Source organism: Staurois parvus, unplaced genomic scaffold, assembly GCF_062004578.1.
Source record: "Staurois parvus isolate SC_StPar_1 unplaced genomic scaffold, SC_StPar_1.0 ptg000450l, whole genome shotgun sequence".
Taxonomy (NCBI): Eukaryota; Metazoa; Chordata; class Amphibia; order Anura; family Ranidae; genus Staurois; species Staurois parvus.
The window spans coordinates 4733482-4855433 of record NW_028318246.1 but is presented as its reverse complement, the minus strand read 5'-3'; the positions used below and the strand labels follow the sequence as shown (position 1 = coordinate 4855433).

At 43.4% G+C, this 121952-nt stretch overlaps 2 protein-coding genes across 4 annotated transcripts; one reads left to right on the top strand and one right to left on the bottom strand.

The window, feature by feature from the left end:
* The first annotated feature begins 5972 nt into the window (after positions 1 to 5972).
* Positions 5973 to 59314, top strand: MAN2B1 (mannosidase alpha class 2B member 1). Its single transcript, XM_089688700.1, has 24 exons — positions 5973 to 6124; positions 16834 to 16936; positions 22159 to 22332; positions 26970 to 27163; positions 28799 to 28931; positions 32238 to 32383; positions 32517 to 32633; positions 34712 to 34794; positions 34880 to 35000; positions 35214 to 35292; positions 36323 to 36432; positions 36738 to 36845; positions 37919 to 38035; positions 39540 to 39725; positions 42334 to 42431; positions 44785 to 44902; positions 49182 to 49300; positions 50749 to 50850; positions 52387 to 52474; positions 54196 to 54276; positions 54711 to 54947; positions 56180 to 56329; positions 56521 to 56623; positions 59047 to 59314. The coding sequence occupies exons 1-24, from the start codon at positions 6047 to 6049 to the stop codon at positions 59169 to 59171; spliced, it is 2970 nt and encodes a 989-aa protein (XP_089544826.1). The 5' UTR covers positions 5973 to 6046; the 3' UTR covers positions 59172 to 59314.
* Position 59315: 1 nt separating this feature from the next.
* On the bottom strand, positions 59316 to 112729 carry TRMT1 (tRNA methyltransferase 1). 3 transcript variants are annotated; one of them, XM_089688701.1, is made up of 17 exons: positions 112623 to 112729; positions 103366 to 103593; positions 100217 to 100272; positions 99999 to 100135; positions 90039 to 90226; positions 88542 to 88657; positions 86774 to 86886; positions 83649 to 83797; positions 83471 to 83554; positions 77360 to 77429; positions 74949 to 75083; positions 69330 to 69412; positions 65809 to 65917; positions 65059 to 65135; positions 64838 to 64957; positions 62192 to 62303; positions 59316 to 59597 (listed from the first exon to the last, which is right to left on the bottom strand). In XM_089688701.1, coding segments are annotated over exons 1-17 (1890 nt in total). In that variant the 5' UTR covers positions 112625 to 112729; the 3' UTR covers positions 59316 to 59486. The 3 variants fall into 3 exon arrangements, with proteins under 3 accessions (XP_089544827.1, XP_089544829.1, XP_089544828.1); XM_089688703.1 differs by having other exon boundaries at positions 103366 to 103500; positions 112623 to 112728; XM_089688702.1 differs by having other exon boundaries at positions 112585 to 112674.
* Positions 112730 to 121952: the final 9223 nt, after the last annotated feature.

Here is a 121952-nt window from a genome sequence, read left to right as displayed (position 1 = left end):
GCAAAATGTCTTGATAAACTCTGGAATTCATTTTCCCATCAATGACAACAATCCGTCCAGGCCCTGAGGCAGCAAAGCAGCCCCAAACCATGATGCTCCCTCTGCCATGTTTTACAGTGGGGATGAGGTTTTGATGTTGGTGTGCTGTGCCTTTTTTTCTCCTGTCCACAGTATATTTTGCCAGTAGTGCTGTGGAACATCCAGGTGCTCTTTTGCAAACTTCAAACGTGCTGCAATATTCTTTTTGGACAGCAATGGCTTCCTTTGTGGTGTCCTCCCATGTACTCCATTCTTGTTTAATGTTTTCCTTATTGTAGATGTGTCAACAAAAATGTTAGCATGTTCCAGAGATTTCTGTAGGTCTTTAGCTGACACTCTGGGATTCTTCTTTACCTCATGCAGCATTCTGCGCTGTGCTCTTGCAGTCATTTTTACAGGACGACCGCGCCTAGGGAGAGTAGCAACAGTGCTAAACTTTCTCCATTTGTAGACAGTCTGTCTTACCGCGGACACATGAACATCAAGGCTTTTGGAGATACTTTTGTAACCCTTTCCAGCTTCATGCAAGTCAACAATTCTTGATCGTAGGTCTTCTGAGAGCTCTTTTCTGCGAGGCATGGTTCACATCAGACAGTGCTTCTTGAAACCAGTAAACTCAAAACAGGTGTGTGTTTTTTTAAGGGCAGGACAGCTGTCAGCAACACATCCAATATCATCACACTGATTGGAGTCAAGGTTGGCTCACTCATGGCTCCAATTAGCTCTGGGAGAAGTCATTAAGCTAGGGCCTCACATACTTTTGTCTCCCTGCACTGTGATTGTTTACATGTTATGTGCAATTAAACCATGGCAACATCTAATGTTTGTGTAGTATTATGTTCAGCAGACTGTGTTCTTCTATTGTTGTGACTTAGATGATGTTCAGAGCACATTTTATGCCCAAGTCATGCAAAACTCCACGTAATCCCAAGGGGTTCACATACTTTTTCTTGCAACTGTACACATACAGTTCACTGTTAGGAACATAGGTAACCCTTTGATTGCCCCTGGATGTTAACCCTTTCCCAGCCAATATCATTAGTACAGTGTTATTAGCATTGATCACTGTATTATTGTCACTGGTTTCCACAAAGTCAGTTAGTGTCAGAATGACTGTTGCACTATCACCGTCACACTATAAGTTGCTGACCTCCACCTTTACTAGTATAAAACAAAAAAAAAATTCCAGTATATATACACCATAGATAATAGATGCTATAACTTTTGGGAAAACCAATCCCTATAAATTTATTGGGATTTTTTTTTTTTACCAAAAATAAGTAGCAGAATACATTTTGGCCTAAATTTATGAAGAAATTTTATTAAAAAAAAAATGTATTGGTTATGTCAGAACTGTAGTTCTGAAAAAAAAAATCAGTATATAATTTATGAAAACAGGAAGGGTTCTGGAATTAAGGAGGTTCCCTACTAATTTTCATAAATCAACTGATAACTCGAGTTCTTTATTTGCATTAATTTGAAGACGAAATAAAAAACAATAATATGCAAATATATATATATTAATAAAAATCAGTGCAAAATGGTACTCAAAATATAATTGGTGATAAGTTCAGGCCTTACAGTTTAATTCTGCGAGCACAGAATAGTTCTGACATATTTGTTTTATAAAAAATCTTTACAATTCCGCGCTATGGTATATAAAAATATTAGAATTAAAAAAATGAAAGAAATAATTCAATCCACATGAGCAGCCACAATATTGCAGGTAACAACACACATAAAATAATATACAAAGGTGCGGCGCTTCAAAACATTTTTTAACCTAAAAGTCCATGCCACAAAAATGAAGATATATAGAATAAGCCCCTCTTCACTGGAACCTCAGTGCTGATATAGATGGGCAGGAGAAGATAGAAAAAGGTCCACCATCACCAAACACTCTGCCTCTTAGCAGGTCATGTTGACCCCCAGTTATGGATGGGTCAAAAAACACTGTATAAATTCAAAAAAGGCAAGCCGCAGACCCGGACGTTCTTTGGTTCCAAACTTTCACATCAGAAGGTGGGCTAGAAGATGAACCTACAAAGGAATTATCCTCATAGAGGAGAACCCCATTAAGTGCTGCGTCCTGATGCTGACCATGCCCCTGTTGTCAATGACGAAAAGCGTAGGGAGAAGCCAGAGCGTGTGACCATCTTGTTGGTTAGAAACTTACCATTCATTATATGGTGACATGCTGTTTTATATTCTTGATTGATGTATGTTTATTACTATGCTTTGAGGCAATACATTTAAACCATCTTACTACACTATGAGGATTCTTTTTGCAATTTGAATGGGGTTGTCCTCTATGAGGATAATTCCTTTGTAGGTTCATCTTCTAGCCCATCTTCTTATGTGAAAGTCGGGTCTGCGGCTTGCCTTTAGGAATTTATACAACATGATCTGGTAAGAGGCAGAGTGGTGATGGTGGACCTTTTTCTATCCTCTCCTGGCCGTTTTGAGACATCTATAGCAGCACTGAGTTTCAAGTGAAGAGGGGCTTATTCTATATATCTTCATTTTTGTGGAGTGGACTTTTAAGTTAAAATATGTTTGGAAGCGCCGCACTTTTGTATATTAGATTCGTTTTATAGCAGAATGTAAAAAAATTATTTTTTCTAAATTTTTGTTCATTTTTTGTTACATATATATATATATATATATACATACAATAAAAGTGGTGATCAAATACCAAAAGAAAGCTCTATTTGTGTGAAAAAAATGATATAGATTCCATGCGGGTGGTGTTGCATGACTGCGCAATTACCAGTCAACCACCTCCCACCCGCCATATAGTCCAATGACGGGCGCAAGGTGGTTCTCTTGTTCTGGGAGGACGTCATATGACGTCCTCCCATTCTCGCCACACATGCGCAGCTCAGGGAGTGCGCAGCGCGGGGTTCGGTGGTGCGCCGTGTCCCTCGGACACAGCGGATCACCGATCATGGAAGGAGCCGAAGATGTCGGCTCGGTCATGTGATCAGCTGTCACGCTGACAGCTCGAGAGGAGAGCCGGTAATTGGCATTCTGCTGAGGGGACATGTACACTGATCATCAGGGCACTGATGATCAGTGTTCCCTGATGATCAGTGTAGCCCCAGCAGTGCCTTGTGTCGGTGTCCATCAGTACCTCGTGCCAGTGCCCATCAGTGCCACATCAATGCCACGTATCAGTGCCTACCAGTCCACATCAATGCCACATATCAGTGTCCATCTGAGCTGCCTTTCAGTGTCACCCATTAGTGCTAGTCATTGCCACCTATCAGTGCTGGCAATCAGTGCCCATCAGTGCTGCCTATCAGTGCCCACCACTGCAGCCTCATTAGCGCATATCAGTGAAGGAGAAAAATCACTTATTTACAAAATTTTATAACAAAAACTAAGAAATTTTTTTTTTCTAAAATTTTCAGCGGTTTTTGGTTTGTTTAAGAAAAAATTAAAAACCCAGAGGTGATTAAAAACCACTGAAATAAAGCTCTGTCACAAAAAAATAAAATTTTCATATGGGTACAGTGTTGCATGACCGCACAATTGTCGTTCAAAATGTGACAGCGCTGAAAGCTGAAAATTGGCCTGGACAGGAAGGTGGTATAAGTGCCCGGTAGACAAGGGGTTAAAGTAACAGGTACTCAAGTGGTTAAAATTCAGGTAGTAAACCAATTAGTTCACTTGAAATGGACAAAACTAAATAACAAAGAAGGGTGGCATGATCCCAGGATTGTTAAAGTTTAACTAAAGGACAAGCTTTTTTTTTTTTATATATAGTTTTGGATAGAGTGGAGAGGGATTAGAACCCCTGTCAGTTTTAATTGCTGTCTGTGACCCTTATCTGGGAGAATCACCCTCCTTGTTTACTGTTATCATTGAAAATGAAAGTGAAAGAAAATATAAAATTTTTCGGTTGTCACCAGAACAGAAATGGAGGGGAAATCTTCCTATGGGAACACTAGTTCTGGTGGCAACCACTCACGTTTGAGGGCTTTGCTTTCACTTCCTGTTTTGGCTATAGTGAAATGAACGCTCCCCAATGGGACACAGTTGGCCAAAAATAAAAAAGGATGCGGACACTAGCTCCGATGACCTGGGGGTCCCCTAGGGATTCGTTTAACCGCTTGTCTGCCGCCTTATAGCAGAAGTACTGCTACATGGCGGCAGGGCTGTGCAAAAATCACACACCTTATTACTTTATATATGTATATATATATATCAGGGGCGGACTGACAACTCATGGGGCCCCTGGGCAATAGGGGATCATGGGGCCCCTGTGTCCTTGCCCAAACTCAAAAAAGCCTATGAAAAAGGTACCAGGGGCATCTCATGGGGCCCCCTACTGACCCGGGGCCCTCGGGCAGTGCCTGAGTTTCCAAATGGTCAGTCCGCCCCTGATATATATATATATGATTTGCATTTCCGGGTATGTGCGTGCTGCCCTACTGGCAGCTAGGGATGTCAATCACTGGGTCCCGGCCAGCACTTAGCGATCATCATGGAAAGCTGACAGGGGAGAGATCTGTGTGTAAACAACTCAGGTCTCTCTCCTGTCAGCATGACATGTTGCTGTGTATTTCTCTGCACAGCATGCCTCCCTATTAAAACACAGCACCCAATTAACCCTTTGATCGCCCCTCATGTTAACCCCTTCCTGCCCAGTGCCATTAGTACAGTGTCAGGGCTTTTTATTAGCACTGATCACTGTATCGGTGTCACTGGGCACTGGGGATGTCAGTGACACCAAGTCAGTCCCCCCCCCAGTGTCAGAATGCCCGCCGCAGTCCCGCTATAAGTTGCTGATCACCGCCATTACTAGTAAAAAAAAAAGAAGCCCAGTATCTATACCGCCATTTGTAGACTCTATAACTTTCACGTAAACCAATTCATTTACACGTACTGGGATTTTCTTTTAGCAAAGACACGGAGCAGAATACATTTTGGCCGAAATTTATGACGAAATTAATTTTTTTACATTTTTTTTACTGGACATGTTTAATAGCAAAAAGTCAAAAATATAATTTTTTTTTCAAAATTGTCATATTTTGTTTATAGCGCAAAAAATAAAAAAAACGCACCAGCGATCAAATACCACCGAAAGAAAGCTCTATTTGTGGGGAAAAAAAAAGGCCGTAACTTTTAGTGTTGCATGACCGCGCAATTGTTAAAGTAATGCAGCGTCGTATGCAGGGGCGGACTGACAACTCATGGGCCCCCTGGGGAATTGGGGATCATAGGGCCCCTGTGTCTTTCCCACACTCAAAACACCCAAAAAAGCCTATAAAAGGTACCAGGGGCATATTATGGGGCCCCCTTCTGACCCCGGGCCCTCGGGCAGTGCCCGAATGGTCAGTCCACCCCTGGGTGTATTGCAAAAAATGGCCTGGTCAGGAAGGGGGGGAATCCATTTGGAAACTCTGGCACTGCCTGAGGGCCCAGGGTCAGTAGGGGGGCCCCATGAGATGCCCCTGGTACCTTTTTCATAGGCTTTTTTGAGTTTGGGCAAGGACACAGGGGCCCCATGATCCCCTATTGCTCGGGGGCCCCATGATCCCCTATTGCCCGGGGGCCCCATGGGTTGTCAGTCCGCCCCTGCTGCCATGCACAGGTGTACCAGATCCTGCACTCCCCAGTGTCACTGAGTCTCCCTCCAGATGCAGAAGCTGCACCCTCCTCCCTGGCTGCACTGGTACCGCTCTATGTTGGGTCACCAAAAGATGTTTCCCACAATGACAATGTTACATTTTCTCCGACACCAAAACTGGACAGTTCCTCCTCCCCGCCTCCACACAAGGGGCGGTCTCTGCGGCTACCTCCGCCCCCTCTCTATACACAGCGTGATACCGCCGCCCCCTGCTGGCAGAACGGCTCAGCTGTTTTGTAGTGGCACGGTCATGTGACCAAGCTATGCTCGCCCGGTGATTGGCTACTGAGCCGGGGAGAGGCTGGCAGGTCATGTGATTCGGTCTACATCCCCAGCAGTGGGCAGAGTGCGGATCAGATCCCAGCAAGCGGGATGGAGAGGTCCCGGGGGATGTGTTTGCTGCTGCTACTGCTGGCCGGTGTAGCTGCCACCTGGGGCTGCGGGGAGGAGGTGAGTGCCCGGGGGAGGGCAGCGCTCCCCATTCACTCTATATTGTGTGCTATGGAGGAGGAGGAGGCACAGAGAGCCGGGTGACGGGGGGTACACCGTGATCACTGGGGGGTATACTGTATATAGAGGGAGGGATCCACCCATTCAGAGATCATTGTGTCCCCCCCCCCCCCCTTGGATCTCTGACACCCCCCCCCCCCCATACAGATTATTAATATCATTGTATGACTTAACTATATATAGTGGGAAGAAAAAGTGTGTGAACCCTGAGACTGGACGGGTCCTCTACAGCAATCATCTGACCCGCATGTGACTCCCAGCCATAGACAACCACAGAGAACACACAAACCATTCTCATCTCCCATGTCTTCATTGAACAGCCAATAATCACTCACAGTGCTGGAGGAAAAAGTATGTGAACCCCTAGACTAGTTACTGCAATGAAACCTAATTGGAGCCAGTGGTATAACTTTGGATGAAGTAAGTAGTCTATGGGTTCACTTACTTTTTCCTCCAGTACCGTGAGGCACACTCCCAGCCAGGGTTCACATACTTTTTCTTGCCACTGTATATTCTGTCACTGCATTCACTCTCTTGTTATTCTTTTCTTTCATTCCTTTCTTTTCTTTAGTTTTTTTTTTCTCCTTTTTATTTTTTTCCCCCCTCTTTTTCTCTCTCGCTCTGTCCTTCTTTTTTTTTCTTTTTTTTTTTTTTTTTCTCTTTTCTCTTTTTTCTCCTTTTTTTTTTTTCTCTTATCAAAGCTAATGAGGGGGGCTATGAGGAACAACTACAAATATAGAATTTATTCTTCCTGGAGAAGCAACATTTAAACAAGAAGTCTAACCAAAGCTTTTTTGGCCATACTTCTCTTCTGGGACATAGGAATGCTCATAATCAGCAAAATCCTGCCATCAGATGATGTCACAGAGCCGCTCCAGGCTCTTCAGGGATCCCGGCAATGATGTTGGGATCTGCTGAGATGCCTGATTGGCAGCTGTGTCAGCCTCTCGGCGTGTAGCGGAGTGCCTGAGCCAGCCGTTCCTGCCCCCTGCACAGCCTGGTGCTCCAGTGAGCGCTGGAGGGGTGGAGCAGAGAGACGGTGCCTGACAGTCCCTGTTCTCTGCTCACAGTGAACTGAGAGATCAGCGGTCATGTGATTGCTCAGAATTCAGTGTCATAGCCACCATGGGACAATTACACCAGCATTACGCTGGTGCTTTAGCAAGGATGTGTGGTGTGTGTTGTGTTTTTAATTCCCAGCCTTCTCCTTTTTAAGAGGGAATATGATGACAATATAAAAATCTTTAAATAGTGACTGTATCTTTGGGAGAAAACTATTTAATCTACCATCTCTAAAGAAGACACGTGGCCACATAATAAAGCAGGACAAAAAGCAGATCACTCCTAAACTGCGTAAGGGGTTCTTTACTGTTAGAGCGGTGAGGATGTGGAGCCCCTGTCCACAGTAGTGGTGTCAGCAGAGATTGTGGATAAATGGAAACTTTCATGTGTGTGTTAGTGAACTCACTGTACAAGGATACAGAAATAGTAATATAAACACACACACAGGTTGAACTGGATAGACCAGTGTCTTTATGTAGCCTTGCCAATGGAACTACACTATATTGCCAAAAGTATTGGGTCAGCCCTCCATATCGTGTGATTCAGGTGTTCCAATCACCTCCATGGCCACAGGTGTATAAAATCATCACCTAGGCATGAAGACTGCTTCTACAGACAGCTCAGTGACTCCAAGTGTGGTCCCGTGATAGGTTGCCACCTGTGCAATAAGTCCATCCGTGACATTTCCTGGCTACTAAATATTCCACGGCCAACTGTTAGAGGGATTATAACAAAATGGAAGCAACTGGGAACAGCAACTCAGCCACCAAGTGGTAGGCCACATCACATGACAGAGCGGGGTCAGTGCATGCTGAAGCACACAGTGCACAGAAGTCACCAACTGTCTGCAGAGTCAATAGCTAAAGACCTCCAAACTTAATGTAGCCTTCAGATTAGCACAACAACAGTGCATAGAAAGCTTCATGGAATGGGTTTCCATGGCCGAGCAGCTGCATCCAAGCCTTACATCACCAAGTGCAATGCAAAGGATGCAGTGGTGTAAAGCACGCCGCCACTGGACTCTAGAGCAGTGGAGACATGTTCTCTGGCATGACGAATCACACTTCTGTCTGGCAATCCGATGGACGTGTCTGGGGTTTGGCAGTTGCCAGGAGAATGGTACTTGCCTGACTGCATTGTGCCAAGTGTAATGTTTGGTGGAGGGGGGATTATGGTGTGGGGTTGGGCTTGGCCCCCTAGTTCCAGTGAAGGGAACTATTAAGGCATCGGCATACCAAGACATTTTGGACAATTTCATGCTCACAACTTTGTGGGAAGAGTTTGGGGATGGACCCTTCCTGTTCCAACATGACTGCGCACCAGTGCATAAAGCAAGGTCCATAAAGACATGGAGGAGCCAGTTTGGGGTGGAGGAACTTGACTGGCCTGCACAGAGTCCTGACCTCAACCCCATAGAGCACCTTTGGGATGAATTAGAGCGGAGACTGTGAGCCAGGCCTCCTCCCCCGACATCAGTGCCTGACCTCACAAATGTGCTTCTGGAAGAATGGTCCAACCTTCCCATAGACACCCTCCTAAACCTTGTGGGCGGCCTTCCCAGAAGAGTTGAAGCTGTTATAGCTGCAAAGGGCGGGGCCAACTCAATATTGAACCCTACGGACTAAGACTGGGATGTCATTAAAGTTCATGTGTGTGGAAAGGCCGGCCGACCAATACTTTTGGCAATATAGTGTATGTTTGTGTCTAATCCAGCCTTTCTCAACCAGGGTGCCTTGAGGTTTCTTCAGGGGTGCCTCGGCAAAATGTCTAAAAGTTACACAAATTTTGTATACAAGCCAGCGGGTGGAAGAAGTCTGACTTTTAGTTACACAAAGCGACAGGTTATTATTGTGAACCATTACAACTGTCTAGCCGCCGGCGTCCTGACAACCAATGACATCAGTTTATAAGGAGGATGACATCTGCCTGCACAGCATCCTAGTTTGACCCTCTCCTGCCCCTCTCCATCAGTGCTGGGGTCACATTAGCTCAGTGATGGAGAGAAACTGAGGGAGAGGAGAAACACTGGAATACTAGTCAGTACCAGTGTGCAAAAGTGTATTTGAATTGGAAGAATAAATCCCCTCTAATGTTGGGTGTCCTACATGTGTGGATGTTGCTGCGTTATATATAACTATTAGAACTGTTTTTTTCTGTTTAAAGTGTGCCTCTGGGACCGACCATAATTTTTAGAGATTGCCTCGGGACTGTCCATAATTATTTTTAGAGGGTGCTTTGGGACTGCCCATAATTTTTTTTTTTTTTTTTTTTTTCCATTGTCTCACAGCAAGCACACCAATAAGGACACTTGATGTCTCTGCTCCGATGTTGCTGATGTGTATACTTGTTCTGGGTCATTGACTCACAAAGTACTGTAGCCAGATGGTGAGCCTGATCCAAGGTGAAAACATAAGATAATGAGGGAGAAAACACATGGAGTCAGCGTGTCCCATAGGAAACCATGTTAAATGGACTGTAGCGTGATTCTGCAAAATGCACTAAAGAAGGCATAGGTGTGAACCGGGCCTAATTCACAGCCTATGGCAGAGGGAGGTCTACCAGCACCACAGCCTATGGCAGAGGGAGGTCTACCAGCACCACAGCCTATGGCAGAGGGAGGTCTACCAGCACCAACTTCCTTTGCAGGTCCTGATATGACAAATGAGCTTTATTGGAAGGACCAAATAACATTTTAGCATTGTCAAAGTGGTTTGTATGGGGAGAGGGGAGGGTTAAGGGGTAATATTTAAGGGGGATAGGGGGAAGAGTCCATGTCATGTGACCAAATGCTGCGAAGTGGGTCAATACTGGAAGGACCAACCTTTTTTCCCCAAAGCTCCATACTTGGCTAGTACTGGTTCCCTGACAACCACCTCTCACCGTGATGTTTTTCTCTGGCTGGCCGGTCCTCTTCATCCAGTAGGCTTCTATGCAGGTTTCTCCTGCACTTCTACAGACTGATACTGGAATGGTGTGGACTGGATGGACAGAGGGAAAACAAAAATGGTGGGTTGGGTTGCTTGATCTGGGAACAAATGGATCTCCTAACTACATTGACCACCAATGCAAGGTGACATGTTTACACTGCCAGCTAATGTTCACGGACACCACAAATGTACTGTCTGTTTCTTTCCTGTTATTTCTAACTCTGCCCCAAATTACATCACTGATCTTGTCTCCAAATATCACCCAAACCGCCCTCTCCACTCCTCACACGACCTCCTGCTCTCTAGCTCCCTTGTCTCCAGCTCCCTTGTCTCCTCCTTCCAAGCTCGTCTCCAGCAGGGTGGATTTGATTTAAATCACTAGTCAGTAAGGCTTGATGTAAATCCTAGTTTTCTACATAAAGACTAATTCTTGCTGGTATAACTTTAATATACAAGTAGATGAAGATTTTTAGAACAACAACTTTTCATATTAGTTTTTTTATCCCCAGTTTAATAGGTTAATCATTCATATTTGGACAACTTTTCTGTTGTACTTAGGAAGGAGAAAAATAATCATTACCTTAATAATAACAATTTAAATAGATTTATTCATCTGAAACAATAACATTCCAGCATATGTGATTTGCTTAACCGTTTCAATACCGGGCAATTTTACCCCCTCCTGCCCAGGCCATTTTTCAGGTTTCAGCGCTCTCACACTTTGAATGACAATTGCGCGGTCATACAACACTGTACCCAAACTAAAATTTGATCATTTTCTTCACACAACTAGAGCTTTCTTTTGGTGGTATTTAATCACCGCTGGGGTTTTTATTTTTTGCTAAATTAACAAAAAAAACCAAAAATTTTGAAAAAAAAAACACATTTTTTCTTTTTCTGTTATAAAAGTTTACAAATAAATAATTGTTCTTCATAAATTTAGGCCAAGATGTATTCTGCTACATTTCTTTGGTGAAAATAACCCAAATTAGGATGTATTTTTTTAGTTTGTAGGAAAGTTATAGAGTTCACAAACTATGGTATAGATCTGAATATTGATCAATCCTGAAGTACTGACAGCCAATCTAATTTCTTGAGGTCCAAGAATGTCAGAACAGTACAGATATCCCCCAAATGACCCCTTTTTGCAGAGTAGACAGTCCGACGTACTTCATAAGAGGCATGACGAGTTTTTTGAAGTTGTATTTTTTTGTCATAATTTTTCGGAAAATGAAAAAATTAAAAAAATTATTTTCACTTTTTTTTTTTTTTACATACTGTCACCAGTGCAGTACAGCGTCATCCTATAACTGGCATGGTGGTGAACAGCGACACTGACTGGTGACAGTATGAAAAAAAAAAATATAATTTTTTTTAATTTTTTTTAATTTTTTATTACCTTTTTTTTATTTTTTTAAGATTTTTTTTCATATTTTACTATGACCAAAATAGTACAATGTTACCATAGTAACATTGTACTACTTTGGGGAAGTGATCAGTATTTTTTTTTTTTTTTTTTTTTTTTTTTTTTTTTTTTTTTTACACAAGTTGCTTATAGCAAAGATAGCAAAGAATTACTTTGCTATAAGCAAGCATTTACCTGAATGAAATCGATTCATTCAGCTTTTTTTTTTTTTTTGTGCTTAGCTGTCATTTGGTCACAGCTAATCACATGACATGTGCATGTGATTAGCTGTGGCCATTCACAGCTAGGCACTAGTATACAATGGATGGCATCATGAATGAAGCCATCCATTGTATACAACTGTCATGTGACCTGCTGTGATTGGTCACAGCAGGTCACATGGTACCGGCAACGGGAGCTGGTACTCGGATCTGTCATCCACCCGCCGTGTCCGAGGTGCACGGGCGGTGACAGATCGCACTGCTGCGTCGCTCTGCAACCGCGCAAACCGCGCATGTGCGGGAGCACGCCAAATGGCGTGCACCCGGAATACAGGAGCACATTTGAAGCCGCCAAACGGCCATTGGCCGGGCGGCTAATGGTTAAACATCCATGTTTGTTAACTAATTTGGCTAAACAAAATATATATATTTTAAGAAACTTAGACTGTCAGCCCCTTCCTCCTCACTCTTAGTGTCACTTTCTTCTTGTGCAGATCTATTCCACTCCAAACAATCAGAAAAATATTGTTTCTATTCTATTCACTGAACTTCTTGAAACTTAGCACTGAAGGGGTTGATTCTGTATTCAGAGGTTTGTAGAAGTTAGGATGAAGGTCTTTTTCTTAACTCTGTTCATGTTATAACATTTTTGCTGTGAAGAAGAGGCATGTGATCTCCGCTGAGTCAAATTCAGTTTTGAGAACTGCAAAAGTAAACCAATCATCTGTGATAATATCTTGTAGGCAGAGAAACTGCCCAATAATCTTACAGAAACCTCTGGAAGAGCATGACATTGTGAATGGATTCATGGAATTTATTTACCAAAAAAATTAAACATATGCAGCCTTATTCTACATAATTACAAAACTAATCTTTATCTCATGATGGAATAGCCTTTGGATGGTAATATATTTTCCTCCAAAAAGCATTTTATTTTTAAAAAATCCGATTTAAATAAAAAAAATCCGATTTTTATTTATTTTTTTTAATTATTGATTTTTATCTACCCTGGTCTCCAGGACTTCTCCAGAGCCTACCCATCCTCTGGAACTCTCTACCCCAATTTATCAAACTATCGCCTACTCTGCCCACTTTTAGGCGATCTCTGAAAACCTATCTCTTCAGGGAAGCCTATCCTGCCCTCATCTAATAATGGAATCTTCTACTCCTCCTACCAGTCCATCCCCCACAGTTACTACCTTTTTTGTACCACTAGCTCCTCCCTCTTAGATTGTAAGCTCTCAGGATCAGGCCCTCCTAACCCTCTTGTATTGTTGCTGTATTGTCTCCCATTATATTGTAAAGCGCTGAGCAAACTGTTGGCGCCATATAAATCCTGTATAATAATCATTTATTTTTTAAATTATTACTGAAGATTATGTTGTATACAGTGGAAGGTTGTAGAAAAAAAATTCTATCCAAGGTGTCGCACATGGCAAGGATGTCATTTTATTTACTCTCAGGATTCGTCACCACCAGATGTAGTTGGATGCATTTTAAATGCAGAATGAAAACTACAAACTCATATGTGAGAGACATGAATGCATTTCAGTGAGCCTAGTGTCCCCGTCTACAGTGCCCCCGTCTCCCTGTGCGGGTTTCCTCCGGGTGCTCCGGTTTCCTCCCACACTCCAAAGACATGCTGGAAGGTGAACAGGCTCCTGTCTAAATTGTCCCTAGTATGTGTATGTATGAATGTAAGTTAGGGACCTTAGATTGTACACCCCTTGAGGGTTAGGGACTGATATGAATGTACAATATATATGTAAAGAGCTGCGTAAATTGACGGCACTATATAAGGACCTGAAATAATAAAAAAAAAGTCAGTGTAACTTTTTTTTTTTTTTTTTTTTTTTTTTTTTTTTCCAGCAGCTACATCTTTTCAAAGGGTCAGGGACTTTTTTAAATGCAATACGGTGCATTTTTGGTTCAGTGGATGTCAATGGACACGCAGCAGAAATGCATGTAGTGTGTTTTTTGATGCATTTTTTTTTTTTTTTTTTTTCACCAAAAGGAAAGTATTGACTTTGATGTGACTTTGGATGTGACTTTTTTTTTTTTTTTTTTTGAGTTAAGTATGACAGCTCTGTTCATGTAGTCTGACTTTTCACTCCCTGATGCCACTTAGGATGGTTGTGACTTGAGTGCCAAAGTCCATACTCTCCTATTGGCAACACACACACACACAGACACACACACACACACACACACACACACACACACACACACACCGCATCAGAAACGTGTCAAAACTGCATGTTCAGAAATGCAAAATACACTGGAAAAAAAATGTATCCTTTGCAACATGCAGAGGTGTGAATCTAGCCTAAAAGTCTGAACGCACAGCAAGGAGCCATATAATTCTAATCCCCACCCCCACCCCATCTCTTCTGATCTGTTTTTGTTTTTTTTTTTTTTGTTTTTTTACAGTTCCCCTCCCTACTTTCAGTTCTGTTTTTTTACTGCCTAGTTCTTTTGGTTAATGCTATGTTTTCTGCACACAACTTATTAGAAGCAGAGCCTCCTCTGTGGGGGCCTCCTCTGCAGGGGGGTGTCTCACCCAAGGAACAAATGATCCTTATCCCAGGTTCACACCTAAGCTGTTTCCGCAGCGTTTTGCGTTGACGCTCTACAGTCCATTTAACATTATGTTCTATGGGACACATTCACATCTCCGCGTTTTTTCACCCGTGAGTTTTTTGGAAAGGGTCAGGGAATTTTTTTTTTTTTTTTTTTTAAAGCAAAAAGTTGCGTTTTTTGATTCTATAGACTTCAATAGAAATGCTGCAGAAAAGTGTGTTTTTGCTGTTTTTGACGCGTTTTGCATTTTAATCTGCCTAGCAACAAGAAAAAATGCATGGGTAAAGCCTTAAAAAGCACTGCAGAAACGGATCGAACGCAACCTCCATAGGTGTGAACCGAGCCCAACTCTTTGTTTTTCTTTGTGGAATGTACAGTAGTCACCTTCCAACTAATTATCTTTATTTGTTCTTCAAAAAATGTAATAAAAATGATTGAACAGAGTTGAATGCGGCGTGGAGGGTGTAGTATTTGGGCGCAGGGTCAGGGAAGAGGTGGAAGGATAGACGGGTGTGGGATCTGCGCAGAAGGATGAAGTATGTGTGAGGGCCACACAATGCTGCCAGCTTTAACCCCCTGTTTGCTGTACTGTACAAGGTTGCAGAGTCCTTGCAGAGCGACCTCATTCACTTCCATGGGTCATGCTTGGCAGGTGCTACACCCACCAACCATGACAAAGCGTATACCTCCTGCTGCAACGTGTACATCCCTGGCCACTACAGCTAAAGGGGGTGCGGTTGGGGTAGGGGTGGTAAAAACATGCCTTCACTATGGGTTTTACCACCTTCCCAAAGTGCAAATGTAAATGAATTCTTATTATTCTGAGCTCCCTGTAAGGCTGCTTTCACACTGATGTGCTGTGCTTCACCTGCAGTGTATCTGCGACTTTCCTGGGCTAACTGCGCCTTTGCCATAGGCTTCTGTTATATCCTGCAGGTGTGGTGCACTTTCTGAAAACGCACCAAAGCCTCTGTATTCAGGAGTTTTGGTGCTCTTTTAGAAAGTGCACCAAATCCGCAGGATATAATAGAAGTCTATGGCTCAATACATCTAACCCAGGAAAGCTGCAGGTACACTGCACCTGCGGTGTGGGTAAACCGCAGCAGATCTGTGTGAAAGCAGCCCTATACTATTATGCCCAGTGTATTGCTTCACACAGACCTGAAGGTCTCCTCTCCTGTTGCTGGCAGCACTCTGGAGACCTCTAGCCGAGATAAGAGGTGGAGTGCAGTTGGTATCACTCCATATGGGACAGGAGCCGGAACTACAGAGGAGACATCGTCTTATGTGGCTCCTGCTCCCTTCTACAGATCCAACTTTACAAGTACAGGCATACCTCCGTTTACAAACTTAATTTGTTCTCCGGGACGTTTCGTATTGCGAAAAATTCATAAACCGAAACGCTTTTTTCGTAGGAATGCATTGAAAACCAATTTACTATCGCTGTTCTCTAGCCGGTCTAAAACCGCTTTTGACCTAAAGGGACGCTTTTTGGACGCCATGGACGTTTCTCAGTTTCCAGGCAGAAAGAACAGTAAAAATGCAGGCAGGGCGCTGGACAAAGCACTCGGGACAAAATGTATGTGAAATGGTTTGATACAGGAATGTTTGTTTTACTATGTAATCATTTATTAGAAAATGACAGTTTTTAAAATTTCAAATTTGCCGCCGGTTCCGGCCCCCGTGTATGTCCCGACGCTCGCAGGGAGCGGAACACGGAGGCTGGCATTGGCCGGGGACGCTGCAGGGGACGCATCGCGGGAGTGAAGGACAAGGTAAGCGCTGCAGTGAATCCCTGAGCAACGCCGCATGGTAAGGGGGCAGGGAGGCAGTATATAAACGGTCACCCGCCCCTGCACTGCCACCGTCCGGCTGTTTATATACAACGGCCAGATGGGAAGTGGTTAAAGGCATAAATACTGTACAGGGACATGATTAAAAAAAAAAAATTGTAAATGCATTGAAAACCAATTTAATCTGTTCGTATTGTGACAAAAAATTTGCAAACCAAGCCATTATTTTAAATGGATTCATTCGTAAACTGAAAATGACGTTAACCGAGGCGTTCGTAAACCGAGGTACGCCTGTAGTCCCTCTGCATTGCACTCTGATGCTCTGCGACAGGGGTAGGCAACCTGCGGCTCTCCAGCTGTTGCAGGACTAAAAGTTCCATCATGCCTATACAAGTCGTAGCTGTCAATTTTGCAATGTCTCATGGGAAATGTAGTTCCACAACAGCTAGAGAGCCGCGGGTTGCCTACCCCTGCTGGGATGACGGGTCAGCAAGCCCAGACCTCGCTCTACTGGCAGATTGCCATCTACCGGTTGCTCCCCTTCAGCTCTAGAGGGCCAGATGGGTGGAGGTGCAAGGAGTATCCAAGAGAAGAGGGTCCACCAGTCCATGGATTCAGAATACTGATCTGCCAAATCTCTTGTCCTTGTCTTGTCCCATAGACCTGCCTGGCAGCTCCCGACAACTTCTTGAATGTACATCTGATCCCTCACACACACAATGATGTGGGATGGCTGAAGACCGTAGATCAGTATTATTATGGAGGTAAGTGGACAATCGCACCTTCTCTGGCAGTTACATCAGAGAGTAGAAGATGAGAAACGTTTTGCAGTTGCCGCCTATTTCTGCCATGTACTCTAATCAACTTTCTTAGTTTGGTAATTGAAGAGTTTCCTGTGTAGATTATCACAGATCTGCATCATCTTTCTAGCAGGATGTATTTAATATTTCTTCCTTTAACCACACACAAATATTAACCCTTCAATATCTGAGTCTTTTATTTCCATTGTATTTCTCAAACAGTAAAATTGTGTTACTAACACTTGATGTCTATTAACCACTTCCTGTCCGGACACTTTCACCCCCTTCCTGTCCAGGGCAATTTTCAGCTTTCAGTGCTGTCACATTTTGAATGACAATTGCACGATCATGCAACACTGTACCCGTATGAATTTTTTTACCATTTTTTGAGACAGATAAAACTTTATTTTGGTGGTATTTATTCACCGCTGGGATTTTTATTTTTTTTGCTATGTAAATGAAAATGTCCAAGAATTTTGAAAAGTGTTTTTCTTATACAATTTTGCCAATAAATCTTGGCCGAAATGTATTTCATTATCTTTTTAGTAAAAAAAAAAAAATAAGCCAAATTAGTTTATAACCAAAAATTATAATTTTTAAACTTTTTTTTTTTTTTTTTTTTTTTTTTTTACATACTGTCACCCTACCAGTACAGTGTCACTATGGTAACACTGTACTACTTGTGGGTGGTGAAGATTTTTTTTATCTTTTACAGTGATTTGCTTTTACACCCATATAGGATGTAAAAGCAATCATTTCTCTTTCTCTCTGTCTGCATTCTTGCAGCCATTGAGAAATACTGAGTGAGCTGTGATTGGTCACAGCTTGTCACATGGTACAAGGCTGTTGTGAATAGCCTTGTACCATGTGACCTCTGTGATCATTCACAGATTTCACACGTAGTAAGCAATGATGTCACAAGTGACATCTTGCTTATTACTTCGCATGTGATCCCTTATTGGCCTATCGGTGATCACATGATCGGGACCTCATACAGAGGTCCCGTCCGACGATCGGTGTTTCACTGTATCCAGAGCACACAGCGGGCACCGGATCGCAGTGCTGTGCGCTCCCAGGGAGTGCGCACAGCTAGAAATGGCAGGTGCCGTTTATCAACGGCAACCCGCCCCTGGAGTGCCACCATCGTGCCGTTTATAAACATCAAGCGGACGGCAAGTGGTTAAAATGGTTGTCATCCCTTGTATTGCCGTGTGGAAATTACTTCAGATAAATGCTGTATTAGTATTTTAAAGGTGTATGTTAACCACTTGCCATCCTGAGGATTTACCACCCCCAGCCCCCCCCCCCCCCCCCCCATTTCCCCGACCAGGCATCTTTTTGTTATACAGCACTGCACTATTTCAACTGGTAATTTCCCAGTCATGCAATGCTGTACCCAATGATTGTACCCAATCAAAATTTACGTACTTTTTTTTTTCTCAGAACTTTCTTTCGTGGTATTTGATTTGCGCGCTTTACTTTTTGCGCTATAAAAAGACAGAAAATTTTGAAGAAAAACTTTTTTTTTTTTTTTAAACTTTTGGCTATAATGAAAAAAAGCAAAAAAAAAAAAAAAAATATTTTATATATTTTATAATATTTTTTAAAAACTCCAGTATCTTTACCGTCATTTTGTAAATACTATAACTTTCACAAAAACCAATTAATTTTACACGTATTGGGATTTCTTTTTTTTTTTTTTTTTGCAAAGACATGGCGCAAAATACATTTTGCCCTAAATTTATGACTAAATTTGATTTTTAAATTTTTTGTTTTTTTTTTTTTTTTTTTTTTCCTTATAACACAAAAAAATAACCACAAGGTGATCAAATGCCACCGAAAGAAGCTCAATTTGTGGGGGAAAAAGACGTAAATTTAATTTGGGTACAGCACTGCATGTCCGTACAATTATCAGTTAAATTAACACGTTTAGCCCCTACGCTTACCCTCCTCCCCCAGCAAGTGCAGTGTCAGTAGGTCACTGTCACTTGATACATTGTACACAAAACCGCAGTGTTCACAGAATCAGGCCTGATCTCTGCTTGTGCTTGCCTGTAAATTGATGACTCTCATATGCAACAGTACTAGTGCCACTGTACCTTTTTGGTGAAATGATGAGCCCCCCTAGTACATCCTGGTCTTTCACATACCAGCACTGCAGTATCACTTGGTGACATGGTGAGTCCCATAAGTGCAGTACAAGCTGGTGCGGTGGCGAGCACAAGTATTGTCCCACAACCACAAGAATTTGCACACAGGCTCGTAGAGCCACTAGTATCCTTCCAGACGTGCTTGCAAATCCCGATTGACAGCGCACAAATTCTGCAGCACCTGTACTCCCCCATTCACTGCCCAACCTGGAATTCAGGTGGAAACAGCAAATTTAACACTACTCACCTTGATTTTTTTTTTTTTTTTGTTTTGGAGCTTTTTTTCAGAAAATATCTGTGTGCATTGATTGTAGATCAAAGCAATTTATATGCACAACAATATATCATCGCCAACCCAAATTCAAATCTTGGCAGACCATTTGCATTGGAAACCCATTACCGTTTCCATATTTATATATGATTTTTTTTTTTTTTTTGGGCCTAGCCCTCAACATTGGCATTACTAACGAAATGAATTGAGGTTGTATTGGTCCACAGACCCAATTCATCATATGCCTGTGTTCTCTGCTGCTATGACCAGGCATAGATATGAGCGTATAATGTGTTTTTATGCATTTCAACGACCACACACTCTGTTTTCCTTGGTGTCCCTGAATTTTGACTGGCTCCACAAAATTCATCCCTTTGTAAATTGCCTTAACCAAAAATTGCAGATGTCTAAATTCCCAAGTAAAAAATCTGCGTTGATGAGTCTCTCATTAATGTTTCTGGCCGCCTTGCATTCAAACAATTTCTCCCCAGCAAGCGTGCCAGATATGGGGTCAAGATGTATAAAACCTGTGAGAGGGCAACAGGCTATACTTAGAAGTTTCGGATTTATGAGGAAAAGGGTCACGTGGAGCCCCCCAGATGCCCAGACTACATGGGGAGCAGTGGCAAGATAGTTTGGGACTTGGTATCATCCTTTTTCCATATGGGGTACCACTTATACGTGGAGAATTTTTATTCAAGTGTGCCACTATTTAGACATTTGTTCAATCTTGGAATTGGCGCATGTGGCACCGTGCGACCTAATGTGTGCCCACCATTAGAAGTGCCCACAGGCTGCATAAAAAAAAATGGCATATATACCCAAAAAGGACCAGCGATGTGCTGGTACGTCACTGGACTTTGGTTATACCAGGATGATGCCTACAGCTGCAGGCATCATCCTGGTATGGTTTTTTTTCAGTTGGTGATCTGCTTTCATGTAAATGCAATCTTAGTGGCTAATTAGCTGCAGGATTGCTTTTACAATCTGCGGGAGACTATGCCCCTTCCCCGCTGCCTTCCACGGCCTTCTCGGGCAGTCCCGTACCATCGAGGGAACCTGAGAATGCAGCTGGTGTTTCTGCCAGCTGACCATAGAACTGATTGGAGACCATAATGGTGCCAATCATCTCTATAGTTTAAGAAATCGGAATCTACGAGCATTTCATCACTTTTTGCAGGATATAAACAGCGCCATTTTGTAAATTGGGAAAGCATATGATCACACCGATCTTGATGAGATTAGATAATGTAAGGGCAGAGTAGATATCTAGAGTCTGATAGACCCCAGATTTTTCAAAAAAAGAATGACTTTTTATAGAAGGCAACTATCAAAATATAATAAATCACATAAATATCCTCCTGCGCTCTTATGGTAAGTAATAAATATAAGCTAGGAAGCAGCCAGCATCTGTCCCATACCAAACAAAGGCAATATGAATAGAATATAAAATTGATGCAGCGCTAAAAGAACAAAGAACTAAAACCTAAATACAGTAGATACCAGATAGTAAATATAGGTATTGACATAACCCAAATCCACCTAGGGATGAGCAGAAAACAGTGGCCCTTAATAGGCTGATACCAGTGGTTAAGTGCAGGATAAAGTGTCCATAGTTCATATATCTAGAGGGGTTCAGGTGAATCACAGCACACTTTAAAAAACGTGACCCCGGGCAGTCTTGCTGCAATGGCCTCTCACCTCCACTCTATGACCCTACAGGGCCACAAAGCGTAATGTAGATCACCACGGAATCCTCCAATTCAGGGACTCTTTTGATACTTGATGTGATGCCAATCTATCAAGAGTCCCTGAATTGGAGGATTCCGTGGTGATCTACATTACGCTTTGTGGCCCTGTAGGGTCATAGAGTGGAGGTGAGAGGCCATTGCAGCAAGACTGCCCGGGGTCACGTTTTTTAAAGTGTGCTGTGATTCACCTGCACCCCTCCTAGATATATGAACTATGGACACTTTATCCTGCACTTAACTACTGGTATCAGCCTATTAAGGGCCACTGTTTTCTGCTCATCCCTAGGTGGATTTGGGTTATGTCAATACCTATATTTACTATCTGGTATCTACTGTATTTAGGTTTTAGTTCTTTGTTCTTTTAGCGCTGCATCAATTTTATATTCTATCAAAATATAATACAATGCATGAAACTCAATTGAGAGTGCAATGAGGTCAGTGTGTTGGTCTATGCATTTTGTGGGAAGGAGGAGACCCTTTGAAATGCGTAGACAACACACTGACCTTATTGTAATCTCAGTTGAGCCATTTATGCATTGTATAATTTTATGTACAACCTTTTTAATCCCAAAGGATAAGGGAAATTAAAACTATTGCTGTAACTGCCTAAAAACTGTTATTGGGAGTTCAGAGGTTAGGCACTTATGTAAAGTCCATCTAAATCTACTAGTCCAATTGACACTACCCTCTCCACAGGGTGACATTGCTGCTGTCCAGGGGTGGCTATACTGCTCCTCCAAAGACACAGTGGAGGAGTGAGTGGAGCCCCCCTAAGACAGGAAGTGTTTCTGCCTGTTTCACCATGTGAAAAAAAAAAAGTAAAAGCGGTCTAAAAAAACAAAAACAAATGCAGCTACCACATCTAAGAATCAGAATGAGAGCCAGGAGGAGATCACCCCCCAGAAAGAGGGGTCAGGCGTGATTTCCACATTTTTCTACTGTGAAAGGTTTCCTTTACCCGATAAGCTGATTGCTCTGAATTACAGCACATTATTATTCTTTTGTGCCTTTCAGCGAATAACAGCATCCAACATGCTGGCGTGCAATATATATTGGACTCGGTGATCCCTCAGCTGCTTGCGGACCCCAACAAGAGATTCATCTATGTGGAGAGTGCCTTTTTCTGGCGGTGGTGGAGGGAACAGATGGAGCCTGTGCAGAAAGATGTAGCCCGGTTAATACAGGAAGGTGAGCAGCAGGGGGCGCCACACACATACACCACGGTTTTTTGTCTAGTCTTAGTCAAGTAACCTTTAACATTCGGGACATACTTGCTGTATGGTCTTAATCATCTTAATTTATAAATATTTATCACTTTTTTTTCCATTTCCACCAGATATTTAATATATAGATCCACTCCAAAGACATGCTGGTAGGTTATTTGGCTCCTGTCTAAATTGTCCCTAGTATGTGTATGTATGAATGTAAGTTATGGAGTTATAGATTGTACACCCCTTGAGGATTAGGGACTGATGTGAATGTACAATATATATGTAAAGTGCTACGTAAATTGACGGCGCTATATAAGGACCTGAAATAAATACAGAAATAAGGAACAGGGCTGTAAGGGAGGAGAGACTGCTATGTGGAGTGCTCTTGATATAATCCTTTAGTTAGACTTACCGGTGACTGTATTTCTAGGAGCCCTGCAGGACAGCACCTGGAGAGAACACCGCTCCACCCATAACAGAGGAAACACCACAGCTTAAAAGTCCGCCTCTTCCACCATGCCCTCCAGTTATTGCAGAGTAACCTCTGACATGCTGAAAAACGGAAATGCCAACCACAGAATTACGGCCATAATAAAAAAGGGGAAGGTTACAGGCTGCTGTCTAGAAAGGCTCCTTGAAATACCATCAGTGGTAAGTCTAACTAAGGATTTCTCACTTTGCCCTTCAGGACAGCACCTGGAGAAGATAACTGAGTAACTTACCCCTAGGGTGGGACCACTGCTTGCAGGACATTCCTGCCGAAAGACTGGTCTATCGCGGCCAACATGGCTGTTCTGACCGACACCAACAGGTTGCACTGCACCTGCTTCAAGGCCGGCTGGATCCTTTCTATTTTCTCTTCCGGAACGAGTATCCGCTGTTGAACGGAATCTGATATAACCCAGGAACTTTATTCTCTGGGCTGGAATCAGGTTGGATTTTGCCAGATTTAACAGCCATCCCAAGCTTCTCACATGAGCCTGAGTCATCTGAAGATCCAACAGCAGCTGCGTCCTGGTTTCTGCAAACATGAGTAGATCATCTAAGTATGGCACCACCAAAATCCTTGTCAACCTCCATGACCTTGGTGAACACTTTTGGAGAAGATGAGAGGCCGAAGCGTAGTGCTCTGAACTGCAGGTGCCAGATGGACGATCCCAGATTGACCGTCAGTTGCAGGAACTTCTGAGAAGATTGCACAATCTGAATATGAAGATAAGCGTCCCGCAGATCAGTGGTCAACATGAAGCAACCCAGAGATGGCAGCTTCCTTACGAAAAAAAATTGTATCCAAGTGGAAGTGCTTTCATCGAATGGACCTGTTCATTAGCTTTTGATTCAATATTAGATGGACCTTACCTGAAGGCTTTTGGACTAAGAAGATGTGTGAGTAGAACCCCCGGCCTTCTTGTTCCCCTTGCACATGAATGATTTCCTCCTGCAGCATCAGTTCCTTTAAATGGGACGTCATTGCTGAGGCCATCTCCTGACACCTTGGGAGACTGGTCACAAAATCTGGTTGGTGGGGTCTGGGAGAACTCCACGCCACACCCCTGGGACACGATATTTCTGACGAAGGTACTTGATGTTGCTTCTTCCCACAGTGAGAAGGTCCACTTGGACGGCCGCTCTGGGGGTCTGAAGAGTACCTCTCCTTTACCCCTGTTTCTCTGGAAACTTCAACTTCTTTTCTGGGTCTGTTCCTTATTTCTTTGGGTTTGTGAAAGGATGAAAATTCTTTCTGACCGGTTGCTTCCTACTTTTCGACAGGAAAGCCTTTTTCTTATCCACCGATCTATGCAGCACTGACTCCAGATCCAGGCTGAAAAACAGGTCCCCAGAAAAGGGGATTCCGCATAACTTCACCTTAGAAGCTGAGTCTCCAGAACCAGGTCTTGAGCCAGGTGGCTCTCCTAGCCGAATTGACCAATGCCGAAGACCTGACCATCATTCTGATAGATTCAGCCAATGCATACGCCATATACTTCACGGCTTTTAGAAGGACTGGAGGTCCCTGCCTCGACATGATCCCTCAGCTGTTCTAACCAGCACTCCAAATTCCTCGCCACCACTGTGGAGGCCATAGCCGGCTTGAGGTTGGTTGGGGAAGAGCCCCATGCTTTTTTTTTTTTTTTTTTTTTTTTTTTTTTTTTTTTTTTTTTTGCAAGTCCGTGCATTTTGAAACCTGCGAGAAGGCTGTGTCCATCCTTGGTTTCTTATTCCGCACCAGAGACTCTCCTTCGAAGGAAAACCTTCTTTGGGATCTGGAGAGAAAAGGGCCCCTTTTTGGATCCTTCCATTCTCTTTACTGAGTCTGATAAAACCTGATGGACCGGGAAGACTGTTACGCTTGTCCCAGGCCTCAGTACATTTTATCATGGACCGACAGCTGGGCATTCTCCAGCGTCATCTATCTATCTCTTTTCAGCAGGTCGTCCACCTCCTCCAATGACAGCTTGAATCTGGAGGAGCTTGCAACCTGCTCCTCACCGTCCTCATCTTCCAAACCTCTGAGGGATGGAAGGACGCTAATATCCTTCTGGCCTGAAAAGTACGTCCGAGGACTGAACGAGGTGTCTGTTGAAAAGGCAGGCGAAGCGTCGGCAGCTTATCCGGCAAAGATCGGACCGATCCCGGGGTCTCTGACAAGTTCTTTTTGACAGCCTCAAACATGTCAGTGCATTGCTGCAAAGATTATTTTTATTTAATCCACCACACATACTTTACATAGCGGTTTCGGCCAAGAATCTCTCATGGGATTCCTACAAGACACACTTCCTTTTAATTGGTGTGACCCCCTTTTTGTCCTGACCATGGCCTTGACCTGAAACATAGAGGAGAAGGGCATCAGACAACTACATCAGGCCCCCATCCGGCCTGATGCTCCGTAGCCCACCTTCCAAACCCGCTGCCAAAGAGGGAGGAAGTAAGAGAGGGGAAGGGGGAGACTTGGGGGGGGGGGGGGGGGGGGGGCGGCGTCCCAGGAGCAGAGTCACCACTGTGTCACAGCAGCAGGCATCCGTACCAGGGAAGGCAACAAACCAAAGGGTTAGGCTGGTGCATGATGCGTCTGCTTCCGCCGTTGCTGCTGGACCCTCTGTTTCCTCCATCCCGCAGAGAGCCCAGTCTCCGTGCTGGTGACTCGGAACCTGAAGCACCTTCTGACCTGCTCCCTCCTCTTGCGGTCCAGCAGCTGGAACCAGTGTTGCCACGCCCCCACTGGAAGTCCTGCCCACGGCTAGATCCACCAGGACCTCCGGAAGGTTTCCCATAGCCCGGAACCCCAGGAGACTCGCTCCCTGAGGGAGAAGGATGCGGCAGGACTGTCAGACTGGTCATCGCTCCCCTGAACAAAGGGGAGAAAAGGCGCCGGAACACCCCCTTAAGAGGAGATAAAGGGGGGATATGATCAACATGTATAAATACATCAGTGGCTCATATAGTGAACTCGGTGTAGAGCTATTCATCCTGAGGTCATCAGAGGACAAGGGGGCACTCTTTACGTCTGGAGGAAAAGAAATTAAAGCTCCAAACACGGAAAGGTTTCTTCACAGTGAGAGCTGTGAAAATGTGCAATAGACTCCCTCAAGAGTTGGTTCTGGCCAGCTCAGTGGATTGCTTCAAAAAAGTCCTGGATTCTTTCCTAGACACACAGAATATAACTGGATATAACATTTATAGGTAAAGTTGATCCAGGGAATATACGATTGCCTCTCGGGGGATCAGGAAGGAATATTTTTTCGCAGCGGGAGCAAATTGCAACTATGAAATGGAGGAAGGAGCTGGGCTGGTCCACACAATCAATCTGGGAGGTAACGACCAACGCATTCCCCCACTGGAGAGAGCGCAGTCGTCATTTGTGTGGTCCCACCCTAGGGGAAAGTTACTCGGTTATCTCCTCCAGGTGCTGTCCTGAAGGGAGAAATCCTTAGACTTACCGGTGATGGTATTTCTAGGAGCCTTTCAGGACAGCAGCCTTTAACCTTCCCCTTTTTTATTATGGCCATAATTCTGTGGTTGGCATGGTATCTGTTTTTCAGCATGTCAGAGGTTACTTGGCTATAACTGAGGGCATGGTGGAAGAGGCAGACTTTTTAAGCTGTGGTGTTTACTCTGTTGTGGGTGGAGTTGCGCTCTCTCCAGGTGCTGTCCTGAAGGGCGAGTGGAGAAAAATAAGTGCTCTCCAAAGGCTGAACTATGGGCACAAAAAACGTTCATTTTAAAGATATTCCTCAATGACTGCAGAGGATGTAAATCCAATTTGTGTGCAGAATGCAATGTGTTACAATTCCCACATGTCAATGGGCCCTAAATGCTGGACTCATCATATACACCAGCAGGGTCAGTGCCCATAGTACAGAGCTGCTGAAGGCCATGTGACTTAATGCTGTGGAGCAATCTCCTTCTTGGGATGGGTAGGGAAGTAATTTTAATTCCCATACACCGCCTTGGTGATTTGAGTTCAGTTCTGCATTCTGATATATACATTAGATATCGCCCATAGTAAAGCGGCAGAATACTTCCTTAAATTATTAAAATAGAAAAATGAAAGGAAGACTCCAGCCAGAGCAATCCCACCTTTCGTGGTCCTCAGACACTGCTTTCCTTTCTCAGGTCGCTTGGAGTTTATAAACGGTGGCTGGTCTATGAACGACGAAGCTGCCACACACTACAATGCCATCATTGACCAGATGACTCTAGGCTTGCAGTTCTTGCAGAATACATTTGGAGAATGCAGTAGACCGCGGGTCGCTTGGCACATCGATCCTTTTGGACACTCCAGGGAACAGGCTTCACTATTTGCACAGGTACGTGAGAACTAACCTAATGTAGTCACTCTTTCCACCTTATGTTGGGTTTATTAAGCCTTATGATAGTCAAAGCCATGCAAAACTGATAATTCTCCTATCGGGTTAAATCCAAGTTCTGGTTTAATAGTTGGAAAATTCAATTGGAACTTATTCCCATCCGATTTCTTCGTTCTGTCCATCTGTTGCATCCGATACAAAGCCAGTTGGTGACTTTCATCTGTCTATATTCCACACTACTGAAAGTTGTCCCCCCCCCCCCCCCCCCCCCCCCCCCAACAACCTACACAGAAAAATTTTAGCAATTTGTTTTACACTAAAGGTAATTAAAAATAATAAATTGTTGCATTAATATTGTGGGGTGGATTTACTAAAGAGAAATAGATGGGCACTTTGCAAATGCAGTTGCATTCATTTTTCCCAGCTTGGTGAACTAATTATTATTATTATTATTATTATTATTATACAGGATTTATATGGCGCCAACAGTTTGCTCAGCGCTTTACAATATAAAGGGAGACGATACAGTTCAGTACAAGCTGGTTAGGAGGGCCCTGATCCTGGGAACTTACAATCTAGGAGGGAGGGGCTAGTGGTGCAAAAAGTATTAACTGTGGGGGATGGACTGGTTGGAAGAGTAGAAGATTCCATTATTAGCTGAGGGCAGAATAGGCTTCCCTGAAGAGATAGGTTTTCAGAGATCGCCTAAAAGTGAGCAGAGTAGGCGATAGTCTGATAAATTGGGGTAGAGATTTCCAGAGGATAGGGGAGGCTCTGGAGATGAGCATGGGAGGAGGACACAAGGGAGCTAGAATGTATGAGGTCGTGTGGAGAGTACGGTTTTGATATTTGGAGACAAGATTGGTGATGTAATTTGGGGTAGAGTTATAAATGGTTTTATATGTTAATATTTTGAACGTTATTAGTTGGGCAATGGGAGGACAGTGGAGGGATTGGCAGAGAGGGGTGGCGGATACGGAGCGGTTAGTAAGGTGGATGAGTCTGGCAGCAGCATTCAAGATAGACTTCAGCGGGGATAGCCTGCGATGAGGTAGGCCAGTGAGGAGGGAGTTACAATAGTCAAGGCGAGAGATAACCAGGGAGTGAATAAGTTGCTTAGTGGTTTCCGAGAACAGGCGTATCTTGGAGATGTTGCAGAGGAACATTATCATCATCCAATCATATGCAAGCACAAATGCTTGCGTGTGTTTTGTTTTTGTTTTTTTTTTTACCTTGCACCTGATTGGGTCTTCTTTACAAAGTTAAGCTTCCCCCACTAAGGAAAATGAGTATAACTACACCTGCAGAGTCCAGTCTTCTTGCCTTTTTAGTAAATTTACTCCTGTGACATAAATTGAGACTGCAGCTCTTTTATTCTTTCAACTAATCTTCAGGCCTAAAATGTGCATTTGAACATGTGTGCAAAAAACAGAGGCAGCTCTGGTAGGGAAAGGGTTAAGGCTGATGTCCTAAGTGTATTCTCCAATGGGGGCAGACCAGCAAAAGCTGAATTGTGATTGGTTGCTCTGATTTTATATATATTTGTGCATTTTTTTCTCGCTTGCAAAACAAATGTGCATCTCCTTCTTTTTTTTTTTTTTTTTTTTTTTTTTTTTTTGGACTTTTTAACCATAGATGGGCTTTGATGGCTTCTTCTTTGGCCGTCTGGATTATCAGGATAAGACCAATCGAGAGAAGACACGACGAATGGAGATGATTTGGCGAGCAAGCGATGATTTAGAAGCACCCAGTGCCGATCTCTTTACCGGTGAGTGAGCAGATATCAGAAATATTATTCTGATGATCAAACTTTATTTTTAAGCCCCTACATACTGTACTCCTCAGCTCTAGGAGCATGCCTAGGCCAACTGCCTAACTTCACCAATTGCATGCTTGCTTCAAGTCAGTGACTTGCAAGGTGCTGATGTCAGGATCAGGGTAACAGTCTAAAACCCTCCTGCACCTCAGGTCATCAGGGTCAGCCCCCATATTTTGATCCTCCTAGGACCCATTAATAAAAGAAATATGTGGATTGCCACTGTTGACATCCTTGTGAAAAGCCTGCTGCCCTTCATATTAATCTTTTGGCTTCAAAAGGTATTACTGGCCTGGAACAAGCATGAAGGATGGCCATTGCGCAGAATAGTCCAGGTGGTTGTAAACCCTTCCATGTACCTAGGGGTGTATTTACCCACAAGGCATTTACCTAGGGTGGCATTTTTCGGGGGGCAGCATCTCCCCCTGGAAGAAGGGACACACGCAGTATGGCAGGGGTGTCCAAACTTTTTTCAAAGAGGGCCAGATTGGATGAAGTGAACATGGTGGAGGGCCGAACATTTTTCCAAACATTCTTTGAACCATTACAATTAAATGCAAATAAATTATTTTATGCCAAGTTACCGTATTTTTCGCCGTATAAGACGCACCTGACCATAAGACGCACCTAGGTTTTAGAGGCAGAAAACAGGAAAAAAATTCTGAACTAATGGACTGCAGACACAGCACAGGAGATGACCAGAGACTGCGGACAGCACAGGAGATGACCAGAGACTGCGGACAGCACAGGAGATGACCAGAGACTGCGGACAGCACAGGAGATGACCAGAGACTGCGGACAGCACAGGAGATGACCAGAGACTGCGGACAGCACAGGAGATGACCAGAGACTGCGGACAGCACAGGAGATGACCAGAGACTGCGGACAGCACAGGAGATGACCAGAGACTGACACGGCCGCGGTGGAAATACCGGACCGGCCGCTCCATATTCGCTCCATAAGACACACTGACATGGAGGGCCGTATTAAACCGACCCTCGGGCCGTAAATGGGCCCGCGGGCCGGACTTTGGACATGCCTGCAGTATGGGGACCTGGTGGGTTCCGAGAGGGGCTGCTTGATGGTGTATGCAGAGCCTGTTCCCAGGGATGTCCGGAGTTGTGAAGGTGAATGTCTTCTCCCTCTCGCCGTGGGGGGTGGCCAATTTATGGGAAGCAGTGGTAGAGGAAGGCTCTCGAGTGGGGGTGAGGTGTTGGTCAATGCCAGCTCTGTTTGTGGGGGATGGGGGTGTTGGTGTCAGGGTCCCTCTGTGCGTGAGGGGGGGGGTGGGGGGGGAGACCATTTTCGTGTTGCCTAGGGCAGCACAAAACCTAAATACACCACTGTATGTACCCAGTCAAGTGACTGGCCTTAGGTGATACAGTGGTAAAACAAATCCTTCTGCATAAAGTTTACCTGTTTTTTTTTTTATCTGCAGCCTTCTCTCCTTTTATATCTGTTCAGAGCACAGAATTTACACAGCATTTCTCAGCTCCGGAAGGCAGGGGGCAGGGATCTGACACCCCACACTGCACAACATGGAGCAGGGAGCTGAGTGTAATCTGAAACCTGAGTGGAGGTAGAGGACATACCCCACTTTACATAGACACAGGGAAACATGCACAGCTGAGCATGTCAATCACCTGTGTTCTGGGTGCGGGGGGGAGGGGGGCTTATGGAGCTGTCTCCCAGAATTGTCGGTTATTGGCATAAAATGTTAGGACTCATGCAGATATCAAAGGAATGAGAGCGGAAACGGAAATCACACGAAGTGCTTTGGATAGAACTTATAGAAGAATATGCTTCATTCATTTTTCATTTCAGAGGTTTACAACCACGTTTTAAGATTTATAAGGACTCTCATATGTAGACTGTCAGGATTACCATCCTCATGAACAACCAGCTGCCTGCCTTATTGATCCTGCGGCTTCAATACTTTCTTCTTGCCCTTCGGCAAACACCATTAAGTCGGCTCTTGGTTTTTATACTTAAGGAGTAGGCAAGCTCATCACGCCAGCTGTGGCGAAACTAAAATCCCATCATATAAAAAGTGAAAGGGTGCTGCGCTACTTGGTGCATGAACAATAAACCATAAAAACCTAAATTGAATATGTATTTAATACACATAAGCCCCTCATCCAAGTGTAAACATAACATATCCATAAATCATGTGAACCGGTGCAAACAATGACAATGACCGCAACACAAAATGCTATAATGTGCTGGTGACAGAAGTGAACATAATAATAATAATGATGTGTATAGTGTGGTGAATGAAAGTGACTCCGTCTCAAAAGATATGACCGTCCCAAAACACAGGAAAAAAAACAGTAGATCTTCAAAAATATGCTTCAAAAATATATGAAAATAGCCTCCACCAGCTAGCATGCGCGCTCACCTTCAAAATGCGACCCACAAGGAGTCACAGGGCATAAAGAACCTCAAAAGATGATTGGTCCTCCTATAGCAATCAAAAAGCAAAAGGCCATCTCCAATGGCGCTGACCAACACAGGCATGCTCCAGAAATGGCTGCAGACTGCTACCATCCTAAGTGCCTCTCATAGAAGATGCAGGCAAGAAGACTCCCATAGTGTAATACGTCACAAACTTTATTGTAAACCACATCCAGAAATAGCTACTTACATTTAAAATGGGTCCGCAGACCAAAAAAGGCAAAAACTGCAGGGAAGGTGTATGGGATCGGGAGGACCAAGATGGCAACTGCTGTCTGTACCGGATATGACATCACCACTCTTCTGTACTACGCGTTACGTCACGGGTCACATGACTTCCTCGGGGCTCGCAAGTAGCGCAGCACCCTTTCACTTTTTAATTTTGATTTTGCTATTTTGGAATATAGTTAGGTGTTTTTGCCCACTTTTTTGGGGGTCATTGCAGTTAGGGAGGTAGCGCAGGAGGACCACCTCTCTACTAATAAATTCCATCATGCGTTTAGCCCTCATGCCCGTGGCTGGCAGTCTTGCAGTGCCTTATGGGACTTGTAGTTCCACAACATCTGGAGTGCCTAGGTTTGCCTACACCTGATATACTTGTTTATATTCCATGACCTAGAACATGAAGTCTGAAGCCATGGAATCAGCATAACGGCCTCCAGCTGGTGTTTCCATAAGATCTGCAGTGTGTTGTCTATATCAAGCTTGTTAGGAATCATCACGTTGAACTCCCAATAACCCATTGTACGTATCTCTGCTTAAAACTGGATGTGGTGTTTTTTGTGTTTTTTCCGGTCCTTGCAGGGGTGCTTCCAAATGGTTACAACCCCCCAGACGGCTTCTGCTGGGATCAGCTGTGCACTGACATGCCAATCATGGACGACCCAAACATGGAAGATTATAACGTAGATGTCGTGTTAGCCAAATTTCTTGCGGCTGTACATGCTCAGGTATCGTAGGAAGGCTGTGTATAGGAATCCTGCTGTGTACACATACCATGGTGTAGTATTGTCGGGGGGGGTGTATGCTCCTTGGAAATGTCATGGTGCTGAAGATGCTTGCCTGTTCTTTATCTCCTGTCAGGCGGCAAAGTACCAATCAAATCACATTGTTATGACGATGGGCTCTGATTTTCAATATGAGAATGCCATCCCGTGGTTTAAGAACATGGACAAACTCATGAGGCTGGTCAATGCTCGGGTAAGTCACGGCGATCACATAACTGCTGCTCTACTGCTGCATAGATTGAAAGGGTTACAGTTTTCCATTAGGGTCCATTCACGTTGTGTGTTTAGGCAAACGCGCCAGCTCAACACTTTATTGTGCATTTATTCATTTTATTATGTATTACTTCATTATTTTGTGTGTGTGTGTGTAATATACATTACCCCAAAAAATGTTTCCTTCACATTGGCACTCCTGTGTTTTTAGCTTTTATAAATGCAGGAGATGCTAATAGGGAAGTATTTACAACTTTTAAAGTAAAATTTTCCCCATGTTGGTGAGAGCAAGGGAGGGTTATAACCCCTGTCAGGTGTGAGGGTTTTTTTTTTTTTTTTTTTTTTTTTTTCGCCACCTGTGTTGCTTCAAGTCCCCATAGCTGAACAGGAAGTGAGAGGAAATCCCTTGCAAATTAGGGGAATTCTGTGGGGATCCCCAGTTCACCAGAGCTAGTGTCCCCATTGGAAGACTTTCCCTCTTACTTTTTTGCGGACAACTCGAAAGTTGTGATTTTTCTTTTACTTTCAATAATAATGGTAAACAGGACAAATGGAGAAAGTGAATCTCCTGATCGGGAGGGAGGGGGCACAGAGCAATAGAAACTGACAGGTTCTAATCCATCTCCACTCTATTCAAAATGTTTAAAAAAAAAAACAAAAAAAAAAAACAACTTTTCCTTTTTAGTACTAGTAAAGTAGCAAGCCACCAGATATGATTATTGCACCACATCCCTTTTTAAAATTGCAAATCTTCAATAGAGACGATGGGACTTTCAGGGTGCATGAATACCAAACCTATTAAAGGTATATAAATTTTTTTTTTTTTTTTTTTAAAACAAAAAAAGGAAAAAATATAGAAACCATTTCAGTACTAAGAGTGGAACTGAGATTCAAACTTGATTATATAATTGTAGTTGCTCCCTACATGTTTCGCCCTCACGGGCTTCTTCAGGGGAGATTTTTGAAGAGATTTCAACCGGGGTAGGCAACCTGTGGCTCTCTAGCTATTGTGGAACTACATTTCCCATGAGGCATTGCAAAGATTACAAAACTGACAGTTACAGCTATGACTTGCAGAGGCATGATGGAACTTGTAGTCCTGAGGCTCTCGGGTTGCCTAGCCCTGGCCTAGACATCTGACACAGATGTCTTTGCAAATCACACCAAAAGCAGTGCATATACTACTTTGGAAATCAGTGCGGCTCCGACCAAGTCGGAAACCACACCGATATGACCGCTGTAATTGCGGACAATAGGGTGCGACTTGGCATACGATTTGCAGGTCGCATGGCATGCAAATCGCATGCCAAGTTGCACCCGATGTGACTGGTGTGTTACTACTTATCTGCATTAGTCTGATACCGCTAGTAGTTGACAGTTCCATAACTGGGGGGGTGGCCTTGGAACTGGAGTGACGAGGCCTAACCTCCACTTAGAGTGAAGCTGAGGCCCCATGTGAGGCCGGGATCTAGAATCCAAAGGGTCTGCAATAGAACACAGACAGGGATGCATTTGAAGATGCACTGGGGTTGATTTACTAAAGGCAAATAGACTGTGCACTTTGCAAAGTGCAGTTGCTTTAGAGCTTAGTAAATGAGGTGAAGCTTCACTTTACATAGCATAACCAATCACATGCAAGAAAAAAAAAAAACGGCATGGTTGCTTGCACATGATTGGATGATGGAAGTCGGCAGAGCATCTGCTCATTTACTAAGCTCTGGAGCAACTGCGTTTGCAGAGTGGGACTGCACTTTGCAAACTGCACAGTCTATTTGCCTTTAGTAAATCAACCCCTTGGTACCTTCACATCAGCAAGGTTAAAATGGGCCAGGTCATGGTCTCTGCAGGAGCAAATTGAATCGTGTTTTGCTGGGGTAGTTTTTTTTTTTTTTTTTTTCTATGCTTGAACTGGATGGGCTTTTGTTTTTTTGTTTTTTTTAGCCAGACTAACTATGTAACTAGCATGGTCACTTTTTAGTAACCATAAAATGATAGATTACTTAAAACAGCATTCTGTTACATGAAGATGCATAATTTTTCTATTTTTTTTTTCTCCAGCAAGCAAATGGAAGTAATGTGAATGTGTTGTACTCCACCCCAAGCTGTTACCTGAATGCACTGAATAGGGCCAACCTCAGCTGGTGAGCATAGAACATGCAGCGTGCTTGTGTGTGTCTCTGCGCATACCTGTCATTGCTTTGTAATTGCACCTGTCTTGTGTTCCAGGCCAATGAAGATGGACGACTTCTTCCCATACGCGGACGGAGCTCACATGTTCTGGACGGGATACTTCACCAGCCGCCCAGGCTTCAAGGGCTATGAACGGCTCAGTAACAACTTCCTGCAGGTGAGCAGACAGCAGGGCAATGAAAGTGTAAATGAGGTACTGTCCTTATTGCTCAGAGGACCAATCGTAGTCTTCCTTTTATTTCTCTAATTCACTAAAGTTGAACAAGATTGTTTTGGGCAACAAAGGCAACACTTCTTTCAGGCATTATTGTAATGGTAAATAGATACTATATCCTTTTCATGGAACCAATGTTCATTATGTCATTTCCAGGTCTGTAATCAGCTGGAGGCTTTGACTGGAGCAGCTGCAATACATGGACCATATGGGACCAGCAGCAGCTTAGAGCTCAGTAAGTAATCTTCTCATGCCAGCATCCTGATACAGTAACCCAATTCTCAAATGTTCTATTCCCCCTGTAATATCTCCTAACATCCCAGCTCCCGAGTGTCTTATTCCCCTGTAATATCTTATTACAGTAACCCGGCTCCCGAGTGTCTTATTCCCCTGTAATATCTTATTACAGTAACCCGGCTCCCGAGTGTCTTATTCCCCCTGTAATATCTTATTACGGTAAACCGGCTCCCGAGTGTCTTATTCCCCTGTAATATCTTATTACGGTAACCCGGCTCCCGAGTGTCTTATTCCCCTGTAATATCTTATTACGGTAACCCGGCTCCCGAGTGTCTTATTCCCCTGTAATATCTTATTACGGTAACCCGGCTCCCGAGTGTCTTATTACCCTGTAATATCTTATTACGGTAACCCGGCTCCCGAGTGTCTTATTACCCTGTAATATCTTATTACGGTAACCCGGCTCCCGAGTGTCTTATTACCCTGTAATATCTTATTACGGTAACCCGGCTCCCGAGTGTCTTATTACCCTGTAATATCTTATTACGGTAACCCGGCTCCCGAGTGTCTTATTACCCTGTAATATCTTATTACGGTAACCCGGCTCCCGAGTGTCTTATTACCCTGTAATATCTTATTACGGTAACCCGGCTCCCGAGTGTCTTATTCCCCCTGTAATATCTTATTACGGTAACCCGGCTCCCGAGTGTCTTATTACCCTGTAATATCTTATTACGGTAACCCGGCTCCCGAGTGTCTTATTCCCCTGTAATATCTTATTACGGTAACCCGGCTCCTGAGTGTCTTATTCCCCCTGTAATATCTTATTACGGTAACCCAGCTCCCGAGTGTCTTATTACCCTGTAATATCTTATTACGGTAACCCGGCTCCCGAGTGTCTTATTCCCCCTGTAATATCTTATTACGGTAACCCGGCTCCCGAGTGTCTTATTACCCCTGTAATATCTTATTACGGTAACCCGGCTCCTGCATGTCATCATATTACTTCTGATTTTTACCTATTTTAGGGCGAGCCATGGGAGTAGCTCAGCATCATGATGCTGTAACAGGGACGGCAAAGCAGCATGTGAATGATGACTACACTTTGCGCCTCTTTAAGGGTTGGAAAGCCTGTCAGGTAACCCTGCAAAACTTTGCACTAGATTACTTGGCATTTAATATTGTAATTGATCTAAAGGAGGATATAGTTCATTAGTTAACCTAATGCCAAGGCTATTCCGTTGTGACACATTTTAGTATTGTACTGATATTTGTAAGGTTGCAGGCTTAGAATGCGCTTTTGTATTCATTGGCACTTCACATTCATGAAAACACAGCCTATCCATTCACTAGAGACCAGTGGTATCACTGAGAGACGTGAGAATAAGAACCCAAACACTCTGAACACGATCCAAGACCTTTTTTCTCCATTCTCTCCTACAGGTTGTGGTCAGTAATGCTCTCTCCAGTCTGATGGGGACTAAAGAAAACTTTGTGTTTTGCAATCTATTGAACATCAGTGTGTGTCTTTCAACAGAGATGTCTAAATCTGTAAGTAAATCTATATCTGTTTTAGGTTTTGGCTAGAATTGGGTACAGATAACACCTCCAAAGGTTTATTATGGTTTTCTGTGTTCCCACTAGGTAGTCGCCCTGCCACAGTCCTAGTGACTGTTGTCATGGGTCAGAATGGTATGGGAAATCCAGAATTTTCATGTATCACAAGAGGCGAGGGAGGTGGGAATGGATGCTCTTGTGGCGGCTAACAGAGGATTTTCCCTCGCCTCTGTTGTGTTTCCTGGACAGGAAGTGCAGGAAAGTCTCCCCATCAGGGCACAGATAGACAAAAAAAAATACTTGATTCAGGTTTTTACCATTCCCTTCTCTATCCAAAGCTTTATTTATAATAAATATATAAAGCAGTTTTGGCTAGAGTTGCACTTTGTCTGTAATGATTATACCAGCTTGACTGTCCTTCCAGTGCAGCATACTATAAATAACAAGATGGCATTGTCATCATGTTTTAACTTGCATTTCATGTGTGTAGTTTATATTTTATTTTTATTTATATATATATATATATATATATATATATATATATATATATATATATATATATATATATATATATATATATATATATATATATTAATATTAATATAATATAATTTTTTTTTCTTTCTTTTAATGGGGATTTAAGCTGGCCATTGGTGGTTCAGCAGGGACCAGCTGAGATTCGATTCCTCTGTGTGCAGGCCGATTGTCCCAAAGTTGATCCATCGATTTGATTTTGGTACAAGCAGCTTGTTGGATTTTGTTTGAAATTATTGCCAGCGGCTATAGCTGCTAGCATTACAAACTGTGTTCTCCTGGCAGGGGCGGCTCCTCACAGGGAGAACACAATAGCTCCACGGGAGGGATTCCCCCATCAACACTGATTGAGAAAGTGAGCAATTTTCTCACCTGCAACCTGTAGTTGAATGAAAGGCAGGCCATAGATGTGATTTCCTTTCCTAGCCTTTCCTGCAAGTTTGTAATATTGTGTGAAATAATAAATAATTTTTTAGTATTGTGGCTCTTTATCTCATTCCATTCTCTGACATCTCTTCCTGTCCCTCATACAGTTCAGCGTGGTGATCTACAATCCCCTGGGACGTGCAGTCACACAGTATGTTCGTCTTCCTGTGAATGGCGCACTTTATGTGGTTAAAGGTCCTTCTGGTGAATCCATTCCGAGTGAGGTGAGACGAGCTTGTTACTAGTAAAGCTGGTCTCTGGGCAGAATTGAAAAAAAAAAAAAGAAAAATAATCAGATGCTCCATTCTTCTCCAGTGCATCAGGAAATGTGGCTTGCTAACCACCCTTGTGGCAGCATTTCTTGTTCAGGAGACCGGTCGTCCCGCCTGATCCTCTGTGTTCTGTATACCCAAGCTCACCACACAAGTTACAATCTGTTTGTACCTTTTAAAACTACCGGCAAGTATGTTGTGCAAGAACCTGCCTGATTGGATATAAATTAATTGGGAAAAATTAGGCAGGCCCTCCTAATGCATAGTTCTGGTAGATCTAAAGTTTATTGTACAGGCACATTGTGATGTGTATGGCGAGCCTTACTGATCTGGTGTCCGTTGTACCTGGGACAGTAACCCCCGGTTCACATCTGTGCGGGTGGTGCCGTTGCGGATCTGCACGAAAATCCGTGCAGCCGCACCACCCGCACAGAAAATTGCGGACCCGCGGGCGGGTGCCATTAGTTCTAATGGCACGCCGCCCGCACTGGGAAACGCAACCATACTGGGAACCGAGGTTCCCGTGTGGGCTGCGTTTTCCAAAGTAGTACAGGGACTTCTTCTCTGCGTGTCACGGGGCACAGGAGTCCATTCAAATGAATGGGCTCTCGTGCCCGAACAAAACATGGCCCGCACGGCTGCATAGATGTGAACCTAGGGTCAGTGATGGGAAATACAAAGTTTTTTACATTTTGTCACCCGTACATGAATAGGGGAGTATCCTTTCAATTGGGACACCTATTCTGATGACAAATGTCTGAGACGAGATCACCCCTTACTTCCTGTTGTCTTTTTAAGGACCGGAAGTAAAGGCACATCTACTTAATGTGACACAAGATGGCAAGAAAAAAAACTGACTGTTTTAATGATTCCCTACCGCCTTTCTAAAAAGAAGAAAATAAATAATAATTTTGGCATTAGATACCATTAAATAATTACCTGTCAAGTTCAGTTTTGGTAGCCAACTGTGGTTTTTCTACAACTGGCAAAAAAAATTCAAATATGGCTACAAAGATGGTGTTTGGAACGCCCTCATATATAATATAATTTCCTGCTTGTATGATTGGCTGTCTGCTGTTCCCAACATTTTTATTATATTTTTACAACACTGAGACTGATCATGTGACTATAGAAGGAAGGTACTCCCATCTGGATCTCAGAAGTGAGTGGGATCTATTTACAAGCCAATGCAGGTGGGACTCTGTGATTGGAACTCCACCACATTTCCTAAAATTCTGACTGTAACTGACCAGAGAAGGATGTTTTCCAGCAAAACAGGAGTTATGCTCTAAGTACAGACTAACTGACTTTATCTGTTGTCAGGATTTGGTTATTAAATCTCTAGTCCCTTTTTGTTGGCCTTTGACCTACTGGCTTGTGGGGTGTTTTTTTTTTTTTTTTTGTCCTTCTTTAAGTTTTTTTTATAGATGTCCACATGAACTAAATCTCCTCCTAGGTAGTTCCGGTTTCAAAATTCACAAAAGAAGTTCGCAGAAATAAAGGTAGTGCTGAGAGAGAACTGGTTTTCCAGGGACGAATCCCTCCATTGGGCTATAGCAAATTCACAGTTGAGAAGCTCCATGCTCAGGAACGATTCTTCCGGAAGAAGGCTGAGAAAAACTCGTTAATGATTCAGAACACGGTAGGTTAGATGCAATGTCATGTGGCTGCATGGGGCAATGTTAATAAAGGTTTGGTTCTAAACTGCCTGTGCAGGTAAGGGGTGCCTGGTGATAAAAAGAACAAACTGTGCAGCTTTGACCAAAGTTGGCTAATACCCTTGCTATAGGTGTAGGCCATTTACGTACCTCATGAAGCCTGATCAAAACTTCCAGAGATGGCATCATCCTGTCCTGCTTTGTTGCTAGGGTGCTATTGCCTGCCTACAGGGGTGTATCTACCAAGAGGCAAACAAGGTGTTTGCCTTGGGTGGCATTTTACAGTGGGGTGGCGCTGCCCCCCAGGCAGAAGGGACACACATGGGGGGACCGGCTGTAGAGGAGAGCAGAGCACCGGTGTGCGCAGGGAGTGGTCGGCAGCCGCGGCTCGCTGTCAGGAAGGCTCCAGTCAGTATCTGCAGTCTGGGCCGGGCTGTGCAGGGTGGGTGAGGCCAGGAGGTGCCAGTGGAGGACATGGAAGAAGACTAGGTCAGGATGGAGGTGCCCCCTGCTTTGTTTTAGCTACCACCGGAGGTCCTGGTGGAGATGGGACACAGGCTCAGCTACCGCTCCTGGCACCATCTAGATGAGCTGCTGCTGGACAGGTAAGAGCATGGAGGACTGGTGCTCCCCCCACTCCTGTCCTGAAGGTCTGGATCTTAAACTGAAAGTAGATGGGACAAATTTTAGATTGGGGAGACGGGAGCGCCTGATTTTAGTCTTGCCTAGGGCAGCACAAAACCAAAAATACACCACTACCTGCATAGGCACCTTTCTGGTAAAGGTGAACTGTTTAACCACTTCATGTCCAGACACTTTCACCCCCTTCCAGTCCAGGCCAATTTTCAGCTTTCAGTGCTATCACACTTTGAATGACAACACTAATGAACACTGTACCCATATGAATTTATTAGCATTTTTTTTTTTTTTAGACAGATTAAACTTTATTTTGGTATTTATTCACCACTGGGATTTTAATTTTTTTGCTATATAAATGAAAGTTCAAAAATTTTGAAAAAAATTTCTTATAAACTTTTGCTAATACATCTTGGCCAAAATGTATTCATATATCATTTTAGTAAAACTAACGATGTGAATGTACAATATATATGTAAAAGCGCTGCGTAAATTGATGGCGCTATATACGTACCTGAAATAAATAAACCCAAATTGGTTAATAAACAAATTTTTTTTATTTTTCAAAATTTGTTTTTACTTTTTTTTTTTTTTTTTTTAACATACTGTCACACTAGAAGTACAGTGTCAACATAGTGGGGGGTGATGAAGATTTTTTTCTTTTTTTTTACACAGATTGCTTTTACACTCATAAAGGCTGTAACAGCAATAATCCTTCTCTCTGGCTGCATTCTTGCAGCCATTGAGAAATGCTGTGTGAGCTGTGATTTGGTCACAGCTTGTCACATGGTATAAGGCTGTTGTGAATAGCCCTGTACCATGTGATCTCTGTGATCCTTCACAGATTTCACACGTAGTAAGCAATTATGTCAGGAAGTGACATCTTGTTTACTACTATTCATGTGATCACCGATTGGGCCACCGATCGCGGTGCCGCTTGCTCCTAGGGAGCGCGCATAGGCAATGGATGCAGAGGTATGTTCGGAAACGTCCACCTGCATTGGCAGTGCTCCCATCTGGACGTTTATCTACATGGGCCGGATGGGAAGTGGTTAAGGTGAGGTGCAATAATCCATGCCAACAGATCAGGACTCTAATTGGCCTAAATCTAGACATTTGTCTGTATTGGTTCACATTCTTTCTAAGAACGCAATGCAGATCTTATGGAACAGTTGCTGAATTTTGAGAAATCATAGCAAATTTTCTCTGTGTGCATAGTATTACTAATGCTGTGCTTTACTTTGTCATTTTCAAAAGTTTCAAATTTTTATTGTGCTTGCTCTTTTTGTATTCTAATTCTCACATGATATTCTGGGATCATAGGGGTTGAAGTTTCATCTTGGGAGTAAGGACTTGTTCACAGCATGTCCATTGAGCTGCAGTTTTCTGCACATGTGTGGTGTAAACATATTTTGTTTTCTATGTGCCCTATTCACAGCATACGTGTTCAATGGTCTGCAGAAAAATGAAGCTTTTCCGGACATGGTGTGAAGAAGCCCTAAAATAAGGTTGTGGCTGTCAGGGCTTGTTCACACTCCATTGTTTTATTATTTTTTTTTTTTTTTTATTTGAGGTTCTCAAGTGGCATTCTTGTTTCTGCAGAGCAGTGTAGTGCGATTATGTGTGGTGGTTTTTTTTTTTTGTTTTTTTTTTTTAGCACTGCACCACACCAGCCATGCAGTGTGAATGGACCACAAATAAAACAATAGTTTTCCATGCACCCTTGCGGTAACTGGCTTTTATCCAGTGCAGAGGAATACCAATCCCTGCATGTAGTGTGAACGATTCCTCAGTCTAGAGTTGGGAAAATGATGCAGTTTAGAAGAGAATTGAGCCATCTGCCTTCACAATTACAGCCAGGGGGTAACGTTCATATTCAGTCTTACAATGCTGTTCATGTGGATGAAATGTACTTAAGTTCCAGTGTAAATAGCACTCTCTGATGATTTTCTTCAGTATTACAGAGTGGAATTTGACCCAGATACAGGGCTAATCAGCAAAATCAAGAATCTGGAGAAGCAGATTTCCCTTCCTGTAAAACAGAGTTACTACTGGTAAGAATATTTCCTGGGGTTAGTTGAAATGATTGTGTCTGGGGTAATTATTTTAGGAGTATACCTGTCTGGTTCAAAATACCTGAGGTAGGTGTGTGTGTGTGTGTGTGTGTGTGTGTGTGTGTGTGAATATGTACACAATTGTTTCAGATTAAGGACTCTCCAAACATTAGAGGAAGGATATGGTCATAAGCCAGAGGTCTCCAAACTGTTCAAACAAAGGGCCAGTATACTGTCCTTCAGACTTCAGGAGACCCGGATTAGGACCAGCAAGGATAGAAAATGTCCTGGCCCCAGCATCAGTAAGAATAAACATGGCCGCAGGGTTGGTGGTCAGTATGAGTAGTGCCCCATCATTGGTATTAGTGGGAAGAATAGTACACCATTATTGGTATTAGTGGGAAGAATGGTGCCCAATCATTGGTATTGGTGGGAGAACTATTGCCACATCATTGGTATCAGTGGGAGGAATAGTACACCATTATTGGTATTAGTGGGAGGAATGGTGCCCAGTCATTGGTATTAGTGGGAGGAATGGTGCCCAGTCATTGGTATTGGTGGGAGAACTATTGCCACATCATTGGTATCAGTGGGAGGAATAGTACACCATTATTGGTATCAGTGGGAGGAATAGTGCCCCGTCATTGGTATCCGCGGTAGGAATAGTGGCCCGTCATTGGTATCAGTGGGACGAATAGTGGCCCGTCATTGGTATCCGCGGGAGGAATAGTGCCTTGTCGTTGGTATCCGCGGGAGGAATAGTGCCTTGTCGTTGGTATCCACGGGAGGAATAGTGCCTCGCCGTTGGTCTTGGTGGGAGGAATAGTGCCCCAAGGGCTTGATAAAGGGTAGCAAAGGGCTGCAGTTTGGAGACCCCTGTCATAAGCTATCCACCTACAAAAAAAAAGTTGGCTCTAACCTGTGTCTGGGTAATTTTGATTGTAATTGGAAAGAGGGGCCTGTTGTCTTAATTGTGGGTATTTTGGCAGATCTTGTCTTGTTCTAGACACCGGGGTTGGTACTTACAAAGCATACAGTATGTGTACAAGCTATATATCAGAAATATGCAAAATATTTAAGCATCCCTTGTAACTATTATGGGGCCATGTGGGGGCTCAGTAATAGGCTCTCCTAGCGCTGGATGTACCTCATCTCATAGATTTGAAATCACCTGACTGGACATCAGTTATTTCTCCCCAAGGATAAAAATACCGTAGAACCTCACATTTGTCTATAATACAAATTTATTTAAACAAAAACGCAATAAAATAATCACGGCTGAAACAGTAGCAATGACCTACTCCCTAAACTCAAATCTTTTATCTTCGTATAACCTCTGCCTTCTGCTGGGTCAAATGTAAAGCAGGAGAGGTCTCTGTAGTAACTAAGCGATGTTAGTGCGGCAATCTTCCCTGCTGAGTTATTGTGTTCTGACAGAGAGACTGCAAACCCCCCCACCAGAATGCTCTGATCAGCGCTCGCAGCCATTGGCTGCGAGTGCTGATCGGATGCAGGTTTTCCAGCATGTTCAATCAAAAGAAGCTGGTCGTGAGACTGGCTTATGCCGAACAAGGAGCTGTACACACGGGCCTGCTGAGCCAACCGTTTAGGCCAAATTTCAGCTTGAGTGTACCCAGCCTTAATCCTTGGCTTGGACCTACCCCTGACCTATTCTTTAGGGAGTGTGGTTGGGATACCGCAGGGAGACGCAGCTCGCTTGTGACCAGGGAGGTAGAGGGTCCCAAGAGGAAGCTGTAAATACTGAATGATGGATTATCCAGCTGTCACTCTATACATTTCAGGATGGTCAGTTTCCCCAAGAATACACATTCATTCCTATTATTGATATAATCCTATACCCACAGTTGATCCAGAGGAAGGCAAAAACAACCCAGCAAAGCATGATCCAATTTGCTCCTGCTGGGAAAAACATTCCTTCCTGATCCCCTGAGAGGCAATCGGATATTCCCTGGATCAACTTTCCCTATAAATGTTATATTCTGTGTATCTAAGAAAGAATCCAGGACTTTTTTTTATTGTTCAAGGTGCAGCCACGCCAAAGAACAGTGACCTTTGCAGGAGTTGCATGAAACCATAACAAACAATTGTTATCCGTCAATTTAAAATTATTTCAATATTTATTACTAAAAAAAAAAAAATTAAATGAGTCTCTCCAAAATGTCAGTATTAGATTAGGAATTGTAAGTGTATGCCAACTATAATTAAAGGTACAGATAGAGAAGGGTGACGTGTGCCCCTGAGAACATATGCTCGGGGTAATATTTGTGTATGCTGCAATCTTCCGTTCTGTTTTTCTAGTCCGAAGTATAATTTCCTACTCCTGATCTTGTAGGTATAATGCCAGTATAGGTAACAAAGACAGTCAGCAGACCTCAGGAGCCTATATCTTCCGACCAAACCAGTCAGAGCCAGTGCCAATATCACGGACTGTCCGGAGTTATCTGGTGAAGGTTAGAACACCTCTTCACAACCTATTTATAAGGACTGTCCTGTATGCCACTGATTTGTTACTAGATGTCCTGTCATCCTCTAAATCTACCGTCTATCACTGATAAATTTTTTATATATATATATATATATATATATATATATATATATATATATATATATATATATATATATATATATATATATATATATATAAAAAATTTTTTTTTTTTTTTTTAATGGCTCTCACCCTATAAGATGGCCCTATATATCTGTTTTGTATCAGCCACTGTTCTGTTATGACCTCATCTTATTACTGTCATGTTTGTATCTCTGATCTGTTATTTTATGACTTCCATCCTATAACTGTGCTGTGTATATATCACCGATCTGTTAAAGGGTGGGTCATGAAATTGCCATCCTGTATATATCAGGGATCTGATATTAAATGACCCCTCATCCAAGAACTATCCTGTGTATACTGTATCACTGATCTGGTATAGGGTGGGTCATGAATCTGCCATCCCGTATATATAAATTGCCATCCTGTATGTTATTAAATGACCCCTCATTTTAGAACTATCCTGTATATACTGTATCACTGATCTGGTATAGCCTGGGTCATCCATCCTGTTTATATCAAGGATCTCCTATTACGTGACCCCTCCTATAACTGTTCTTTGTCTATCAATAATCTATAACTGTCCTGTATCTGTCCCTGATCGATTACATGACCTACATCCTAGAACTGTCCTGTATTTATCTGTTATTACATGGCCTCTCATTCCATTATTGCCCTGTTTGCCTTGCTGATCTGATATTTCATGCCCCCTATCCTATAACTGTCCTGCATATAATATATCAATGATCTATTATTACATGACCCTTCAATCTAGAACTGACCTGAATATATAATTGGTCTATAACTGTCTTGTATCTGCCACTGATCTATTATTACATGACCCGTCATCCTATTACTGGCCTGTTTTGTATTATTGATCTATTATTACATGATAAAGTCTGTCCCAAGTTGGGAGTAACAATAAAATTTACTATGAATATGAATGAATTCCTCAATAAAAGTGACAGTCTGTGTAATTAAAATGGTGTGGCATAACAATCAAATCCAGTGGCGGTGCTCCCAATAGTGTGGTAAAAATTACGCACTCACCAGATGTGTAATTTAAGTACGCAGTGTATGAATCAGTGGAGGTCTCTTTAACAGATAAGGGTCTGGTGTGGAACACGAATAATCCTCCTTCAGGGTGGTGTTATGAGCCCTCGGAAGAGTAAGAAGATCCAGCTGGCTAGAGGTCCCTTTTTAAAGGATGGATGGGTACAGGTGCTCCCTTCTCTGGATTCGATGGATGGATGACTGGATCAAAGCGGGCTCTATAAATAGCTCCTTTCCAGTCTGCAGAGCTGTAATTTTCTGGAGAATTCAATGCAATATGGCAACCTGCCTGGCGTTTGCATGGGCACCTGTACCCATCCATCCCTTAAAGGGACCTCTGGCCAGCTGGATCTTACTCTTCTGAGGGCTCATAGCAACACCACCCCAAAGGAGGATTATTTGTGTTCCAGACCAGACCCATATCTGTTAAGGAGACCTCCACTGATTCATACACTGCGTGCTTAAATTGCGCATGTGGTGAATGCGTAATTTTTACCACACTATTGGGAGCACCGCCACTGGATTTGATTGTTATGCCACACCATTTTAATTACAGACTGTCACTTTTATTGAGGAATTTATTCATAGTAATTTTGTTACTCCCAACTTGGGACAGACTTTATCAATACTCATTTTAGCGCTGCACTTATTTATTATACGTTTATGACAGTTTTATATTGGTTACCTTGAGTGCATCAGCTGCTGACCAGAGAGCGCTCACTTTTATTACTTGATTTATATTATTATTACATGACCCCTCATCCTATTACTGGTCTGTTTGTATTATTGATCTATTATTACATGACCCCCTCATCCTATAACTGTCTTGTATCTATCTCTGATCTATTATTGACTACACCTCATTCCATAACTGTTCTTTATCACTAATCTAATATCATGATTTCCCCTCAACCTATAACTGCCGTGTACAGTATATATCACTGATTTATTACATGTCCCCTCATCACCTTTCACTGATCTGTCATTGTGTGACCCCTCATCCTCTTAACTGTTATATATATCTGATATTACAGTTGCAAGAAAGTATGTGAACCCCTTGGGATTACGTGGAGTTTTGCATGAATTGGGCATAAAACGTGCTCTGAACGTCATCTAAGTCACAACAATAGAAGAACACAGTCTGCTGAACATAATACTACACAAACATTAGATGTTGCCATGGTTTAATTGCACATAACATGTAAACATTCACAGTGCAGGGAGGAAAAAGTATGTGAGGCCCTAGCTTAATGACTTCTCCCAGAGCTAATTGGAGCCAGGAGTGAGCCAACCGTGACTCCAATCAGTGTGATGATATTGGATGTGTTGCTGACAGCTGTCCTGCCCTTAAACACACCTGTTTTTGGTTTACTGGTTTCAAGAAGCACTGTCTGATGTGAACCATGCCTCGCAGAAAAGAGCTCTCAGAAGACCTACGATCAAGAATTGTTGACTTGCATGAAGCTGGAAAGGGTTACAAAAGTATCTCCAAAAGCCTTGATGTTCATGTGTCCATGATAAGGCAGACTGTCTACAAATGGAGAAAGTTTAGCACTGTTGCTTCTCCCTAGGCGTGGTCGTCCTGTAAAAATGACTGCAAGAGCACGGCGCAGAATGCTGCATGAGGTAAAGAAGAATCCCAGAGTGTCAGCATGTGCCAGAGATTTCTGTAGGTCTTTAGCTAACATTTTTGTTGACACATCTACAATAAGGAAAATATTAAACAAGAATGGAGTACATGGGAGGACACCACGGAGGAAGCCATTGCTGTCCAAAAAGAAGATTGCAGCACGTTTGAAGTTTGCAAAAGGGCACCTGGATGTTCCACAGCACTACTGGCAAAATATACTGTGGACAGATGAAACCAGGATTGAGTTGTTTGGGAAGAACACACAACACTATGTGTGGAGAAAAAAAGGCACAGCACACCAACATCAAAACCTCATCCCCACTGTAAAACATGGCGGAGGGAGCATCATGGTTTGGGGCTGCTTTGCTGCCTCAGGGCCTGGACGGATTGTTGTCATTGATGGGGAAAATGAATTCCAGAGTTTATCAAGACATTTTGCAGGAAAACGTACGACCATCTGTCCGCCAACTGAAGCTCCGCAGAGGATGGGTGATGCAACAGGACAATGGCCCAAAGCATACAAGTAATTCAACAAAACAATGGCTGCAACAGCACAGAATACGCCTTCTGGAGTGGCTCAGTCAGAGTCCTGACCTCAACCCGATTGAAATGCTGTGGCATGACCTTAAGACAGCGATTCACACCAGACATCCCAAGAATATTGCTACACTGAAACAGTTTTGTGAAGAGGAGTGGTCCAAAATTACTCCAGATCGTTGTGCAGGTCTGATCTGCAACTACAGGAAACGTTTGGTTGAGGTTATTGCTGCCAAAGGAGGGTCAACCAGTTATTAAGTCCAAAGGTTCACATACTTTTTCCTCCCTGCACTGTGAATGTTTACATGTTATGTGCAATTAAACCATGGCAACATCTAATGTTTGTGTAGTATTATGTTCAGCAGACTGTGTTCTTCTATTGTTGTGACTTAGATGACGTTCAGAGCACATTTTATGCCCAATTCATGCAAAACTCCACGTAATCCCAAGGGGTTCACATACTTTTTCTTGCAACTGTATATGTCCTTTTTATCCTGTAACTGTCCTGTAACTTTTACTGATCGATTATCACCCTCCTTTTTAGAACTGTTCTTTATGCATCCTTGATGTGTTATCACATGGCCTCTCATTCTAAAACTGTCCTGTATCCTATAACTGTCCTCCTGTTCTTCTCATTCTCATCTTATAACTGGCCTGTATATGTTAATTTTATTATTCACAGTATCAGAAGAGATCAATGAGGTGATGTAATAGCCCTCAGCTGTCATTTGTTATAGATAAGGAAAGGATAAAGGACATCCACTGTTATGGGCAGCAATGCTCTGATTTTGTTGATCCTCATTCGTCTGTATGAAACCTTCTATGGGATTACAGTACTTTTGTTGCTCCTAGAAAATATTTTTCGCTATTCATTTAATTTTGAATGCTGCACTGGAGGAATCTGAATCTTGCCTCTCCACTCATGTTCCAATGTTCATATACAGTCTCACTCCTTCTGCAGAATTCCCTGGTGCAGGAGGTGTATCAGAACTTCTCGGCGTGGTGCTCACAGGTGGTCCGTCTGTACTCTGATCAGAGATATCTGGAGCTGGAATGGACGGTGGGACCTATTCCGATAGGGTAAGCTGTCCAATGTATTTAAAGAAAAATCTCTAGTTTTGTTCATGACACAACTTTATTATATTATAGTTCATCCAGAAGTCATTTTAATATAACGTTCATATTTATACATGTCTGGAAGTTATGGTTTCATTATTTCGTCAATAGATTGTAGATTCATTCAATAGTGATTAGTCATTCAGCAAACATGTTTACTACATGACTGCTGAGACTGAATCAATTACGGGGTAAGCCACCTGTTTGTTTTATTTAGTTGATCATTATGGGGGTAAGCTAACCTAAGAGCGAGTATTGAGAATAGAGGCGTATTAAAGCAAGACATTTTTTTTTTTTTTTTAAATTTATTTTTTTTTCATTGGATCGAGTAAGGGAGAGTTATAACCCCAGTCAGATTATTTTTTGCCATCTGTGTCCTACTAGGAAGATTTCCCTTCACTTCCTGTCACATAGCCAAAACAAGAAGTGAGAAAATCTCTGCAAATTAAGGGAATCCATAGAGGGCCCCAAGGTCACCAGAACAAGTGTCCCCATTGGAAAATTTCACCTATTATGTTTCTGGGGACAACACAAATTTTGGGTTTTTTTTACTTTCAATAACCTTAAACAGGACAAATAGAGAGTGGATCTCCCTAACCTTGGCACAGACGGCAATAAAGACCTGACAGGGGGTCTAATCCATCTCCACTCTGTTCAAAACTTAAAATATAACTAAAAAGGCAATTTTTTTTTTTTTTAAATGCTGAAGTGTAATGTTCTCATATTTTTATTTTCTCTAGTCCCCTTGTTGTACCCTCATTAACATGTTGGGTTTGTTTTTTTTTTTTTTAATCTCACTTATTTTAGACACCATGACATCATCACTGGGTCTCTCTGCTCCTCTATGCAATGCAGGCAGATCCTAGCTGGTGGGAGGGGCTGACAGGGCGATGTACATGGCTTCCTGAAAACATCAGAGTAACCTACCTCAGTACATCTCTGAAGAGTCCTCAGCCCTTGTGCAAGCAGTGGGTTGGCTCTTAGGAGGAGTTAAGCAAATATCAAAGTGCCTGATGGGTGGATCTCTGTCTAGAGGAGTGGGTCTTCCTAGGAAGACTGCATTTGCATGGGGACCGCTGTAGGTAATGCCCACATGTGATGTGATGTGATGTTGAGCCTCCATGGGTGAAAAAAATCTGAAGTCCAGTGAATGAAAGGGGTTGGCCAGAGACAGTCAGGCTGGAGGGGAAATGGCTAGATGATGCTGGATGTCCTACAGCGAGGAAATAGGGCGGCTTTATCGGACTTGCTGCAGATTCTGATGCACAGTGCCATAGGAACCCCTCAGATTACATTTTATAGTAGAGGAGATTGCTGGAGAAGTTGTACTAGATGGCTGCATATTATCACTGTTCTTTGTATCTATTCATTCAATAAACCCTATAAAGTGATTTCATTGTTCTTCATTTCAGGGATGATAAGGGGAAGGAAGTCATCAGTCGCTTTGACACAAATTTGAAGACAGACGGACTATTTTATACCGATGCAAATGGAAGGCAAATCTTACAGAGAAAGTAATTACGCTTCTTGTCTGTGTCACCCTGTGGTTGGAGGGACAGACCCCACATCACATAGCTCCTCCTGGGTGGTGTCACCCTGTGGTGGGAGGGACAGACTCCACGTCACATAGCTCCTCCTGGGTGGTGGGAGGGACAGACCCAATGTCACATAGCTCCTCCTGGGTGGTGTCACCCTGTGGTTGGAGGGACAGACCCCACATCACATAGCTAGCTCCTCCTGGGTGGTGGGAGGGACAGACTCCACATCACATAGCTCCTCCTGGGTGGTGGGAGGGACAGACTCCACATCACATAGCTCCTCCTGGGTGGTGGGAGGGACAGACTCCACATCACATAGCTCCTCCTGGGTGGTGGGAGGGACAGACTCCACATCACATAGCTCCTCCTGGGTGGTGGGAGGGACAGACTCCACATCACATAGCTCCTCCCCTCTGTATCATCCTGTGGTGGGAGGGATAAACTCTATATAATATAGCTCTTTTTTTTGGTTGGTGTCACCATATGGTGGGAGCAGAGTCACCTTAGAAATCATGGGGCCCTGTACAGTTTGACAGAACCCCCCCCCCCTCCCCCTCCCCTGCATGGTGTTACTTTCTGCATTAGTGCTTCTGGTGGGCGGCTGCTGTATGTAATCTTTGTGGAGACCGTGTGAGAGAGAGTGCAATGAACAATGTGCAGTATGTAATATTAAACAAGTGCAAGGCCATGCACAGTGCCTAGTGGCAGTGCAGAGAGGACTGTGAGCTGTATGTGCTGGCAGTGGCAGAGCAGTATGTGTAGTGGATGGGGCAGTGAGCAGTATGTGTAGTGGATGGGGCAGTGAGCAGTATGTGTAGTGTGTCATGGATGGGGCAGTGAGCAGTATGTGTAGTGGATGGGGCAGTATATGTAGTGTGTCATGGATGGGGCAGTGAGCAGTATATGCAGTGGATGGTCAATAGGAATAATGTACTGGCAGGGCAGAGGGTGGTGTGCAGTGGCAGGACCGAGAGATTCCTGAAGAGGAAAGACTTGTTGGGCTGATATCTGCCCCTCCTCACACTCACCCCATCTTCATAGTAAAGCGACCATCTGTGTGAGGCGGGAGGTTGATCCTCATACCCTCAGCCCTGTCTCCTTGCCAAGGCAAAAATTGAACTCTGTGCCCAGGAGGATTTGCACAGGGCACTGGCAGGGGGGATATATACAGGGGACTGAGGGGGATTCCCTGCACCCCAGGAAGAGGAGAGGGCTACAGGCAGCCCCTGCTGGGTCCAGGCCCCACTGCTGACCTGATGGTGACCAAGGCCAGTACGGGAGAACTGCTTGTACCTCCCTATGAGAGGCTCCAAGGCCTTCTCTTTGTATCTAATCCAAGCATTCTCCTGCACTGCACAGTTGGTAGATCTTAAAGAGATTGTACAATCAGATAATGGTGTGTGTGATCATTTTTACTCGCTCTCTGCTAGACAGTCATTCTGTCACGGAGGCTGTTTTCTGTGTCTACTTAAACCGCATAGCATTCAGTTATCTGTGATGTTTTTATTACAGGAGAAATTCCCGTGACACTTGGGTGTTGCAGCAAACTGAACCAGTGGCTGGGAACTACTACCCAGTAAACAGCCGCATCTTTATCAAGGTGAGTGGTGTGGAGGTAGCCTGAGGGCATATGTATCTGCTTCTCTGTATGGGTACAACCTGTATGGACAAAAAGGTGTAAAACTCTGACCATTGCACCTTTTTTGAGCTTGGTGGATATCTATTCTAAAATGGAGTGAACGTCGTTTGGAACAGTGTTCACATAGTTTTCACCATATATTGTATTAACTGTTGTCTGATATAACATATTTGGAGCATTTGTGCCCTTTTTTTTTTTTTTTTTTTTTTTTTTTTTTCTGGATTTCAAGAAATTTGACGGCGCTATATAAGTACCTGAAATAAATAGAGAGAGAGATAGAGATACTTTTTTTTTTTTTTTTCTTTTTTAAACCCACAGTGGTGTGCGAAAACAAAGCGTTTTTGTTTTTTTTTTTGTTTTTTTATGGTTGAACTGGATGGACTTTTGTCTTAGTTACATAGTTTTGTCTGGCTGAAATAAGTGTACAAAAGTGCACTTAAAGGTTTCTCTCTAATCCACCTCCCAAAGGCTCAACTTAGTCCACCTAGCCAAAAGACCTGGCGGACCCCTCTACTCCTGGTCAGCTGAAGTCAACCATTAAATACTAGGCGAGGGGCTCTCCCAAAGAGAATCCCCCTTGTTCAGGGGAGGAAGGAACCTAATGGCCACATATCCTCCCCCTAGAATTTAGGGTAGGCCCGAAAACCCACACCCTGGCCAATTTGAGGGTAAAGTACGGATGAACAAAGAACCTTACAATCCTGACTATTCTCACATTGCCAGTACGTGTGTGTGTCAGTCTCGGGTGCAGGGATGTGGGGTGCATATATGGGATAATCACTAAGTACTAGGTGGATGTGTATATCGGGTGAAGAGAAAATTGGCGTCTATATGATGGGTGTATATTTCGGGTGAATGGAGAATCGCCATGCGCTGTATAGCGGGTATGCATGTTTGATAAATGGAGAATTACCATGTGCTGTATGGTGGGTACACATTTGATAAATGGAGAATCACTATGTGCTGTATGGTGAATACATGTTTGATAAATGGAGAATTACCATGTGCTGTATGGCGGGTATGCATGGTTTTTTTAAATGGAGAATTACCGTGTGCTGTATGGTGGGTATGCATGTTTTTTAAATGGAGAATCGCCATGTGCTCTATGGCAGGTACACGTTCGATAAATGAGGAATTACCATGTGCTGGATAGCGGGTATGCATGTTTGATAAATGGAGAATTACCATGTGCTGTAGGGTGGGTGCATAAGTCAAAGAAGGGAGAAGCACTATGTGCTGTTAAGGTCGGTATTTTTATTATATGAAGTGATGAGCACAATGTGTTGTACTGTAATAGGGTAAATGGGAAAACTTCTGCATGGTGGCTGAATGATCACAATATGTAATATAATGGGCGTGTAGCAGGTGAGAGGAGACTCTCCATATGTTGAAAGGTTCTGTCAGGTGCAAGGAGGATCACAATGTGCTATATGGTGGATGTGCATGTCTGGTGATTAGAGAATGATCATGTACTGTATGTTGGTTGAATGGAGAATTGCATGTCGGATGAAGTAAAGACCACCATGCGCTGTATGTTGCTTTTATAGTAAAATACTAAACATGAACATGCTAAGAAAATAAGTCTTGTCCTTCGTTCAGCCTAAATCTGCCAGTGTTGTGGAAAAATCGGAACATGGGTAAAGCCTTTTTTTTTTTTTTTTTTTTTTCTTTTTTCCCCCCAGGATAAGAATATTCAGCTGACTGTTTTGTCCGATCGATCCCAAGGAGGGTCCAGCATTGTGGATGGCTCAGTGGAGCTCATGGTGAGTGCTTATCAAAACATATACAGTATGAGCTTTAGTACATTGCTGTACCGGAGATGCTGGGCTTGGCTTGGTCATTGAAGAGATTAGTGCAGGTATCATGGCTGTAGATAGTTGAGAATGGCTGAACATGTATACCTTGATTCCCCCTCCCCCCTAAACAGAACATGATTACTCTTCTTCAGGCCCAATTAATCTGCATTCTTCATTGTGAAATTAAATGTAAAAACACTTCGCTATGTAGGAATGTGAACTTGTACAGACTTTTTACCACCAGGGTTCTGATTGACACAGGGAATACCATAATATTTACCACCAGGGTTCTGATTGACACAGGGAATGCCATAATATTTGTAAGATTATGTGATTGCTTTAACTCCCCTTGGATTATCACCATCTAAAAGCCAGTGCCCTTGTGGTGTGCTTGTTGCCAGATCCACAGGCGTCTCCTGGAGGATGACTTTCGGGGGGTAGGAGAGCCGCTGGATGAGCCGGGACAGTATGAGGAGGGTCTCGTGGTCCGCGGGAAACACCTGCTGGTACTGGACACACCAGAGGCCTCTGCTGATGTTCACAGGAAACTGGCCTTGCAGCAGTACTTGTCACCACAAATTATCATTTCCATCGGTCAAGGAGCACCCTACAGAAATCATCAGACGCCAATCAACCAAGTGAGTTTAAAGTTAACTGCAATAAGTGGCTGTTAGAATGTGTTGTTTTTTTGTTTTGTAAAGTATTTTCAGGAAAAAAAAAAAAAAAATCAACTATTGAATTTGATCATTAAAAAAATGTCATACCTGGAATTCTTATTTACAGTTACTTGGTCCAGCTTGGACCATTGTAACTCTGCCTGTAGTATACCAGTTGCAGCCCTCTAGAAACTGGAAATAACTTGAAGCATACAGTGGTCTCCATTAGCTTCCAGGTCCCATACTGAGTGGCTGCCTTGGGAATACAGGAAGTCGGCTGCTCAGCACGGGCAGCATTCAGGGATCGATTTTCTCAATTAATGCAAAGTGTTCTCTGACTGGATGAGGTGAAGAGGCGGAGCGGTGATGTCATACTCTCCATCTCATCCAATCAGAAGATAATTTGCAATGATTAAGAGTCTACATAAATAATGTGTCCAATAAAGGATAAACAAATTGCTCAGTAGTGAGCCATTGCCAGAAAGGAATATTTTAAATAAACAAATATGAAACTGTCCTTTTTATAAAGGTGTATATAGAACAGTCCCCTTTTTCTGTGATGAGTAGTGGAAAAATCTTCATTCCAATATAACCACCAATGTGAAAATTGCACCACTGTGAAATCAAATTGGAGGCTTACCAGATCCTTTGAGCCCTTAATTTATTGGGGGTCAATACATGATATATATATATATATATATATATATATATATATATATGAGATAGATAGATATATAATTCTGTCCAGACTCTTATGTCTTAGGTCATATCACATGTACCATCCGAGGCTCCTCCAGCCGTCCAGGTATTATGGAGTCGACATACGCTCCTAGAAAATAAAGAGGTGCCACTAATAGTGCAGTAGGTTGAAAATGAATTTATTAGATGAACGAAAATGCATTTACAAAATTGTAAAGCAACCATAGACCACCGATCAGCAGAAACAACTGTAAAATGGCGATCATTTACCATTTTATAGTTATTTCTGCTGATTGATGGTCTATGGTTGCCTTATAACTTACTATGCTTTAAGTGCATTTTCGTGGGGAGTGTGCAGGAAAAGGTGCTGGGGCTCACAGTGCATCATTTAAAATGAAGTCTGCAGAAAGTCCATTGTCTGAGTCAGACTGGATATAAAAGACAAACCATATATCAGTCATTTTGATAAAATAAGACCACCCATGGGCCCATACTGATGTTCTATCACTGCTCAGTTTTCAGCTCTGCGGGATCCACTCCCTGACAACCTCCACCTGCTCACCTTTGCTCAGCAGGAGCCCAGTAAGATCCTGTTACGCCTGGAGCACCCCTTCCAAGGACATGAAAGTGGTAATCACTCCCAGCCTGTCACTGTGAATCTCAAGGTAAGACCACGTCACTGGCTCTTCTTTCCATAGCCTTTTTTTTTTTTTTTTTTTTTTTTTTTTTTTTTTTCCCTCTCCTTTTCCAACATTTTGGTTTTTTTTTTCTTTTCCCAACCTTTTGGTGCTAAGGCAACGCAGGCCATTCTTTTAAACACAGAATGACTTATTTTAACATAAATTTACAATTCTAGGAGCTCTTCTCTTCCCTGTCACTGTCTGACTTCAAAGAAACAACGCTGGCTGCTAATCTGCCAAAGGAGAAGATGAAGCGCATGCAATGGAAAACAAAGAAAGGTGAGGGGCTGCTAAGATAGTAAATATTTATAAGGGGCCCCTGATCACAGATGCAGAATCTTTCTGTGCAGTCGCACTGGCCTGGGATTGGTCATACAGCATCTTTACAGGTCACACTGGCCTGGGATTGGTCACACAGCAATGCCAGGCCAGTGTGACCTGTAAAGATGCTGTGTGACCAATGCCAGGCCTGTGTGACCTGTAAAAATGCTGTGTGACCAATCCCAGGCCACACTGGCCTGGCATTGGTCACACAGCATCTTATTACATGAAATCAAACTGGTATTGTGGTTTAGATTTAGGAAACCTAAATTAAATGACAGAAGTAATTGCGTCTGTTTTCCTCCATAGGAACTTTAGTCTAATGCATGTACCAGGGTTTTCTTTTGGCCTGTCGGTCTCTCAACCTTTTCAAGGCAGAGGAATCTTTGACATAACTTTCCGGTCTCAGGAAACCCAGCTAACAATGAGTATATCTACAACTCATGATACATTAGTGTGATAGCCGGAGGTCAGAATGCTCCTTACACTTGTGATCATTTGGGAAGAATTACCCCCTTACAGATTGCTAAAAAGATCACTGGTGTCAGTGGGAACTTACCTGAGAGGCAAAAATTGCTCAAGGAACCCCTAGCAACCTCTGGAGGAACCCTGGCCTATCACAAGAAAGGACCAGTTGGAAGATTCAAGGAGAGGGGGGACAAGTTCCATCTACAGAGAATTTTAAATATGGCTAATAAGGGGATAAATACCTTGTATCTTGACCAGCTGCTTCTTCTGTGTAGTACAAAAGCAAATCCTGGCTATTCGGCTACATTCACATAGTCACTGGCAAGATGCAGTAGATTCTTGACAGTGGTACTATACAATGCCTGTGTATCAGCACCAGCTGTCAGATTTGTACCATGTATAAATTGATGACCTTTGCTGCAAACGGTTGCATGTAACAGCTCATCTGAGTACTTACCTGCTAATAGAACCTTCAGTTGCCCCTGGATGCAGATAGTGTGTGGATGCAGCTAATCAGCCAATTTTGTATGTGGTTTTAGCACAGAGTGGTGTTGCATCCAGAGGCGGTGTCCACACAGGAAACTGCCCACACGCATATGAATGTCGCCTTGTTTTAATAGTTGGCAATGGCGGCAGCAGGGAGAGATGAGCCGAACGTAAGATGTGTACTTCACTCATCCAGGACAAGCATCCCAGCACTTAATTTTCTGCATGCTAGATCCAGGGCCAGTGACTCACGAAGTACTAAAGCAAGGACCAGGATGATAGCCCTCTGCTCTTAGTAATTGTTTGACCTTTTTGCTTACATTCAAATGTCAAGAATCGAAGTAGCTTAGCTGTACTGACCAGAAATATTATTTTATCAAGTTGTTTTGGGTAAGGTTCTACTTTAATTTTGGTAGCATAATTATTCATGTGGAATGTATGTTCCTTGCTAAAGAACATTAGAGTGTGCTTTAAAATCGCCTCCAGCATTGCTCCTCCTTGCTGGAGGCGTGCAATTTTGCTGAAACCCAGAGCAGCAATAAATCTTTAGGTGGTCTGCAGATCGGCCTCTGAAAGAACGCAACTGAGCATGTGCAGAGCAGCGTGAGACAGTGTATTAGTAAAACATTAAAAATAAAGTGCCCATACTATTTAAAATTCACTATTGGCTATCCCTGCAAAAGGAACCAGCCTGAAGTGAGCTAGCAGGACTATTTTGTGACTAAAGTTTCACTTTAAAAGAAACTTTTACAGCAGGAATGTATTTTATAAATGCTAGTTGTTTGCCATACAGACCCAATGGTTTCAATACATAAGCATACCTGTTCCAAGTCAGTGACACAATCTGGAGTCCTGGTCACATACTGCATGCTTGTTCTGGGTCAGTGCCTTAAGTGATACTAAAGCTAATTTTTTTTTTTTATTTCTCTGTCCTCTCCCTTCCCTGTGGAACAAGGGTAGAAGAGATCAAATACTCTGAACAGTTTGCATCTATTCTTCCCTCTCTTCCTTTTCACCCAGGACTCTTTAACAGCAGCAGAAGCCATTGGCTCCTGCTGCTGTCAATCAAATGAAGATGGGGGGCACATGCTAAATCCTGCTTTGTATCTCTAGGGAGTGGCTCCATAGACACTCTGCTCTGGCATGAGCAGATACTGTGTCCCCATAGCAAATGGCTTGCTATGGGGATGCATGAAGAAGAGGAGCCAAGGCTGCCAGAGGGTGATATGAGGAGGAGGAGGATCAGGTCTGCTCTGTGCAATACCATTGCATAGAGCAGGTGATTATAACCTGTTTGTTAATTAAAATAGACTTGAGTAACACTTTAGGAAGCCAGGAAACTAGCATTTCAGTAGTAGCTCAGCACTGCCACCCTACATCTTTCGCTCAGCTAAGATATACTTTAAATCAATTTATCTTCTTTCTAGGCTCCATCCCAACCTCTGAACACAGCAGTTTGGACCTGGACCCTACAAGTGTCACTCTTAAGCCGATGGAAATCCGCACATTCCTTGCAACAGTGCAATACAAAAAAATACACAGAGTGGGATAGCCAACAACAGGGGATTTAGCCCTCTACGGCAGAAGGGGACCCCTCTGTGTGACTGCCTGAAGACAAGTGCCTTGCTGAATGTACTCTGTACCACCATCTGCCACAATGTAAAAAATAAAATTTGATCTATTTTGTTACGCCAACTTAAAAATTTCAGCCTTTTTATTTTGCAGGGTGGTAAATAAAATTGTTCAATTAAAAAAAAAAAAAGTAAGCATTCTCTGCCATGGAAGCTCTGTTCTCAGAGTCCAGTAACAGGCTGGCGTTCATAATTTTTAATTTGCCATGTTCCATACTTCAGTGTCAAAGTCATCTTCAGCAGGGTGGTGTTGTGTCATTTTCTGATACAGGATCATCTTGGGAATGCATTTCTGAGTCTGGGAGTGTGTGGGAGTAACGGCAGCCGTCTCCAAGTTCACAGGAACCCTTAGAGGAGGAAATGAAGAAAAATACATTAAAAAATGCGTAACTTTAAGGGCTCTTGAACACAGCCAGAAGGGGGCCATACACTGTACAAAAGCCTACAGGACCTGCACACAGTCTTCCCTGAACACCACATATCCTAGGTACAGATGTTCAAAGGAAGCAATTAGAGAACACAGCTGTACAACCCCAACCATAGGCAACCTACGTCTAGAGATTGGATGCCCATGTACATGCACCAGTTTACACAAGCGCATTCTATGGGTGGCTGTATGCGGTAGCTGGGGAAGATTGTTTTTTGGGGGTTTTTTCCCCCCTTTTTTTGCAGGGCTTGTATATTCTTCCGTGTTATACAGCCCTTTCCAAGAGCCCTAATGATCTATTTACTCCTATATGGTGCACTGCAATAAAACCGCTCATTTAAAAAGGATGTATTGCGAATGCTCCCTAAATGTGCTAAAAATCATACCTGACACTTTTCTAAGGCAATGTACTACCTTGTGTTGCTGTGCATTGTGGCACCCTTCAACACAGGTGATGCATTCCACAGGTGGTACTGCAATGCAAAAGTGTAAATGGATCCTAAAGGTGTTTTTTTTTTTTTTTTGTCTTTTTGCTGTATGCATCCCCAGGGGTAAAATTACCCCTTTTAAGTTTCTTGGTGGCCAATGCCTATGAAATGGTTATGAAAAATTCTACTGTTACCACAAAAGAAGTCAGAGCAAAACTGTTTTAAATCGGGACACCTGTTCAAGTCACAGCTGTCTAAAGCAATTTCTTCTCACTTCCTGTTCTTTTACTCGCTTCCTGTGAGAAACCACAAGTTCCGCTTATAAAAAAAAAAAAAAAAAAAATGCAGTTTTTGCAGGTAAAAACAAAAATGCTTTTATTAGATTTTTACTAGAAAACATTGCAACCCACAATCAGTAGGCTGTGGGTGCTATGCAGGACACCCGTCAGAATGTATCTGCTTGCCCATACGAGCACACAGATACGCTGACACGAAGAGAGAATGAGCGCAGTGCGGTGGTAGTCTTTTGTGCCTATCAGCTTGTAGTTCTCAATGAACTGTCAGGACTTGTATTTTTTCCATTCACAAAATTTTGGGAATGCATCACCCAGGAGGGTGGAGCCCCACTCACTTGGCAACCACAAGAGGAGGAGAAGATCCCCAGGTAGCTATCACTCGGGCAGTGGAGCATGAATACACTCTGGCAGTGGGAATGTTACATGATCCACCCAAAAAAAAGGGTGTAATGTTCTCAAAGGTGAACTTATCCTTTTTAAGATCTCACCAACAGGGCACAGACAAGACAAACCTGACAGGGGTTCTAACCATTTCCTACTCGATCCATAACTAAAGGTTTAGATACTTCTTTAAAGGATAAGTTCACCTTTTCAGTTCTAAAAAAAACAAACAAAAAAAAAACATTTTTACGGTGGGGGGGGGGGGGGAAGATACATTTATTATTTCTTACACAGGAGCCTGAAGAGCAATTGCACCAGTCATCAGTAGAACGATGGTGTCATGCAGGTCTATCTGCTTGCATGTATGAGCAAGCGGATATACTGACCGGAAGATTAAATGAACTAACAAGAGCTGTGGTAGTTCATTGAGAACTACAAGCGGACAGCTGCTAAGGCTGTAGTTTCTCATTCACAGAACACAGTAAATGAGTGATGGGGAAGAAGATCCCTTGCTAGCTGTCCAAGTGGGGGATTTGTGCTCGTTAAAGGTGAACTTATCTGTAAAGGCTTTTTTTTTTTTTCTTCCACTTCCATACCGGGCACTTTTACCCCCTTCCTGCCCAGGACAATTTTCAGGTTTCAGCGCTCACACGTTGAATGACAATTGTGCGGTCATACAACACTGTACCCAAACTAAAATTTTATCATTTTCTTCACACAACTAGAGTTTTGTCTTTTGGTGGTATTTAATCACAGCTGGGGTTTTTATTTTTTTGTTATAAAAGTTTGCAAATTGTTCTTCATAAATTTAGGCCAAAATGTATTCTGCTACATGTCTTTGGTGAAAATAATCCAAATTAGGATGTATTTAGTCTGAAAATTGATCAATCCTGAAGTACTGACGGAATGTCAGGACAGTACAGATATCCCCCAAATGACTCCTTTTTGCAAAGTAGGCAGTCCGACTTATTTCATAACGGGCATGGTGAGGTTTTTTTGAAGTTGTAATATTTTTTTTTTTTTTGTCATACTGTCACCAATGCAGTAGTGTCATCATATAACTGGCATGGCGGTGATCAGGGACACTGACTGGTCATTATGAAAATATATTTTTTTTTTTCGTACTGTCACCAAAGTAGTACAATGTTACCAGTGTAACATTGTACTACTTTAGGCAAATGATCTAATTTTATTTATTTTTTACACACACAGAATTACTTTGCTATAAGCAAGCATTTACCTGAATGAAATCTATTCATTCAGGATTTCTTTTTTTTAACCGATTTGGCCACAGCTAATCACATGACAGCTGGGCTGTGATTGGCCCAGCTTGTACATGTGATTGCTGTAACCATTCACAGCTAGCCACACTTGTATACAATGGATGGCTTCCTATCATGAAATCTGACCTGTCTGAATTTTTTGCAAGGAAACTGTTTCAAGTCTGTATCTTCTGGAGTTATTTTCCTCTTGTTTTGGTGTCGCTTCCTCTTCTCTTCCAGATTGGCTGAAATGCAACCCCTTAAAAAATAAACAGAGCTCATATAAGAAGGAATCAATTACTTGAATAAGAAACTAATAACAGAACAGTCTGTAGGAAGAGAGCCGTGGCCACCAATCAGAAACCAGCTCACATGTTAATGAACGTTACTGATCACTGCTCTGTATTCACAAAAGTGAAATTTCAAGCATAGGAAGAACATTTTGTAAATGGTTGGTACTATTCAGGAAACCAGAAAATGAAAGGGTTACTCAGTTTATCAAATTTTAGTTATATAAAATTCCCAAGATCCTTTTTTAAGCAGTGCATTCACAAGGACTCTGGGTGGCAGGCACTTACTGTCGGTCTAATATCTTTTTGCCAAGAACATCATTTCCACACATACAACACCTCTTTTAGATTGCAGAAAATAATTTTGGCCCGGTTGATCACAGATGTTCATTACTTCAGGGAGATTCTAATGAGCGGAATTGAAAATCCCCGGTAAACAGATTGACAAAGGTGACATCTAATGTATAGGTGGATATCAGATCTCTGCAACACGCCACAATCTGTATTTTACAGCCCATTAAAAAAAACAAAAAAACTCAGCTTCAGTGTGTCAAAGTTTTCTGTATTTTTCTGTACCTCTCACCTCCAATGTAACACATATGCATCTATGAGCAGTAACATTTTCTGTGTCGAGAGTGCACTCACTGCATAGTGACTGAGCTATCAAAGACAGCTCTCAGTCCGTACTAATGATCAGGAACCAGCTCCTGTTCATGTGACTACTGACAGCCAATCACAATCATCTAATCCTTCCCACCACCCCCTGTGTACAGACCCTATTAAAAGAGCCACCTGGGCAGAAAGGGGTTAAAGCAGCAATTAAAGTAAAGGTTAATCTCATGACAGGTCATGTTATTTTATTTTTTTTTTCTTTTAAACAATTTGCCGCTGTGCATTTAAAAGGCACTGTTTGTGCTTTCAACCAAGTGTATTAAAATAGGTCAGCCTAAAAAGCTAAATTTAATTCTAGGTTGGCATGGCTTCATACTACAATAATAAATATTTTACAACAGCAAACTCTTCTTTTTTTTTTTTTTATTCCCTTATCTTAGAAATCCCCGTCAGTCAATAGACAGGTCCTATTTAAAACAGTTTGGCATAACCAAATCAAATTATACTGCTAAAAAAAAAAAAAAGTACATCATTCATTATCTGAATTCTGGAAAAAAAAAAGTTCCTGAGCTTCTCCATGGGACCTAAACCTATGCAGCCTAGATTTCAGGTAGACATTGGCTGTTGGACTTGCAGTAAGGTAAAGGCCTCGTTCTCGGGAGTGCCTAAGCATACAGTCATGTGAGGACCATATCTGCCCACACAGGAATGGATAGGCGTTATGTGCATCCTCCCGTGCAGGCAGTCCCATTCATGTCAGTTGGGATGCAGCAGCTGCATGGACACAGCCACTGCTCCCAATTCGACAGCCATGCCGATGTGTGGCCAAGAATGCACCCAGGGTGCAATTTGGAGCCGTGCATTTGCAAGGCTGTCAGACTGGGAGCAGCAGTTGTATCCATGCAGCTGCTGCATCCCAAACAACACGAATGGGACTGCCTGCACGGGAATGAATGGAAAACATATCCATCCCCACGTGGGCAGACATGGTCCTCACACGGGTGTATGCTTAAGTATACCCATGTGAACGAGGCCTTACTTTGCCTGGCACACCTGCAATAAGGGTATGTCTACCTGAGATCTAGGCTGCATAGGTTTAGGTCACAGAGAAGCTCAGAATTTTTTTTCAGAATATGAAAGGCATATTTTTGCTTTTCTTTTTTATCAGTATAATTGGATTTGGTAATGCTGACCTGTGCTCTGATCCAAGTGAACTGTCCCTTTTGAAGAGGTTTTACATGGGACTGTCTGAACAGGGATTCATAGAATGCCTATGTATCCCCATGCAGGCAAACAAGGCCCTTGCCTTGAGGCCACAACAAGGAACCAGAGCTTATATTATACACTAGATTGCCAAAAGTATTGGTTGGTCGGTCGGTCGGTCGGCCTTTACACACACATGAACTTTAATGGCCCCCCAGTCTTAGTCCGTAGGGTTCAATATTGAGTTGGCCCCGCCCTTTGCAGCTATAACAGCTTCAACTCTTCTGGGAAGGCCGTCCACAAGGTTTAGGAGGGTGTCTATGGGAAGGTTGGACCATTCTTCCAGAAGCACATTTGTGAGGTCAGGCACTGATGTCGGGGGAGGAGGCCTGGCTCACAGTCTCCGCTCTAATTCATCCCAAAGGTGTTCTGTCGGGTTGAGGTCAGGCCATGGAGGTGACTGGAACACCTGAATCCAATGATTTGGAGGGGTGTCCCAATACTTTTGGCAATATAGTTTATATAAGCAAAATAGTTTATTCTGTATACATATCAATGCATACTATACACAGAACATGGGTTATTAAAAGGCTGACAAGCTTCCCACTTTCACACACAGACTTAGAAAGCACCAAGACTACAGTTTCTCTTTCAACCTGTCATCCAATGTCATGTGATGTCTTATTACCCGGCTTTAGCGCGCGCTTTTGGGCCCCAATTAGCCTCAGGGTTTTCCTGGAACCTCTTTAAGCCCATTTTTCGAGACTTTGGATTGGCATCTTCCCGCACCCCAAAATTGGCCTGGATGCTGTAAAAATCAGTTAGTACACAATTACACGCAACTCATCTCAAAGTTTCCAGTGAACATTGTTAAACAGATGTACAGTACATAAATGATATATTACTGACCTTGGCTCTGTGCTTAGGATGTGATGTGCTGGACTTGTCTCAGACAACCTTTCCCTTTTTACAGGATTCTGCTTCTCCTGTAAACAGACCACAGCCAGAAAATGTTTGGGTCAATTTTTATCCAAAAAAAAAAAAAAAAAGGTTAGGACTATAATGATCTGCCCCCAGCCTGTGATTGGACAACGAAGGAACAGCAGCACAGAGATGGGGTCCTCCCCCTTCTGTAAGCATGTTGACACTAAGCAATATTGTGTGAAGCAACAGGGCCCCCTAGTGGCTAATTGCTGTGCTCCTACTCCCCATCTGGGATTTGACTGACAGCAGCAGAAGCCAATGGCTCCCAATGCTGCCTGAGTCTCCTGCGAGAAATGAAAGTGGAGAAGAGCTGCGGTAGACAGGCACAGCACTGGATCTCAGGTAAGTATTTAAGAGGAGGTTAGAGAGAGCAACTTCTGAAAGGTTTTTATTTACCATAATACAGAGAATGTATCAAAGTGATATTAAGGTAAAGAAAATTTGAAGAAGCAGGATGGACTATTTATCTTGAACGAACAAATTCTAACAGCATTTGTGGTCTTCCTTCTGAAAATTAAATCCATTCCAAACGTTGAATGTTAAAAGCAAACAAAATTTTGAATAACATTTCTTAGGTCATCGAATGTACTGAGAAATTTCATACAAATGTTCATTCAAAAATCTACTAGCATATGGCCAGTTTGATACAAACATAAATAACAGACTAGGACTCACCCAGCACCTCATTATATCCCAGATGACAGAAGGCGACGCATCAGTTTTGATGGCGTTCTGACAAGCATGTGACAAGGAGACCTTGTACCCAGCATGCAACAGGGCAGACCTGGAAGAGAGACAGTTCACCATATAATACAGTCTTATGCAGATATGCCAGTTAAGGACTATGGTGGGAAGCATAGTGGCTAAATGGTTAGCACTTCTGCCTGGCAGTACTAGGGTCGTTGGTTCAAATCCCAACTACGGCACCACCTGCCTGGAGTTTGCATGTTCTCCCTGTGCCTGCGTGGGTTTCCTCCAGGTACTCCAGTTTCTTCCCACACTCCAAAGACATGCTGGTAGGTTAATTGGCTCCTGTCTAAATTGTCCCTAGTATGTGTATGTATGAATGTGAGTTAGGGACCTTAGATTGTACACCCCTTGAGGGTTAGGGACTGATGTGAACGTACAAAAAAAAATATATATATATATTATATATAAAGCGCTGCGTAAATAGACGGCTCTATATAAGTATATGTAATAAATAATAATATTAGGTTTTAAAAACCTGCAATTTTCATGGCGGTCATGCTTGCTACACCAATCAGAAAAGTTGCTGATCCAGAATAATTATACGAGTTCAGTGTACAGACAGTGGAATGGCTGCATGCTTGGCAGTAACTAAGCAGTGAAGGATGGGATGGCATCCCCAGAGCAAGTCCCTTATCCTGACTCCCAAATGCTCACACTGGTTGTATTTAAAGTGATCTTTTTATTTATTTCAGGTACTTATATAGCGCTGTCAATTTACGCAGTGCTTTTACACATATATATATTGAACATTCACATCAGTCCCTAACCCTCAAGGGGTGTACAATCTAAGGTCCCTAACTCACATTCATACATACTCATACTAGGGACAATTTAGACAGGAGCCAATTCACCTACCAGCATGTCTTTGGAGTGTAGGAGGAAACCGGAGCACCCGGAGGAAACCCACGCAAGCACAGGGAGAACATGCAAACTCCATGCAGGAGGTGCCATGGTCGGGAATTGAACCCATGACCCATTTACTGCAAGGCAGACATGCTAACCACTAAGCCACTGTGCCGCCCATACTTTTTGATTGATTTGTCCAAACAGATTTGACTTAACCATTTCAGCTCTCCCATTGTATATCTTCTATGGACCGAAGCAATTTTTACAATTCTGCAATTGGCCAGTTTATTCAACAAAACACTTTAAAAAATGTTTTACTTTTTTGACTATAGATTTTTGTAACACCTATTTGTACTTTGATTAGTGTTGGATTTATTGAAAAAATAGTGTTACAGTAGATTCAATGAATCAATTTTATTCTATAAATGGTTTTTAAAATCACACTAAAATTGATTGTTTTGTTTTTTTTAAGTTTGCCCCTTTTGTTTTTAATGCTACACTGAAAAAAATGAACAAAAATAAAAGTTAGAAATATTGAATGAAACAAAAAAATAGAAAACAAACAATAAAAAGGAAAATATTAGTTAACCCCTTCACGCCAGCTGCATGCAAATGTGCGGTCTCCTGGCATCTGGGCCTAGACGCCGAGCGGCCGCACATTTGCGTTCAATATACATGTGCGCTGAGAGCGTGCGCCCTGCGCGCTCCCAGCACACATGTACAGTACACATCGAAAGGTCCCGGTCTCCTCTTGCGATCGGGACCTTTCCCGATCATGTGACCACCGTGACGTCGTGTCACGGCGGTCACCTGACACTAAGCTCCGCCCACCTCCCGGCGCAGAAACCCCTCTTCACGCCGGGACGATCCGGTGTGAACTGGTTAAGGGAAGAAGGGAAAGAGGAGTTAACCGTTTCAATACCGTGTGATTTTACACCTTCCTGCCCAGGCCATTTTTCAGGTTTCAGCGCTCTCACACTTTGAATGACAATTGCGCGGTCATACAACACTGTACCCAAACTAAAATTGTATCATTTTCTTCACACAACTAGAGCTTTCTTTTGGTGGTATTTAATCACCGCTGGGGTTTTTATTTTTTGCTAAATTAACAAAAAAAGCACATTTTCTTTGTTTCTGTTATAAAAGTTTACAAATAAATAATTGTTCTTCATAAATTTAGGCCGAGATGTATTCTGCTACATGTCTTTGGTGAAAATAACCCAAATTAGGATGTATTTTTTAGTTTGTAGGAAAGTTATAGAGTTCACAAACTATGGTATAGATCTGAATATTGATCAATCCTGAAGTACTGACGGCCAATCTAATTTCTTGAGGTCCAAGAATGTCAGAATAGTACAGATATCCCCAAATGACCCCTTTTTGCAGAGTAGACAGTCTGACGTACTTCATAAGAGGCATGGCGAGTTTTTTGAAGTTGTATTTTTTTGTCATAATTTTTCGGAAAATTAAAAAATTAAAAAAATTATTTTCACTATTTTTTTTTTTTACATACTGTCACCAGTGCAGTACAGCGTCATCATATAACTGGCATGGTGGTGAACATGGACACTGACTGATGACAGTATGAAAAAAAAAAAAAAAAAATTATATATATATATATATATATATATATATATATATATATATATATATATAATTTTTTTTTTTTTTTTATATTTAATTTTTTATTACTTTTTTTAAAGATTTTTTTTTCATATTTTACTATGACCAAAGTAGTACAATGTTACCATAGTAACATTGGACTACTTTGGGGGAGTGATCAGTATTTTTTTTTTTTTTTTTTATACACAGTTTGCTTATAGCAAAGAATTACTTTGCTATAAGCAAGCATTTAGCTGAATGAAATCGATTCATTCAGCTTTTTTTTTTTTTTTGTGCTTAGCTGTGATTTGGTCACAGCTAATCACATGACATGTGCATGTGACCTGCTGTGACCATTCACAGCTAGGCACTAGTATACAATGGATGGCATCATGAATGAAGCCATCCATTGTATACAACTATCATGTGACCTGCTGTGATTGGTCACAGCAGGTCACATGGTACCAGCTACGGGAGCCGGTACTCGGATCTGTCATCGGTCGTGTCCGAGGTGCACGGCCCGTGACAGATCCCGCTGCTGCGCCGCTCTGCTGTGCCGCAAACTGCGCATGTGCGGGAGCACGCCAAATGGCGTGCACCCGGAATACAGGAGCGCATTTCAAGCCGCCAAACGGCCATTGGCCGGGCGGCTAATGGTTAAATAGGACCGATTACAGTAAACTATAGGTTAAAAAGGAACAAATTTTTTTTTTTTTTTTTTACTTGACAGGTTGCCTTAACTGAGATCGTCGGCAGACATTAACAGCGTTCATTTGTATCTCTATCTCACGTATGCACAATTTCCAGCACATTTGGTCATTGATTCAAAAAACCAGCCTAAACATGACACGCATTTTTGCACTTCAAAAATGTAAATTGGCCCTAAAGCTTTTGCTATGGGATTGCTTGCTTTCCCTGCCTGTTTCCTATACAGCTAAGCATCTTCCAGAGGATCATGGCTGCTTTATATCATATCAATGTGTAAGTTGGATCCTGACCTGAATGGTAGCAGTCCGGGGGTGTTGCAGCGGATTGTGCTGCTCAGATTGTCCAATGTGTAATATAGCGGGGTATCCAACTCCTGTAATGTGGAAACAATTAAAACCAATATTTTATCTACTGTGAGGTCAGATACATTTTGCACGTGTTGAACAGCAAATTTGTCACTTAAAGTAGTGAAATTGCAATTTTGACAGGCAGAAAGTAACAGCTAAACACTTCTTAAGTCAAAGTTTTGCCATTCCCTCCCAGGGGCAGACTGACAACTTATGGGCCCCCGGGCAATAGGGGATCATGGGGCCCCTGTGTTCTCGCCCACACCCAAAAAAGCCTATGAAAAGCCAATAAAAAGGTACCAGGGGCATCTCATGGGGCCCCCTACTGACCCTGGGCCCTCGGGCACTGCCCGAGTGCTCAAATGGTCAGTCCGCCCCTGGTCCCTCCTGCCGCCTACACATTCCTATTAGCCAGTCATTATGATGGACCACCTTACTTTCCAACAGAAATGTGTGGGAGGGAGGAGAACCCTGATACCAAGAAAAAAGTACAGAAGCTTTGCCCTGTCAGGATGACTGGGCATTTTGGCAGTATGGGGACACTAAAAGGCATAGTCCACCCTTGAAAAAAAAAATGTAATAATAAATGCACCAACAATGATAAAATAAAAAAGTGTGCATTTAATGGCATTCGGCACTCAGGCCTGCAGAACATTGCAGCTGTGATCAGTAATTTGCACACACTCCTGCAAACTCTTTCTCCAGGCTCAGGTCCATGTGGAGGCTGGAGAAAGTGCCTGTGAACTACAGCATGGATGGAGAATACAATTGCTAGCATTTTCTCAACAAGTCCCACTAGCCATGGTGGCAGGTGGGACCTGAAGCCATCATTTGTAAACAATTCCTGGGCAGGATGATGCAGCTGTGCCGGCGGAGCTATAAAATGACAGGATTCCCCTGGACAAAACAATCACCCCATGATTTCCTTGAGTGGCGGTGTTGGTTTGGAAGAGTATGTGACCATGTTTCATGTTACACCCCAAATACGGTATATTCACCTGCATACCTTTCAGCAGCTTCCTTTTTCCTCAAAACTGAGAATCTTTTTAAAGCAAATGTAAAAGTAATCTGTAAAGTTTGAGATGAAGTACCTGTGACCATCTTGAGTGCTGACAGTGTAGTGCTGGAGGGGATTGTTTGACAGGCAAGTCTGCCATAATGTGCTATTGTGCAGCACATAGTCAGGGCTGTGGATAAGGGGGTACCATCAGTCCAACTGTACGGGGCCCAGGCCAGCAGGAGGGCAAAGACAGCTGGGTAAATTTGATGTGGACAAGGAGGATGATCGACACGGTGGGGGGGTGGGGGCAATTACTGGAACCGATCCTTTTTATGGGTCTTTCTGCAACAGCTGAAATCCGGCTTCTTCTCCTCTCCCTCCCACTGGCTTTCAGCTGCTGCAGAGAAAACCATACAGGGGATCGGTTCCAGTAATTACCCTCTGCCGCACCCATCACCCTCCCTGTGAACCATATGTTTCCCCCTGCTGCCCAGGCCCCTGTGTGCCCCCAGCCCTGCAGTGCTGCTGGCTTCTCTCCTCTCTTTCCCACTGGCAGTTGCAATCACACAATATGAACATTCAGGATGGAGAGTATGGGACGGGTCCAGTAAATATGTCACATTTACCATCCACTTCCTTCCCTGAATGAATGCACTGAGTGATTGGTACCAATCACTCACTGTATTCATAACTGAAGTACAGTAAACTGTGTTTTTTTTTGGGGGGGGGGGGGCCCTGTCAGGTTGGTTGTATGGGGCCACGTGGTTTCTAACAGCAGACCTGCATGTAGTAGCACATTATGACTAACAGCTCCTAGGGGCTCATTTGTAAAAATAAAATGACAGAGTTTAATTCCACTTTATTGATCCCTTGCAAGCTGAAAGCGGATGACTGACTGACCGGACCAATGCACACTGAAGATTTGGGAGACCGAATTAAGGTAGTTGGCTGGGCAACTGTCAGTCTTAATGTTAGCTTCAACCTAAACTGAAGAGTCAGACACAGACGAAAAAAAAAAAAAAAGCCTAAACAACCAGGTGAATACAAATCTGTGATAGGTAACCAATGTTTGAAGAAGAAAGAGAAGAAAAGGAAAGAAAGGAAAGGAAAGAAAGGAAAGGGAAGAAAGGAAAGGGAAGAAAGGAAAGGGAAGAAAGGAAAGGGAAGAAAGGAAAGGGAAGAAAGGAAAGGGAAGAAAGGAAAGGGAAGAAAGGGAAGAAAGGAAAGGGAAGAAAGGAAAGGGAAGAAAGGAAAGGGAAGAAAGGAAAGGGAAGAAAGGAAAGGGAAGAAAGGAAAGGGAAGAAAGGAAAGAGAAGAAAGGAAAGAGAAGAAAGGAAAGAAAGGAAAGAAAGAAAGAGAAGAAAGGAAAGAAAGGAAAGAAAGAAAGAGAAGAAAGAAAGGAAAGAAAGAAAGAGAAGAAAGAAAGAGAAAAAAGAAAGAGAAAAAAGAAAGAGAAAAAAGAAAGAGAAAAAAGAAAGAGAAAAAAGAAAGAAAGAAAGGGAAGAAAGAAAGAAAGAAAGAAAGAAAGAAAGGGAAGAAAGAAAGAAAGAAAGGGAAGAAAGAAAGAAAGAAAGAAAGAAAGAAAGGGAAGAAAGAAAGAAAGAAAGAAAGAAAGAAAGAAAGAAAGAAAGGAAAGAAAGAAAGAAAGAAAGGGAAGAAAGAAAGAAAGGGAAGAAAGAAAGAAAGGGAAGAAAGAAAGAAAGGGAAGAAAGAAAGAAAGAAAGAAAGAAAGAAAGGGAAGAAAGAAAGAAAGAAAGAAAGGGAAGAAAGAAAGAAAGGGAAGAAAGAAAGAAAGGGAAGAAAGAAAGAAAGAGAAGAAAGAAAGAAAGGGAAGAAAGAAAGAAAGGGAAGAAAGAAAGAAAGAGAAGAAAGAAAGAAAGGGAAGAAAGAAAGAAAGGGAAGAAAGAAAGAAAGAAAGGGAAGAAAGAAAGAAAGAAAGAAAGAAAGGGAAGAAAGAAAGAAAGAAAGAAAGGGAAGAAAGAAAGAAAGAAAGAAAGGGAAGAAAGAAAGAAAGGGAAGAAAGAAAGAAAGGGAAGAAAGAAAGAAAGGGAAGAAAGAAAGAAAGGGAAGAAAGAAAGAAAGAGAAGAAAGAAAGAAAGGGAAGAAAGAAAGAAAGGAAGAAAGAAAGAAAGAAAGGGAAGAAAGAAAGAAAGAAAGAAAGAAAGGGAAGAAAGAAAGGGAAGAAAGAAAGAAAGGGAAGAAAGAAAGAAAGAGAAGAAAGAAAGAAAGGGAAGAAAGAAAGAAAGAGAAGAAAGAAAGAAAGGGAAGAAAGAAAGAAAGGGAAGAAAGAAAGAAAGAGAAGAAAGAAAGAAAGGAAAGAAAGAAAGAAAGAAAAAGAAAGAAGAAAGAAAGAAAGAAAGAAAAAGAAAGAAAAAGAAAGAAGGAAAGAAAGAAAGAAAGAAAGAAAGAAAGAAAGAAAGAAAGAAAAGAAAAAGAAAAGAAAGAGAAAAAAGAAAGAAAGAGAAAAAAGAAAGAAAGAGAAAAAAGAAAGAAAGAGAAAAAAGAAAGAAAGAAAGAAGAAAGAAAGAAAGAGAAAAAAGAAAGAAAGAGAAAAAAGAAAGAAAGAGAAAAAAGAAAGAAAGAGAAAAAAGAAAGAAAGAGAAAGAAGAAAGAAAGAAAGAAAGAAAGAAAGAAAGAGAAAAAAGAAAGAAGAAAGAAAGAAGAAAGAAAGAAGGAGAAGAAAGAGAAGAAAGAAAGAAAGAGAGAAGAAAGAAAAGAAAAGAGAAAAGAAAAGAAAGAAAGAAAGAAGACAAAAAAGAAAAAAAAAGAAAGAAGGAAGACAGTTTGTATAAGAGTTTGTAAAAGAAAGAAAGGGAAGAAAGAAAGGAAAGAAAGAAAGAGAAGAAAGAAAGAGAAGAAAGAAAGAGAAAAAAGAAAGAGAAAAAAGAAAGAGAAAAAAGAAAGAGAAAAAAGAAAGAGAAGAAAGAAAGAAAGAAAGAAAGGGAAGAAAGAAAGAAAGAAAGAAAGAAAGAAAGAAAGAAAGAAAGAAAGGGAAGAAAGAAAGAAAGGGAAGAAAGAAAGGGAAGAAAGAAAGAAAGAAAGAAAGGGAAGAAAGAAAGAAAGAAAGAGAAGAAAGAAAGAAAAAAGAAAGAGAAAAAAAAAGAGAAAAAAGAAAGAGAAAAAAGAAAGAGAAGAAAGAAAGAGAAGAAAGAAAGAAAGAAAGAAAGGGAAGAAAGAAAGAAAGAAAGAAAGAAAGAAAGAAAGAAAGGGAAGAAAGAAAGAAAGAAAGAAAGAAAGGGAAGAAAGAAAGAAAGAAAGAAAGAAAGAAAGAAAGAAAGGGAAGAAAGAAAGAAAGAAAGAAAGGGAAGAAAGAAAGAAAGAAAGAAAGAAAGAAAGAAAGAAAGAGGGAAGAAAGAAAGAAAGAAAGAAAGAAAGAAAGAAAGAAAGGGAAGAAAGAAAGAAAGAAAGAAAGGAAAGAAAGAAAGAAAGAAAGAAAGGGAAGAAAGAAAGAAAGAAAGAAAGAAAGAAAGAAAGGGAAGAAAGAAAAGAAAGAAGAAAGAAAGAAAGAAAGAAAGAAAGAAAGAAAGGGAAGAAAGAAAAAGGGAAGAAAGAAAGAAAGGGAAAGAAAGAAAGAAAGAAAGAAAGAAAGAAAGAAAGAAAGAAAAGAAAGAAAGAAAGAAAGAAAGGGAAGAAAGAAAGAAAGGGAAGAAAGAAAGAAAGGGAAGAAAGAAAGAAAGGGAAGAAAGAAAGAAAGAGAAGAAAGAAAGAAAGGGAAGAAAGAAAGAAAGGGAAGAAAGAAAGAAAGGGAAGAAAGAAAGAAAGGGAAGAAAGAAAGAAAGAGAAGAAAGAAAGAAAGGAAAGAAAGAAAGAAAGAAAAAGAAAGAAGAAAGAAAGAAATAAAGAAAAAGAAAGAAGAAAGAAAGAAAGAAAGAAAGAAAAAAAAGAAAAAGAAAAGAAAGAGAAGAAAGAAAGAGAAAAAAGAAAGAAAGAGAAAAAAGAAAGAAAGAGAAAGAAGAAAGAAAGAAAGAAAGAAAGAGAAAAAAGAAAGAAAGAGAAAAAAGAAAGAAAGAGAAAAAAGAAAGAAAGAGAAAGAAGAAAGAAAGAAAGAAAGAAAGAGAAAAAAGAAAGAAAGAGAAAAAAGAAAGAAAGAGAAAAAAGAAAGAAAGAGAAAGAAGAAAGAAAGAAAGAAAGAAGAAAGAAAGAAAGAAAGAAAGAAAGAGAAAAAAGAAAGAAGAAAGAAAGAAGAAAGAAAGAAGGAGAAGAAAGAAAGAAAGAGAGAAGAAAGAAAAGAAAAGAGAAAAGAAAAGAAAAGAAAGAAAGAAGACAAAAAAGAAAAAAAAAAGAAAGAAGGAAGACAGTTTGTATAAGCCCTCTTGAATTTGCTTCTCCTGAATAGGCATAGTCAACCGTTGGGGCCATGTTTTCTGTTACACCCATATTTAGAGTGTAAACGGATACATAGATGCATTTCCCATTGTACATACATTGATTGAGGAGAGTGAGTGCACTAGAACAGGATTTTGCTTTAGATACTATAGTGACAGAAGATGTTAGATACGTCTAAGCAATGCAATCCCTTTTGCCTTTTAGGACTTCCACATACAAGACATTCATGCTCTCACCTCGATGGCCATACTGAGCACCCCCTCGATTCTTTCAGATGTCTTGAACCTCTTCGGGTTGCGCTCTGAAGCGGACAGGACTCTTTGCACAAACTCTTTGTTATGGAGCGCCTCAGCCCAGACGGGACCTCCCACCTGCAACAAATTGACCACAAGATCAGTCACCAAGGCATTAAGGCAAGGTTTACACCTATGCAGGTTGCATTTGAGCCATTTCTGCATTGTGTTTTTGCACCTGAATTTTTGGTTCTATAGACTTCAATGGAAACGCTGCAGAAAAGCATGTAGTGTGTTTTTGATGCATTTTTTTTTATTTTTCTTGTTGCTAGGCAGATTTAAAAACACAAAACACATCAAAAATGCACTACATGCTTTTCTGCAGCATTTCCATTTTAGTCTATAGAACCAAAAATGCTACTTTTTGCATTCAAAAAAGTCCCCAACCCTTTCCAAAAAGCGCACCGGGTGAAAATGCGCAGATGTGAACCTCTCACATAGGAAATCGTGTTAAATGGACTGTACTGCGTTTCTGCAAAACGCTGCGGAAAATGCTTAGGTGTGAACCTGGGGTAAGATCACCACCCTCATTACAATCTAATTGTGTAATCTCCTTCTGATCTACCGACAACTATGGAATACAGGTAAGGTTATTGCTATCAAATGGATGACCCCTCCTTCCCTTTCCCCAATGTATCTCAGTGGAAACTGTTAAATCATGTTATGCCATATGTCAGTGGTCTCCAAACTGTGGCCCGTGGGCTGGATGTGACCCTTTGCTTGTCTTTTTTGGCCCATGGGGCACCACTTCTCCCACTGATACAAGACACTATTCCTCCCTCTGACACCAACACTAAGGCATAATTCCTGCCACTGACACCATCAATGGGGTGCTATTTCTCACACCGATAGCAACAATGGGGCATGATTCTTCCCACTGACACCAGCAATAGTTCCCACTATCCCAAGTAGAAATGATCTCCATAAATGTAATAAAATATGATGCTTATGGTGTGAACCTGATCTTACACTCTGCAGTGCAAGGGCCTGCCTGATTGGATACAAATTGAAAAGATCGTTTCCGTAGGTCCTTGTATTAGTGTAAAAGCAGACTGTATAACTAGAAAAGCTACAATTTGTGGGGAAATTGTGTTAAGTGTTCTTTCCTCCACCAGTAGTCTACAACTGGAGTGGGCGGAGTAACTGGGTGGAGTGGCTGGAGTAACTGGGTGGAGTGGCTGGAGTAACTGGGTGGAGTGGCTGGAGTAACTGGGTGGAGTGGCTGGAGTAACTGGGTGGAGTGGCTGGAGTAACTGGGTGGAGTGGTTGGAGTAACTGGGTGGAGTGGTTGGAGTAACTGGGTGGAGTGGTTGGAGTAACTGGGTGGAGTGGTTGGAGTAACTGTTGTGTGGTTGGAGTAACTGTTGTGTGGCCGGATTAACTGTTGCGTGGTTGGAGTGGCCGGATTAACTGTTGCGTGGTTGGAGTGGCCGGATTAACTGTTGCGTGGTTGGAGTGGCCGGATTAACTGTTGCGTGGTTGGAGTGGCCGGATTAACTGTTGCGTGGTTGGAGTGGCCGGATTAACTGTTGCGTGGTTGGAGTGGCCGGATTAACTGTTGCGTGGTTGGAGTGGCCGGATTAACTGTTGCGTGGTTGGAGTGGCCGGAGTAACTGTTGCGTGGTTGGAGTGGCCGGAGTAACTGTTGCGTGGTTGGAGTGGCCGGAGTAACTGTTGGAGTGGCCGGAGTAACTGTTGGAGTGGCCGGAGTAACTGTTGGAGTGGCCGGAGTAACTGTTGGAGTGGCCGGAGTAACTGTTGGAGTGGCCGGAGTAACTGTTGGAGTGGCCGGAGTAACTGTTGGAGTGGCCGGAGTAACTGTTGGAGTGGCCGGAGTAACTGTTGCGTGGTTGGAGTGGCTGGAGTAACTGTGAAAAGGTCAATGGGCAGCGTGAGTTGCAAACAAATGGTCATATTGTGAAAACGATCAGGATTATGGCTTAGCCGTTTTGTAGTGGCAGCGGGGATAGCTGAACGTTTGATATAAGATTTGTGTAGTTGGGCTTGAAAATGAGGGAGTGATGGCAGTTTAGAAATCATGTCCTGATTTTTCAGCTCCCACTCTAGTTTTGAACATTGCGCCATTCATTCCTATGGGACCAATTTCACCACAAAAACTCAGATATTTTGTGAACCATTCGGCGAAACGTTTCACAAAGTAATAGCACACCAATCGGGAACAATCCACACGTTTCGGTATATTACTGTCTATGTCGTGTAAAAACTGTGGGAGGAGTTAGGGTTATAAATTTGCCATGCAAGAACACTTGAATATTGTAGATCCCATTAACATGTATTGTGAGCATTAGACAGATGTAAATATATGAACACAGAGCACATGGATAAAGCAGTACCTGATGTCGCTGCTGGCAAAACTCACAGTTCATTCCCACAGGAGGGCCACAGCCAGCCGAATACTTCATGCTGTTGGAAGAAGAAGACTTTATTGAAGAGAAAGCTCCAACCAAAAACAAAAGAAAAAGTTTACCAAGAGAGACCAGCGTCTAGCTAAAAAGAATTAATTAAAAACAGCTCAGGGTGTTACACTAGCACTCCCCTGGAAGCTACCTCACAGACTGTTACATCAGTCCAGTAAAAAGGCAAGAATGCATTGGTAAAATGTGTACCTAAACCCAAATGTTTATTTTCAGTTTTGGATGGAGCGGTGAGAGATTCACCTTTTTTGCCCTGGGACTATTGTCATCGGGACAGAAAGGTTCAGCAGACACCAAAATGAGAGGTGAGGGTACATCTTCAAATCTTCTAGTAACAACTATCTACGAAGAGTGTCAGGCTCAACTGTGCCATGTTTCAGTACCGGCTTTAATTCCCTGTACAAGGCTTTTGGCTCTGTCCTAATGGGCCAGCGCATGTCTTCCCCGGCATTCAAGGAAGAGGTCACCAAGACCCAAGCATGTTCCCAGTGTTCCTGACTCCAGCAATTCTCAGCGACTTCTGGTTACAAACTGAAGAGCATAGAAAATCACACAGGTGTTGGCATCCAAGTTGCTGGCTGGAACACACAGGCAATCACACAGATTGTGTGATTGCCTGTGTGTTCCAGCCAGCAACTTGGATGCCAGCACCTGTGTGATTTTCTATGCTCTTCAGTTTGTAACCAGAGTACCTGTGGCTTCCTTGTGCTCAATGGTCAGCATCCAGTCTTCACTTCTTTGTCTCCTGTACACGTCTTCCTATGGCCAGTATACCCAGTGTTACAAGAGTCTTGTAACTATTACTCCTAGTGAGCTCAGCACTCCAGTGCTGCAATAGACTTTCTTCCATGTACTGTCTGTACTCAGTCTCCAGTAGCAGCCTGCATTGGCGGGTCTGAAGAGCACAACTTAGGAGTCAGTAGCAGCCATTACAAGGTGCTCTGGTGAAGACCAGGTGGCTCCTTAAACCCTGGATACGCTGAGCCCATTTCTTTCAGTACCATAGGGTATCCAGTCGCCACACTATCTTTTGCCATGTCTCTCTGATACGGTTTGATATGTTTTCTTTATGGTTTGGCCTGAATATTTGATATAGTATTTTCTTTTCATTTAAAAAAATAATGTGTGTTTGTTGAAAAATTCTGGTGCCGAAATCGAAAATTAACCGAAATGCGCAGTTTTAAAAATGAATATATATTTTTTGGGAAAAAAAATACACTTTGATTTAAAAAAACAAAAAACAAAAAAAACACAACAAAATAATATATATCCCAATTTTTTTGTAAAATATAAAAGAGGATTTTACACGAGTAAATAGATACCCCACATGTCGCGCTTTAAAATTGTGCACGCTCGTGGAATGGCGTGAAACTGCGATACTTAATCTCCATGGGTGATGCTTTAAAAATGTCTACAGGTTAGCAGTGTAGAGTTACAGAGGAGGTCTAATGCAAAAATTATTGCTCTTGCTCTGACGTTTGTGGCAATACCTCACTTGTGTGGTTTAAACACCATTTACATATGTGCGAGCACGAGGGGGCGGGGCACTTTAAACTTTTTTTTTTAATTTATGTATTTATTTATTTTTTGCAGTGTCCCTTTAAAAAAAAAATGTAATCACTTTTATTCTTATCAAAAGGAAGGCATGCATCCCTTGTGATAGAAATAATTAGTGACAGGTCCTCTTTATTGAGAGATATGGGGGTCAATAAGACCCCACATTTCTCCTCTGAAATATAAAGCACCTGATCAAAAAAAAAAAAAAAAAAAAGGAAGAAGAGAGGATTGATCTAGTGCTTTAAAAAAGAAAAATTGGCCAAAACCGTTAGTGACGTTGCTCTGGTCCTCCAAGGGCATAGAGATGAGTGGAGGCCATTTTTCCTTCACTAATCTCTATGCCCAGCGCTGGGATCGTTCGATGGTTTCTCAGATAAGGCAGAGAACTACCGAGCGGCTGGCTTTTTTTCGGTACCTGTATCGGTGCTTTTTTTTTCATATTGGCTGACGTCCGAAAGGGGTGTTTACGGCCGAAAAGTATTGGCCACCGAAATTTCAATGCATCGCTAATAAAAATATATATAATTTGTTTTTCTTTTTATTTAAAGCTGTATTAAACTCAAAAGCAAACATGCATTTAAGTGCAGCTTACCAGCTCTTAGATTTGATGGCTGCATCATTTTCTATTTCAGACTTTCTTTCCTTTATTTTCACTTGGTGATCCTGCCAGTAAGTCTGTTGTTTTTCAACAGGACAAGCATGCTTAAGACCAGGGGTCTCCAAACTTTCTTAACAAAGGGCCGTTTTCCTGTCTCAGACCTTAAGAAGCCCGAACTACGCCCAGTGGAAGTAAACAATGCCCCATCTTTGGTGTCAGTGGGAGGAATAATGTCCCATTGTAGGTGTCATTGGAAGGAATTCTATCCCATTGTTGGTGTCAGTGGAAGGAATTCTATCCCATTGTTGGTGTCAGTGGAAGGAATTCTATCCCATTGTTGGTGTCAGTGGAAGGAATTCTATCCCATTGTTGGTGTCAGTGGAAGGAATTCTATCCCATTGTTGGTGTCAGTGGAAGGAATTCTATCCCATTGTTGGTGTCAGTGGGAGAAATACTGCCCTGTTGTTGGTGTCATTGGCAGAAATTATGTCCCACTGTTGTGTCAGTGGCAGGAATAATACCTTGAGGGCATTACCAATGGGCTGCAGCCGGTCCCTTGGCCGCAGTTTGAAGACCACTGCTCTAGACTGTACATAGTAACCACTTCACAACCAGGACAATTGTGACACTCATCTCATACACCTAAAAATATGCATTTTTTGCTAGAAAATTACTTAGAACCCACAAAACAAGCAGAGGCCATAGAGAATAAAATAATGGGCGTTGCCATGTTTTATCTGGCATGATAGTGAACACAAACAGGGGCGGACTGACAACTCATGGGGCCCCCGGGCAATAGGGGATCATGAGGCCCCTGTGTCCTTGCCCAAACTCAAAAAAGCCTATGAAAAAGGTACCAGGGGCATCTCATGGGCCCCCCTACTGACCGTGAGCCCTCGGGCAGTGCCTGAGTTTCCAAATGGTCAGTCCGCCCCCTGAACACAAACACAACATAATACCCAATTTTGCACACACTTTAGGAGTGGCAACAAAACTACGGTAAATAAATTCATGGGCAACGTTTTAAAAAAACCTTTACAGGTTACCAGTTTAGCGTGACACAGGAGGTCTGGTGCTAGAATTATTGCTCTCACTCTGACTCGCAGCAATACCTCACGTGTGATGCGATTTCCATTTACATACGCATGTGGGACCTACATGCGCATTTGCACTTGCAGGCGGTTTTCATGGCTGCTTTACAAACTGATAACTGCTTGTAAACAAACAAACCAAAACAAGGTGAAAAAATTCTCCTCGCTTACAGTTTGTGATGTCACAGAAGGAACTTCACAGTGAGTGTGATCAGAGTGGTTGTATTGGTACCAGAGCAAATAAAATGGTGCTGCGCTAATATCAATAGTACTAAGGACACAATCATTCGAAGAGTGGGGAGACAGAAAAAATAACCCCAAAACAGAGGTGATAAGTATAAAGGCCTGGATCCAGAGAGAGAGGGGGGGGGGAGAGAGAGAGAGGAGGGGGAGGAGAGAGAGAGAGAGGAGGGGGAGGAGAGAGAGAGAGGAGGGGGGGGAGAGAGAGAGAGGAGGGGGGGAGAGAGAGAGAGGGAGGGGGGGAGAGAGAGAGGGGGAGAGAGAGGCGGAGGGGGAGAGAGAGAGAGCGGAGGGGAGAGAGAGAGAGCGGAGGGGAGAGAGAGAGAGAGAGCGGAGGGGGAGAGAGAGAGAGCGGAGGGGGAGAGAGAGAGAGCGGAGAGGGAGAGAGAGAGAGAGAGCGGAGGGGAGAGAGCGGAGGGGGAGAGAGCGGAGGGGGAGAGAGAGAGAGCGGAGGGGGAGAGAGAGAGAGAGGAGGGGGAGAGAGAGAGAGAGGAGGGGGAGAGAGAGAGAGAGAGGAGGGGGAGAGAGAGAGAGAGGGGAGGGGAGAGAGAGAGAGAGAGGAGGGGGAGAGAGAGAGAGGGGGGAGGGGGAGAGAGAGAGAGAGAGGAGGGGGAGAGGGGGGAGGGGGGGAGAGAGAGGAGCGGGAGAGAGAGAGAGAGGAGCGGGAGAGAGAGAGAGAGGAGGGAGGGAGAGAGAGAGGAGGGAGGAGAGAGAGAGGAGGGAGGGAGAGAGAGAGAGAAAGGAGGGGGGAGAGAGAGAGAGAAAGGAGGGGGGAGAGAGAGAGAGAAAGGAGGGGGGAGAGAGAGAGAGAAAGGAGGGGGGAGAGAGAGAGAGAAAGGAGGGGGGAGAGAGAGAGAGAAAGGAGGGGGGAGAGAGAGAGAGAAAGGAGGGGGAGAGAGAGAGAGAAAGGAGGGGGGAGAGAGAGAGAGAAAGGAGGGGGGAGAGAGAGAGAGAAAGGAGGGGGGAGAGAGAGAGGGGAGGGGGAGAGGGGAGGGGGAGAGGGGAGGGGGAGAGAGAGGGGGGAGGGGGAGAGAGAGGGGGGAGGGGGAGAGAGAGAGGGGAGGGGGAGAGAGAGAGTGGAGGGGGAGAGAGAGAGAGGAGGGGGAGAGAGAGAGAGGAGGGGGAGAGAGAGGAGGGGGAGAGAGAGAGGAGGGGGAGAGAGAGAGGAGGGGGGGGGAGAGAGAGAGGAGGGGGGGAGAGAGAGGGGGGGGGGAAGGGGGAGAGAGAGAGGGGGGAAGGGGGAGAGAGAGAGAGGGGGGAAGGGGGAGAGAGAGAGGGGGGAAGGGGGAGAGAGAGAGGGGGGGAAGGGGGAGAGAGAGAGGGGGGGAAGGGGGAGAGAGAGAGGGGGAAGGGGGAGAGAGGGGGGAAGGGGGAGAGAGAGAGAGAGGGAAGGGGGAGAGAGAGAGAGGGAAGGGGGAGAGAGAGAGAGGGAAGGGGGAGAGAGAGAGAGGGAAGGGGGAGAGAGAGAGAGAGGGGGAGAGAGAGGAGGGGAGAGAGGGGAGGAGGGGAGAGGGAGGAAGGGGGGAGAGAAAGGAGGGGAGAGAGAAGAGAGGGAGATCGATCATCTATTGCACTTATCTAGGGTCCGTGGCCGTGATACCCGACATGCATCGGATATGGAGTCTCCTCTCTTGCTCCCCCTCTTCATGGTCAGCTCTAGGCTCCGCCCTCCGGCTGTGACGGTTGCATGCACTGATCAGAATAGATGGCCGGCTGGCTGCAGAGAGGCCAGGTGAGTGGTGCGGGTTCATAAGCCAAGCTCACCTTCTCCTGTTCTAGAATCGCTGACCCTGCCCTCCTGCCTCCCGCCCGAGCCCTGCCGAGCTCTCCCGATCTGCCAAACCCTAGTCTCTTGTCTCACGGCAGATACGCCTCTGCCCGGCGGGCCGGATAAATGTCCTCGGCGGGCCGCATGTGGCCCGTGGGCCGTAGTTTGAGGACCCCTGCTTTAAGGGTTTCACAAGCAGGGAGGCGGGGTTTAGGGTCATGTGACCGCTGTGACACGCCGTCACATGATTGGGAAAGGTCCCAATCGAAAGAGGAGATCGGTACCTTTCCATGAGTACCGGACATGTGTGCTGGGAGCCGTCACATGATTGGGAAAGGTCCCAATCGAAAGAGGAGATCGGTACCTTTCCATGAGTACCGGACATGTGTGCTGGGAGCACGCAGGGCGTGCGCTCTCAGCACATATGTCTTTTTTTAATAGATCGCAAATGTGTGGCCACTCGGCGTCTAGGCCCAGACGCCGGGAGGCCGCACATTTGCGTTCGGCTGGCGTGAAGAGATTAATACCGTTTTAACCAATAGGTTTTTAATTGTTTTGTAAATTTTTTTGTGCAATAAAAATAATTTATTGTATAATTATATTTCTTTTGTATCCTTTAGATCATCCCCAGTGGGGGTATAATTTTCTAATGAAAATTGTGGGAGTGGAGGATCTGTCACACTTCTTCGGATTATTACAGCTTGTACAAACCTTAGCCTCATTCTTGAAGTGATTACTATACAAATCTTCACAGATGAAAGGAGAAGAGAACTCACTTGTTTCCATGGGCAATGGCTCTACCCATACGCTGCAAATGGAATGTTCCACACCCCACGCAGTTGTACACCAGGGCTTGTTTGCTATGCAGAAAAACAGGGAGGATGCAATCACATTTCATAGACTAGAACAAAACCTCCTAGTGCAGTCTGTATACAGTGAAATCGATCGGCTCACCTGGCAGACATCTTTACCTTGGCCTGACCTGTGAAGACTCGCACAAACACGCGGATGTAGAAATCGGCAGAGATGCTGATCAGGGGGACTATATAACGTTGGTAACAGTTGGAGCGCAGGTCCAAGGTGTGCAACAGGATGCGCAGAGCCTGAAGAAGAGGAGACCGGCCTCATTCAACAAAAAGGTCTTATACAAAGATGTGTTCCTGCTAACATCCAATCAGAGGCTCCCTTTGTTTTTCTAACCGGTTTCATACACAGGAAAGGAAGAATCTGATTGGCCCACATAGGCATTATACATGGTTCTTCTGTCAAGACACTTTATACAGAAAGCCCATGCTTATTTATCAAAAAACAGCAATGAAAAGGATGAGCACAGCGACCAGAGAGTTCAGGCTGCATGCATTTCAGGAAATGGAGTTGTCACTAGCAATCAGATACTCACTTTCACTGTCTAGACTGCACTCCAAAACTCCAGACAAATGTCATAATCCCAATATCTCATCTATATGCCCTACATTAAAGCGGAGCTCCACCCAAAAGGGGAAGTTCCGCTTTAAGGACAGCTGCCCCGTTCCCCATTAAGGATTGGCACCTTTGGGGGGCGGGGAGCGGGTAACTAAATTTTCCGGTCTGATCGCCTAGGCGATCGGAAACAGAAGGTGTCCTTCCTCCCTGTAGTCTTTTGGGACACGCGACAGGTCCCAGAAGACTACAGGACCATTCATAAAGCGCAGCGCTACTCGCACATGCGCAGTGGGCACCCGGCTGTGAAGCCGCAAGCTATCACAGCCGGGTGCACACACTGAAGATGCCGGCCTCCTGGAATACAGGACGGCTAGTGAAACAGGCTGCGGGTGACACACCACAGGACCGAGGGACAGGTAAGGGACTGTTTTTTAAAAGTCAGCAGCTACAGTTTTCATACGACTTTTCTTACAAATATTCTCGGCCGAAAATTTAGACGTGTATGGCCTGCATATGGCTGGCCGTACACGTGAAGACTTTCGAGCGAGAATATTAGTTTCAAGAATATTCGTTTGGTTTTTCTAATCGTTAGTGGGGTCAAATCGATGTTTGATTTTGACAGCAGTAACAGAAAAATTTGAAGGGAAAGGAAGGCGAACGTTTCTCGATCAAACGACTTTTCGGCCAGTGTATGTGGTTACATTCATTCAAAAATTGTCTTTTGCGTTTAACATTCGATTTTAAAATGAATGTAACCACATACACTGGCCGAAAATTAGTTTGATCGAGAAAAGTTTTCCTTCCTTTCCCTTCAAATTTTTATGTTTGATTTGGACAGCAGTGACAGAAAAATTTGAAGGGAAAGGAAGGAAAACTTTTCTCGATCAAACAAATTTTCGGCCAGTGTATGTGGTTACATTCATTTTAAAATCGAATGTTAAAAGCAAAAGACAATTTTTGAATGAATGTAACCACATACACTGGCCGAAAAGTCGTTTGATCGAGAAACGTTCGCCTTCCTTTCCCTTCAAATTTTTCTGTTACTGCTGTCAAAATCAAACATCGATGTGACCCCACTAACGATTAGAAAAATGAAACGAATATTCTTGAAACTAATATTCCCGACCGAAAGTCTTCACGTGTACGGCCAGCCGTATGCTGGCCATGCACTTGTAAATTTTCGGCCGAGAAGATTTGTAAGAAAGGTCGTATGAAAATTCTTTGCACATTGAATGAATGGACGAATGTTGTTCAAAAATTGTCTTTTGCTTTTACATTCGATTTTAAAATGAATGTAACCACATACACTGGCCGAAAATTCATTTGATTGAGAAACATTTTCCTTCCTTTCCCTTCGAATTTTTCTGTCACTGCTGTCAAAAACAAACAATGATTTGACCCCACTAACGATTAGAAAATCAAACAAATATTTTTGAAACGCATATTCTTGGCCAAAAATCTACACCTGTATGGCAAGCCTAATGCAGGCCATAGAAGGGTCGAAAATCGGCCGATTTTTCGGCCGAAAAAAAAGCCTGACGATTTTCGCACCGTTAATGGGTTAATTGGTCGGCCGTTTTTCGGGGTTTTGGCACATTTTTTTTATCAGTGAAGTAGGAAAAAAATTGGCCGATTTTCCTGGCAGTGATGGGCAAATCGGCCGATCTTCTTACCGATAAAAAAATCAGCGCATGAGCCGTGGCGAAAAAAAAAAGGAGAAGGAGGAGGAGAAGAATTCCAGTCCACGATTATATTTGACATGAAAAAGTATTGCGGTTGCAACAATGTATCTGTTTGTATCCAAATAAAAAAAAAATCTGTATCCGAAATGGATACAAATAGATACAATGTTGCAACCGCAATACTTTTTAATGTCAAATATAATAGCGGAGCTCTCTGCAGGGACAGAAGTAATTAAATGCCGGCCGTAGACGGGACGAAAATCGGCCGATTTTTTTTACCGTTGGTGGTAACGTCAGCCTATTGAACAACCGATTTTTCGTGTTTTTTTTTTTTTTTTTTAAACGATTGGTTTTCGACCTGTCTATGGCCTGCATTACTCTTGGAACTGAGACCCCTCCACACCAAATCATGGCACCCATCAAATGGATGACTACAGCAGAAATTGGCTGAAGTTCTGATTCCCTAATAATGCCTTCCTGCTGACTAAGCAATGATGGAGCAGCACACTGATGACATCATCCCTGTGCACTACCCTCCTGCAAGCGCAGAGAAAAGTAAGAGAAACCCAGCTGGTTCAGGTTTCTGACCCCCCTTTCTCGTAGTGCTCGTTCAAGAAAAAATAGGGTGCGAATATAAAGATGGATTAGGGTACCTGTGCTGGCTTTACAAAAATAATAATAATTTAATAAACAAGTAACTGGATCATTACTTTTTTTTAAATAGAACTCTGTAATTTCAAGTAACAAAAACAACAAACAGAATGTGTCTCTACAGGGAACAAAGCTGTTCTGTTGGCAGACTGATGATTGAACGGACTGTGTTGATGGGGGAAATTGAGCAATTTTCTTTCCTTCCACCCATGGCAGAGGAAGGAAAAAAGAAATCAGGTCATCTATAGGCTGCTTAGGGTAAAGTCCCACTATATTCACTAAATCACTCAGCAGGTTACCTGCCCTCCCACTAACATAACTTACCATTTCATGACAGAACTTGGACTTCAAGGACATGGCTCCATATTTCCCGTAACACGTCTCACCATTATTTCCTGCTAGCACAGCCATATCAGTGCAGGTCACACACAACAGCCCTGCAGGATAAAGTGGGGGTGAGGTTTTTGGTTTAACTGAAAAGGTAGAGGAGACAATCTGACCATGGTCAAGTCAATAAGGCCAAAAGGTAGTAGCACAGAGTGACCCAGCTCTTTCTTAAAAAAATTTATATCAATATCAATATCAAAATTAACCCTGGTACGGGACATCCCTTCTCTGTTACTATTCAACAGTCACAATGGGGTTTATTTACTAAAGCTGGAGAGTCCAAAATCAGACTCCCTTCTGCATAGAAACCAATCAGCTTCTAACCTCAGCTTGTTCAATGAAGCTTTGGCAATGAAACCTGGAAGCTGATTGGTTTCTATGCAGAAGGGAGTCTGATTTTGCACTCTCCAGCTTTAGTAAATAAACCCCATAGTGACACAGTAGGGGTTGTTTTTTGTTTTTTTTATTAAGTACACAATTATTGTAATGTCTTACTCAAATGTTCATGATCACAATCTGTATATTAACATTATGACTAGCTGGGCCTCATTCCTACAGGACTTTAATTCAACCACTTGCCTACCGGGCACTTTCACCCCCTTCCTGCCAAGGCCAATTTTCAGCTCTGTCGCACTTTGAATGACTATTGCGCGGTCATGCAACACTGTACCCAAACAATTTTTCTAAAAAATATTTTTAGACATATAGAATTTTCTTTTGGTGGTATTTAATCACCACTGGGTTGTTTAGGTTTTTTTTTTAATAAACAAGTGCAAAAAGGCTGAAAACTTTTTTGGGGATAAAAAAAAATAAAAAACATCTTGGTTTCTGCTATAAAGTTTTGTAAATAAGTAATTTTTCTCTTTCATTGATGTGCGCTGATGAGGCGGCACTGATGAGAAGGCACTGACGGGCATTGACAGGCATCACTGATGGGCAGCAATGATGGGCACTGATTGGCACCGATGGGTACTAACAGACTGCACTGATGAGGAAGCACTGATGGGCATTGACAGGCATCATTGATGGACACTGACAGGAATCACCGATAGGCGGCAATGATAGGCAGCACTGATTGGCACCGATGGGTACTAATAGTCTGCACTGATAGGCGGCACTCAAAGGAGCATTGATGGGCACTGAGGAGCGGCATTGATAGGGCCACACTAATAATCAGGCCACTGATGATCAGTGACCCGATTATCAGTGTAGATGTCCCCTCTGAGGATTGCTGCTTATCAGGTCTCCTCATGCGCATGAGGAAAGGACTGCCGATAACCGGCATTTCCTGTTTACATCAGCTGTGACTGGCTGATCCCATGGTAAAGAGCCTACAACATCGGCTCTTTACCACGATCGGTGATCCGGGCATGTGCAGCTAGAGTGGGAGGACGTTATATGATGTCCTCCCAGAAAAAGAGAGCTCCCGCCAATCCGTCATTTCCCAATAAGGCAGGCAGGAGGCGGTTAAAGCCCAACTGAACTTTCAATTTAAATTAGTCAAATACATTCCAGAAGCATCAAATCAAAAGATGTTTAATGTCTTATGGTTCATTTTCTGTAGAAAGCAACCATGACCTGAACAGAAAAGTCTGCCCAATGTCTACATGCTACAGAGGCTCTCTATGGGGAAGCAGTGATCTCTGACAATTGTAAGTCTTTTAGTTATGCTCCTCCTCAGGGAAACTGCAGAACAGCCACCTACCTCCATCACAGACACTCTGCACTGCTGCATCCAGAAACATGGCCGGGCTTCCATAGGGATCTAGATCTATGACGTCAAAGCGATCTTGTATCCCCATCCTATTGTACATCAACATCCTGCAGATTTGGGAGCAGAGAGTATTGGCTTCCTAATTACAATTCCCAATAATTATACATTTAATACTTCTGTATGCCCAAAAATATTTCACCTTTGTCAGTAAAGCTAGGCAGTCAATGAATTACAACCGTTGCGTTGCTGCCCCTATTGCTCATCTATACCATCTCATCTCTCCAGTATAAATCGGCATCCATGAACGGGCAACAGAAAAATGTCTTGCACACTAAAGGGCCATTCACACTTTTGCCTTTCTGGTGAATTGTGTTAACGTGCTGCACCCAGGTCTTCCAGCAAGCAGCTTTCTCTGGGGGTACTGCTCGAGGGGGAGGAACCAGAGCACCGGCAAAAAGAAGAGGATCGGGGCAGCTGTGTGCAAAACTACTGCACAGAGCAGGTAAGTATCACGTTTGTTATTAAAAAAAAAACAAAACATGCTTTAGTATCACTTTAACCCCTTGGTGCCAGCGCCTCCAGGCCCTTTAAAGGGTTTCAGAAGCCGGGAGGTGGAGTAGGGTTTTAGGGTCATGTGACCAGCACGATTCGCCATCACGGCAGTCACATGATCAGGAAAGGTCCTGATCCAAAGAGATCGGGACCTTTCCGTGAGTACCGGACATGTAATCTGGGAGCGCGCAGGACACGCGCTCTCAGCACATATGTTTTTCTTAATTGCACGCAAATGTGCGGCCGCTCGGCATCAAGACCAAGACGCTGGGGGGGCCGCACATTTGCGCCCGGCCAGCGCCAAGAGGTTGAAGAGTGCATTCTCTGCAGTAAGGTAAAATATGTCCCAATACTTGTATCGACCCCTCACACCCCCCCCCCCCGTATACTTACCTGGGCTCGATCTCAATCCAGCGCCGTGTTCATCTCCAACAGCTCTCTCCTCTCTCTCTGCTCACAAAGGCAGCAGTGGGAGCCATTGGCTCCCGCTGCTGTCAATCAAATTCTCTGAGCAGAGAGCAAGGCTAACACTGTGTCTGTCAACAGAGGCACACAGCCCAACTCTGGAGAGATCTCGCAGGTGCACCCCCATAGGAAGAGCACCGAGAAAAGGAGGTGCCCAGAGCACTAGTGGGGGGACCGGAGAAGAGGAGGTTCATTAAAGAAAAAAAAAAAAACTTTATATATGCTTTAATAAAGTCCCTGAGAAGTACATGATTAATGCAGTTCATCAGGAAAATATTCATTGGGTGTGACAAAGTTGGATACAGTGAAGAAAGCCATTTTGTTATCTCAGCCTATTAAATTCTTAGGAAGCCGTGTTATCCCCACAGCACAAAGCACTGATGTCTCCAGTTCCTAGGCTGCGTGCTTATTAATGTCAGTGCAGCCCATAAGATTGATATCAGCTACACAGTACTATTTATTGCCACCTACCTGGCATCACTGTAGCTGGCCGTCACCAGGTTCTCTACATGATTGTACTTTATATTCCGTTTGATCAGCTCTACAGCACTTGATGAGAAGTCGTTGGCAATGATACTTTGAAGGCCGGGAACTTCTTTGGCAAAGCGAATTGAACGCAAACCTGAGGCTGCAAGGCCCTCCAGCACGCGGAGGCCTTCCTGGAAGAGGGAATATGATCAGTTATTGAGGGACAAACCAGTTCGGACATGCAAAATTGTTCTGGAACCACAGTCTCAGTGCTGCATACCTTATACACAGACAGGGTCCAGGTGCAGGATGAAGACGTATGCTGAACAATACAGCTTAATTAGTGCAATGGCTTAGTTTCTAGGGTAATGGGGGTTTTAGGTTAAGATTTTAGGGGGTTAAGGAGATACCATCACCTGTTCCTGGAGGGCAAGGTTACAGTGCCTCCTGATAATCCGTTCCCACCAGCAAGGCATACTCAGCCCCCCCCACCAACAAGCAAAACTCACCCATCCAAGCTCCTTCACTGCCTCCCTGCTGCAAGAGTCCACACTTCCTAATCTTTCGAGTCAATTGGTGTCAGAGCTTGGCTGGGTGAAGGATGTCAATTAACCACTTCCTGCCGGGCACTTATACCCCCTTCCTGCCCAGGCCAATTTTCAGCTTTCAGCACTGTTGCGCTTTGAATGACAATTGCACGGTCATGCAACACTGTACCCATATGAAATTTGTATCATTTTTTTTTTCACACAAATAGAGCTTTCTTTTGGTGGTATGTATTCGCCACTTGGTGTTTTATTTTTTGCGCTATAAACAAAAAAAAAAAAGAGCAAAAGTTTAAAAAAAAAATAAAAAATTTTCTTGGTTTCTTTTGTAAAATTTTGCAAACAGGTTAATTTTTCTCCTTCACTGATGTGCATTGATGAGGCTGCACTGATAGGCAGCACTGAGAGGCGGCATTGATGAGCTGGCACTGATATGCAACAATGATGGAAACTGATGGGTGGCATTGACTGGGCAGCACTGATGGGCACATGTGGGTGGCACTGATGGGCACCGATCATTAGGGCACTGATCATCAGGGCATGGATGATTGGTGCCGATCCCTCCTCTGGCAAATGCTGGTTATCGGCAATATTTTTCCTTACGCTGTGACAGCATGAGGAAAATGCAGCCGATGACTGGCAACTGCATTTACCGGTGATCTGCTGTGTCATTGGACACGGCTGATCACATGGTAAAAGGCCGCTGTGATTGGCCTTTTACCACCTCACGTGATCAGCTGTGTCCGTAGGACACAGCGATCAGGGAGGGCCCTGGGGGCACGCAGGAGAGCGCATTTTGGGAGGACGTCGTATGACGTCCTCCCAGAAATGGCCGTCCACAGTGAAGCTGTCATTCAGCTATCTGCTGTCGGCAAGTGGTTAAACCCTTACATATATCCAGAAAAATTACTGGCCTCAGGTGATACACAGAGATGAAACAAATCCTCCTACATAAGTTTATCTGCAGTCTGCTCTTCTCTACATCTACATAGTTTGTCTGAGCTGAAATTACACAATGTAGAGGTCAGTGAGGAGAGCTCAGAGAGCTGACTGGAGGAAAGGAACCCCCCCCCTTAAGCACAGCACACATGAACAGAGCTGAGGCAGTCACTCTGCTGACGGTCCCTCCCCTGTCACCTTTTAATCTTTTGGTGTCAGGAAAACTTGTCAGCGACTCATGCAGATAGCAGAGGAATGAAGCAGCAGACAGAAATGATACTTAGAGCACTGGATTTATACAAGTAGTCACTATAGAGGGATATGTTTTGTTCATATTTCATTTATGAGGTTTACAACCACTTTAAAGTAACTAAAGGATAAACTATTTCTCAGATCTGGATAGAGTAGTAAGGGGTTAGAAACACTTTCAGGGTTTTATTGATGTCTGTGTCTCCATAACTGGGATTCACCATAATCTCAGTTCTCAATCCTCCTAGATTGTAAACTCCAAGGATCAGGCCCTCCTAACCCTCTTGTATTGTTGCTGTATTGTCTCCTGTTATATTGTAAAGGTAAAGGTCTGAGCAAACTGTTGGCGCTATATAAATCCTGTATAATAATTGTCCAGATCACCAATGTCACCGGGAATGAAAGTGAGGGGAAACACTTGACCATCACACTGCCTTCCTGTTCTGGCTGTCCAGCCAAGGACCAAGAGATTGTTAAAGAGAAAAAAAATTTGACTCTGATGGAAAACATGCTTTACAATATGCGTTGTAAGCATAAAAAAATATACACAAAGTGAATTTTAATGGTATATTTTGGGGCCCATCAAACCCCAACTGTCAGTAGATGGCTCCTACTGACACTCAGTGAAGTAGGAAGTGCAGCATAGCACTTCATTCAAGTCCACCTATAAAAAAAAAAAAAAAAAAAAAAAAAAAAGACTCCAATAGGGCTGCCAAAGGGAAAACATATTAATCAGCAGATCTACAGTGCTGCTGCGCTAATACATTATACAATTTTCTTGAGATTTTTGGTTTAGATTTACCAAAAACCATATAATAGGAGGTCAAACCTAACAACACTTTCAATTGTATCCAATTAGGACGGCTCTTGCACTACATAGTTGAAGGTAAATATAAAGGAAATTGGGCAGAAATCGGACAGAAAATTGTATAGTGTATGCCCAGAGTCCCACCTTTATTTAACAAGATTTCATCAAGCGTTTACAATGCTGCCCCGCAATAATGCAAAGGGAAATAAAAAAGAGAGCGCACCAACCTTGCGCATTACCTCAGTAATCCATAATTTTATTAAATTCAGAATGACACTCACAAACAACGAAGTCATTCAAGCATGTAAGTCCTCAAAGGAACTTTAGAAATGTGAAGCCTGTGCGAGTCACATCATAGGGGTAGACACTCAGATTATTTCTGACGCGTTTCGAAGGGCATCCCTTCATCAGAGCTCTGATTTACTTTGTTGTTTGTGAGTATCATTCTGCATTTAATAAAATTATGGTGTACTGAGGTAATGCACAAGGTTGGTGCACTTTCTTTCTTGTTTCACTTTGCAGTACTGGTCGGGCTTCCCTAGCCTTGTTTAGAGCTGCACAACCCTATATGCATTGAAGGTCGAATTTTTCAAGTTCTGGCTCCATCCATCCACCCTTATTCTGGGTCATAGAGCGCAGGAGAGGTCATTTCTGGCCCCGCAATAATGTTCATGACAAGGAAATTCCATTACTCCCAACAGAAAGACTGTGGGAATGCCAGTTCTTGCATAAGTCCCTGTGACGGGAGTGACTTTTGGGTTTCGGGGGACCTCTGTATCATCTCCCCAAATCATTATGTTTAACCCACCCTGTGCCTGTTAAGGGTTACAGGGTGTGTATGTGAATGTCTGAGTCCTGTGTATAGTGTGTGTTACTTTGTCTAGGCCACATGGCTGACCATTGTCTGTTTACCATGTGCTACCCCCCATGGTGCTGTGTCTTCCTGTGCAGCAAACTATTATGGGATGTATGGTTTGTGTATTGGTGTGGGGGTTGGTCAATGTCCTTTGCCACATGGTTGCATCCCATTGTTCTGTGTCTGGTTGGATGGGGAGGGGTGATGAGGTGTTTCCTGCCTATACTGTAGCCCTTCCCACTGAGAGGGTGGGCTGATGATGTATTTCTTGTTCCTGGTTGTGTTTCCCCGCCCTCTGTATATATTCTGTGTTTTGTGTAAAATAAAGAGGAGTTGGCTTCCTGTTTTAGTAGGAGCTGGGTATTGTCTATTTTCCTGAGCGATTCCAAGGGTGTGGTCCGTGGATGGTGTTCGGACAGGGGAAGTTGTGCTATAACGGAAAAACTCAGTGCGGTCTGGGTTCCGGTTCCGTTACAGTCCCTCCATGATTTAATGGAGAAATTGATCTTTGGTACAATAGTTCTTTGATTAATTCATTCTAAGTGCAGCTCACCTGCTCTAATAATTACCTTCCTCCCTTATCCAGTGATCTTCACTATACAGACGAAGGCTGGCCAAAAATTATACAATTTTCTTGAGAATTTTGCTTTAGATTTACCAAAAACCATATAATATGAGGTCAATCCTAAACAACACTTTCAGTTGTATCCAATTAGGCCGGCTCTTGCACTACATAGTTGAAGGAAAATCTAAAACAAATTGCACAGAAAATTGTATGGTCAGCCTTATGCCCAGAGTCCCACATATATTTAACAAGATCTCATCAAGCGTTTACAATGCTGCCCCACAATAATGTTCATGACAAGGAAATTGCATTACTCCCAACAGAGAGACAGTGGGAATGCCAGTTCTTGCATATGTCCCTCCATGATTTAATGGAGAAATTGATCTTTGGTACAATGGTCCTTTGATTCATTCTAAGTGCAGCTCACCTGCTCTAATAATTACCTTCCTCCCTTATCCAGTGATCTTCGCTATACAGACAAAGACTGGCCAAACATTATACAATTTTCTTGAGAATTTTGCTTTAGATTTACCAAAAACCATATAATAATAGGAGGTCAAACCTAACAACACTTTTAATTGTATCCAATTAGGCCGGCTCTAGCACTACATAGTTGAAGGAAAATCTAAAACAAATTGGACAGAAAATTTTATAGTGTATGGCCAGCCTTATAGTCATATTGGAAATTTGCACACCTGCCATCCACAAACCAATGAAAATGTTGCTGAGATTCAATAGTTTGGGGATGGTGGGATTGGTGGAACTCTGAGTCACAGAAGTCAAAGCCTCTGTTCAGGAAGAACCTGGGTTATTGGTACGCAGGAAAGGACATGGGACGTAATAAAAGTGTTTGAGGGTAACGTAACAGGTTTGTTTAAACAAACAAAACTGTCTTTTTTTTTTTCTCTCTCCTGTGCTCTTTATTCTCAATTCCTTTTTTTCCCCTTCTCCTGATTTGGTTTGTATACTTTTGGTGAATTTCTATGGCAATGCCTATGTTCATTGATTGATGGAACGTTTGTTGCCTGGTGGAGATGGTGCTCTCTGTATATATTGCCATTGACTAATAATATATTTTTTTTCATGTTCTCGATTGTTCTATGCATATGATTAGGCACTCCATTTCCCCTTGCAGGTGGAAACTATAGATTTTAATAATTATATAAATGTCTTTTTGATGTCTATTAGATAATATATGTTTTAATAAAAGGAGTTATTTAGGATAGTTATATATGGGAGGACTTTCGGAATGTTAGTATATAGTAATATATGTGAAAACGTCTGATGCTGTTAATAAAGGTAGTTAGAAGATGGTTAAAAGTGAGGACATATGATAATAGAAATTAAGAAAGACTGATAATATTGCTGAGTAGTGGAGCTGAATAAAGGATATTGTTTCATATAAATTGTTTTTATATAGATTAGAAGGAGTCAGATGTAGTATAGTATGTGGTAGTAGTGGTATTAAATTAAGAAATTTTGTATCGTATTCTGTATGTTTGCCCATTTTTGCGATTATATGTGGGCATTCTTCCATGAACTAAGATGGCGCGAATGACTTCCTGTCCGCATATGCAGATCAATATAAAAAGAACGGTCGCCTAGACGTCAGAATCCCTTTGATGACAAAGTCCAGGAAGTGACGAAACGCGTCGGGACACGTGACGTATGACGCAATTACGTTGTACCAGAAGTACGAGTGCGGCCATCTTTGATTAAGGAAAATGCGATTTTCTCCAGGGAAGTGCTTGTTACACAAGCTGAAAGTTGGAGTTTTCTATGTAAGTGGATAAAATAAAGTATTGTATCTTTACCACTCAGCCTCTAACTGCCTATTTTACCTTATGAGGGATGTGGAGATATGCCTAAAGAAAGTGGATATATGTTTAAAGGAAGTTTGAAAAATTTGGAGGTGCAGCCATCCACCACTTTGTAAAGCGGATTATTACCTCTATAGGGTAATTGTTCATTTGTTGCACTAGGTTAGAGTGGCCACTTTTGCACTAATTGTTTGGATTCACACTTGTTTTTTGGTTGCAGTGTGTTGAGTTCACTGTCACAATTAATGAGATATAGTTTACATGCATTTTGGGTTATTTTGTTGGTGCACATCTAGAGTGTGTATATGTGTATATATATATATATATGTATGTATATATATATATATATATATATATATATATATATATATATATATATATATATATGTATGTACAGTAGGGATCGAAAGTTTGGGCACCCCAGCTAAAAATTTGTATTAATGTGCATAAAGAAGCCAAGGAAAGATGGAAAAATCTCCAAAAGGCATCAAATTACAGATTAGACATTCTTATAATATGTCAACAAAAGTTAGATTTTAATTCCATCATTTACACTTTCAAAATAACAGAAAACAAAAAAATGGCATCTGCAAAAGTTTGGGCACCCTGCAGAATTTATAGCATGCACTGCCCCCTTTGCCAAGCTGAGACCTGCCAGTGTCATGGATTGTTCTCAATCATCGTCTGGGAAGACCAGGTGATGTCAATCTCAAAGGTTTTAAATGCCCAGACTCATCTGACCTTGCCCCAACAATCAGCACCATGGGTTCCTCTAAGCAGTTGTCTAGAAAACTGAAACTGAAAATAATTGACGCTCACAAAGCTGGAGAAGGCTATAAGAAGATAGCAAAGCGTTTTCAGATGTCAATATCCTCTGTTCGGAATGTAATTAAGAAATGGCAGTCATCAGGAACAGTGGAAGTTAAAGCAAGATCTGGAAGACCAAGAAAAATATCAGACAGAACAGCTCGCAGGATTGTGAGAAAAACAATTCAAAACCCACGTTTGACTGCACGATCCCTCCAGAAAGATCTGGCAGACACTGGAGTTGTGGTACACTATTCCACTATAAAGAGATACTTGTACAAATATGGTCTTCATGGAAGAGTCATCAGAAGAAAACCTCTTCTACGTCCTCACCACAAAAATCATCGTTTGAACTTTGCAAATGAACATATAGACAAGCCTGATGCATTTTGGAAACAAGTTCTGTGGACCGATGAGGTTAAAATTGAACTTTTTGGCCGGAATGAGCAAAGGTATGTTTGGAGAAGAAGGGGCACAGAATTTAATGAAAAGAACCTCTGTCCAACTGTTAAGCATGGGGTTGGATCAATCATGCTTTGGGGTTGTGTTGCAGCCAGTGGCACAGGGAACATCTCCCGAGTAGAAGGAAAAATGGATTCAATAAAATTTCAGCAAATTTTGGATGGTAACTTGATGCCATCTGTGAAAAAGCTGAAGTTAAAGAGAGGATGGCTTCTACAAATGGATAATTATCCTAAACACACCTCGAAATCCACTGGGGATTACATCAAGAGGCGTAAACTGAAGGTTTTGCCATGGCCTTCACAATCTCCTGACCTCAACATAATTGAAAATCTATGGATAGACCTTAAAAGAGCAGTGTGTGACAGACAGCCCAGAAATCTCAAAGAACTGGAAGACTTTTGTAAGGAAGAATGGGCAAAGATACCTCAAACAAGAATTGAAAGACTCTTGGCTGGCTACAAAAAGCGTTTACAAGCTGTGATACTTGCCAAAGGGGGCAGTACAAGATATTAACTCTGCAGGGTGCCCAAACTTTTGCAGACGCCATTTTTTTGTTTTCTGTCATTTTGAAAGTGTAAATGATGGAAATAAAATCTAACTTTTGTTGACATATTATAAGAATGTCTAATCTGTAATTTGATGCTTTTTGGAGATTTTTCCATCTTTCCTTGGCTTCTTTATGCACATTAATACAAATTTTTAGCTGGGGTGCCCAAACTTTCGATCCCCACTGTATGTATGTATGTATGTATGTATGTATGTATATATATATATATATATATATATATATATATATATATATATATATATATATATATATATATATATATACACAGTTGCAAGAAAAAGTATGTGAACCCCTTGGGATTACATGGAGTTTTGCATGAATTGGGCATAAAATGTGCTCTGAACGTCATCTAAGTCACAACAATAGAAGAACACAGTCTGCTGAACATAATACTACACAAACATTAGATGTTGCCATGGTTTAATTGCACATAACATGTAAACATTCACAGTGCAGGGAGGAAAAAGTATGTGAACCTTTGGACTTAATAACTGGTTCACCCTCCTTTGGCAGCAATAACCTCAACCAAACGTTTCCTGTAGTTGCAGATCAGACCTGCACAACGATCTGGAGTCATTTTGGACCACTCCTCTTCACAAAACTGTTTCAGTGTAGCAATATTCTTGGGATGTCTGGTGTGAATCGCTCTCTTAAGGTCATGCCACAGCATTTCAATCGGGTTGAGGTCAGGACTCTGACTGGGCCACTCCAGAAGGCGTATTCTGTGCTGTTGCAGCCATTGTTTTGTTGAATTACTTGTATGCTTTGGGTCATTGTCCTGTTGCATCACCCATCCTCTGCGGAGCTTCAGTTGGTGGACAGATGGTCGTACGTTTTCCTGCAAAATGTCTTGATAAACTCTGGAATTCATTTTCCCATCAATGACAACATTCTGTCCAGGCCCTGAGGCAGCAAAGCAGCCTCAAACCATGATGCTCCCTCCGCCATGTTTTACAGTGGGGATGAGGTTTTGATGTTGGTGTGCTGTGCCTTTTTTTCTCCACACGTAGTGTTGTGTGTTCTTCCCAAACAACTAAATCTTGGTTTCATCTGTCCACAGTATATTTTGCCAGTAGTGCTGCGGAACATCCAGGTGCTCTTTTGCAAACTTCAAACGTGCTGCAATCTTCTTTTTGGACAACAATGGCTTCCTTTGTGGTGTCCTCCCATGTACTTCATTCTTGTTTAATGTTTTCCTTATTGTAAATGTGTCAACAAAAATGTTAGCATGCGCCAGAGATTTCTGTAGGTCTTTAGCTGACACTCTGGGATTCTTCTTTTCCTCATGCAGCATTCTGCACTGTGCTCTTGCAGCCATTTTTACAGGACGACCACGCCTAGGGAGAGTAGCAACAGTGCTAAACTTTCTCCATTTGTAGACAGTCTGTCTTACCGTGGCCACATGAACATCAAGGCTTTTGGAGATACTTTTGTAACCTTTTCCAGCTTCATGCAAGTCAACAATTCTTGATCGTAGGTCTTCTGAGAGCTCTTTTCTGCAAGGCATGGTTCACATCAGACAGTGCTTCTTGAAACCAGTAAACCCAAAACAGGTGTGTGTTTTTTAAGGGCAGGACAGCCGTCAGCAACACATCCAATATCATCACACTGATTGGAGTCAAGGTTGGCTCACTCCTGGCTCCAATTAGCTCTGGGAGAAGTCATTAAGCTAGGGCCTCACATACTTTTTCCTCCCTGCACTGTGAATGTTTACATGTTATGTGCAATTAAACCATGGCAACATCTAATGTTTGTGTAGTATTATGTTCGGCAGACTGTGTTCTTCTATTGTTGTGACTTAGATGACGTTCAGAGCACATTTTATGCCCAATTCATGCAAAACTCCACGTAATCCCAAGGGGTTCACATACTTTTTCTTGCAACTGTATATATATATATATATAAAACAATTTTTTTTTTCTTTTTCTCACGTTTTGAACACCTTTTATGGAGTGTGCATGACACATATTGCACAATTATATGTAATTAAGGTAATACACTATTTGCGGTTTATATTTTTTTTTAGGTTTTCTGCATTGGATCATCGTATTTGAAATTCCATCTAGAATATCACAAGAAGAAGTTATAAAAGAGGAGAAAAAGTGATCTGACTTGGCTTAAAAGACAATTTTTTGGACACTATAGTTTATTTTATTTTCTCATCTAATTTGAGTGTTATTACACGTTTGTATATTTGATTTTATTTACATATATTTATTTGAGAAAGGGGATTATAGGGATAAATGAAAAGAACAATTTGTTTGGAAACGGTTACTATTTCTTTGTATACCACTGTATGACAATTTTTCAATAAAAAAATTGAAGTATAAACAAAACTTACGGAACAAGATTCCCCAACAGTGACAGTGCGGCGACTGGAAGGGGCAGCATTCTCTAGGGAAGGTTTATCACCATCATCCCCATTATCTGAAAGATTCACAACCAACTTCTTGTTCTCCCTCTCACCTGGCACCAGGACTGCAAGACAAAAGCATAAAAATGAAAGGAAAGGGCATAGTAGCACAAAGTGTATCGTGGGCAATAATTTTAAATACTCACTGTCGATGCCTTTTTCGGCAAGCTGCATGCGAACAAATTCCGTAAGCACAGTACACCTGTGGGAGGAAGCAGAGCAAGTACAATAATATCAGTAAAAAGTGCAAACGGAGAATAATATAAAATGACACACAAGCAGGTTAACTTCAGTGAATCCAGAGATCACATAATATAGGCAGCAGAACTTACATGGCAAGCTCAGCTCTTCTTGTAAAGTCAGTGCTTATCATCACCTATTCAGCCATCCTTCTGATCCATGAGGCCATATGTCTCATTAAAGGATCAATGAGAAGGCTTATAAAGTGGTAAAGGGTGGGATCGAAGATGACTTTTACAGGATAAGTCTTGATTTGCATGTAAGTTTATTTGCCTGTATCATCGGAGCTACCTGCTGCATGTATGATGTAGAGCAGGGGAGTCCAAATTATCGCCCTCCACCAGCTGAAGTACTACAAGTCCCATCATGCCTCTGCCTCTGGGTGTCTTGCCTTTGGATGTCAGAGTCTTGCAAAGCCTCATGGGACTTGCAGTTCCTCAACACCTAGAGGGTCATAGTTTGGACACCCCTGATGTAGAGGCACAAAGAGGTGCACATCACTGCAGCAGCCTATTAAACCCTCATCATTTGTTGTATTTTTTCCACATTATAGTCTCTTTAACCATTTGAGGATCTTAGGCATGCTTTGTACACCAAAAACCAAAATCAAAGAACTCAGGACATAGGTAGAATACTCCTGCCATCCTGATGCTTTTACTGCCAATTCAAATCTATCAAAAACAGAGCCTCTAAGGCAGCTTTTCTCAACCTTTCTTACTCCAGAGGAACCTTTAAAACAGATTTCAGGTCTCAGGGAACCCCTGCTAAAACCAATTCATCAGAGATCGCTGGGAAAAATGCCTCATATTGTTGGGTGGTGGGAAGAATACAACCCTTACAATGTTGGTCAGAATGCAACTCTTGTAAGTAAATAAAAAAAGATCACTGGTGCCATGCCTCTGGCTCTGCCAAGTGGCATTGGTTGGCCCTAGAGTTATGCAGGCACCATCAAATGGGAGGTCAATCAGACATAGCTCCAAGAAATTCCTGGGACACCTATGGAGGAACCCTAGGGATCCACAGAACCTTCAAAGTCAAAAAAACCTCCTCCGTGTCCGTTATCATGCATAAACTTGATCCATCTCCAAAAACCAATTCTTATGTGTCCATATGTACCTCAAAAAAAGCAAAATAACTGCCTATAGTGTATTACCCTCAATTATAACAAAATCAATATCAATGTGTCAAAAATGATAAAACTCATAAAAATCACCCGGTGTCCACTAAATATGGCTGAATAAAATAAACTTTAGCTTTATATCTCACTCCCCATAAGGATCCACTCCTGGCCGATCCTACGGACTCATCATCATCATATAAGGGATACCTCCAAAAAAACCGTATCATAGTGTGTCATCCTTTAGACATGTGATCAGTGCTCCCCTCTTCAACACCACTTAGTGAAAAGCAAAATCACTCTCCACCACCTTCTAAACCAAGCACCTTACCGGACTACAGATGTCCAATAGTATGAATAGATGCAGGATGGCTCCTCTTTACTCCATACTGATCCAATCTCCAATCCATTTTCCCTTGTATGTTGATGCTCCTTGCTCCTGAGAGCAATTTCAGCCATATTTAGTGGACACCGGGTGATTTTGATGAGTTTTATCATTTTTGATCATAAGTGCACATTGATATTGATTTTGTTATAATTGAGGGTAATGCACTATATGCAGTTATTTTGCTTTTTTTTGAGGTACACATGGAAACATAAGAATTGGTTTTTAGAGATGGATCTAGGGGATTTATGTTATTTCACGTTAATAAATTTTATGGTTTACCGATTTTTGATATTTATCCACAGAACCTTGGCTGAGAGTGATTGAGGGTTCTTCACAGTGAGAGCTGTGAAAATGTGGAATAGACTCCCTCAAGAGTTGGTTCTGGCCAGCTCAGTGGATTGCTTCAGAAAAGTTCTGGATTCTTTCTTGGATACAGAGAATATAACTGGATATAACATTTATAGGTAAAGTTGATCCAGGGAATATCCGATTGCCTCTCGGGGGATCAGGAGGGAATTTTATTTCTCAGCAGGAGCTTTGCTCGGTTTTTTTGTCTTCCTCTGAATCAACTGTGGGTATAGGATTATAACTTTTTTTTTTCCTATGGTTGAACGGGATGGACTTTTTCCAGCCAGACTAACTATGTAAATGATTGCTATAAGGTCTCTTGTACACAGGCATACCAATATAAACACTCACTGATATTTTTAATCAGAATCTTACTGGTATAAAAATCCAGAGTAAAAAACAAAAAACCCACAAGTTATGTTCCATATAGACCTTGCATATAGGTGCGTAAATGTGCATATGCGTACAACTCTTCTACATCCTCTTCCAGCTGTCAGTGTTGCAATGTATACCTGTACATGCATATATACTTGCATATACAGACATAAATTACAGTACAAATAATTTAGGCATAAAACTATAACAAAAAGAAAGCCTTGTTGGTCCCCATGCGTATACATGTATAAAACTCTTCTACATCCTCTTCCAGCTGTCAGTGTTGCAATGTATGCCTGTACATGTATATATTTGCATGTACGCACAAATTGCAGTACAAATAATTTAGGCATAATACTATAACAAAAAGAAAGCCTCGTTGGTCCCCGTGCGCATACATATGTAAAACTCTTCTACATCCTCTTCCAGCTGTCAGTGCTGCAATTTATGCGCATACGCTCATATATACTTGCATATACACACGTAAATTACTGTAAGAAAGCCTTGTTGGTCCACACCCCCACAAAAAAAATTGTTTACGTATTACTTCATAGTGCAATAAACAGGCCCATAGCAGAAATGCAAACAAACTTGCTCTGATCCATAAGAGGTATACATGTACAATAACTGAAGTGGATAAAGAAGATTTTGGCTTTTAATAGTCCGTGCCATGTATGTAACGTTTATATTGCTGTTTGAGGTCCTTCATTTGTTATTATACGCTTACATCATATTTTCCATGACTTCATAGAATGTAAGCTTTGCAGTATAGGATAACTCCTTCCTCCCTGCGTACTGTATACACAGTTTTTCTTTTTACAACTTACGTCAGGTCTCTGTTGAACTCCTGGACGGGGTTGTAGAACACTTGGTTGGCACTGGGGTAGATGACACTGGCTTTCCCCTCGGCAATTATGGTTTCTCCCGACTCCTGAGATGCTGCCGGACCCTCCATCCTGAACCTGCAGGAAATCCTTGTCAATTTTCTGAATCCGGAACACAGAGCGGGAGAGTGTCCAGAGAGGAGCTGAAGGATGGCAGCACGCATCACACACCTGAGAGAGCAGTACAATTATAAGACCTAAACTGTGGTAAGCAACATGAGGTCTCCAGGACTTCTCCAGAGCTTCTCACATCCTCTACAACTCTTTAACTCAATCTAATCGGTTATCTCCTACTCTGGCTACCTTTAGGCGATCTCTAAAAGATCCTCCTAGATTGTAAGCTCCGAGGAGCTGGGCCCTCCTAACCCTCTTGTATTGAACTGTATTGTTGCTGTATTGTCTCCCGTTATATTGTAAAGTGCTGAGCAAACTGTTGGCGCTATATAAATCCTGTATAATAATAATAATAACTAGAAAATCTACAATTTCTGGGGAAATTGTGTGAAGTGTTCTTGGCTCCACCAGTAGTCTACAACTGGAGTGGGCGGAGTAACTGGGTGGAGTGGCTGGAGCAACTGTTGTGTGGTTGGAGTGGCTGGAGCAACTGTTGTGTGGTTGGAGTGGCTGGAGCAACTGTTGTGTGGTTGGAGTGGCTGGAGCAACTGTTGTGTGGTTGGAGTGGCTGGAGCAACTGTTGTGTGGTTGGAGTGGCTGGAGCAACTGTTGTGTGGTTGGAGTGGCTGGAGCAACTGTTGTGTGGTTGGAGTGGCTGGAGCAACTGTTGTGTGGTTGGAGTGGCTGGAGCAACTGTTGTGTGGTTGGAGTGGCTGGAGCAACTGTTGTGTGGTTGGAGTGGCTGGAGCAACTGTTGTGTGGTTGGAGTGGCTGGAGTAACTGCTGTGTGGCTGGAGTAACTGCTGTGTGGCTGGAGTAACTGTTGTGTGGCTGGAGTGGCTGGAGTAACTGTTGTGTGGCTGGAGTAACTGTTGCGTGGCTGGAGTGGCTGGAGCAACTGTTGCGTGGCTGGAGTGGCTGGAGCAACTGTTGCGTGGCTGGAGTGGCTGGAGCAACTGTTGCGTGGTTGGAGTGGCTGGAGCAACTGTTGCGTGGCTGGAGCAACTGTTGCGTGGCTGGAGTGGCTGGAGCAACTGTTGCGTGGCTGGAGTGGCTGGAGCAACTGTTGCGTGGTTGGAGTGGCTGGAGCAACTGTTGCGTGGTTGGAGTGGCTGGAGCAACTGTTGCGTGGTTGGAGTGGCTGGAGCAACTGTTGCGTGGTTGGAGTGGCTGGAGTAACTGCTGTGTGGCTGGAGTAACTGCTGTGTGGCTGGAGTAACTGCTGTGTGGCTGGAGTGGCTGGAGTAACTGCTGTGTGGCTGGAGTGGCTGGAGTAACTGTTGCGTGGCTGGAGCAACTGTTGCGTGGCTGGAGCAACTGTTGCGTGGCTGGAGCAACTGTTGCGTGGCTGGAGCAACTGTTGCGTGGCTGGAGTGGCTGGAGCAACTGTTGCGTGGCTGGAGTGGCTGGAGCAACTGTTGCGTGGTTGGAGTGGCTGGAGCAACTGTTGCGTGGTTGGAGTGGCTGGAGCAACTGTTGCGTGGTTGGAGTGGCTGGAGCAACTGTTGCGTGGTTGGAGTGGCTGGAGCAACTGTTGCGTGGTTGGAGTGGCTGGAGCAACTGTTGCGTGGTTGGAGTGGCTGGAGCAACTGTTGCGTGGTTGGAGCAACTGTTGCGTGGCTGGAGCAACTGTTGCGTGGCTGGAGCAACTGTTGCGTGGCTGGAGCAACTGTTGCGTGGCTGGAGCAACTGTTGCGTGGCTGGAGCAACTGTTGCGTGGCTGGAGCAACTGTTGCGTGGCTGGAGCAACTGTTGCGTGGCTGGAGCAACTGTTGCGTGGCTGGAGTGGCTGGAGTAACTGTTGTGTGGCTGGAGTAACTGTTGTGTGGCTGGAGTAACTGTTGTGTGGCTGGAGTAACTGTTGTGTGGCTGGAGTAACTGTTGTGTGGCTGGAGTAACTGTTGTGTGGCTGGAGTAACTGTTGTGTGGCTGGAGTAACTGTTGTGTGGCTGGAGTAACTGTTGTGTGGCTGGAGTAACTGTTGTGTGGCTGGAGCAACTGTTGTGTGGCTGGAGCAACTGTTGTGTGGCTGGAGCAACTGTTGTGTGGCTGGAGTAACTGTTGCGTGGCTGGAGTAACTGTTGCGTGGCTGGAGTGGCTGGAGTAACTGTTGCGTGGCTGGAGTGGCTGGAGTAACTGTTGCGTGGTTGGAGTGGCTGGAGTAACTGTTGCGTGGTTGGAGTGGCTGGAGTAACTGTTGCGTGGTTGGAGTGGCTGGAGTAACTGTTGTGTGGGTGGAGTGGCTGGAGTAACTGTTGTGTGGTTGGAGTGGCTGGAGTAACTGTTGTGTGGTTGGAGTGGCTGGAGTAACTGTTGTGTGGTTGGAGTGGCTGGAGTAACTGTTGCGTGGTTGGAGTGGCTGGAGTAACTGTTGCGTGGTTGGAGTGGCTGGAGTAACTGTGAAAAGGTTGGAGTGGGCAGAGTAACTTTATGGAGTGCGCAGAGTAACTGTGTGGAGTGTTTGGAGTAAAGATAGTAAACATTACACTAACCAATTGATTGATCAAATTTAAAAAGTGCACATGGCAAGCTTGATAGAGCGAGAAATGCATTTCAACGTTTAATTATTTATATAGCACATTTAATTGCAATGTTGTTGCCCAAAGTGCTTCACAGGTACATTAAAACATACATTTATAAAAAGAACTGTTGCGTGGCTGGAGCAACTGTTGCGTGGCTGGAGCAACTGTTGCGTGGCTGGAGCAACTGTTGCGTGGCTGGAGCAACTGTTGCGTGGCTGGAGCAACTGTTGCGTGGCTGGAGCAACTGTTGCGTGGCTGGAGCAACTGTTGCGTGGCTGGAGCAACTGTTGCGTGGCTGGAGCAACTGTTGCGTGGCTGGAGTGGCTGGAGTAACTGTTGTGTGGCTGGAGTAACTGTTGTGTGGCTGGAGTAACTGTTGTGTGGCTGGAGTAACTGTTGTGTGGCTGGAGTAACTGTTGTGTGGCTGGAGTAACTGTTGCGTGGCTGGAGTAACTGTTGTGTGGCTGGAGTAACTGTTGCGTGGCTGGAGTAACTGTTGCGTGGCTGGAGTGGCTGGAGTAACTGTTGCGTGGCTGGAGTGGCTGGAGTAACTGTTGCGTGGCTGGAGTGGCTGGAGTAACTGTTGCGTGGTTGGAGAGGCTGGAGTAACTGTTGCGTGGTTGGAGTGGCTGGAGTAACTGTTGTGTGGGTGGAGTGGCTGGAGTAACTGTTGTGTGGCTGGAGTAACTGTTGCGTGGCTGGAGTGGCTGGAGTAACTGTTGCGTGGCTGGAGTGGCTGGAGTAACTGTTGCGTGGTTGGAGTGGCTGGAGTAACTGTTGCGTGGTTGGAGTGGCTGGAGTAACTGTTGTGTGGTTGGAGTGGCTGGAGTAACTGTTGCGTGGTTGGAGTGGCTGGAGTAACTGTTGCGTGGTTGGAGTGGCTGGAGTAACTGTTGCGTGGTTGGAGTGGCTGGAGTAACTGTTGTGTGGGTGGAGTGGCTGGAGTAACTGTTGCGTGGTTGGAGTGGCTGGAGTAACTGTTGCGTGGTTGGAGTGGCTGGAGTAACTGTGAAAAGGTTGGAGTGGGCAGAGTAACTTTATGGAGTGCGCAGAGTAACTGTGTGGAGTGTTTGGAGTAAAGATAGTAAACATTACACTAACCAATTGATTGATCAAATTTAAAAAGTGCACATGGCAAGCTTGATAGAGCGAGAAATGCATTTCAACGTTTAATTATTTATATAGCACATTTAATTGCAATGTTGTTGCCCAAAGTGCTTCACAGGTACATTAAAACATACATTTATAAAAAGAACTGTTGCGTGGCTGGAGCAACTGTTGCGTGGCTGGAGCAACTGTTGCGTGGCTGGAGCAACTGTTGCGTGGCTGGAGCAACTGTTGCGTGGCTGGAGCAACTGTTGCGTGGCTGGAGCAACTGTTGCGTGGCTGGAGCAACTGTTGCGTGGCTGGAGCAACTGTTGCGTGGCTGGAGCAACTGTTGCGTGGCTGGAGTAACTGTTGCGTGGCTGGAGTAACTGTTGCGTGGCTGGAGTAACTGTTGTGTGGCTGGAGTAACTGTTGTGTGGCTGGAGTAACTGTTGTGTGGCTGGAGTAACTGTTGTGTGGCTGGAGTAACTGTTGTGTGGCTGGAGTAACTGTTGCGTGGCTGGAGTAACTGTTGCGTGGCTGGAGTGGCTGGAGTAACTGTTGCGTGGCTGGAGTGGCTGGAGTAACTGTTGCGTGGCTGGAGTGGCTGGAGTAACTGTTGCGTGGTTGGAGTGGCTGGAGTAACTGTTGCGTGGTTGGAGTGGCTGGAGTAACTGTTGTGTGGGTGGAGTGGCTGGAGTAACTGTTGTGTGGCTGGAGTAACTGTTGCGTGGCTGGAGTGGCTGGAGTAACTGTTGCGTGGCTGGAGTGGCTGGAGTAACTGTTGCGTGGTTGGAGTGGCTGGAGTAACTGTTGCGTGGTTGGAGTGGCTGGAGTAACTGTTGCGTGGTTGGAGTGGCTGGAGTAACTGTTGCGTGGTTGGAGTGGCTGGAGTAACTGTTGCGTGGTTGGAGTGGCTGGAGTAACTGTTGCGTGGTTGGAGTGGCTGGAGTAACTGTTGCGTGGTTGGAGTGGCTGGAGTAACTGTTGTGTGGGTGGAGTGGCTGGAGTAACTGTTGCGTGGTTGGAGTGGCTGGAGTAACTGTTGCGTGGTTGGAGTGGCTGGAGTAACTGTGAAAAGGTTGGAGTGGGCAGAGTAACTTTATGGAGTGCGCAGAGTAACTGTGTGGAGTGTTTGGAGTAAAGATAGTAAACATTACACTAACCAATTGATTGATCAAATTTAAAAAGTGCACATGGCAAGCTTGATAGAGCGAGAAATGCATTTCAACGTTTAATTATTTATGTAGCACATTTAATTGCAATGTTGTTGCCCAAAGTGCTTCACAGGTACATTAAAACATACATTTATAAAAACATTAGCAGCATTATCACCTCAAATATGCTCTACTGTAGAAAACTTATTTCCAAACCTTTAACCAGAAGCCGGCCAAACTGTCACCAATTCAAAATTAGATTTCAAATAGGGCAGAGAAGAGCGGTTAAAAACAAACTGCTCCAAATTGCTAGCTTCACTGGCGTCTTCAAATGTTCGTAGTTTTAAAAACTATAAATCCTACAGCGAAGAGCTTTATATTGTGAGAATCACAAGACCCAGACCTACATTTTGATGCATAGAATGTCTCTGAAATATTAAAATTGAAGGCACAGTCGCAGTTTAGAAATTGCCCTTCAAATTTGAGGTGGCTAGAGTGGAGTTTCAATGAATGTTAATGGGCGGCGTGAGTTGCAAACAAATGGTCATATTGTGAAAACTATCAGGACTATGGCTTAGTCGTGGACATTTTTAGTGGCAGCGGGGATAGCTGAACGTTTTTATATACGATTTGTGTAGGTGGGTTTGAAAATGAGGGAGTGATGGCAGTTTAGAAATCATGTCCTGATTTTTCAGCTCCCACTCTAGTTTTGAACATTCCGCCATTCATTCCTATAGGACCAATTTTACCACAAAAACGCCGATATTTCGTGAACCATTTGGCGAAACGTTCCACAAAGTAATAGCACACCAATCGGGAACAATCCGCATGTTTCAGTATATTACTCTCTATGTAGTGTAAAAACTGTGGGAGGAGTTAGGGGGGTAAATTTGGCTATAATAATAAGAATATATATGTGAGATAACAGTAAGTGGTCTGCCATGCAAGAACACTTAATAAAAGCTCATCTCTTTAGGGAAGCCTATGCTGCCCCCACCTAATACTTGAACTTTTAATTCTTCCATCAGCTCATCCCTCACAGTTATTACCTTTTGTAACACTAGTCCCATGCTATTAGATTGTAAGCGGTTATGAGCAGGACCCTTTTAAAGTGGTATTAAACCCAAAATAAACCATTATACTGCAGCTTACCAATTCTTAGATGTGATGGCTGCATTACTTTTCTTTTTAGGCTTTCTTTCCTATATTTTTACCTAGTGATCCAGCCAGCAAGTCTTATTTTTCAACAGAACAAGTCCTCCTGCAGATGTATCAATTACAAGGATGAGAGAAACCACTGACTACTGACAGGGGTGTTTACAATGATCACCTTTATGTAAAACCTTTATCAGAAAAGAAAAGAAAACTGCTGTAACTGTATGTATAACTGCAGTATGAGCTGGACTTTGGCTTCAGTTTTCTAGTGTATTTAAATCTGCTAGTAAATCTAACACTCCCCCTCCCTGAGACTGACAATCCTACTGTCCAAATGGGCCCCTGTGCTCCTTCACCAAGTGTGGGGCCACTTTACTACAGAAGGTGTGATACTGTGCAGATAACCAGGTGAACACAGAGGGGAAAAAGCCTACAAAAAAAAGAAAGCTAATGCCGCCGCCACATCTAATAATTGGTAAGCTGCAATATATTACATTATTTTTGATTTGTTATTATAATACAAGATTTTTATATCAACAACAGTTTGCTCAGTGCTTTACAATATCATTTGTTGTTTATTAATGCCTTGATCCTCTTGTATTTCATTGTAACTGTACTGTCCCCCCTTTATATTGTAAAGCACTGCACAAACTGTTGGCGCTATAGAATTCCTGATTATATTAATGATGTCTTGAAGAATGAGAGTAAGGAAACCCTGTACTTTGTTCTTTCAGTGATGATTTTAGGGCATTTTGGGAATCATTTACACCATACCGCATATAAAAATGCAGAACAACACACTGAAAATATATGTTCAGTAACACGCATTTTTATGCATGTTGTGTTGCATTTTTACGTGCGTTGCATTTATAAGTGTTGGTATGCATTTTGATGTTTTATATTCTACAGAGAACACCTAATAAATAAGTACCATTCTTTGGTGCATTCTCCTGCAAGTCCAGGCTGACATGATGGTGATGTGTCCTTGATGCCCCAGGCTCACAGTCAATGGGTTAAATGTCAGCTATCATTTAACCCAGACAAAGCCACCCATGGGCTTACTATGGGGCATCTGTTGTTGGCTGTCCCTCCCCTCCCTTGAACCCACCTGCTAGGAGCCGATCACATAACTGGACCACCCTGATAATAGGAAAGTATACCCACCTTCCTTCTACAAGTAGTAACTATAGGTGTTAGAAGGGAGGTGGGAGCAGTTTTAAGCTTTGTTAATTCTAGCCTGGAATTTAGTTTAGTTAGTATTTCTCTTACACATGGACATTACTTTCTATTTTTCGGGAGTTTATTTATTTTAAAGCAGCACTTTTGTGTCTCATGCCTAGGTGAGAATTTCACATTCTCTCCTGTGCATGTGCAGATGTGCCAGACTTCGGGTCACAGGAGAGTCCAGCTGCACAGCCTATCAGGGAACTGCCTAACCTTTCCTGTCTTTGCACATGTAGCAAAAATCACCCGTGCTTTCACAGATGTGCCAACAGACTGCCAAGACCCAAAGGCTGAGCAGAGCCAGATGGCACATTTTTGCGTGTGTCATAATGGTGGTGTCAGAGGGGGATGGAGCCACATGAGAGCTTTAAAAGCCAATGATCTCTACAAACCTCTAACCAGTTCCAGACCACTAACTGTAGATATACTGCTCCAGGTCGGCTGGCTGCGCTGGATCGCGTATATGTACATGATCCGGCATCTCTGGGTAGGGGGTGCGTGTGCACCAGCCACTCCCGCTGTGCTGTCAATTGCTACAGCACAAGCCGATCAGTGGGTCCCGGCCAATGATTTATGGCCAGGACCCGCTGAGTGAATGACAGATGAGAGCCCTGTGTTATTAAACAACACAGGGCTCTCTACAGAGTGCAGCACTGTGGCAGTTTTTGCTTAGCAAAATCATCACACAGTACACACTTTACACCTTGTTAGGTACACAATTAACACTGTGATTGCCCCTAGAGGTTAACCCCTTCCCAGCCAGTGTCATTATTACAGTGACAACATATAGTATTATCACTGTATTAGTGTTATTGGAGATGTCCGTGTCAGATTGCCCGCCACACTATCACAGTCCCACTACAAGGCACCACCGTTACTAGTACGGAAAAAAGAATTCCAGTACATATATATGTAGACACTATAACTTCCACACAAACCAATCAATATACATTTATTGGGATTTTCTGTTTACCCAAGGCATGAAGCAGAATATATTTTGGGCTAAATTTATGAAGAAATTATTTTTTTTTGGTGGATATGTTTTATAGCAGAGAATAGAAAATTAATTTATTTTGTTTTTTTTATTTATAAAATAAAAAATCCCAGTGTGATCATATGCCACCAAGAGAAAGCTCTATTTATGGGGAACAAAAATTAGATACATTTAATTTTACAGTGTTGCATGACAGCGCAATTAGCAGTAAAAGTGGAGTTCCACTCAAGAGTGTTTGCCTCCTTCCCCCTCTATTGTCACCTTCGGGGTGGGACAGATATCTGTTTTTGACAGGTACCCATTCCCACTTCTGGCTCAGTTTGCAGGGACGAAGTGAGCTGGAATTTAGGCCCCCTCCTTCCTCCTGCAGTCTCCTGAACACCTACACAGGTCCTAGAAGACTGCCGGACCAATCAGAATGCGCGGCACGACTTGCACATGTGCAATGGGCATCTGGCTGTGAAGCCAGAAGCTGTCACAGCCGGTGCCCACAGTTGTGATGCCAGCGCTGTGCAGAGAAGGGACGTCACGGGTGAGTACATCGTTGGACCCTGGAACAGGTAAGTGTGTATTTATTGAATGTGAGCTGCTACAGGTTTTGTAGCGGCTGACTTTTAATAAACACAAAACTGACTGGAACTCCGCTTTAAAGGTAGCGCAATGCTGAATAGAAAAAAAAATTGCTTAGTCTCTGGTCATGAAGGGGAGGGGGGGTAAATTTTTCAGAGCTCAAGTGGTTAATTTCACCCCGTTCGGTTATTTCACTCCCACATCTTCATGCACTTCATCCCCTTCACACGCCTATCCTCCTAATCCCAACCGTACACAGCCCCTTCCTTCCTCCATCACCCTCCCCAGACTGCTACTATGGAAGGAAAGCTGAGCAGTGCACCTCCGACAACTCACATACCGCTCCCCACACCCGACCTACACGCCGCTGCCACTCACATCCACCGATCACTGATCAACTTCTCATTTCAGCATGTTCACAAGGGCGCCGCCATCTTTCCACACCATCAGCAGAGCGTCACGTGACAGCAGCCGGCGAATCAGCGCTTGGCACAGACGGAAGGCGGAGAGGCTCAAACTTCCTCCAATATAGGAGAACGCGAGGGTGTCTAGAGGGGTTTGGCCGCCTCCTGCCGGCTGCTCGCTCGCCCCACCCGCAGTGTTTCATGCAGTGTTGTTCTGAATTCAGATACTCAGCTGCCCAGTGAACCCAGTGTTTCCCTGCTGCGGTCCACTGATCAGGGGCTGCAATCCGGGTCCTACGCTGCCATCTTGGTCCTCTGTCATTGGAAGCTGTGAGTTCCTACTCCTGAGCCTCCTAGAATATGTGATGTGGAAAGCCAGGAGGCCATCGAAACTCAGCCAAAAAGAGGGTTATCAGTGTTTTGCCGATAGGAAAACAAAAGGAAAACAAATCATATTTGACTTCAATGCAAGATCGCATCCCATTGACTCCAATGCAAAATCGCATCCCATTGACTCCAATGCAAAATCGCGTCCTATTGACTCCAATGCAAAATCGCGTCCTATTGACTCCAATGCAAAATCGCATCCTATTGACTCCAATGCAAAATCGCGTCCTATTGACTCCAATGCAAAATTGCGTGCTATTGACTTCAATGCAAATTTGCGTCCTATTGACTCCAATGCAAAATTGCGTCCTATTGACTCCAATGCAAAATCGCGTCCTATTGACTTCAATACCAAAATCATGTCCCATTGAATGCAATGCAAGATCGCATCCGATTGACTCCAATGCAAAATCGCATCCTATTGACTTCAATGCAAAATCGCCTCCTATTGACTCCAATGCAAAATCGCGTCCTATTGACTCCAATGCAACATCGCGTCCTATTGACTTCAATACAAAATCATGTCCCATTGAATGCAATGCAAGATCGCATCCCATTGATATCCTTGCAAAATCGCGTCCTATTGACTCCAATACAAAATCATGTCCCATTGTCTTCAATGCAAAATCGCCTCCCATTGACTTCTAGGCTAAAACGCCCCCTATTGTCTTCAATGAAAAATCGCATCCCATTGACTCCAATGCAAAATTATTTTTTTTTTGCACACATTTAAAAAATCATTTTAGGCCCAAAGATTACACAAAGCCCCCAAAACCTTAGATACCCTAGAGAATAAAATAGCGGTAGTTCCAATTTTTTTATATTACCGCAAAAGGCTAGGAAATGCAAAATATCAGTTACAAAACTGAATTTTGGGGCAAAAAAACAATAAATTACCCACATTTTTGGTAAAGTATAAAAGACGAGGTTGTGGCGAGTAAATAGATACCCAACATGCCAAACCTCACATTTGTGTGCGCCCGTGAAATGGCAACAGTACCCTATATTTTCTATAGGTGACACTTCAAAAGCCCCTTATAGGTCATCAGCTTAGCGCTACGTGCGAGGATTATTGCTCTCCAGCGTGCGCGGCGATATGTGACATGTATATCGCAATCGACATTTCCATGCGTAGGAGCCCTGACAAGTGTGTTTATGATCATATATGTGGGGTGGGGGTGGGGCTCCAAATTTTTTTTTTTTGGGGGGGGTGGAATGTTATGTGCCTGAGTGTAAGTGTATTTTTTGCAATAAAAAAAATTTCACTTAAAGTGGAGTTGCACTTCACTTATTTGCCTCCTCCCCCCTTCCACTGCCATATGTGGCACCTATTGGGGGAGGGTAGCAGACACCTGATTTTGACAGGTACCCACTCCCATTTCTGTCTCAGTTAACCGCACCGAAGTGAGACAGAAGTTCAGCTCCCTCCTCCCTCCCACAGTTTCCTGGGAACTTTCAGAGGTCCCAGAAGACTGCCGGACCAATCAGGAGGTGCAGCGCGACTCGCGCATGCGCAGTGGGCACCCGGCTGTGAAGCTGCAAGCTATCACAGCCGGGTGCCCACACTGAAGATGCCGGGGAGAGAAGGGATGGCGCGGGGAAGCACATCGCTGGACCCTGGGAAAGGTAAGTGTGTGTTTATTAACCACTTGCCTACCGGGCACTTCTACCCCCTTCCTGTCCAGGCCAATTTTCAGCTTTCAGCGCTGTCGCACTTTGACAGTTGCGCGGTCATGCAACACTGTACCCATATGAATTTTTTTTTTCACACAAATAGAGCTTTCTTTTGTTGGTATTTAATCACAGCTGTGTGTTTTATAATTTGTGCTATAAACAAAAAAGGAGAAAAAAAAAAGTCTCTTTGTTTCTATTATAAAATTTTGCAAACAGGTAATTTTTCTCCTTCACTGATGTGCATTGATGAGGAGGCACTGATAGGCAGCACTGATAGGCACTGATGAGGTGGCATGGATAGGCGGCACCGATAGGAAGCACTGATAGGTGACACTGATGAGCTGGCACTGCTGATGCTGCACTGATAGGCGGCACTGCTGGGCAGCACTGATGGGCAGCACTGATGGGTGGCACTGCTAGACGGCACTGATGGGTGACACTGCTGGACGGCACTGATGGGTGACACTGCTGGACAGCACTGATGGGTGACACTGCTGGGCAGCACTGCTGGACAGCACTAATGGGAGGCACTGCTGGACAGCAGTGATCGGTGGCACTGCTGGACAGCACCGATGGGTGACACTGCTGGACAGCACCGATCGGTGGCACTGCTGGACAGCACCGATGGGTGACACTGATGGACAGCACCGATGGGTGGCACTGCTGGACAGCACCGATGGGTGGCACTGCTGGACAGCACTGATGGGTGACACTGCTGAGCACTGATGGGTGGCACTGCTGGACAGCACTGATGGGTGACACTGCTGAGCACTGATGGTTGGCACTGCTGGACAGCACTGATGGGTGGCACTGCTGGGCGACACTGATGGGCACAAGTGGGTGGCACAGGTGGGCAGCCCTGATGATCAGTGCCAATCACTTCTCTGACAATTGCCGGTTATCGGCAGTACTTTCCTCATGCTGTGACATCGTGAGGAAAGTGCAGCCAATAACCGGCAACTGTATTTACTCCGTGCTCTGCTGTGTCATTGGACACAGCTGATCACGTGGTAAAAGGCCGCCGTGATTGGCTGTCTACCGTATCACGTGATCAGCTGTGTCCGTAGGACACAATGATTGCCAGTGACCCACTGGGGGCGCGCAGGGGGCGTGTTGTGGAATGACATCCATGGGCGTCGTCCCAGAACCAGACAACCGCGCTGTAGCCATCCTTCAGCTATAGCACGGTAGGGAGCTGGTTAAAAGTCAGTTTTTGTAGCTGCTGACTTTTAATAAACATAAAAACGTCTGGAACTCCACCTTAACTTCTTTTTTTCCATCACATCACGTGATAATTTTTTGATGACAGGTTCTCTTTATTGAGACATGCAGGTTATAAAAGACCCCTAATGTCTTCTCTGGGCTCCACTCAATGTATTGCAATGCAGACTGCTTTGCAATACATTGCTTCTCGGTTGTGCTAGCCGAGAAAGTGACAGGGGTGACCCGGAAGTGATATCACAAATGTCGCCTCCGGGGTCACAGATCTGTTGCCCAATGGATAAAATCCAAAACACTAACAATAACATATAAAGCCATTTATAACTCTGCCCCAAATTACATCACCGATCTCGTCTGCAAATATCACCCAAACCGTACTCTCCGCTCCTCGCAAGACCCCCTACTCTCTAGTTCCCTTGTCTCCTCCTCCCATGCTCGTCTCCATGACTTCTCCAGAGCTTCCCCCATCCTCTGGAACTCTCTACCCCAATTTATCAGACTATTGCCTACTCTGCTCACTTTTAGGCAATCTCTGAAAACCTATCTCTTCAGGGAAGCCTATCCTGCCCTCAGCTAATACTTGAATCTTCTACTTTTCCAACCAGTCCATCCGGTCGAAAACAAATGTTGATTTGACCCCACTAATGATTAGAAAATCGAATGAATTTCCAGCAAAATTCTACCAGATTAACCCCTTGCCTACAGGGCACTTATACCCCATCCTGCCCAGGACAATTTCCAGCTCTCAGCGCTGTCACACTTTGAATGACAATTGCGCAGTCATGCGACACTGTACCCATATGAAATTTTTATAATTTTTTTGGGACAGATAGAGCTTTCTTTTGGTTGTATTTAATCACCTTGGGGTTTTTATTTTTTCTTAAGCCAAAAACCGCTGAAAATTTTGAAAAAAAAAATGTTTTTTCTTAGTTTTTGTTGTAAAATTTTGTAAATAAGTGATTTTTCTCCTTCACTGATGTGCGCTAATGAGGCTGCAGTGATGGGCACTGATAGGCTGCACTGATGGACACTGATAGGTGGCACTGATGGGCACTGATGAGGAAGCACTGGTTGGTGGCACTGATGGGCATTGACAGGCATCACTGATGAGCACTGAAAGGCAGCACTGATATATGGCACAGATAGGCGGCACTGACTGGCACTGATAGGCAGCACTGACTGGCACTGTTAGGTTGCACTGACTGGCACTGTTAGGTGGTACTGACTGGCACTGATAGGCGGCACTGATGCACACTGATAGGTGGCACTGATGCACACTGATAGGTGGCACTGATTGGCATTGATAGGTGGCACTGATTGGCATTGATAAGTGACACTGGCACTGATGGGTGACACTGAAAGGCAGCTCAGATGGGCACTGATACGTGGCATTGATGTGCACTGGTAGGCACTGATATGTGGCACTGTTTAGCACTGGCAGCTGGCACTGATGGACACTGACAGGTGGCACTTCTGGGGCTACACAGATCATCAGGGCACACTGATCATCAGTGCCCTGATGAGCAGTGTAGATGTCCCCTCCACGGAAAGCCGATTACCGGCTCTCCTCTCCTCTTTCAGCGTGACAGCTCGTGAGGAGAGAAATGCCGATAACCGACATTTACCTGTTTACATGTGATCAGCTGTGATTGGACACAGCTGATCATATGACCGAGCCGACATCTTTGGCCCTTTCCATAGATCGGTGATCCGTTGTGTCCGAGGGACACAGCGCACCGCCGATCGCCGCGCTGCGCGCTCCCTGAGCCGCGCCTGCGCGGTGAGAATGGGAGGACGTCATATGATGTCCTCCCAGAACGAGAGAACCACCTTGCACCCGGCATTGGACTATATGGCGGGCGGGAGGTGGTTAAAGTAGTTTCAAAGGCAGAAGGTTTTTTCACCTTAATGTATTCCTTGTATTAATTAATACAAAACCTTCCCCCCTCAGACCCCCATTAATTACATGAGCCCCATTTCGATCCAGCAATGAGCATGAGAGCCGCGGATCCCCCGGGTCTCTCTCTCTGGAGCCAGGACCCAAAAAAGAGAATTGGGACTGCTCTGTGCAAAACCATTACACAGAGCAGGTAAGTATTTATTTTTTAAATTACAACCTTTAGAATCACTTTAATGAAGTTGAAAAATGAATGAAATGCAGGTCAATCATCAAATCATTCGTTTTTTGAATCATTCGTGTTCCAGCTGCGACATGCGATTTTCGTGCCACAATGGAAAGGCACACACTTCAGCTGTGAGGACGGGGGTTCGTCTCCCGAAACGCATCAGCTTATCCCTAATTAGGGCACAGCATTGCATTGACTGCCATTGCGGACTATTTATTCTGCTTTTATTCTCCTTTGGTTTGTGAGTATATATGGTGTACCACGGTAGTGCACGATGAGAGTGCGCCCTTGTCTGTTTTTTGCCCACAATGGAAAGTGCCCGATCCAACATGCTGGGTTTTCACTTTTTCATTGACAGAACGTTTGTTTTTTGACAAATCTATGACCTGCTTTACACTAGCAGGTCAGTTGTACGGTCTCCACCACACCCCTTACAGGCTTCCCCACAGTTCATATAGGGTGCTGTACACAGGGCCGTGGATAAAGGGGTACCACCAGTCCTCCTATATGGGGCCCAGTCCAGCAGGGGGGGGCCCATGCAGATGGATAAATTGTGGGCAGAGATGGTGATCAGCTCAGTGGAGGGGGGGGGGTAATTACTGAAACCAATCCCCTATATGGCTCTCTCTGCAGCAACTCAAAGACAGCCATACAGGGGATCAGTTCCAGTAATTGCTCCTCCCCCCGCACCCATCACTCTCCTTGCGCACCATACGTTTTTCCCAGCTGCCTAGGCCCCCCTGTGTGCCCCCACCTCTGCAGTGCTGCCGGCTTCTCTCTTCTCCTTCCCACCAGCAGCTGCAAGCACACAATTGGATCGTGCAGGATGTAGAGTGGGAGAAGAGTCTGGTGAATATGACACATTCACCAGCCCCTTTCTTTCCTGAATGAACACAATGAGTAATTGGTATCGATCACTCATCGTGTTCATTCATAACTAAGGCATAGTGAACTTTTTTTTTGGGGGGGGGGGGGGGGCGGCCCACTCAGGTTGGCTGTATGGGGGGGCCCCTTGGTTGTAGCCCTGGCTGTAATGAATTGGTAGATGATGCCACCATGCATTCATAGGAAAATAAGGATCTTCACTTGCACACCTTAGTAAATGAGGGACAAATGGGAATGAAAGACGGACAGAAGGACTTTGTTCCACATCAGGGACAATCAGGAGCTATACAGTAGATTCAAGGTTGTCTTCACATGTTTGGGAATCTGCGGTGTATTGATCATGTTGGAACATTCTGATGCTTACCTACTGTAGCTTATTTTCAGGGAATGAAGCACTAGATTCCAAGTGTAGAGCCCATGGAAACCAATCAGAACCCATCTTGCACAGCTTTGCCTTCCATAAAGTGGAATCCTATTGGCAAATAGGTGAAGGCCCGTTCCCACCATTTAAAACCCTCTGTACATTTACTAATACATTGGTGGGAACAGGCCATTACACACCTTTTCTTCAATGGTGGTTTTTTTTGTTACCCATTTAGTTTTTGGTACATTAACCTTGTCTTGAACAGCAGTTCTCAATATGTGGTATATGTAACCCCAGGGTACATCTGGCAGGTTCAAGGGGTACTCTTGTTTCTCAAATTAAATGCAATATTAAAAATGTTGAAGTTCAGGCTATGTCACATACAGTGCTAAAACAAACTGGAGTGGATTTTCTGCTTATTTTTAAAAATTTAAGCAATTGCTTGAAAGATGCGGTCTCTGAGTGAGTAACATATTAAAGCCAAACTCCACCTAGTTTCAAGCAGCAAATTCTGCTTCTCCCGCAGTACTTTGATATGGAGGCCTTCTCTGGACCCACTCACCCAGACCCAGTGGTCGGAAAGGTGGTGGAGTTGGTTTGCTTCTATCCCCACTGAGCACCTTTCAAGTCCTCCCTAACCCTCCCTCTCTATCCTTCTCTTCTTTCGAGACTCACTGCATCCGGCTGTTTTCTCCAATTTCTCTGAGGATTGCAGTGATCTATTGGCCTCCTGGACTGGTGTCCCACTTTCTTGATGATTTCTCCACCTGGCTACCCTACGTTCTCTCCTCTGAACTACCCACTATCATTCTTGGAGATTTTAACATCCTTATGAATGTCAACAACCCGACTACATCCCAACTCTTCAACCTAACCTCATCTTTTGCATTAGCACAATATATACAGTCCTCCACTCACTCTGATGGGAATACATTAGACCTTGTTTTCTCCTATCTTTGTACTCCCTACAACCTCATAAACACCCCCTTTCCTCTCTCTGATCAGAATCTGATCACCTTCACAGTCTCCTTGTCTTCAAACACCTATCCCTCCAAGCAGCAAACAATTACGCGCAGAAACCTTCACAATTTGAACCCTGCTCCTTTCCACTCTGCAACTGACCAACTCTATGACAGAATCTCTCCCCTGCCTGCACTGACCAGGCCACTGCTGTCTACAACAGTTCGCTTTCATCCGCATTAGACTCACTTGCTCCTCTAACAACATGAAACATCAGGCCCCGACCGTTACAACGTTGGCAAACTGACGACACCAGAAATCTTAAATGACATAGTCGTGCGCTGGAGCAATTGTGGCGTAAAACCAAATCTCAACAAGCATTCACCCGATATAAATCTGCTCTCTTAACATACAAGTCCTCCCTTCATGCTGCCAAACAAGCCTACTTTGTCACTCTTATTAATACCTTGTCATCCAGTACTCGTCGTCTCTTCTCTACTTTTAACTCTCTACTTTCTCCACCTCCACCCCCACCCAGTACCTCACTCACTGCTCACGAGATTGCAAATGATTTCAGAAACAAGATTGATGCAATTCGTAGGGGCATCGCCACTGCACAGACATCTATCCCACTTAGCATACCTTATACTAAACCTCCCTCAACACTTTCCTCTTTTGACTACCGAAGAGGTCACTAAGGTTTTCGCAGAAGCCCGTCTCACCACCTGCCCCCTTGATCCTGTCCCGTGACAACTACTACGGTCACCCTCTTCTTCCATCCTATGCTCCCTCACTCACATCTTCAATCTCTCCCTCTCTAACGGGGCCTTCCCCTCCCCTCTAAAGCATGCACACATCACTCCCATACTTAAAAAGCCCTCCCTGGATCCCACCAACCTGAACAACTTAAGACCCATCTCTCTACTGCCATTTACCTCGAAACTCCTAGAATGCTTAGTCTACAATCGCCTGAGCTCCCACCTCACCGACAACAACCTTCTTGACCCTTTATAGTCTGGCTTTCGCTCACTACACTCCACTGAAACTGCCCTACTAAAACTCACTAATGATCTACTAACAGCTAAAACCAATGGCCACTACTCCATACTCTTACTACTTGACCTCTCTGCGGCTTTTGATACGGTTGACCATCCCCTCCTCCTCAAAAAACTCCACTCTCTTGGCCTCAGAGACTCTGCTCTCTCCTGGTTCTCCTCCTACCTATCGCAGCGCTCCTTGAGCGTTACCTATAATGCTGCCTCCTCCTCTTCACTCCCTCTTTCTGTAGGGGTCCTTCAAGGTTCTGTCCTTGGACCCCTTCTCTTCTCCGTCTACACCTCCTCCCTTGGTCACTTGATAAACTCCCTTGGCTTTAAGTACCATCTCTATGCTGATGACACACAAATCTATCTTTCTACCTGTCACGTACCTGGATAGTGAGCCTGACATGAAGAGGCAGACCTCCCGTACAACTCCGGCTCAGGGACTGCTGAGAGTGGGACAGCGGTCGCAGGAGCACGGTGGGGTATGAGTGCCTGAGATCTGTCCAGTAACAGCTGGTGGGCTGATGAGTTGCAGGTCAGAGCAGGGTGCAGATGTATCTGTGCAGGATTAATGGATGCCGGAACACCATGTGCTGAGGATGCAGGGTCAGACGAGCCGGGTTCGATATTGGTGAGACAGATCA

Excerpts from the sequence above, each read along its gene's own strand:
- MAN2B1 (XM_089688700.1), top strand. The coding sequence starts at position 6,047 with ATGGAGAGGTCCCGGGGGATGTGTTTGCTGCTGCTACTGCTGGCCGGT. Across the intron at positions 32,384-32,516 it reads TTGCGGCTGTACATGCTCAG|GCGGCAAAGTACCAATCAAA; the intron begins GTATCGTAGGAA and ends ATCTCCTGTCAG. Across the intron at positions 54,948-56,179 it reads ATCAGACGCCAATCAACCAA|TTTTCAGCTCTGCGGGATCC; the intron begins GTGAGTTTAAAG and ends ATCACTGCTCAG.
- TRMT1 (XM_089688701.1), bottom strand. Across the intron at positions 100,273-103,365 it reads GAGTTCAACAGAGACCTGAC|GTGTACTGTGCTTACGGAAT; the intron begins GTAAGTTGTAAA and ends TTCCTCCCACAG. Across the intron at positions 59,598-62,191 it reads CTTGCAAAAAATTCAGACAG|GGTTCCTGTGAACTTGGAGA; the intron begins GTCAGATTTCAT and ends TCCTCCTCTAAG.